Raw genomic sequence first — 143,031 nt, forward strand, 5'->3', positions numbered from 1 at the left:
CCTTGCAGTGTCTGGCACAAATAAATGTAGCAAAAGCCAGGAGAGGTCTGAAATTTCTATAAGCCAAAATAAGATTCTAAGTCCCCCTCCTGGCCAAGGGGATTCCAAAGAAAGCTGAAAAAAACAGTTCAGGTTGTAGCAGGACAAGCCACAGAAAAAAACCCTCAGACACCAAGTTAAAGAAGGAAGGGCTTTATTTGGTCAGGAGCTTCGGCAAGACTCACATCTCCAACAACCGAGCTGCCCGAGTGAGCAATTCCTGTCCCTTTTAAGGCTTACAACTCTAAGGGGGTCCATGTGAGAGGGTTGTGATCAATTGAGCAAGCAGCGGGTACACGACTGGGGTCTGCATGCACCGGTAATCAGAACGGAACAGAACAGGACAGGGATTTTCACAATGCTTTTCCATACAATGTCTGGAATCTATAGATAACATAATTGGTTAGGTCAGGGGTCGATCTTTAACCAGGCCTGGGGTGTGGCACCGGGCTGTCTGCCTCTGGATTTCATTTCTGCCTTTTAGTTTTTACTTCTTTCTTTGAAGGCAGAAATCGGGCATAAGACAATATGAGGGGTGGTCTCCTCTCTTATTCCCCTCCTTTGAGAATCTCACTCAATAGTGGGAGTTCTCACTTTCATTCTCACTACCCATGTCTTCTTGCAAGACATATCGATAGTGATTCATATAGTACATGTGTGCTGAAGCATTTTGGTGAACTAAGGTAGTGATGAAGCTTTTTATCATTTGAAGAAGTACAGGTAGCAAACAAGGGAGCAGTAAGCAGGTTTCTATTGCTATTATGACTCCTATTATAAGAGTTTTAAATCTTTTGGCACTGGGAACCATTTTCCAAACATGGTCCTAGGATCAAATCCATGGCACACTTGCACATTTGGCACATAACAAATTTATGTGCCAGTTTTGTCATATTTCCAACTATGTCTTCAACTACTTGCCCTTGATCATCTATGTGTAGACAGCAATTAGTAAGGTTAAATTTTCTACAGACCCCCTCCTTCAGCTGCTAGCAAGTAGTCGAGAGCCAATCTATTTTGATAGATAGCATTTCTCATCTGAGTTTCTTGCCAGGCCAGAATAGTCAAGGCTCTGCCGGTCTTATTAGTGATTATTTCTAAGACAGCTTGTAACCGTATGATTTGGTTGAGCATGTAAATGGGGGTCCAGTATCCCCACAAGCTGTTTTGTGCCCATGTACCAGGCCTATAATATTGTATGATTCTCTCAGGGGACCATTCATCATCTTTCCAATTTCCTATAGCTATGCTTCTCTTTTTGCGGGAAGCCCAGGAGTTCGCCTGTCTTTATGGGCAGTAGGAAGAAAGATGGTTTAATAGTGCCAATAACAAAACTATCTGCCCACTGGTCGGGTAATTTGGCATAAGGTCTATGCCCACATATACAGTATAGTCCAGTGGGGGCTGTCCAGTCCCGGTGGGACTCCAGGTTGGTCTACGCGGTTTGCAACTTTGGGAATTTACTAAATGGATTTTTCTTAGTATGGTTTGAACTCCACTAGGTGGCTGTTTTTGTAGTACTATTATACAGTTTTTGCTCAAGGCAGCTGAGTCTTCCCATAGGAAGGGTGAAGTCCTCCCCCACTCTTGCTATACAGTATTGTCTAACAATTAAGGCTTTTAGGACCTAGAAGTTATCAGGGTGATTCTTTTGAATCGGGAATTTATCAGGAACTGGGTCTGTAGGTATTAATTCTCGGGCTTCCCATGGCCATTGATCTCCCAGTACAGTTCCTCCACATACATAACATGAAGTGACATTGAGAGACTGGGCTACATGCTCAGCTAATTGCAAAAACAAATTTCTTGTTTTTCCTGGAATTTCTAGTACTGGTACATTCAGTTCATCATAGAAGGTTTGAAATACTGGCTCAGGAGAGCGTTTATAAACTTCTCCTCAAACCACAATATTTACTTGAGGATCCAGTCCGGCCCTATCAATTCCTAGGGTTACAAGCTCCCCTTTTTTTCCAGTGAGGATCAAGGGAGTTGGTTATTACTAGTTCTAAGGGATTACACTGACCACTGGTACAGGAAGGGCCACTTTTCCCTTTCTGAAGGTGGACAGGATCCTTTTCATTTTTTTATCCAAGTAGCTAAATGACACAAGACCAGTATCCATATTTATTTCCACACAGTCCTAATTCATGACAAATGTACTTATTTTCTGCCATATAGCCTCTTTCCTAATTAACAGAACCACATCCTATTCCTAACTTATTATTATTAATGACAGCATAGGCATCAAACTTCAAAACGACTTGTTTGGGCACCGCTTTTTATTTTGTTTTGGCTAACACTTTACTCATATAGTTTATGAGCCCCCACCAGTCCTCAGTCCTTAATCTTGTTTCAAAAACTGTGGTCATGGGAGGCTCAGATGGGTCATAACACACATCAGGTTGGTCATGTCCTGGGCTACATACCTTGTATAGAATAGCATTATATAAACAAGTTCTTTTTAGAGTCCCGGTACACTTATAATAACCATAAAGTAATAGGACTGTAGCAACTTTTTGTCCTACCTCAGTGACTTGACGTATACACTGGGAACTGTCCTCAGTCTGAGGAAGGTCAGTTGAAGTCCTTACTGTACAAGTTCAAATTTTATAAAATGAATCCTGTGATGAGTTTTCTCATGCTTTGGCTGAGCGTGGACCAGTCAGCTTCTGGGTGTGACTGGAGCAGGGCTTGTTGTCTCTTTCAGAGTCACTTTGCAGGGGTTGGCAAAGCTGCTCACATCCACATACAGCTCCTAGTCTACTGATGTTCAAGGATGGTCTTGGAGGTTGGCCCCACTAGAATAAACTGAGTCCAATACCTCTACTGAGTCCAATACCTCTACACAGTTACGTTCAACTGGGCTCTCTGATACCAGGAGCAAGGTGGCGGGGTTTAGGGTGTTGCAGACTTCATTGGTTATGCGGGGATTTTCACATAGCAAGCTTTGGTACTTGGTTAATCTAGCATTTGTTAGCCAATGATGTCCTTTGGTATTCATCAAAGTTACCACAGCATGGGGAGCCTTTATATTCAGGTTTTTCCCAAGGGTTAGTTTATCTGCTTCTTGTGCTAACAGGGCCATTGCTGCCAGGGCCCTTAGACATGGGGGCCAGGCTTTGGAAACCCCATCTAGTTGTTTTGAGAGATAGGCCACTGGCCTTGGCCAGGACCTCACAGTCTGGGTTAAAACTCCAACTGCCATTTTTTTTTTTCTTTCTGACACGTAAAGTGTAAAGGGTTTTGTGAGGTCAGGTGGCCCAAGGGCCGAGGCCGACATGAGGTTTTCTTTTAACTTATGAAAAGCTCATTGCTGTTGGTTGCAATAGATGTAGTTTATCCAATTAACATTTTTATTAACTGTCACACACCAAAATATTGACTTAAATCCTGCAGCTATTTGATTTCAAGCTTTAAATTGATCTGGTATTCCCCATGGGACTCCAACTGCGTCTAAATAAATGTGAGAGTCGAAAGACCCATAAGGGACTTCTCTCTATTTACAATGTCTTATTTTTCCTCTTTCTGGTAGATAAAATGCCAGGGTGAAAGGGATAGCCAATTGGACTAAAGTACAAGTGCCACTCCAGTTATTTGGCAGAGTGCCCAGTAAAGGTCCACCACAATACCACCACACATCCGCGCAGGGATGAACAAGGGCTGACTGATTGATAAGCTCTTGAAAATTCTTAAGCTCATTGCATCCCTTCAGGTCTCCAATGAACACTAAGTTTCCTCCCAGTCGTGAGAGATATGAAGTGAACTTAGTGTTGGGAGACGGAAGCTGGATGGCCCTCGGGGGCTGACCTGCAGGGTGCCGGACTTTGGTATATAGTAGAGAGAGCTTGGCACGACTTATTACTCCAGGCTGTAGAATCCTGGAAAAGAGCTACCATGCAGCCCACGCCTGGTCAATTGGAGGACCACCTTAGTGGAAAGGGGACAGTCTGGGCCTCTGGCCTGCCATGTGCACAAGCATAACAATTGCTTTTGTTTAATGTGCAGATGGAATATTTGATCCATTTTAACCAGGCATTTGCATCTTGGTATCCTGTCTTAATTGCTAAAGTTTGTTTTAAGACTTTAACTTTTATGATCCTCTAGTAAAATGAATGTATGATTTTAGGAAATTACAAAAAATGGTTGGGGCAGTCCATCCTTGCTCTTTAGTGGTATGCAGAACGTTGGACCAACTATGGCATAAAAGCTCTACACTGGGGGGCAAGAATCCTGGTTAACACTGGAGTCTTTATTGAAATCTCCCTGGATTAAATGGTGCTAATTTACTAATGCCCAGTATGAGGAGAGTCAGGAGGGATGGAGGTAATTTTCTGACATAGAGATCTGTCTTTGACTTAGCAAGTCCTCACAGGGTATAACAAGGCAAGCATTAAATGCAATAGTTTGAGGCAAAATTGACTTGGTTATGTTAATAACTAGATGGTCAGCAATAGAGCAAGGAAAGAAGAAAGAGTAATAGAATAGATGAAAGAGTTAAATTTTTCTTAGCTTTAGTTTGGTAGGGTTTTCACCTGGGACTATGGCCCATGACTCTGGAGGGGGTGGCGCTTTGACTCAGGTGTGATGAGTCCATCCTTTTTCCACTGTACGAATGGCAGTCTCAGTGGTTAGCAGCACAAGGTAGGGTCCTTCCTAGGCTGGCTTGAGTTTTTCTTCTTTCCACCCTTTGATAAGAAGGTGATCTTCAGGCTGGTGCTGGTTTACTGGAAATTCTAGGGGTGGTACCTGTGCTAAAAGACTTTTAGTTTTGAGGGAAAGGAAAGTGGAAGATAAACCAAGTATGTAATTTCTAAGAAATTGACTTTTTGTTTTAAATGTGGGGACATCAACAGTGGACTTTATACTCTTTGGTGCCTTCTTACTGAGAAATTTCCTTTAGCACCTATTTTTATTAGTTTTTAGACCAAAGAAAGCCAAACACCATTTTATATTTAATAATGCTTCTTGTATAATTTTTATACCAGATAAGCTAAATTTCACCTTTATATTAGTGTGTTATTAATGTTAAACTTAATTTTAATAAAACCTTGTAGACATATTTATCCAATTTTTAATATTGGACCATAAGATTTTCATAGACTCTTTTTAACCTTTTATAATTTTTGTTAAAGAGTAGGTTAGTGCTTTAAGAAAAACCCGTTGTGTTTTTACTTTAATGTCCAGTTCACAGAAAAACTGGTTGACACCCCTTTAACTTTAGCTAATATGTTTATACACAGAATTTTCTTTACAAATAACATTTTAAAACTTGCTTAAACCTTCAAAACAATATATATATATATATTTAACCTTTTAGTGTAGGTAAAAATTTACAGTCTTATGCCTCCTTATAATCCTTTTACCAAAGGTATATTTTACTTTCCTTATACACCTTGCACATAAACGGTTTTTTTAATAGTTTTACATTCAGGAGGCCTAGTTACTTTTAAATTATACAACATTTCTTGCATAAATTCCTTTTTTATAACTTTTTTTTTCTCTTTCACGGCTTTCACAGACAATTCTTTGACCTGCTTCAACTTTCAGACTTTTTACAGACATTTCTTTATTTAAACAGCCAGTTGATTTATTTCAGGAGAAGAATTTACCACGCAACATTCTTTTTACATAAATTCTGTCCCCCTTTTTTTCTCTTTTTTTTCTTTTTGAAGCTAACCATTCTTTTCCAAAGTGAACTTCCTTTATGTCTGTGGACTAGACTGTCTAAGGCCACAAGATTAGAAGTTATAATACATGTTACACTGTTAACTTTTAGCAAACTTTGCGTTTGTTGAAAACCTTGTAAGTTCGGGATTTCAATTATCCTTTGCTATTAATAAGACCTTGTTTAGTCCACATTAACTTAGAATTTGGTATAGATGGCTTTTTTTTTCCCTTCAATTACCCAGGAGGAACCATAGATCGTCCTCTCCTGAAGGGAGTTCCTCCTAGGTCTGATCAGACCTTTGTATGGTGATTAAGATTTAGATCCCCTGTTAGGAAACCTGCTGGGTTGCGGGAATTTTCAGTGGTTAATGTTAAATCATCCTTTTTTTTTTTTTTTTTTTTTTTTTTTTTAAGGATACTTCTGAACTGGTGAGGTGTACTCACAATGAGGTTTCCTCTAAAAGTTATTTATTTTTTTTTTTTACTTTCTTCTGTTAGCAAAGCAGTTGCTGCTACAGATTGAATGTATCTGGGCCATCCGCGGGTTACTGGGTTAAGGATTTTTGATAGGAAGGTCTCAGTGCTTTCAGGATACGCACTTGTTTACAGTGACAACAAAGTGGTATTAGAGTGTTATAGGGTTATGGAGAATGCCTTTAATTATCAATTATAGGTTTTAAATTTACCTTGGCCTTTTTTTTTCTTTTGAGTTGGAGTCTCACTCTGTTTCCCAGGCTGGAGTGCAGTGGCATGATCTCGGCTCACTGCAATCTCCACCTCCCTGGTTCAGGCCATTCTCCTGCCTCAGCCTCCTGAGTAGCTGGGACTATAGGCACTGGTTTTTTAAAGGAATAGGGTACACTGTTTTTTTTCTTAACTACTTGTATATCTTTTCCTTTCTTTCTCTCTTTGATTTTCTGTCTCTTTTTCTCTTTGACTTTCCTTTTGCCTCTGTCTCTTTCTCTCTCTCTGCCTCTGTCTTTCTCTCTCTTTCTCTTCTTGACTCCCTCTTTGTCTCTCTGTCTCTTCCTCTCTGTCTTTCCTCTGTCTCTTTCTCTCTCTCTGCCTCTGTCTTTCTCTCTCTTTCTCTTCTTGACTCCCTCTTTGTCTCTCTGTCTCTTCCTCTCTGTCTTTTCCTCTGTCTCTTTGTCTCTTTTTCTCTCTGTCTCTTTCCTCTCTCTCTCTCTGCTGGTCTTTCCTTGCCTCTGCCAGCCGCTTATGCTGCTATTCTCTCAGCCACTGTTGGGGGGGTGTCTAAAACCAGCTGTAACCAAGTGTCTATGTATGGGAACTGGCCTGGGTGCACTGGCTTACAGGTTACCTTGTGCCATACCTTTGAAACAAGGGACCTGTCCAGGCTTCCTTCTGATGGCCAACCCACCTCTAATGCTGACCAGTCTATTTCACACAAATTTCTAAGTTTTCCTGGTGTCATAGTAACACCGTAATCTCCCTTAAATCCTTTCTTGAAATTTTTCATCATAGTTCCTAGTGGGATAGGCTTACTTTGTGCCTGACCCATGCTTCTTCAAGACAAAACACCACACTCACACCACATGCACACCACAAAACAAAGAACGGGTAAAAAGGGCACACACAGTTTTACAGTTTACACCAAACCAGAATCAAAACCAAAATCAGAGTGTCCAGAAATCCAAGCCAGGTCAAAGCCAAAACCAAAGTATCAAGCAATCCAAGTCAAGTCAAAAACAAAAACCAAAGTGCCAGTACAGTCACGCTATGGGTGATCAGGCCACGCTTCCTCTCAAATGCAATGGGCAAGCTCCAAAGACTTGTCTTACCAAGTTTCAGATGTCCAGACTCCAAGTGGCAGTTCCTTCCCAGTGTTCAGCCACTGCGTTGATCCTCCACAGGGGCCTGCCACGTGCTGCTCTGGTGAGGCATTCCACTGGGGCAATTGCCTACCTGGGAGCGCTCTCAGGATCTGCATTGCTCAAGCTGGCCAGAGTCCCCCGTAGGGATGCGCCACAGGGCAGGACTAAGCCACCTAAGGGGCTGCCTCGACTGTCCGTTAATCACCTCACTTCCCAGTCAGGCAACCAAGAAATGTAGCAGGACAAGCCACACAAAAAAACCCCTCAGACACCAAGTTAAAGAAGGAGGGGCTTTATTCAGCCAGGAGCTTTGGCGAGACTCACGTCTCCAACAACCGAGCTCCCTGAGTGAGCAACTCCTGTCTCTTTTAAGGGCTTACAACTCTAAGGGTGTCCATATGAGAGGGATGTGATCGATTGAGCAAGCAGGGGATACATGACTGGGGGCTGCATGCACTGGTAATCAGAACGGAACAGAACAGGACAGGGATTTTCACAGTGCTTTTCCATACAATGTCTGGAATCTATAGATGACATAACTGGTTAGGTCAGGGGTCGATCTTTAACCAGGCCCAGGGTGCAGCGCCGGGCTGTCTGCCTGTGGATTTCATTTCTGCCTTTTAGTTTTTACTTCTTTCTTTGGAGGCAGAAATTGGGCATAAGACAATATGAGGGGTGGTCTACTCCCTTAAGGTCATAACAGGAAAGGAGTGGTCAGACATGTGTCTTTACACCCTCTCTCTTAAGGAGTTCAGGCACAGCTAACCAGCAATGACACTAAAACAGGTATCTTAAGACTGATGAGACAGTCTTTTTAGCAATAAGATACCAAATTCCATCCTGATTCTCTGACTCTAGTATAATATCACATGACAGATAAAGAAGGAAATCAAAATATTTTACCCCAAAATATGTTTCTTTGCCATATTTTGAAATGTCCCTGCAATTTTATGGAGGTAAACTGTGTGGGGAAAATTTACATCTGTAAAGAATCTCTGTTAACATAACTAGATCTTACTTTTCCAGGCCCTTTGAATCCAGAAAAGATTAACTGAGAATCTAGCACCTTTTAAAGTCTAAGTAGGAAACATTTGCCATCTATATTCTGCAGGGGGACCACCCAAGAGACTTCATCTACATAATAACAGCCTTAGTTTGCACAACCGCTTATCTTAACTCAGACACTCTTTCTGTTGATTCCAGGTCTTTAGATAATAACTTAACTCTTTCAACCAATTGCGAATCAGGTAACTCAAAGCTTCCTCTTCCAGTTGTCCTGCTTTTCCTTACCAAACCAATGTATACCTCATATGTATTGATTGATGTCTTCTGTCTTCCTAAAACCCATAAAACCAAGCTATAGCCCAACCACCTCAGGCACATATTCCCAGGATCTCCTGGGCCTATGCCATGAGCCATTGGCCACTTATATTTGGCTCAGAATAAACCTTTTAAAATATTTTACAGAGTTTGACTTTTTTTCATCAATACAGCCTTGGCATGATTGCTGGCATTTTCCACAATGACACTGCTTTCAAGGACCCAAAGCATAGCAAGATCTTCAAGTACTTGGGGAATCATGAACAAAGAATGAGTCATACAGGGAGAGCAGAGTGAAGCAAGTATGACTAGTAAAATTTCAGTCATTGAATTGTTTAAGAGCTTTGGAAATTGGCTATTGCTTTATGTTAAATTATAGTTCAAATGTATGCGTGACCCTCAAATATGTCTCAGTCATTCTGAATAAATCAGAATATACTATTTATAACATCTTATATTCATTTTAATTCAAGTTGGAAGTTTTCACAAACGCCATTGCATTGGCCACATGTTGAACTCTCACCGTGAGCCAAACTGCATGCGAGAACCGTCTTGAGACACTGTAGTGACCACCAGAGCAGCCCTGTGAGGCAGACTGTTCTCATTGTGCAGATGAGGAACCTGAGGCTCAGACTGGCTGTCAGGCAGCATGGAACTGTGGAAGAGCCTGGCCCAGAGCTTGGGGAGACTCAGTTTCCAAACTTTGACTCTTGTAATTATGGGACTTTAGGGAAATTACTCAACTAAAGTCATTGGAACCAGAATATTTGGAAAGAAATCTATGTTCATCTTGGCAAATCATGCTGGCTTAGTGCATTCAGAGGAGCACTGGTGCATGAATGTCTTGTTTCCTATCAGATACACACATATTTATGTGAACTTTGTGACCTCCTTGTACCCTTTCTTCAGGACCTGGGGAGAGAAAGTGCTAAAGTGTACTTTTAATTGTGTTAGTTCTGGAGTTTGGAAGAGCCTTTCCAAGGAATAAGCTGGAAATGAATAACGTATGACCTGTTCAGCCAAAAGCCCCACCACAAAAACCTCATGGAGCTTGCTACACATTATTTTCCAAATATCAACTCCAATTAAAAGGACCATCTGGCCCACTGACAATTATTCATTGGCTTCTGTACAGCGTATTATCATATGGCGCTTCCTCGGGAACTATAATTAGGTGATTGTGTAAGGAGTCCACAGTGCACGTTTGAATAGTGACTCTGTTTGGATCATGATGTCGCTCACTCACTCTGGTCCCCTCTCATCATATGGCTGTGAATGTGGTGTGGTTGAATTCAATACATGTGAAATCAGACCTTCATTGAGTTTTCTGTGAAGTAATGGTAGCACTTAGGATGAATCACTTGGGACATACCTGGAATAATTATGGCCTAAATGTCAGGAGTTCTGGGAATCCCTCTTTTCAGCTGTTCGACCTGGACAAGTCACTCAGCCTTTCAGAGATCTTGTTCATCTGGAAATTGGGGTTCATGGCACCAGCAACCCTGGTGGTTATAATATATAATGTGTGAATTACCTCCCTCTTCTTCCCCTCCACACCTAATCAATGCCATGGTTATGAAGTATAAAGTGAGAATTGCTTCCTTCTTCTTCCCCTCCACACCCAATCAATGCCGTGGTTATGATATATAATGTGTGAATTACCTCCCTGTATTTCCCCTCCACAACCAATCAATGCTGCATCCCGAGCATGCCCCATCTTAAGCATCTCTCAACTCTCCCCACTTTTCTCTGGTTGCATGGCCACTTCTCTGTTCCCAGCCTTAGGCAGGGCTCACTGCACCTGCCCCTGCAGCCTCTAACAGACTGGCTGCTTCCATGATTGTCTTTCTGGGTGATCACATGGGACATGTTCTCTAGCTTAAACCCCTCCAGTGGCATCTCTGGAAATTTTCAGCTGTACTGCTACCTGATGCTGTGCTCTTATAAGTCAAATTCCTAATCTTGACCTGTATGCCCCTGTATGATTTGTCCCCATTTATATGTAGAAACTCATGTCTTGCTACTATTCCCCTCACTACCAGCATTCCAGGCGAAGCAGCTTATTTTTAGCAACTGAAATACATAAAGAAACTCTCCTTTTTAAAGACTTTTGCACTGGATGTTCCTTCCACCTAGAACCTTCTTCATCCTCTCCTCAGCCCCCTTGCATGCCCTGCAAATCTAGATCAGCCTTCAAGAACAAGCTTGAAGTGTCCTTTCCTTGGGAAATTCTCATAAGGACCACCCCTCTGCCATTGTATAAACTCCCAGTAAACAGTCTTACTCTTTCATAGAACATATCACAACTCCAGTGAAATAATTACCTGGATAAAGATTTCTTTAAAATCTGTCTCCTCCTCTGAACTGTTTCTTGAATCTTGTCTTATTCCCAGCACATCATGTGGCTTTGTCAATACACATAGTAGAAGGAATAAAGTTACTATTCCTCTGTGAGCTTAATTCTGTCATGTTTTGCATTTGAACATCCTTGAGGGACACCTTTGCTCTTTGATCTTCAACCTCCTCTTGGTTGAGAAGAGCCATGGCTCTGTGTGAGGGAACTCCATCCCTGGGCTTTCTTAGCCACCAAGGCCTGGCTGGAAACCACAGTAGGAGTCAGGAAGGGTCATTGATCTACTGAATGGCAGAGCTGGAAAGAAGCATAGGAGTCCATGAGCCCTATGGCCACATTTTACAGATGGGGAAGCTGGGGCCAAGAGAAATCAAACATTATGTCAAAAAGCAGAAGTAAGAAATAACTTCAATGAATGAAATATTATTTTAGCAGGGATACATAGAAAAATATATATATTTATACATGACATGATTTCTGGACAATTTTGTAATTTTCTTTTTCTGAGACAAAGTCTCACTCTGTTGCCCAGGCTGGAGTGCAGTGACACTATCTCAGCTCACTGCAACCTCCGCCTCCCTGGCTCAAGTGATTCTCCTGCCTCAGCCTCCTGAGTAACTGGGATTACAGGTGCCCAGCACCACACCTGGCTAATTTTTGTATTTTTTGTAGAGATGGGGTTTCACCATGTTGGCCAGGCTGGTCTTGAATTCCTGACCTCAAGCGATCTGACTGCCTTGGCCTCCCAAAATGCTGGGATTACAGGCATGAGCCACCACACCCGGCCAAATTTTGTAAATTTCATTTCTATTGCTTCATTGACCTCCATAGCAGCCTTGAGAAAAAGACATTGTTTATCCTCATTTTATAGATGAGAAATAACAGAGAACATGGGTAACAAATGCAGTCAACTCATCTAAGAAGTTCCAAAGCCTGAGTCCCTGCATTTCTGGTTGCTGGGTGACTGTTTTCCCCACAATACTGCTCTGCACCTCTTACAAATAAATACTTGGGCAACTCCACTTCCGGTAAGAAATACTTGGCCAGGGAGCCATAGCTGTGAGCAAAAATATGTTCTGCTTCATTCTCTTCTTTGCTTATTTATGGCTGTGACTTCTGTAACCTGTCCTGCCATCTGTTAAATGAAGCATCCTCGAGTCACAGGATGTGATGGGAAGAGAGTATAGGCACCTTGGAGTCAGGCTTCCTGGAGTTTAAATCCTGGCTGTGCCACTTACAGCTGGGTGACCCCAGATAGGTCATAGAAATGGGAGACAGAGTGAGGCCCTGTCTCAAAAAAGAAAAGAAAAGAAAAGAAAAAAAAAAAAGTCATACCTGAGACAGGATAATTTATCCAGAGTGAGACAGGGTCTCTCTCTGTTGCCTTGCTGAGCCTTGGGCTTCCCTTTGTAAAATGTGGGGACTAATTGCCTTCCCCTAGGTTTGTTCAGGATTAAATGGGGGTAGTGCTTATGAGACACAGAGAAAACAGAAGGCACCATAAACATTATCTTGACAACAGCAGCATGGAGCAACCCAGTTGGGAAGATGTCAGGAAAGGCCATCCATTGGGTAGAAAAAGTACAGGGATTTGTCAGAAGGGCAAAGTGAACCCCAGGGGTACACCTAAAGGGGAGCAGGCTTGCAACTGATGTGGATTTTCCTTTAGCTGCAGGTCTTATTGGCTGTCTCCTAATTTCAAATCTATGACCCCATCTGTTCTGCCCATTGCATTCATTCGGGTGCACGTGCATTCGTTTGCGTGCGTATACGTGCTTGTGCATGTGTGCACACTTACTCATGGAGTGGCTGGGAGCAGGGGCCAGGCAACCTCCCAACAGCTCCCCAACCCCCAGCAGCATCAGCACATTTCTACACATATTACATATCCCAGTTCCGTATTTGAATGGGAAAGGTGAAAAAAGTGAGAAAATGTTTATAAATTAATTTTATTGCCAATCTGAAAATGGTTTCATTCCCAAAGCCATTTGGAAGGTTTTGTTTTTCTAAGCTGTGACTCTGCAACATTTACCCAGAAAGGGTCCTTTAAGGAACTCACACAAATGGGCTGTGAATACTATCATTTTATGAGCACCCTTTCCACAATCTAGAAGTCAAAGTCTGAAAACACCATCCCTAAATGTTAAACTAGAAAATATTAATTTAGAATGATTTTTTGTTACTGATATTTAAATTACAATTTCATGGCAGACTCTGAAGAAAGGAGGAGGGGTTGGAGAAAGAGGTGGCAGGTGATCCAAGTAGAACGAACCAGTTGAAAAAAAGAAGAGCCCAAGTCATTCCTGAAGAATATAAAGAAAGCCAGAGCCTGCCAGCTTCTCAGGCAGATGGAAATCATGCCCTGGGGGATTTACCAGGTCCACATGCTGTGCCTCAGCCTGCAGGCTCTGTCATTGCATTTTGCCTACAGATCAAAAGCAGGTCCGGGGCAGACCCATCCTCTTCAACTTCCCAAGACTGAGATGAAAGCAGGAGTTAGATTAGTTCATTTTCAGTGAGAAATCAAAATCACCATGGCAAGGCCTGGAATCTCACATTAGCATAGCAAGCTTTTTTTCTCTGTACATTGAGCCATCTTAGAGGAATCTCCAATGTCTAATGGTGGGTTGGGGGAAGGGTTAGAGGAGAGCATCAGAGTAGACCATGCCCTTGGGGCCCAAAGGCAGGAAGTCCCCAAGCCAAAGCTCTGGTTCCTTGGTAAGTGATATGGTTTGACTCTCTGTCCCCATCCAAATCTCATGTTGAATTGTAATCCCCAGTGTTGGGGGAGGGACCTGGTAGGAGGTGATTGGATCATTGCGGCGGATTTCCCACTTGGTGTTCTTGTGATAGTGAGTTCTCATGAGATCTGGTTGTTTGAAAGTGTGTAGCATCTCCCCTTTTGCTCTCTCTCTCTCTCCTGCTGTCATGTGAAGATGTGCTTACTTCCCTTTCTTCCTTCTGCCATGACTGTAAGTTTCCTGAAGCCTCTCTAGAAAAATTATCCAGTCTCAGTATGTCTTTTTTTTTTCTTTTTTTTTTTTTTTGAGACAGGGTCTCACTCTGTTGCCCAGGCTGGAGTTCAGTGGCATGATCTTGGTTCACTGCAACCTCCATCTCCCGGGTTCAAGAGATTCTCCCATGTCAGCCTCTGAGGTAGCTGGGATTACAGGCATTTGCCACCATGCCTGGCAAATTTTTGTATTTTTAGTAGAGACGGGGTTTCACCATGTTGGCCAGGCTGGTCTCGAATTCCTGACCTCAGGTGATCCACCTACCTTGGCCTCCCAGGTATGTCTTTATAGCAGTGTGAGAACAGACTAATACAGGAGGCCACTGTCCGGACCTGCATCTGTGAGAACTCTCTCTCATCTCATTGCCAGCCAGCCCCATTTGGAGGGGAACCTTCTTTCTAAGGAGAAGACAAAGCTTTCTCTGTGAGGTCATAGATTCCCCAAAGATTGAAAATAATGAATTCAAGGTAATAAACCAGATATTCAGGATGGCAAAGAAATGGAGGCATTTACATATTCCTTAAAATTTCTTGTGTGTGTAAAGGAAAATAAAGCAAATGATGATGTTACCATGTGTGGGGGTGGAGAGGGAGGAAGATGGCCTCTGACCTGGCACATTAAATTCTGACTAGCTTTGGTGAGGTCAGTTGTTGAGAAAAGGGAACCAAGCAGTGTCTTAGTGGATTGTGAAAGGCACAGTGCCGGTCAGGATTCCACTTTCCCAGGCTCTGTCTCCAGGCCCCTGTTCTCCTTCTCCTGACATCTCTGGAATCTCATTCACTCTTATGTCTGTGATCACTTGGGTGCTGGTGACCCTGAATTCTCTCTCACCCTCCCTTCTCTCCTGGACTTGGGACTGGACTGTCTGCTGTCCATTTTCACCTTCATGTCCCTGGGGCAGCTTGAATGAGCCACGTTCACCATGAAGAATGCATCAGTGAGCAGCAGCACCTGCTGGGCCCATGAGTGGCTGGCCACTCCATTGATGCTATCATCCATGCATAAATCTGGGGATGAGTCACAACTCCCCCTTCTCCTTCTGCCCTCAAGTCTAACCTATTGCCTAATTTGGTGGATTACTTCTGTACATTTATTGTACTGGTCTTCTCCTCTGCTTCCCACCCCAACTATTTTTGCCTTGGTTCAGATCTTGTGATGGTTAATACTGAGTATCAACTTGATTGGATTGAAGGATGCAACATATTGATCCTGTCTGTGAGGGTGTTGCCAAAAGAGATTAACATTTGAGTCACTGGGCTGGGAAAGGCAGACTCACCCTCAATCTAAGCAGGCACCATCTAATCAGCTGCCAGTGCAGCTAGAATATAAAGCATGCAGAAAAGCCTGAAAAGGCTAGACTGGCCTAGCCTCCCAGCCTACATCTTTCTCCCATGCTGGATGCTTCCTGCCCTTGAACATCAGACTCCAAATTCTTAAGTTTTGGGACTCGGACTGGCTCTTCTTGCTCCTCAGCTTGCAGACAGCCTATTGTGGGACCTTGTAATCATGTGAGTTAATACTTAATAAACTCCCCTATATATATTCTATTAGTTCTAGAGAACCCTAATACAGATTTTGGTACCAGGAGTGGTTCTAGAGGAACAGAATATTATGGATAGAGTTCTTTTGTTGGATTTGGGATTTCTGGAGTTGGCTGCTTAATATGATTAGACCCCAAAATGCTAAGGACTCTACTTCTAATAGTGTGGAGAACACTTGATAGTCCTTGGCATGAATTGTTTAGAGTTATGCAAAATAAATGCATTTGACACTCCTGATTCACCACTCCTGAGAGGCAAGGAGTTTAGTGACTCTATACATAACACCTTTGACCATATGTGTAGAACCAAGGAACATAATGAAGCTGGTTGGTTGCTCCTAAGTTCAATGGACAAAGTGATGAAAGAAAATGATGAATTCAGGGATTCTAACTCCTGACTTCAGAAGCAGATACTGAGCCTCAAATCTACTAAGATTGTCCTGAGTGAGAGTCTTATCTCCTGTAGAGAGAGAGCAGAAATTGTGGAAAAACAGAGACAAGCTCTGATCATGTGAGTGGCTGACCTGCAATGAAACGTGCCTGCACAGCCTCACCAGGTGTCTACTGTTAAAGTGAGGGCATTTATTGGAAAAGAATGGGACACTGTGACTTGGAATGGGGATGTGTGGGAGGACCCTGACAAAGCTGGGAACACTGAGTTTGTAAACTCTGATGAAACTTTTTTGCCAGAAGAAACAGCTTCCCCATCCCCAGTAGTGGCAACCACCACTCCCTGACCCTTGCTGCCATCAGCCTTTCCACCTTTGTCTGAGGAGATAAACCCTGCACTACCTGAGGCAAAAGTGATGGCCTGCCTTGAGGCAGTTGCCAGGCAAGATAATGTTGATTCTCCTCAGGAGCTACCCCCAACACCCCTGTTTGCTTCTAGACCTATAACTAGACTGAAGTCCTGGTGGGCCCCTGGAGGTGAAGTTGAGAGTGGGACCCACAAGAAGGTGTGCTACACTCGAAAAGAACTGCTTGAGTTTTCTAATTTATATAAGCAGAAATCTAGAGAGCAGGCATGGGAATGGATATTAAGGTTGTGGGATAATGGTGGAAGGAACATAGAGTTGAATCAGGCTGAACTTACTGATTTGAGCCCACTAAATAGGGACTCTGCATTTAATGTTGCAGCTTGGAGAGTTGAAAAAGGTTCTAATGGTTTATTTGCTTGGTTAGCTGAAATATGGATTGAAAGATTGCCCACTGTGGGTGAGCTGAAATGCCTGATCTCCCTTGGTTTAACGTAGAGGGAAGGATCTAAAGGCTTAGGGAGATTGTGATGGTGGAGTGGATTAGTGACTTTAGACCTACTCATCCCAGCTGGGAGGGTCCAGAAGATATACCCTTGACCAATGCCTCATGAAATAGGTCTGTGAGGGTAGCACCTGCATCTTTGAAGGGCCCTGTAGGCCAGAGGCAGTGGCTCACACCTATAATCCCAGCACTTTGGGAGGCTGAGGCAGGCAGATCACAAGGTCAGGAGATCGAGACCATCCTGGCTAACACGGTGAAACCCTGTCTCTACTAAAAATACAAAAAATTAGCCAGGCATGGTGGCACACAACTGTAATCCCAGCTACTTGGGAGGCTGAGGCAGGAGAATCACTTGAATCCAGGAGGTGGAGGTTGCAGTGAGCAGAGATTGCACCACTGCACTCCAGCCTGGGTGACAGAGCAACTCCATCTCAAAAAAAAAAAAAAAAAAAAAAAAAAAAAAGGCCCTGTAATTGTTCTTCTCTGTATGTCAGATCTAACAGTGGGAACCACAGTCACTCAACTACAAAATTTAAATACAATGGGAATAATTGAATCCCAAGGTGGCAGGGTCCAAGTGGTGGCACGGGCCAAGTGGTGCACTCAACCATCAAAGGCAAGGTGGGCATAGCTACCATAATGGACAGCAGAGACAAAGCAGCAATGAGAATAGTCTGACTCGTGTAGAGCTGTGGCATTGGCTAATTAATCACAGTGTTCTTTGAATGAAATTGACAGGAAGCCTACTGAATTTTTTGTTAATTTATATAAGCAGATAACTTCTAGGTCGAATGGGCAAAAGACTAATTTGAATTATAAAAGCAGAGAATTATGGCCCCTCAATCAAATTCCAGACTTGAGCCACTTTACAGACCCAGAAATGAATGAAGGGGACACCAGGTCCCCTTGAGGAAGGATCCCATTACACTACTGAAAATTTATGCAGTGAATCTTTCTCCCATCCTTCCCCAAGGAGACTTCTGGCCTTTCATCAGGGTAACTGTGCACTGGGGAAAGGAAAATGATCAGACATTTGGGGGAATACTGGATACTGGCTCTGAGCTGACATTGATTCCAGGGGACCCAAAACATCATTGTGGTCCTCTAGTTAAAGTAGGGGGTCATAGAGGTCAGATAATTAATGGAGTTTTAGCTCAGGTTCAACTTACAGCGGGTCCAGTGGGTCCCTGGACTCATCTCATGGTCATTTCCCCAGTGCCAGAATGCATAATTGGCATAGATGTACTTAGCCGCTGGCAGAACCCTCACATTGGCTGGCTCCCTGACTGGTAGGGTAAAGGCTACTATGATGAGAAAGGCCAAATGGAAGCCATCAGAGCTGCCTTTACCTAGAAAAATAGTAAATAAAAAACAGTATCACATTCCTGGAAGGATTGCAGAGATTAGTGCTACCATCAAGGACTTGAAAGACCCAGGGGTGGAGATTCCTATCACATCCCCATTCAACTCTCCTATTTGGCCTGTGCAGAAGACAGATAGATCTTGGAGAATGACAGTGGATTATCATAAGCTTAAGCAAGTGGTGACTCCAATTGCAACTGCCGAAACAGATGTGGTTTCATTGCTTGAGCAAATTAACATGTCTCCTGGTACCTGGTATGCAGCCATTGACTTGGCAGATGCCTTTTTCTCCAGGAGCAATTTGCCTTCAGCTGGCAAGGCCAGCAATATACCTTCACTGTCCTACCTCAGGGGTATATTAGCTCTCCAGCTTTGTGTCATAATCTTATTTGAAGAGATTTTGGTAGCCATTTGCTTTGGTAAGATATCACACTGGTCCATTACATTGATGATGTTATGCTGATTGGATCCAGTGAGGAAGAAGTAGCAAACACACTGGACTTATTGGTGAGACACTTGTGTGCTAGAGGATGGGAAATAAATCTGACTAAAATTCAGGGACCTTCTACCTCAGTAAAATTTCTAGGGGTCCAGTAGTGTGGGGCCTGTTGAGATATTCCTTCTAAGGTGAAGGATAAATTGCTGCATTTGGCCCCTCCTACAACCAAGAAAGAGGCACAATGCCTAGTGGGCCTATTTGGATTTTGGAGGCAACACACTCCTCATCTGGGTGTGTCACTCTGGCCCATTTATTAAGTTCCCCAAAAGGCTGCCAGTTTTGAATGGGGACCAGAACAGGAAAAGGCTCTGCAACAGGTCCAGATTGCTGTGCAAGCTACTCTGCCACTTGGGCCATATGACCCAGCAGATCCAATAGTGCTTTAGGTGTCAGTGGCAGATAGGGATGCTGTTTGGAGCCTTTGGCAGGCCCCCATAAGTGAATCACAGTGGAGACCTTGGATTTTGGAGCAAGGCCCTGCCATCTTCTGCAGATAACTACTCACCTTTTGAGAGACAGCTTTTGGAATGTTACTAGGTTTGGTGGAAACTGAACGTTTGACTATGGGTCATCAAGTCACCATGCAACCTGAACTGCTTATCATGAACTGGGTGCTTTCTGAGCTATCTAGCCATAAAGTTGGTCATGCACAGCAGCATTCCATCATCAAATGGAAGAGGTATATACATGATAAGGCTCGAGCAGGTCTTGAAGGCACAAGTAAGTTACATGAGGAAATGGCCCAAATGCCCATGGTCTCCACTCCTGCCACCCTGCCTTCTCGCCCCCAGCCTGCACCAAGGGCCTCATGGGGAGTTGCTATGATCAGTTGACAGGGGAAGAGGAGACTAGGGTCTGGTTCACAGATGGTCTGCATGATATGCAGGCACCACCTGAAAGTGGACAGCTGCAGCACTACAGCCCCTTTCTAGGATATCCCTGAAGGATAGTGGTGAAGGGAAAGAGAAATCTTTCCAGTGGGCAGAACTTCAAGCAGTGCACCTGGTTGTGCACTTCGCATGGAAAGAGAAATGACCAGATGTGCGATTATATACTGATTCAGGGGCTGTAGCCAATGGTTTGGCTGGATGGTCAGGGACTTGGAAGAAGCATGATTGGAAAATTGGTGACAAAGGAATTTGGGGAAGAGGTATGTGGATGAACCTCTCTGAGTGGTCAAAAACTGTGAAGATATTTGTATCCCATGTGGGTGCTCACCAACGGGTGGTCTCAGCAGGCGGGGATTTTAATAATCAAGTGGCTAGGGTGACCCATTCTGTGGAAACTACTCAGCCTCTTTCCCTAGCCACCCCTGTCATTGCCCAGTGGGCCCATGAACAAAATGGCCATAGTGGCAGGGATGGAGGTTATGCATGGGCTCAGCAAAATGGTTGCTTTCAAACACTGTGCCTGGCCCAGTTAATATGAGCTGTTGTAATAATGGTAATGGTGATGGTAATAAGAAAGAGTAAAATGGTGCAGCTGTTGGGGAAAACAGCTTGGTAGTTCCTCAAAAAGTTAAAATTACCACATGACTCAGGAATTCTACTCCAAGATATTTACCAGGAGAAATGAAAACATATGTCCACACAGAAACTTGTACACAATTGTTTGCAGTAGTATTATTTGTAATAGCCAAAAAATGGAAACAAGCAACATGTCCATCAATAGATGAATGAATAAACAAATTGTGGTATATCTATATAAAGGAATGTTACTTGGCCATAAAAAGAAACAAAGTCTTGATACATGCTACAATATGGATGAACCTCAAAAACATTATATTAAGTGAAAGAAGCCAGACACAAAAAGTCACATGTATGATTCTTTTTATATGAAACATCAGAATAGGCAAATCTGTAGAGACAGAAAGCAGATTTTTTTTTTTTTTTTTTGAGACAGAGTCTCACTCTGTTGCCCAGGCTGGAGTGCAGTGGCGCCATCTCGGCTCACTGCAACCTACGCCTCCTGGGTTCAAGTGATTCTCCTGCCTCAGCCTCCCAAGTAGCTGGGATTACAGGCATGCACCACCATGCCCAGCTAATTTTTAAATTTTCAGTAGAGATGGGGTTTCACCATGTTGGTCAGGCTGGTCTCAAAATCCTGACCTCATGATCCACCCACCTCAACCTCCCAAAGTGTTGGGATTACAGGCTTGAGCCACTGTGCCCAGCTGCAGATTTGTTTTTAACAGAGAAGATGGAGGGCAGAGGGGCTAGAGGGAATAATTACTTACTGGATTAGGGGTATTTTTCTGCAACGATGAAAGAGTTTTAAAACTAGAGAGAAGTGGTGGTTGCACAACATTGTGATTGCACTAGATGCTGTTAAATCTCACACTTTAAAATGGCTAATTGTATGTTATGTGAATTTCACCACAATTAAAAAAAAACAATAAAAGGAGATGAGAATTTGAAAGAATGTAACAAAGCTCAAATTTTGTCTCTTTAGAATTTGTTTGAATTTCTTTATTATTACATTTTCCCAAAAGTAAGTTATTGAATTGAATAAAAAGTCTAATGATTTATTGACTTACCCTGTATATATGTATGCAATGATTATTATGGGCACTGCAGAATCAAAGTTTCTGTTCTCAGGGAGTTTATATTGAGGTGAGAAAAGAGCAATAAAGAAATGTATACATTATTTTAGCTAGTGCTCAGATTGCTCAGATTAGGAAAGAAAAATAAAGCAGGGTAACAGGATAGGGAGTGATGGGCTAAGGGGGGTTTTAGTTAGCAGGGTCAAAGGAAGCCCCTTTAATGAGGTGACATTTGGGCAGAGAAAGAAGGAAGTGAGGGAGAGAGCCATGTGGAACTCAAGGGACAGAATTCCAGGTGGAGTCCGTGGTGAATGCCCAGGTCCTGAGGCAGGAGCACACTCAGCTCACTCAAGGAAGAGATAGTGGGCCCTGGACTTCTACACTCACAGCATCCCATACTTGATTTAATATTCTGCTGCTACAGAAATCCTGAATGTGTTTTTGAACAAGGGGTCCTGCATTTTCATTTTGCACTGGGCTCTGCAAATTATGTAGCTGGTTATAGTGATAGGGGAGGGAGGCAGAGGAAGCTCCCTGTTAAATTAATACAGCAGGAGGGCACTGGCTTGAGGTTGTCTCTATACTTTGAGTTCCTGTGTAAGGAACTGCAACATAACTTAGTACGTAAACAAACTGAAAACCTAGCTTGGGAGTATAACAAACAGTGGAGTCTCAGCCAATCACAGCCAGCCAACTGATCAGACCATGTCCATATAAAGCAATTGCAGTCCTGTAACCAATAAAGCTGTTTTTGTACTTTACCCCCAGTTTCTGTCTATAAATACTCACTGCCCACTTTGCAGAGGAGAGCTGTCTAAACCTCTCCTGGTTCTGAGTGTTGCCCAATTCATGAATCTTTCTTTGCTCAAATAAACTCTGCTAAATTTAGTATGTTGAAAAATTTTCTAACAGCCCTGAACACAGCCCTGATAGCTGATTTGCATTTGTCACCTTAGGATTTTGTCTATGTCTTGATGCTGGCACCTCTATCAGAAACCTAGGGATGCGTTTGGGCTTGTAGAAAACAATCTTCTAACAGTTTATCTCCAAAGCTATGTCAGTGAACACAGGCCTGAAATACTAGGATTTGGATAGGAAAGGGGAAAAGTGTTCCCAAGCAATACTCAGTATGAGCAGGTGAAGCAAATACCAGGAAGATGGAGATGGCAGGTGGGGTGGAAATTGGGGGATTCTTGTCTTCCTTGCTCAGAAAGGGGTAGAGTGGAGAGGAAGGAGGAGGAGTGGACAAGGTTCTGTGGCTGCCAGGGTGTGTGATCCATGATCAAGGGATGGCCCTGAAGCCAGGGTAGGGAGTGAACAGTAAGACTCAGAGCAAAGGGCCTCAGGAGAAAAAACATGGGTTTGGAGGATTTTACAGCCGTGATTTAGAAATAGTCAGTTGTAAGAAAAAGGCACCAACCATGGGGAACCACAAGACAGTGTGCCCTATGACACCGAAATGAATTGGTCTGTAGGATCCAGTATAGAGTTTCCACCTAAAAGTGGGGGAGCTCCACCAGCCATGGTGTTGCCAGCCCATAGGGAGATGGCAGATGCTAAGGGTGTGTTATACCAGATGCTGGGCTGAGGAGGGGGCTGCCAGACTCCCTTATTCAGGGTGAATCTCTCCAACTTCTACTACAACTCCTACTCCCAAAGGATTCTAACTGGAAATGTTGATGGAGTCCGCAGGACATTATCTCCTTGGAGTTCCTTCAGTCTTTGGTATCTGCTTCAGTTTTACCTTGTATTTGAATAATCAGCCATGCATTCTTCGCATCTTGAGGGCAAAGGCTGTGTCTTGGTCATCACATGGTACAGGCAGGAAGAATCCACTCTGCTCATTTGGGAGAATAAAATCTGATCATGTAGGGAAAAGGCCTGCCTTCCAGATACAACAGAAAATGAGAATATCTTCCCGGTGGATTTCTAGAAATGGCATTCCTGACTTTTCTAGTGGAGAAAGAAAGAAGAACTAACATCCGTCTTCTAGAGGAGGAGGGACTTAGTCACTAAGAGAGGTCAAAGGGTCTTCTCATTTTTTCTTTCCCTTTAGCTCCTGCATTTTGCACACATTTTGATGTGAGTATTTTTTTGGCATTTTGATGTATCTTGGTGTGAAGCTTGGAAGATCTTTTCTTGAATAACAGGTATGTTTGAGTTAGAAATAAAGGAGACCTGCTATGTGATAACAGGTGAAAAGAACTGGGAAGAGCTCAGCTTGCATGAACTTGCAGTGTAAATGGGCCAGGCCAAAGGCAGTTTTGGCGGTAAGATTGTGATCAGGGAACCCTTACTTAGTGTTACAGACACAAGGCAGTGTCACCTCTGGATTATCTATTCCCAGAGGGCAGCTATTGTCTGCTCTTCTAACCAGTTTTACTTGCCCAATAGGGCTTTGCATACAAAGTATTTAGCCTTCAGTGTTGACTCTGTGCTTGACTATTTAGCCTCATGCTCAGGCCAGGAAGGTATTTGGAACCAGTGCCACCTTATTAAACATGTATCTGGATGACGGTTCTTCTATTGCTTTCACTGTCTTCCCTCTGTTCAAACATCTCCAATGGACTGCCTCCTTACTACCCAAATCATGGTTTAAGGACCAGCAGCACAAGCATCATCTGGGAACTTGTTAGAAATGCAGAATCTGAGGCTCCATCTCAGACTTGCTGAAACAGAATCTGCATTTTAACAAGTTCCCTGGGTGCTTTGTATGCACATTGAAGTTGAAGGAGGTCTGCTTGGCATTATCAACTGAGAAAAGCACAACTTCTTAGCTGACCCTATATGACTCATTACACCTCCAAATTAATATTCACTCCAGGGTATTATGGTCTACATAAGCTTGGTGCCCTTAAAAGCTGTCTCCTAATGTGTGTGCTCCGGCTTTTAGTTTCAGACTTCATTCATATTTTTGTGTCTTTCTGAACACAAATATTTATCTAGTACTTATTCTTCCATAACCTATTTCTTCCGAGATGCTGCCTTTATTTCCCCATATTTCATGTCCCACAGCCAATCCCTTGCCTTTTCTACTTCCACAGCAAGTCTGAAATTCCAGAATTCTAGACCAGCTCAGAGCCCAGAGTCCTTCTTACTGACTGGGAAAGAAGTTTGGACAACTTTCAGAACATGCCATGATCAGTCATTCACATTTCTGTATCTTTGCTCAGTTGGGGTCCCCTATGGAGTAGGGAACTAGCTGAAGTTCTAGCTGTAGCCACATCACTTGGCCTGAACTTCTTCCCAGAGACATCAAAGTTACCAAGGCCACACTACTCCCTTCTTCCTCTAAATTCCAAAAACATTTGTCTGCACCTATGATCCAGGCACTAAATCCTAGGAACCTTTGATTTGTGGTGGCAATACAATGGTTCATAACTAACTAAGGACCTACATAATGGTTTTATGTTTTAAGTTTTAATTTTGAAATAATTTTAGACTGAGAGAAAAGTTGTAAAATTAATGAGAAGAGTTTCCATACACCTTTCACGCAGCTTCCTCTGTTAACATCTTTCATAATGATGGTACAATGAATACAACCAGGAAATTAACTTTGGATCAATGCTATTAACTAAACTACAGACTTAATTACAATTTTACCATTTTTTGGCCAGGCACGGTGACTCACGCCTGTAATCCTAGCACTTTGGGAGCCGAGGTAGGTGGATCACTTGAGGACAGGAGTTTGAGACCAGCCTGGCCAAAATGGTGAAACCCTGTCTCTAGTAAAAATACAAAAAATTAGCCAGGCAGGGTGGTGGTAATCCCAGCTACTCAAGAGGCTGAGGCAGGAGAATCACTTGAATCTGGGAGGCGGAGGTTGCAGTGAGCAGAGATTGCGCCACTGCACTCCAGCCTGGGCTGCAGAGCAAGACTCTATCTCAAATTAAAAAAAAGAGAGAGAGAGATTTCACTCATTTTTCCACTAATATTTGCTATGGTCTGAATGTTTGTGTCCTCCCAAATTCATATGTTAAAATCCCAGCCCCCAAATTGATGGTATTAGGAGGGAGCCCTTTTGGGAGGTGGTTAGATCATGAGGGTAGAGTCCTCATGAATGGGATTAGTGCCCTTATAAAAGAGACCCCAGGGAGCTGCCTTGCCCCTTCCATCAAGTGAGGACATAATGAAAAGGCACCATTCTATTCTGTGAACCAAAAAGTGAGTCCTCACTGGACACTGAATCTTCCAGTGCCATGATCTTAGACTTCCCAGCCTCCAGAACTGTGAGAAATACATTTTTGTTGTTTATAAGCCACCTAGTGTATTTTGCTAGAGTAGCCCAAGGATTAATGCATGTTATTTTCCTCCTCTGGGATCCAATCCAAGATCCCACATTGATTTAATTGTCGTGTTTCTGTAGTTTCCCCCAATCTAGGAACATTTCTTTTGTCTTGTCTTGTCTCTCATATACTTCAGTGCTGGTCAGTTATTTTGCAGAATGTCTCTCAATTTGAGTTTGTCTGATGTTTTCTCAAGACTAGTTTGAGGTTTTGCATTTTGGGTAAACATAACACAGGAGTGATGTTATGCCCTTCTCAGTGCATCACTATATCAGGGAACATGATATCAACATATCTTATTACTGGTGATCTTAGCAATGATCACTTGGTTAAGGTGGTGCCTGTTGGGTTTCTCCACAATAAAGTTATTATTTTTCCCTTTGTGATTAATAAGTATCTTAGGGGAGTTATTTTGAGATTATGCAAATATCCTCTTCTCCTTAAATATTTGCCCACTAATTTTAACACCCAGTGGTAGGTCTACCTGCAAAAATTATTTCTGTGACATATAACAGGTGTATGTTAGTAAATGTTTATTTATGTGAAAAAAGTAAACCCTCATTAAGCCACTGCAGTAGGATTTCCTATTAATTGAGCCTTCTTTGAACTGTCTTTATAATGCAGTCCATTGTAACAGGATTTTAATCTAAATATAATGGCAAAATTAAATAAATAGAACACTGCTTCATTCATCCATCTCTCCAATCATCCATCCAGACATCCATCCACCCATTCATCCAATGCTTCTTTTCTTTGTAAAATGAAACTGAAATGCCAATATTCATATTTCTCCCAATTATGCCTAACCATGCTACCTACTCCCTACTGCTCTGTTTGAACGTTATGTGAACTTGCTGTTATGGCCAAATAAGTCAGCCAAGATGGGAACATTAATTTCTTTGAGCAGATGGTTGTAAAGGTTGACCTGTAAAAAGAGGTGCCAATTTGTTTTGCTGTAGTGTGCTGTCACAGAAAAAGGACTCTGTTAGGGACATCTGTTGTTCTTGCTTGCCTGGCATCCCTCATCCCTTCTTTAGGTCACGGCACCTAAATTTCCTTTTCAGTATCTCACCTTTCATGTTCTTAGTCCATGCAGTTTGGATGAGGTCATTCCACCTGCTGGCATCAGAGGTGGGCATGTGCCTAGGACAGAATTATCCATCCCCTACACCATAGTGATTGGTCAAGAAATTGGCATTTGGCTTTAGTTGACCAATCAGAGTTCCCAAAAGATTTTTGCTGGAATTGTCAAGTAAGGAACACAGTTCTTCTTGAGAGTGGGTTCTAAGCCTGTAGCTTCCACTGCACATCTTTGCTACCATGTGGGGAAAGACAGTCTGAGAATGAAGCCAACAACAGAGGCAAACAGGAAAGTGGGAGTGAGGAAGAGGTGGCTGTTCTTCATAACATCAACTGGTAATTGGCATCTAGCTTTTTCTGAAGCCAGATCCACCCCAGGACTTTTCCATTACACAAACCAATCAATTTCCTTTCATTGTCTCAGGCACTTTGAGTTGAGTTTCTGTTACCTGTAAGCCAGGGATTCCCAGTGGTCAGGCCGCAGACCAGTACTGGTCCATGGAAAAATTGTCTTCCATGAAACCAGTCCCTGGTGCTAAAAAGTTTGGAGACTGCTGCTGTAAGCCAAAGTCCTGACAAATACAGATGCTTTCTGAGCATCTGCTACCTAATTCTTCCATTAGAGATTCATTCCTTTGGCTCTAGAATAGCATTTTCCACATTTTGTCCAGCAGAACACTTCCGTTAGATGCCAACAGGCGCTCCTTGGTCAAATGAGGAGGCAGGTGCTCAGGGCTCTTCAGGATTTAAAGGTGAGCCAGACATGGCTCCTGCTCCTGCACTCAAGGAGCCCCTCAACTTAGCAGAGATCATAAGATCGGTGCATAACTTATTTACATATCTACAAAAAAAATCTAAAAGAAAAAGTTCTCATGTCATCAGCCTGACCCACACATAAAGCACTTTGGCTATAGAATCACAGTTAAGTGAGTGATAAATACCGCCACGGGAGTATTTGGAGCATTGAAGATGTGAGGGACAGTATTTCCAGCAGAGAAAATGGCTGGGGCAAGGGTACAACACTGAGAAATTGCCACAAGCTCAACATGTATTTTGAAGTTCTGTAGGACATCCACAGTGACTGAAGGGTTGAGTTTTGGTGTAAAAGGAAGATTTCGGGGACAAAAACCAAACAAGAACTAGAGAAAAGTTTTGTTTGGAACAGATTGTGGAGGTTCTGATTGGCAGTCTGAGTGATTTGATTGGCAGCAAGATCAGGTAACCCTGTGAGGAGGCCAATGCCGTGGTCTGGTCAAACCTTACTGCAGGACTGGGAAGGACTGGGTGGAAAAAGAAGGCTGGAGGTGGTTGGAATCCCAGCCTCCGAGAACATTCTGCAGAGAAACTTTGGCCATATTTGCTCAAGAATCTTCCTCGTGGTATCATTTGAAAGCCATACTTTTTATTTCATGCTAAACATTGTCAGAGGGAGCGGTGGCAGATTCATCCCGGAATGTGAGCCAACGCACCGGGCATGCACTTTAAATGGCATTCCAGACCTCGGGCTGGCAGGCTCCCTCAGATCCTCGCCCTGCACTGGTTCCTGCCTTACCCTGAGTTAGGATGTCAGGAGAGAGGGTCTGTTTTCTTACCTTCCCAGCAGAGAACATCCAGAATGAGACACCAACCCTCCCTATTTCACCTCGTAGAGATATCACTGCACGGGCGTCAGCCTCGGTGCTGTTCTGATGATGCATTTTCTCTTCTTCTCTCCTGTCCTCCTTATGCCTGATCTTTGGGTACACTGTGTCAGCACTGCTATCGCTACACCCCAGTCCAAGTTACCGTTATCACCCACATGGATTCTCACTTGGGCCTCCTAGCTAGTCTCCATGCTTCTGCTTTTGCCCCTGTACAGTCTGTCCTCAACAAAGCAGCTAGAATAATCCTTTAAAAACACACCCAGATCCTGTCTCCCTTTGTCTTAAAACCTTCGGATGGCTTCCTGTCTGATTCAGAATGAAATCCTAAATTGCCACCACGGCCGGAAAGACTCTACGTGATCTTGGCTGCCTTTTCAGCTTTATTTCTTCCCGCTCCCCCATCATTTTGGGCCTCTCTGCTTGCTTTTTTCCCCATCTCTACGGGACTGCTCTCTTCATGGCCCATAATGCACCTCTTCACAATAGAAGCTTGTGCCTGTCAGAATAGGCTAATATAGGCTGCAGTAACAAACAACCTCCAAATCTCAGTGGCTCAAAATAACAAAGGTTTATTCCTCAATTACCACGTTGTGCTGTGCCTGTTGTGGGTTGGCAGAGGGGCTCTGTTTACCATCAGCACTTGAAGTAGACAGAACTGCCGCCATCTTGAATATTGCCAGCTGCTGTCTCAGAGGAAAAGAAAGAGGCTTTGGAGGATCTCATAATGTCCACTAAACACAAGGCTCAGAATGTCACATTTCACTGGTCACTTCTGCTCATGCTCTTTGGCCAATCATTGGCCTCAGTCAACCACAAGGGAACTGAAACATACAATCTTACTATGTGCCGAGAAATGGACAGGATCTGTAATTGTGAAGTGAACTGCACTAATGATGACCACAACTGTGCCATGGCAGGGTCAGCCAGGTGGAGTGAGGGTAGAGGATGGTGGAGAGTGAGGCTGAGGGAGGAGGGTTGGTCATCTCAGCTCAAGCTCAGGGGGAAATGAGAACATGGTGGGAGAGATGTGGAGATGGTTAATGGGTATGAAAAGTAGTTAGAAAGGATGAATAAGACCTAGTATTTGATAGCACAATAGGGTGATTATAGTCAATAATAATTTAATTGTACATTTAAAAATAACTGAAAGAGTATAATTAGAATGTTTGTAACACAAAGGATAAATGCTTGAGGGGATGGATACCCTATGATGTGATTATTACACATCGTGTGCCTGTATCAAAGAATCTCTACCTTATAAATATATACACTTACTATATACCCACAAAAATTAAGAATTAAAAAATGTTTAAAAAAAAGAAATGTGAACATGCCTGTGTTTAATGCTCACTGGCCCAGTCTGATGTGCCATGTGTGAAAGAAATGATGTGTGAAAGAGAACTTGGCCATTTGTCGAGTCCTTCTGGCCAAGTGTGCCTTTCCACAAATGGTGGGTTGGGAAGATCCCCCTGGCCAGAAAGAATTCTGATGTGTGTAATTGTTCCGTTACAGATTCATTCCTTTGGCTCTAGAATAGCATTTTCCACATTTTGTCCAGCAGAACACTTCTGTTAGATGCCAACAGGTGCTCCTTGGTCAAATAAGATTGGGAGATGCTGGGTTAGACAAGATTAAACAGGGCTTCCCTCCACAGGCCTTCTCAGATCCTTGCTTCATATGGAATGTGTGATGTCGTTGCTGCTCCGTGAGAGGGGACTGAAGTATGTGACATTTCTCCCATGTTTAAGATCAAGGAATTCCAGCCTACACAGATGCTTCCTAGGGTTCCACCGGGCAGCTTGGGAAACGCTTGCAGCTTGGGAAACAGCCTTGCAGTCCTACTGAGTCTCCTGTGGGAAGCAAATGTTCCTGGTAGGCCAGTCTGTAGGAGAATGAGATCAGTGCAGACAAGGCCTTGAAAGCATGGGCTCGAGAGGGGCTGCAGAGGCGGTGGGTCTGAAAGGGGGGGGTGGATGTGAAGATCCAAAGTGATCCTTTTCCCAAGGAGCTTGGAGCCTGGCAGAGCAGAGCTCCCTGGTCCCCCACCTCATGGCTGCCTTTCTCCATGGGAGGCCTCTCTCCCCTCTCATTCCTCCCAGTGAAGCTTAGCCGCCCTGCCATCCAGAGCTCTGTCCTCTCCCCATCTCCACCTTCCCAAGCCAACAGCACCCCAGGCTGTGTCTGGGTGTCACGGCTGAGCTCTCAGTGTCCCTTCAGCCTGGAATGCCTTCCCCTCCCTCAAGCCCTCTCTGGGAAATTCCTACTCATCCTTTAATAGTTTAGGCAGCCACTTCCAGGAGGTAGTCCCTGATAGCATCACCCCGCCCCGACCTCCCCACCCGCCTCCCCTGCTCCCCAGGGTCAGCAGGATTCCTTGTCCCTCCCGGGAGCTCCATGACACCCTTCACTGCACGTCTTCATCGCTGCCCCTCCCCACGTTCTTATGCTCCATTTCTGTCCCTCTAATCTGGGAGCCCCTTGCAGCATTGTCTCTGTATCTTTACATTCTCCCCTGGCAGGAGATAGCTTCTCAGAAATTAATTAAATGAATGAGACCCAGACCCGGAGCAGGTGAGCAGGGAGTGGGTTAAAATCCCCTACATGTACCACTTTAAAGAGTTTCCCAAGTTAAAACAATCGATTCCACATGTTCTGAAACCTCATCCTTCTTCACCATTGCTCAGCTCTATGGTTCTCTGGTTTCCTGGAGGCTGAAGTCTTCTCTCCATCCCTCTCACGGTCTGCCCACCCCGTCCACTTTCCATCTGACGTGCTCTTCCCTCTGTTGCCATGCCCTTGGGCCACTGATTCATATTGTCGCTTCTCAGAAATCATGAATGAGCATTGGAATATCAATGGCATGGCCTTAAGTTTATGCTTCCCTAAGTAGAAAGTAAATGCAAATATCTTGAGAAAACAATCTAACTTGAAGAATGGAAAGAAGGGTTGTTTTTCCATCTCACTCTGTCACCCAGGCTGGAGTGCGGTAGCACTATCTCGGCTCACTGCAACCTCCGCCTCCTGGGTTCAAGCGATTCTTGTGCCTCAGCCTCCTGAGTGGCTGGGACTACAGATGTGCGCCACTATGCCTGGCTAATTTTTGTATTTTTAGTAGAGATGAGGTTTCACCATGTTGGCCAGGCTGGTCTTAAACTCCTGACCTCAGGTGATCCATCTGCCTCGGTCTCCCAAAGTGCTGGGATTTTTTTTTTTTAAGGACAAAGTTGGCTTTAATAATTCATGAAAAAGAGAAAACTAGAAGGAAACTGGAAGCAGAGGACACAGAAAATTTGCTGTTAGCAGTGCACCCAGGGCTGCATGATGACTCTTCATGGGCTCTGGGCTTTTTTGCCTCTGTGGGCCCCTTCTCCATTAAAATATATAACTGCATTGCTATAGACAAGTACAATCTAAGCTGGGTTAATTATTATATATGCATTATTGTTATATTTATTTTTCTTTTGATTTGAAAAATGTTTAAAAAGTTTTTGGGCCCCTAGGCACTGTGTTTGCTGTGTCTAATAGCTTAGCCCACTCTGAGCCCACCACCCTGCCCTTTTGACACTTTGGGTCGCACTGTTCCTCCTGCTTGGAGTGTCTGTCGTCCATCCCAGCCTGTGTTGACCTGGCCCACGTGACAGATTCCTACTCACTTGCAAGGTCCAGCTCCAATGTAACTTTCACCAAATTTAGCAAATTAAAATACAGCATGCCCACTTGGATTTGAACTTCAGACAAATTACAAATATATATTATTTGTTATAACAGGCATGAGTATGTTCCACATGTCTCATGTCCCACATGTTGCATGAGACATGCTTGTACTAAGAAATTGTGCGTGCTTATCTGAAATTCAGATTTAACTAGGTGTCCTGTATTTTCTCTGGCAACACTAATCTGTAGCTGTTTCTGATTTGTTTTCCTTCCGGCTCTTTATCCCACCTGCGGCTCTCTCTGAGGCATTTTAGCGCTCTCTCCACACCTCTCCCTGCACGTCTCGCTTTCGGGGTATCACGGACTCCTCCCTGCAGCTGCAGTCCCATCTTCATCCCACTCAGCTGCCGTGGCCAGGGACGTGACAGTGTATTCCTTGTCTTAGATGAGTAAATATGAGTAAATGTGTGCTTGCCCTTCGTTTCCCCAACTGTCTGTTTTCAGGGATGACTTGGCAGCATTTGGTTTTCATTTCATTCAGGATGTTGTGAGGCTGAGACTAAAGATGAGTTAACTATTGCCTGGGATTCCAGCAGCGCTTCCGTTAACAAACGTGTGTCCCAAGAAGACCCTTGGGGCTTTTTCATTACCTGATGGAAAAAAGCCATAGACCCTCGGCTAAAACCCACGCCCCCTCCTTGGGTGGACTATGAGTGGAGGCAACAGGATTCCCCCTCCCAAGGGATTCTGGTGTCAGCTAGTACATCAGCCGTGGCCAACGGAGGATCTTGTGTTCGAAGGGAAGGTCTTTGTTTTTCAGACGTAGGTTCAGGAAATTCTGATTTTCCACCTCTATCTCGGGAATGGATTGATTCTTTTAAAAGTTCACTTTAACCTACTTCACTCCACACTCACGGTCCCCCAGAGTGCCTCCTTAACACAGCAGAAAGTTGGCCTGAGATGATCTCATGGGCACAAGCCACATAAGGCGGTCGGGACCAGTATCCAAGCTCCTCACCCAGTGCTCTTCCACCCTTCTCTGCAGCGCGGATTTCAGAGCTGGAGGCCAACAGCATGGCCTTCCCTCTGGGGATCGCAGTGAGGGGTGGCGCGCACTCAGGGCTGCAGACCAGCAAAGCACCAGCCCAAGAAGGACGGGGGAGCAAGGTGCAGGCGCCCCCAGGCTGCTGGGGACTTCCCAGCTCTCAGCACATTCTCCTTTTCTTGGTTAAGGAAGTTTCTAAAGTTGACCACTGGTTAATCGTTTTGTTATTCATGCTGAGCAAGAAACCAGGGTCCAAATACCGTGTGTGTGTGTGTGTGTGTGTGTGTGTGTGTGTGTGTGTGTGTGTGTTGTGTGTTTGGGGAGGGGTGCCCTCCCAGTAGGGAGCTGCCCAGTAGTTTCTGCCTCTTATTAATCTCTAGTACAGCTCGTGACTCACCATGAAACTCACAGGAACACGCAAGATGGCCCAAAATAGTTTCCAGGGTGGTCACCAGGTGTGATGAGAAAGAAGACAAAACAATGAACCCATGGATCCATGGTCACGTCTACATGGGGAATTCTGCACACGACACCCTCCCCTGGACTGTGAAACAATCATTGGCCCAATAAAGGCTCTGATAAGCTCTACAGTTATATTTTAAACCTTAAAGCATGGGTTGATGCTATTTAACTCAGTATTTTCCAAAGTTATTTGATCAGAGAACCATCCTGTCCTCCTCCCTTTTTTTTTTTTTAAATTTGAGGAGCATCTCACTGGGTAAGTAATCCTGGACACACTTTGGGAAAATAGCTCTAAAAAGGGAGAGGAGGTAAGCAGGAGTTTTACCATCTTATGTTCCCGCTCCAAGTCACTGACTTTGGACTGGAATTTTGGCTTGGAGAAAACGCAGCTGGCCTCAGCACCACCCTGGAGCCTCTTCCAGCCAGTCCTGGCAGAAGGACTCTGAATGCCTGAACCCACAGGTTGGTACCCGTGACTCCACCAAGTCTCCACGCAGGGACGGCGTGCATCGGGAAGAGGGGGCATTTCAGGCAAAGGCTAGTGCAGCACAAATGCCATCCATGGGGCAGCCTAGGCTGGGGCCATGCAGAAGAGCCATAGAGCACCATGCAAGGCCGCCTTTTGATAGTCACAAGGCAGTCTGTGACGTGACTCAGTTTCATACAAGCTGCTTCTTCTGCCTGGGACGCTCCTGATCTGTTGGCACTGTTTCTTAACTTCGGTCTTAAAGTCATTTCTAATTAAAGCAAGCTCCCCTGTTAGTGTCTATATTATAGGATCCTGTTTGTATTCTTTTAGCGTTTCTCAACACAGGGATCACTACATATTTTACTTTTTTGAATGTTGTCTGTCTCCCCGCAAATAAAATAACTCCAGGAGGACAGCGGTTTTTGCTTTGGTCACCATTAGAGCCCTGGTGCCAGGAACAGTGCCTGGCACAGTGTAGGCACACCATAAGGGTTTGTTGAATGAATAAGAACAATTTTGCAAGTTTTGTCCCTCCTGAGTGGGTGATTGGTTGCTGGGAGTTGATAGGCAAGGCCACTGACCATCCAGTGGGCTGTGTGGTAAGAAGGGGGTGATTCCTAAGAAATACTTGTGGATGGCTGCCTGGCCCAGTGCATGCAAGGAAGTACAGAAGTACAGAGAGCAATAGAAATGAGTTTTTATTTGTAAAAAGTTACAAAATGATATTGTACAAAAATAAAGTCTGTAGAGAACTTTGGTTTTATAACACAAACGACCAAGACAGATCAGAGAAGTCAGAACTTCCAAACAAGTGCACTCCTTACGGTATCAGATGGTGATCGCAATGATAAAGAAAAATCACAAACTTTACCCTTTTGTGGATTTGGTGGAGCAACTTGCTTCCATTAAAACCTGCTTGTGGTGTGTAGGTGATGCCGGGAACGAGCTATTGACACCCCTTGGATCCTACAGCTTTTTTGGGCAGGGACTCTCCATGGGGAGTTGTTGGGGGGGGTCACTGAGGTTGAAGCCTGGGAACAGTGGCCATCGCACTGCCAAGGTTCTCTGAATGGGACAGATGCCCCTGGGGCCACATCCAAATTGTGCTCCACGAATGACTGGATGGCTGGGGTTTGTCACTGTTTCGAGCAGTCTGAATTCTCAGCAAGATCCCAAGACAGTGTGAGAGGGAAGGCCTTTCCTCCATTTCCCAGGCGAGCAAGGGGAGCAGAAAGGACAGAGAAGGGCAGAACCATGAAGAATTTGGGTATTTTGGGGGAAGGGGATCAGATGTCTGGTAACTGCTGCTTCTTGTTACTATGATTATTTGATGGAGGCCAGTATTTCATTTAATTGCTAAATCTGTCATAGTTTTATACTAGTAGCCACTAAGGTAGGTAGTAATAGATTATCTCCTTAATGAAAATCCCTTTTATGAAATGCGTAACAAGCTGTAATACAGGGCCTAGTGTGTCATACATGTGTTGGCTGCCCGATAAATTCACAATCTAGGGCATGGAGGAGGTGGCTGTTCCCGCCCCTATGCTTCCTCCTGCTCCAACCTCTTTTTTTTTTTTTTTTTTTTTTTGAGACAGGGTACCGCACTGTCACTTAGGCTGGAGTGCAGTGGCATGATCACAGCTCACTGCAGCCTCGACCTTCTGGACTCAAGTGATCCTCCTTCAGCCTCTTGAGTAGCTGGGACCACAGGTGTGCACCATCATGCCTGCCTAATTTTTAAAGTTTCTGTAGAGACAGGGTCTCCCTATGTTGCCCAAGCTGGTCTCAAACTCCTGGGTTCAAGAGATCCTCCCACCTTGGCTTTCCAAAGTGTTGGGATTATGGGTGTGAGCCGCTGCACTGGCCCCGACCACCTTCATTTAAAGGCAGCACGCTCCTAAGTATGAGGCTCCATGTGTGTGGCTGTGGCTGGTCCCAATATGGCTTCCTCAGCACCCTTCTCAGCCATCTGCTCCCCAGGGAGCTGTCAGGTGTTTGGGTATATAGGAGCAGCAGCTGTTGACCCCCGGTGACAGCCCAGGGGTTGTACAGGACCTGGTAGACCCTACCTCTGGAAGGCCCCTGTGTCTCCCGGGCTGCACTGGGCAGCCAGCATATTCTCGGGAGGGCAGTGGGTGGGCAGGGATGGAGGGAGTCGGTAGAACGGCAGCTACCTGACAGCATTGTCGACATTACTTTTAGGTCAGCATTAAATCCAGGACTACCTACTAAAAGGAACTGAACCTTTTCTACATATGGTTATGCATAGTACAGATAGGTATACGTGGAGGGGACTAAGAGCTTAAAGACAACAGGAAGTGGAGCCCACGACATTTCTGTTCAGCAATGGAGCAAGGAAGAAATAAAGTCAAGTGCCAGTGGTCTCTGCACGCTGCTCCAGGAAAGGGGGCTTGCCTGAGATGCTCCACAAATAAAAATTGGGAAAAATGCTGAAATCTGGGGAAAATTAATGACAAATTTTCTTAAAAAGGTAAAGTAAGTGATTTTTGCCTGGCAAAAAACTTTTTAATACTTTGAAAAGCATGGACCCTTGTTCCCAATTCAAATTTCCTTTTGTCACCTTTCTTTGCATTTTGCGAGCACATATACTTTGGCACCTTTGAAAAGAAACTTTAATAAATAAGGGAAAAAAGAGAAATTCATTAGTGAACGGTAATAAATAACAATAACTTAAATTTCAATAAATATCTTCTCTATATTTCTGTATCTGAAACAGATGCATTGCATCGAGTAGCTTCTCTGGTCACTGGTGACCACGCATCAACGGAGCTGGTTATGTAACATCTGTCTCTCTGTAAACCAACAGGCCTGAGGGGCTCTCCCTGCCCGGGGGCAGTTCGGGGCCTTCCCCGATTCTCTCCTACAAGAATGCTGGCGAAAACCACAACTCGTTTCCTGTTTCCAAGGACATAAAGGAAATACCTTCAGGTTTGTGTTTAATCATGAGCACAGCCTTTTTGGTTCCTAGCCAACTTCTTCCCACCCCACACACCGTGATGGAAATCAATCACCAACCGTTGGCAAAAATGCTGGTTGTAGTAAACCTCGGGCCTCAACTTTCAAATGCAAAGGTGATTATCTCTTGTATCTTTGCTTTTTTTTTCCCCTCTCCTTTCCAGGGTATGTCTCCACTGAGTGACAGAAAAATAAACCTCTTACTTTCAGCAGTAAAACGTAATAACAAGGAACAACACCAGGATCTCTGTTTCCCTGGTGTCTTCGGACACATGAAAACAAATCACAGGAGATACACTGGTTTGGTTCAAGTGCATCCACCGCAACCGCGCCGGTAATCAGTGATGGTGGACTGTATCAGCTGAAATGGTGGCAATAGCCAACCAGGAACATCAGCCCTGAGCTTCTAGTGACATCGGCTGCCATCCTGGAGAATCCAGAGGGCTGTTTTCTCTCTCTCCTGTCCAGTTGTCTGTAGCTGGATCTCCCTCTACCAGGCTCCCATGATGGCTGCCTTCCTCCTCCTCCTCCTCCTCCTCCTCCTCCTCCTCTTCTTCTTCCTCCTCCTCCGCCTCCTTGGTCCTCATCTTCCATTCTGGGCAAACATTTCCTGGGAACCTTGGTCCCTTTCTTTGCACTGTAGCAGGAATGCAATACACAGCAGTCTCTGGAGCCGGAGTCAGATACATCCACACCTTTTAGCGGAATGCTTTCTTAGAATATGGTAAACCAGGTTATCATCTAAAAACGACAGGTCATCATCAAAGGCGATGGGTCTGCAACATGCCTGCCCTACTTTGTCACTCACCAGCCTTCTATTTCTGGATAAGTTTTTCAATATTTTGTCGTACGTTGTCTCAGCTGCATCGCAAGAGCCGCTGCAGTACCTAAAAATCAGTTCCTCCTTGGTTTCATAGCCCAGACCCAAGTCAGTGACATTTAAATGTATTGCAGTTAAGACACAACCCCGGTTTTTGCCCCTCTGGCCTCTCCGACCTTTTCCTCTGGAATTCTCTGGGTTGGCAGCTGCAGCCTGCCGATTCCGCTCTCTTCTAGGAAGCACTGCCATTTGTTTATCTGGTGACCTTTTCAGTCTTTTAATGGTGGCTTGAATAAAATCCATGACATCATCGAACTGATCAGGATAATCCTCTGGCATATTTGCTGTTCAAAAAGAAAAGAGAAAATGGCACATGAGACAAAATGATCATTTCAAGCCGTCTTCAAGATCAAAGTGCCCCCCTAAAGTCAGCAAAAATTGGACCCACAGCAAAACTATCAGCCGATTAAGCTATAGGACCACTGTAATCCCCAAAAACAGAGGCAAAAATGCACAGAAGAAAGATGATTTAGTTGGAAGAGGAGACTAATGTGGTGGTGACATACTTTCTCGAAGAAAACAAATCCTTAGAAGCATAGTTTTCATTTGAATAACATTCACCATTTTTAACAAGTCCATGCAGAGCTTGCTGTGAGCTGGCCAATCTTCTAGGGGCATTTTTCTTGCCTAGTCACACAACCTAGAGTAGTGGTTCTCAAATGTGAATATGCAGGAAAATACCCTGGATATTGACTACCATGCAGATTCTTGGCCCTACCCTTGGAGACAATGAGTCATTTGGTCTGGGGAGGGACCAAGGAATCTGCATTTCTAACAAGCCTCAAGGAATTCTAATGTAAAAGATCCACACACCAAAGATCCACGCACTAAACTTTGAGAGACACCGTCTTAGAGGGTGAAAAAACTGAGGCCTTCCACTATGGCTACCTTCATCTGGAATACTGAGTGCTCTTCCCTGAAACTTGCTTTGATTCTGTGTGGCTGAGTGGGACAAGAACCATTCTGACAGAACAAATGAAGAGCTCAGGAATGCAACTATAGTTTAAAATTTCCTTAAAAATCATAAAGGAACAGGAAAACAGTTTATATTTTACTAACAAAAAGACTAATTTACCGCTTCCTTTGAACAGCATGACTTTAACAAAAAAGTCCAGTGATAGAGTAAAATGGCATTTATGTATCACAGCAATAAATGAAATGAGATGCTGTTCGTGCATAGAAGCAGCCCTGCCCCCAAGGGTGAGGTCCAGCCTCAGCTGCAAGCTGTCACATGGCTCCCACTGTCTGGCTGCAAGCAGGACAAGAGGCTCATTAGGGAGATCACATGGAGGAAGGATGCAGGGACACTAAGATGTCTGAGACCTTTGGTGAAAGTATAAATCAGCAGTCTCTTAGTGCTTTCTGCCGGATTTCAGTGTTTGCTTTGGCCAATCAAGTCAGCAGAGAAAAATAACTAATGGAACAATGTAATAAATTTCTAAACGGGGGGAAAAACAATCCAAACACCTGTTTCTTGGGTAGTAGGCCTCTTATGCCCCCCTCACCTCATTTTTCAGGTCATTTAGTATGTTTAGGATTCTAAGTGGCTTAGAGAAATAAACCAAAGAAGAGTTGTCAGCAAGAGTAAATGTTTTTTGCCAAGATTGTATTAAAGCATAGAAAGATTACATTATGTCTAACCCATGTCAAATTGTTTTGTCATAAACCTAACCTATTTAATTGTTAAAATATATCAGGTATCCCTCCTATAGAACAAAATCTAGCAAAAGCAACTTAACCACGTGTGTGTAGAGTGTGTGTGTGTGTGTGTGTGTGTGTAATATATAAAACATATGATATATAATAATGAAAAGACTGGTGATTGGAATCCGTAGAATGCCTAGTTGCTATCTGAAATTTAGCATTGGCAGGATCAGCTGCACGGAAATCACAAAGCTGTTTCCACACTGGCTGAAGCCCTGTCACCTCTTGCCTGGATAACCACAGTGGCCCCTGAACTGGGCTTCCTCATTCTACCCTTACCCACCTTCGATCTATTTTCTACCCAGCACCCAGAGGGATACTTTAAACGCAGAACATAACCTCCTCTGCTCAAAACCTTCCAATAGCTCTCTGTTACTCTTAGAGAAAAAGCCCAAATCCACACTGGCCCTAAAGGCCCTACCTGACCTGGCTGCCCCTCTCCTCCAGCCTTTATTACCTCTGACCTCCTCTCTTGTTTCTCTTCTTGTTCCCTCCCGTCTAGCTACCCTGGCTTCCTTACCATTCCTCAAACACGGGGCTCAGTGTCAGCACCACTGACCTTTTCGGCTGGGTCATTCTTCATTGTGGGAGGCTGTCCTGTGCACTGTAGGATGTTTGGCAGCATCCCTGGCTTCCATCCAGGAGAGGCCTGATATGGTATGGCTGTGTCCCCACCCAAATATCATCTTGAATTTTAGCTGCCATAATCCCCACATGTTGTGGGAGGGGGCCCAGTGAGAGGTAATTGAATCGCAGGGGCAGGTTTTTCCTGTGCTATTCTGGTAATAATGAATAAGTCTCATGAGACCTGATTGTTTTATAAAGTGCAGTTCCCCTGCCTGCCTATGCCCTCTTGCCTGCCGCCATGTAAGATGTGACTTTGCTCCTCCTTTGCCTTCTGCCATGATTGTGAGGCCTCTCCAGCCATGTGGAACTGTGAGTCCATGAAACCTCTTTCCTTTATAAATTACCCAGTCTCAGGTATTTCTTCATAGCAGTAAGAAAACAGACTAATACAAGGCCCATAGCATCCCCCATCCTAGTCATGACAGATCAAGGTATCTCTGGATATTGCAAATGTCCCCTAGGGGCAACACCATCCCTTGAGAACTATAGCTTAAACAGTCAAGAACTCAGGGCCTTTGTGCTGGCTGTCCCCTCTCTGCCTGGACCCTTGGCCTATAGAGCAATTTGCATTTTACCTGCAATATAGGTAGGCAAAGAATACCAGATTAAATGTCTCCCACCCTGTGGCTAGTCCCACATCTCCTTCAAGTCTTTGCTCAAATGTCACTATCCACAAGTCCCACCTGACCTCCCTATTTAAAACAAGATTCCTCCCCAGCCCCTAATCCAGATACCCCTGCCCTGCGCCTCCCCCTCCACCATAATTCTTGCTACATTCTAACACACCATCTAACTGATTTCTTAGGGTTGTTATTTATAGTCTGTCTTCTCTAAAAGAATGTCAACTCCAAGAGGCAGGAACTCTGTCCTGCTTGTTCACTGATGGATCTCCAAGTGCTTGAGTAGGCTGTGGAGGCCTACGGTAACTGCTGGCTGAATGAGTCGGGTCATTTTACTAGGCGGAAAGAGAGTTCTTAATTTTTCAAGGGGACTCTGGGACTTTAGCTGAAAACTGCATCGTTATGAAATGAAATGCTCCAAAGTAAACAGCCCACATTACTCAGAAAAGCCACTCTGCCCTGAGTGGCACAGTCATTGCCCACCAGAGAGCTGAAGGACTGTCTCCAAACCACCTTTCCTCCTCAGCTTTCTGCAGCTTTGCAGCAGCATTAACTCTCAGTGCCCACCTCCCCTGGGTCTCCTAAAGCTCTCTGGTCCCTGAGTAATGCTTTCTTAAGGGGGCCCAGGGAAGTGCTCTTTTCTTTTTTTTTTTTTTTTTTTGTTTTTGAGACGGAGTTTCACTCTTGTCGCCCAGGCTGGAGTGCAATGGCATGGTCTCGGCTCACTGCAACCTCCAATTCCCGGGTTCAAGTGATTCTCCTGCCTCAGCCTCCCAAGTAGCTGCAATTACAGGTGCCCGCCATCACACCCGGCTAATTTTTGTATTTTTAGTAGAGATGGGATTTCACCATGTTGGCCAGGCTGGTCTTGAACTCCTGATCTCAGGTGATCCGTCCGCCTCAGCCTCCCAAAATGCTGGGATTACAGGAGTGAGCCACTGTGCCTGGCCAAGAGTGCTCTTAATTTGTCCTTTCCTTTGTACTGCTTTCTCACTGAACTTTCTTTAGGAAGTTTTCTTTCAAAACAAAACAAAACAACAACATTAAATCACTTTGGTTGACAGAAACAATTGACTTAAAAAAAAATGAGCTGCTTTAGCTATTGGTGATTTCTTTCAATAATAAGCTATTAAAGAGGAAATAAATACAGATGTGCCCAGTTTCAAAAAAAAACATGCTTGTATATAAATCGGAACTTATGAAACAGATCTATTAGGAGTGATTAATCAAAATACAGAAGAGTCTTCAAATTAAAAAACAGAGACTCTGTTTTACAAAAGGACTCACATCATAGGCTCTATTCAAGAATTCTAAATAAGTCATTAATTTAGGAACCTGGGCATATAGAAAGTTAAGTTCAATTAACAATCAACTGAAGATTAATCAGAAATGAGGGTAAAACATTACTAAAATTTTAATATAAGCTAATAGGAAAACATTAGAGTCACAGAAGTTTAAATCATGCTGGTTTAGAGACTCATTAATCTATATGATATATAACTTTTTATTACTAGAGTTACAATCATAAGGATTTGAATCAGCACTTATAGTGTTCTTTTTTAGCCCTTGATACTTGGAAGAACTTGAAAAACATTTTTCTCCCCTTTTTAAGACATTTTGACCACATGGCTTTGTCACAGGCTTTGTTTGCCAGGTAAAATACAGAAAGCCTGGTTGTATTTGAATTTCAGGTAAATAGTGAATACACGTCATAGCAAATTTGTCCAAACCCATGGGATGTATAGCACCAAGAGTGAACCCCAATGTCAACTGTGGACTTTGAGTGATAATGATGTGTCAATGTAGGTTCATCAACTATAATAAATGTAGCATTCTGGTGGGGGATGTTGACAATGGAGGAGGCTATGCATGTGTAGGGGTAGGGAGTATATGGGAACTCTCTGCCTTCCTTTCAATTTTGCTGTGAACCTAAAACTGCTCTAAAAAATAAAGTCTATTATTATTATTATTTTTTAAAGTCTTCCTGGCATGTGGCTTTTGAAAATTCCTTCCTTTGATGGGAAATCTCCTTCACATTTTGTTGCTAATGTGGAAATATTATTTAAACCCCAAGTTCAGGCCATAGGCAACTCTTATTAAGCTGAAGGCTTTTTTTTCCTTCATAGTCATGAAAAATAGAAGAAACAACAAAATTTTTGCTGAAAAATTTACATGGATATGAATTCTGGAAGCCAGGAAAGGGCAACATTGTATTTTTCAAACCACAGGGCAAATAGGCCTGCATGTTCCGACTAAATGAGTTCATTCTTAGAGCCAGCCTCAATTTATCGATGCGAGGCACCTGGGGGCATTAGGCGCCATACTCCTCTGCAGAGGATGCTGGGCAGCCTCACTGAGCCTGTCCTTAATTCTTCTGCAGAGGCCTCTCACCCAGCCCAGACAAGAAACTCCTGGTGATGAGCTGAAATGCCCACAGCTGCCTCCATTTTCCAGGAATTCACTGAGCTGAGGGAAAAGAAGAGGGGTCTGGGTTTGGATTCGTTCCCTAAATTAAGACTTACTGGCGCATCTCTGTCTTCATCCTTTAAAAGGCTTGGCAGAATGTCAGATATGCAAATGACCCTCATTTATTAACTTTAATAGTGAAATACTTGCAAACCACAAAAGAGGAGCATCATTAAAAAAATAATAGGTCATATCTTTGCTCATTTCCCAGACCTGCTTGGAGGATATATCTTGGAAAACATGTCCATCTAAAATATAAAGTTTTTGGAAATCCAAAGTGCTCAAATGCATTTAAGCTATCCTTCAGAGTGCAACCAAATGTTTTGGTGTTATTCTATTTAAAATATTTTAACTTTGATGTGTTCTTTGTATAAATAGTGTTACTTAAAGAAATGAAACCTTGTACCGGGGCACAACTCTGGGAACAAACAGTTCACCGCAAAGACTTTGCTGCCCTCGATTATGGGGAAAAAAAATAGTAATGTCATCCCAGGAACAAAGGACTGAGATAGTGACTATTTTGTAAAGTCAACTGAGTTTTAATAGGAACAATGGTGAGGGCTCCAAGTCCTCCCTGTAATAGCTGAACTCAAAATTACATAATCCAAAACATTACATTGGTTAAGCTGGCAAGAGTGGACAAAGTCTTTTCGTAAAATGCCAGATTTGTCTTAAAACAGTACAGGTTAACTATATTTTAATCAAAGGGTCATTTTTCTACTTGTAGCTGGTTGTCCCCTCCTCAGCCTGGCCAGGCAGGGAGTCTAAGCTGACTTTCATTCTAAGTCATCCTAAGTCCCCAACCTGTGGGCCTGAGAGGGAGATGGCACAAAGTTGTCTATGAGGGACAAAGTGGTGAGGACACAACTCCTTATCCAGAAGGTGGAAGGAAGGTCTTTGAGGCTCAGAGGGACCCAGGAGAGAGGGGGCCTGACCTCAGTACACACAGTGGTCCTGTTCAGGAGATGTCTTCCAGGCCAGGCTTGAGATCTGCATGAGCCGGGCTTGGCTGATGCAGGGGCCCCAGAGAGAAGGCTCAGGGGTTTCTTGCTGTGGGGAGAACAGCCTTGCTACTTCACTATAGTGTCCAGCTTCTGTGCCTGGAAGGGTGAGGGCTAATGGGACCCATAGGGGTGAGCTGCTGCCTGAGCCAAGGCCACACAAGTGAGAGATACATCAGGAACCAGTGGCCAGATGGTGGGGCTCAGTTTTGGGATGGGGCAGGATGCTGAGGATGAGGCCACAGGATGCTGCACCTGCGGCTGCCGAGGTGCGGTGCCATCCATCCTGACATGTAGCGGTTCCTATGAAAGGCTGTCTTCAGACAGGAGGAAAATGGAAAACCCCCTAATGGTGGGAGACATTTAATCTGGTATTCTTTGCCTACCTATATTGCAGGTAAAATGCAAATTGCTCTACAGGCCAAGTATCTGAAAAATATAGAGATCTCTCTCGATCTATAAACACATACACATACACATGCGTGCATACATATGCGTCTACACACAGAGACACACATATACATACTTATATGAAAAGAAAAGATCAACTTAAAATTGATACAACTTCTCAAGAAGAGTCCCAATGAATGTCATTGTTTTGGAATAAGTTATTTTTATCTTTCTATATGTTACAAACATGATTTTCTTTCACTAATATTGGAATATCATTACAAGAACTACATGGCTGAGTTTAACCTGTAAAACTTCTTGCATTACAAAATTTCATCAGGCTATAACTTAGATAAGAGCTTCCTTGAAGCACTTAAAAAACATTACCAGTGTAAAGGTGGAATACTGCCTACTTTCACACAACATTAACTTTAAACCTGACAACCTCCCTTCAAGGCTAAATTGAATACTATCTCCATTTTACAGCTCAGGAAGCTGAGGCTCAGAGAAGACAAATATTTGGTGAAGTCCATAGGACTAATAAATGTGGACCTGGTGGTTCAGTTTCAAAGCTCAAACTTGTTGTCTTTTTGTTTTAAAGTAAAAACTCTACTACCACTGAGCTCTTCAAGTCTTGCAGCAGATGGGAATTTACTCTGAGACGAGAGCAAGACATGCTGGTTTCACCTGTACACATTTACCAAAGTCAGCACAGGAGGTGAGAAACATACTTTCTGTTGAAAAATTCAGTACGAACTCAGGTACGCTAAGTAGATCCTAAAGTTAGGCTGCCATGGGCCACAGAATACAGTAAATTGTCTCCCAAAAAGGAAAAGCCATGCTACTCAGGGGCATTTCTCCTGTGTCCTGGTTCTTGCATATCACGCTAAGACAGCTCTGGCGATTTCCCAGTTAAAACCGGAAAAGCCGCAGCCAGCACAGCAGCAGATCCAGACAGAGAGGCCCCATCTCCGGAAGCTCCTCCAACTCATGCTGGCACCAAATGACCAGGCTCTTGCTGCAGAGTTGGAGACAAGAGAGGCCCGGATTCCAGTCTTGGGTCAGTCCCTGATCAGCTGCGTGACCTTGGAAGTAGTCACTTAACCCTTCTGAGGTCAACTCAGTGCTCTCTGGGGCCTTTTCCAGCTCCAAAATGCTAAAGTGTGGAGAGTCTAAGTCTTGGCTGGAAAGTGTGGCCAGACACGGGTTTTTCAGTCACCTCTGCAAGGGAGTAGACCACCTCTGGCTGACGCCCCAGCAGCATTCAGCTCAGCCAGTACCATCAGGGGCCCCATAAAACCCCACAGGAGGTATTTTAGAACTCTGCAGTGCTTGACCTCTTCAGTTTACCTCTTGGCTGAATGTCTCGGCTACATTTGAAATGACCGTCATCAATCTTCTCTTAAATCATCAAGTCATCTTCCTGTGCCCTATTTAAGAGAGGTAAAAGATGTGTAGAAAGGGCCCTGTATCTGCATATGAAAGCATCCAGATTCTACTGTAAGGCATTCTTAAACTTCAGTTTCCATCTGTAAAAATAGAGATGGGCCCCATGACCCCTGAGAGGACACACTACAGCCTCACGCTACAATTCCTTCAGTCTCCATCACCCAAAAGTCAAACACTCAATTTACCATTTTCTTCGAATCTCAATTTTATTCATTTCTGTTTTTGCTGCTTCAAGTATGCTTAGGTCATACCCAGCTTATGACTCCAAGGCTAGAATTGCCCACTGCAAGTGGTACAAAATGGATCAGGAGAGCCAAGCAGCTTGTCCTTGAAGCCAATCTCTGGGCTGTCAACTCTTGTTCTTATTTGACCTTCAGGAACCTCTAAAATGTGCAGTCCATGAGAATGGACTCTAAATGTGAGTTTATGAGAATGTTCTAGTTCTCTGAAAAACTTCTGTAAAGTTTTGTTATCTGCTCCTATTTCAAAGTGATGACTTTGACACTTATTTGAACTACTTTTTAAAAAAGGCCCATAGATCAGTAAGCACTGAATGCTGATGCATCTTACATTATGTAATGACCTTCCGTGCTTTCCTATTTTGGACACAGAATTCATCTAGTGTTTGGTAGACCGTCCTGATCATAGGCTGCTGTTGGGTTAACTTTCAGAAGTGTCCACAGCATCTATTTTCCTAAAAACAATTACCAGCTGAGGCAATTTACTAAGTCATTGTGACCATTTCCAGAGCTACCAGTGCATTCTCTTCAGGACCAGTGGTTTGTTGACAGTAAGGCATGACATCGATTTATTTGAAAAGTATTTGCGTTGTAAAAACACCACTGTTTTGTTGTTTTAAAAAAGCATTTCTGGATTCTCTCAAGGCAGAAGAAAAAGACCAACCAGAATGCAAATCACTTTAGAATATAGAAAAAGAAGCTATGGGTGTACTTAGAAAAGCCACTTTGCCCATCAAAATGCCATCTTATTTACCATCTCCACCCACTCTGAATGACATTGCACATACTAGTTGTACTATATCCTAAACTGTTATCCTACAACTCAACTAAGCAAATTTGTAATAAATGGACTGAAAATTACTCCATCAATACAAACAGCCAGAAAACCCCACTCAGGGAGAGACAGACAGTAAATTCCTTTGTTACTCAGGTTCTGATCACCTTGCTCTGATTTCTATGTATGTGGTCCATGCTTTTATTACAGTTATGCTAATAATTTTACAGTAATACAGCACAGTCCCCCTGGGTGGAAAGTGTCCATTCTTCAGCTTTTAAGTCAGGAAAACACCCAACAGGGTGTTCATTTGTTAGCTAATCCATGAACACCTGGTGTGAGCTAAAAGCACTCCAGAGTCGGTAATAAACACCACAAGCTAATGAGCACACACCAGGAGGTCTGCTACTGCCCTTATAAAAAACTTAACAGGGAAGGGTGAGAAAGTTACCCAGTAAAATTAAGTGCACAAAAAGCCACTAGGGCAAATCATCCCTGTGGTGTTATCAGAGGCAGGTGGTTGTGGGGGTGGTGGAGTCTCTCCTTTCTTCTTTCAGCGAAGCCCTGCCCCCAGCCTGAGAGGCTGCAGGACCCTGCAGGATTCTGCACTCAGCATCCCTCAGCTCTTCCCAGGGGACCCACTGAGCAGTAGGTAAAAGGCATGTAAGGGTCTCAGTGATTTGAACAAGAAGGAGGGACTAAGAGAAGATGAAAGAAATCTTCTTTATCATTTGAATTTGTTTGGTAGATTCTTGTGGTCAGATATGAGGAGGGAATTTCTACCCCCAGTGAGTGAATTTACGGGAATCTCAAAGACTCTTCAGGTAATGAGATACGGTTATCATTCTAAAACAACTTTACCTGCCAAACCCATTCCCTGATTTTTTTTCCTTGATGACTTTTTGATGCAGTCAGAAGAGTGACATCTGAGTGTCATGGGCTGGCAGGAAGTGATCTTGTGCAGTAGTGACAAGTGTGAGTGCTGGACTCAGGCTGCCCTGTGTCCAGACCCTGGCTAAGCTGCTAACCCTGTAAGCCTCAATTTCCCCATCTTTCAAATGGGGCTAGTCACACCTTTACCTTCAGGTCAAAATTAATATGATAACATAAGAAAAGATTTCAGCTCAGTTCCTGGTCCACAGAAAGTATTTCACAAATGGTGCCTAATGTAGGCCAATATGGTTATCACATCTGGGATCCTCCTTCAGCAATATTTGCACAGAAGGCAGCAGTGTAAAGCCAACTCTACAGTCTCTAGACAAAGCAAGATTGCCCAAAAGGGGATCCAGACACTGGTCCCTACTTAGTCTAGCATGTTCTACAGAGGAGAGACCTCTGTGCAGGGCCTGGAGCCCCTGGCATGGTGGGTTGTGGGCAGAAGCCACAGGCCCGTCTTGGGAGGCTGTGTGAGCTCTTCCGTGTTCCTCAAAATGCCTGACAACTAAACATGCAAATGTCAGCAGACCCCAGAGCCCATGAGGGTTATCTTTGTGTCCACTATGGCTTAGAGCAGTGTCTTCAGACTGAGGCACCTGGCCCTCTGGGGGCACAGGAAGACTTTCTGCAGTGCCTATGGGTGGTTGAAAGGGAATCCATGTCCATTTCCTCAATTTCCACATGTGCCATGTCCTAAAATGTCTGGTCTGCCTGCGGATGCTCCTGCTGTGGTTCTCCTTGCCCATGTCCCCTTTTCCAATCCCTCTTTATCCTTACTGAGAGACGGTGTGCTTCTCACCTATCTAGCCATTCTATTGTGGGGCCTGTCCCAGGGATAAACACCTTCAGGCGCCATACAAAGGCATTCATGCATGAATGGCTCCTTGGAACAAACTGATATTGGGCGCTTCCTGATGTGAGGACATAGTGCCATGAATATGATATTCCAAGGATGTTTCCCTACATCTAATCATGTGGAAATAATCAGACAGATCTAAACTGAAGGGTAGTCTGGGAAACAGCTAGCAAAAGAGCCCAGAGTTTTCACAAATGTCAATGTCATGCGGGAAAAAAAGACTTGGGAATCATTTTAGATTAAGGAAGTATAAAGATACCAGACAGTCAAATGCAATTTATGGTCCTGGGTTTTAAAAAAAAAAAAACAAAACATAAAGGACATAATTGCTACAACTGGGGACATATGAACACAGACTATCTATTGGATAACAGTATTATATCCATGTTAAATTTCCTGAGACTGATAACTGAATTGTGGCTATATAAGACATTGTCCTTGTTCTTAGAAGGTACATACTGAAATATTTAACATTCTGATGTTTGCAACAAATTCTCAAATGGTTCAGAAAAAAACGAGGCAAAATGCTAAAAAAGAGGTTAATCTTAGTGAAGGATGTATGGGTGTTCACTGTGCTACAAACACTTGCAAAGGGAGATAACTTTGTGAATAAACCAAGAAATCCTGAAGCCAGTTGCTCCATATTTCCTCCTGGCCAGGCCCCTTGGGAAGCCTCAGTGCTTTCTTTGCTTATCTGACTGTTCACCTATCCATCTCTCTACCTTACAATTAGGATCCAGAATTGTGACAGTTGTCATGGGGTGTATATTAACATGTACATTTGAATTGAAAATGAAGTCAGACCTTTTCTGACCAAAAAGCCAATTGATTTGGGCTGATTAGTTTGATCATTTTCCATGAACTAAATAAACTACATAGGCAGGTGCAAAGTTTTGCCAAAAGAATATTTAAAGCATATATACAGTTCCTGAAAGGGCTAGAAATGACATCTGGTGTAACTATTTAAACCTATGATGAAAAATTTTAGAAAGCTTCAAAGTAGGTAATCGTTTTTCAACATTCTTATTTGCAGGTTTGCAGGCAAAAAAATTGGAAGGCCATATTGTTTTAAAACCATGCTTCTCTACTTCAATTTTGTTATTAAAGTTATGCAAAAGTGGGTTTTGCCTCTACTGAGCTAACCAGTTGTTTCCCAGTGGTGACCCAAGTCTGCTTACGCATACTCCTATTCCCACTGAGGCCATCGCTCTGGCACTCGTGCAGTCACACTAGGTTCCTATGTGGATGCCATCCCCTCGCTGGGCAGAATGGGAGAGATCTGAGAACCAGAGTCTCCCACAAGGCCTCCCGAATGCTGTCTGCCTACCAAGCACTTGAGGAGACCTTGCTTTGTTGCAAAGAGTTAGGGAGCCTTCTCTCATTGCAAAAAGCATCAATATTATAGGAATACTTAGAGAAATTCATGTTTCTCTTCTTAAAAACATCCTGATCTGGACTTTGAAGTAGTCATTAGTAATACTGGCTTAAGCCTACCGCAGCCCAAATGGAGATTTTAAAAGGGCCAAAAGGAAATTTGATAGTCTCTGCTTCTCTTTTCTCTTTGCTTGCTTAATTTTCCTGGAAATCTGTGTTTCAGGGTTAGTGAGTGCATTTTTAAGCAAGCCAAAGTCTATATTTTCTTAATTCACTAATATGCACACACAGTCTGTGTAAAGTCAAGAAATATTGGCTTTCGGACCAACATGCTGAGGTTTAAATTCTGGCTTCACCACTTACTAGGTTTGTGACCCGGAACAACTCTCTAGGTCTCCTTTCTTCACCTGTAAAATGGGGATAATAATATCTCCTCTTCTATTGTAGAGCTCAGACTTACTTGATTTCAGGACAAGAACTGTGTTCATCATGTGGATAGTTAAAAGGTGCTAGGTCATTAACTTTAATATTAAGTGTTTATTTGCAGATATTCACTTACTTGGGGCTAATAGTTTGGTTCAATTGTGCCTATGTCTAGAAGATTTTTAAAAATAAAAGCACAACACCTCAAAATAAAAGACATGCTTACGGCATAGGCCCCACTCAAAAGCAGTCTGGGTATTTAGGTAACTTCTCCTGCAAGACAGCTTTGAAGCAAGATCCCGCCTTGTAGTCACCTGCCTGCTCCATGGGTGCCCCACTGCTATCAAAAACAGAGCAAACACCTTTCCTGAATTTTATAGTATCACACAATCTGGTATCACCTGTCAAGACATCTTCAATTTCCCACCACTTCTTAGCACCTCTTTCTAGAACTTGGAGACTGGTCTGTCCTCCTCTTTGTTCCACTGTCCCTTCCCCACATCATGGTCACAAATTTTCCCATGCTACTCCCTAGTATGTCCCCCTTTCCTTTTCCCTTCCCTTCCAAACACCCATCTTTCAAGTACCAGGTCAAATCCTCCCTCTTCCCTGAAGTCGTCCCTGCTATGATACCCAAATCCCAGTGAGCTCACTGCTAGGAATTTTTACCACACATGCGTACAGCTCACCTAAACCCTACACAATAGACATATCTATCTGACTGACATTCTATTCATCCATCCAGCCATCCGCCCATCCACCTAGCAATAGTTTACAGCTAGATCACAAGCAACTTTATTTACAAATTTAGCCTTTTTGAGGCCGCATGGCACCCAGTACATGAAAGATATTTAATATTTGTTTCCTGATTAAGCTTAAGTAATTAACTAAAAAACAAGTATTTTAATCAAATGAAGGTGCTATGGTCCATGAGTGTTAAATAAACAAAGATCAAAGAGATATTAGGAGGGGAAAATATCAGGGAGCTTTAATTTTTATATCTGTTGAAGAAGAACCTGTTGAGTACATTGCTCACGCCCTGGGTCAGCCTAAGGTCCTGACTGGCCAAATCAATTTAAGCCTTAAATAGATTTCTCTAAGCAGTAACAGTTTGAAATGGTTTTCCAGACTGGGGCCAGAATGAGAATATTGGTCTCAGATCTCAAGTAAAGAATCAGTGCCTCCTACAAGAGTCTGATGTGCAGTTTCTTGATTCCAAGAGACCCATCCCAAGTGGCAGAGCTCCTTTCCAGCTTAGGTAGTTACTTTGTTAAAGTATTGTTCATTCATACAGTCCCTAAGCGATAAGACACAACAGATAGATGGTGTTTGTTCATTCTAAATTCTGTATTTCATAACATTAGATTTGAAAGCTTAACATTTACCCAGCTTGTTGCACTAGAAGCTTCCTTAGCTCTATAGAGGTGGTCTCACAGTTTACTAAGTATTTTTTGCTAGGGTTATGAAACTTCTTAAATTAAATGTCCAGCTGGGATGGATCATTTACAAAGATACGCTCCATCTCCATACAGGTAGCCTCCAACTCACAACCCTCTTGTCACTTCCATAGAAAGATCCTACCCTGCCTTGGTTCCCTCCTTCCCATGACGGAAGAGGTCTCCCTAACATAACCATAGGAGTTTGGTGAGAAAAAAATTCCACTGGAAATATATGGGCTTGGAAACTGGGGAAGGGTCGGAGCTGTGAAACCTGGGAAGAGCCAGGGGCAGCTGACCCAGGGGCAGAATCCCAGGCAAGCCTGGACTGCCTACGTGCTGACCAACCAACAGTGGGGCCCAAAATAGCCTGCCCACAAGGCCTGCATTTCTCTCACTCGCTGTACTCTGTTGTGCTGCTGAAATCCCACTATTTAGAGCAGCATCCTGGCAGATGTCGTAGCGGAAGAAGTGAATTCACTGGGTGCCCAGGGAGGGGCCATTGCAAGCAGGAGGGTGGCAAATGACAACTATGATCCCTATTTATGGAGCAGAGGCTTTACAAAGCAATATCTAAGTTAACCCTCACATCAACCCATGAGACAGATTTACTCTTATGCCTATTTTACAGGGAAGAAAAAACAAAGCTTAAGGGATGTTAAGTAACAGCTCAACATCTCAGTTAAGTGGCAAGGCTGGGGTCCAAATCCTAGTCTGGTCTGAATGTGTTACCTTGAGCTCTTGCTTGCTGAAACCTCCCTGATTTCTTGTTCTGTGCCCTCCTTTTGCAGATTATGGGATGTGCCCCCCAGGGCAGAGACTCTCACTTAGTAATATTGTGAATGACAGTTCAGTTATATCGTGGTTTACATAGGTTTTTGTGGGCTAGCCTGAAAACTTGATAGCTTAATTTAAAAAATTGTTTCCATAGGAAATTTTGTGAACTGCTACCAAACTGGTAGAATATAATCCCATTATATTATACTAAATTAGGAATTACTTGTAATTACAACTTAACGATGCTCAATGTCATTTTAGTTGGTTTCCAGTTGCACAAAAAATTCAGCCCACCTTACTGGACTGAGGTTCTTTCACGTTGATTTTTTCATACCACCACACATGTGCATTTACTAGAAGCTATGTTCCATGAGGGCAGCGACTTTTGTTTATTAGGTGTATCAAGGTATCCCTAGCACTTAGGACAGTGCCTGGCACAGACAGGCATACATGTAACTATTTGGTGAATGTATATGTGCATTTAGATGCAAATTTTTAAAACCACATGCATTTTATGCTTTTACTTATTAAATACATTTAGAGTTGAGATAAGGAATATGACTATGATGAACTAACCTTCAATAAATTCAGACAACCTTGTGCACCATGGTCTAAATCATTAGTTCAAGACCTTCCTCCCATATAAAGTATCCTCCCCTTCCCATATAAAGTACATTTCAGTAGTTTGGGGGAAACTCTGGTCCCAGCTTCAGACCTGCCTCCTGTGATCATGGAACTGTGGTGCATTATAGACAAGTTGCTTTGCCTCTTTAGGTTTCAGGACTAGAGGGGTTTCCTTTCAGCTCGAAAATGCTATGACATTTGCAAGTTTCAACTTGCAGATTCCTCATGCCTGCTCTAATTGCCCTTTGGAAACTGGCAAAAAGCAAAATACTGGCAAAATACTGGCAAAAAGCAAAATAAACAAATAAAGATAGCAAAAGAGAAAAGTCTTGGGTACCCCAAAAGTCAAATCACAAGTCCTTGAGTTTAGACAGGCTAGAAGTTGCTACAGGAGGCAGTCCTGAGCCATTTACTTTACAGCCAGCCTCTAGGCAAGCCCGTTGGCCAATTATGAATTCCATTTGGTTATCTCACACTGAGGGCATACTAGTAATAGAATTCTGGATGTTTTATTTACATTGGAACCAGCGGAACACATGCAATCTTAAAGGTGAGTGTGCAAACTGTGTATATTCTGGTCCTCCTGTGAAAAGCGCAGAATGACGTTAATGTGGCATGAAAGCTCTTTTGCTCAATCATTAAGTTACAAGTATTTGGATGGAACTAGAGGAATCAGAATTTATGATACTTTCTATTTTTAAATGAAATGTGGTGACTTAATGTTTTTCTACATAAGCCTTAACCAGTTGCACCATGTACAGTGCAGGATATAAATGTCAGCACTGTGACAGAGGCGTGTTGACACTGGTTGAGTGTTCAAAGTCTGCATACTGTCATTATTTTGCCTTCCCTGCACTTGACAGCTTGCTACCGAATCAAACATATCTGGAAAGAAGTCAATTTGGCTTAGAATGCAGCTCAGTTTCTCTTTGGGAACGTTTCTTTTTCAGGTTTCCTCTGGGATCTATTGGGTCTTCCCACAGACAAAACACAATGGGGTGTGTTTTGCTGTTCAAATGTAAATAGAGTAGTGAGAATCTTGTTCACTGATGACACAGCATCAATTTTGGAAAAGGGAAGCAATCCCTCTTCCCTACAACATGCCCTTGTCCCTGCAATCTGTGTTAACTCGCTTGCTTTGTGACTACTTGTACCTTATATGAGCCAAAGATTTTCTTGGGTGTTATCAAGCCATGGTGATTCAAGTCTGGTTGCACATTAGACTCATCTGGGGAACACCTAAAAACTCAGATGCCTGGGCCACACCCCAAACCAACTAAATCAGAATCTCCTGGGGTGAGACCTAGCATCAGTAGTCTTTAAAGTTCCCCAGGTGACTCCAATCTCTTCTTAGGAGATTCTTCCCAAAGGACTTTAGGACAAACATAAAGGCCAAGGGGCAAATCTCATAGCCACTGGGATTGTGGAGTAGAAAGGCTTCTCTTTATGGTACAGTTCATTGAGCTCTAAAGTAACTTGCCTGAAAGTCACAGAGTTAGTTGAAAGCAGAGCCAGGAGCCTGAGCCAGAATTAAATGAATCTAGTTGAACAGGGCACTAATACAGCAATTAAACCTCCATGAATTAATCAGCTTTGTAATCAGGCACAGTCATTTTTCTCTTGGCAACGTCTGGGTTAGAGAACTATTATCTGCCACTGTGTTCCTGTCCCTCTTGTCTAGACCGTTTGAGTGAATGAATAGCCAGTTTTGGAAGACCCGGCACTAAGGGGCATTTTAAAGTTTCTGTTGGAGAAACGTTTATATACATTAAATTTGTGATGGAAATAAAAGCCTTTAAAGTAGGTTTATACAGTTAATTGACAGACACTCTTGGAACAGGTACTTTAGTTTCAAAGGATTAACCATGTTCCCTAACTTCCTTTTGAAGTCTTAATTTGCCTTATAAAAAAATCCACTTTCTATCTTTCTTGGGACTTGTGGAAGAAGGTGCTTTTGTTGCTATAATTAAGCATAAAATAAGCACATTGCATTTACTGGGTTGTTTCCTAGCCAAGGCCATTGGGTTTGGGGGACTCAGCGCACAGCTGACTACTGCAGGACTACTACTGTGGTTATGACCATAGTAAGTTTCAAGCGCAAAGTTACTAGAGGGATAATTCTGGGGGTGGCGTTAGGGAGGGAAGAGTAGCCAGGGTGGTATCCTAGTTACACACAGCTCATTCCTGCTTTATTTTGGGGTTGTGTGAAATTTTCTATTGCTATCTTTGTTGACATTATGCCTCTGCAACAGCCTCTATCACATGTAATGTAGCCTCTCTCACTTCATGCAACAAGCTTCTGAGGAGTGGAGGGAAAACGAGATCACATCACAGCTGATATGCCCTAATTGACTTGCTTCTAAAACATGTTAATTTTTGAGAGGTAAATCACAGACTTATTTTCTAATAAGAATAACCTGGGTTTTTTTCTCAAGAGTTAGCATTGTCTCACGTGGAGTGAGCTACAGTCTTTGTCCCTAGTCCCAGCCAGCACTATTTATGGTTAAGTCTTTCTAGAACCGGAACTTTTCTGAACAGAGGAACTTTTCTGAACAGATTTGACATTACCCAGACGCTTGTTCTGGAAATGGAGGCCCTTCTGTGTTTTCTCTGCCTCTGGCTTGCTTTTGTGAAAAGCCGGCCTCTCGCCTTGCAGGCGCAGTTTAGGATGAAAGTGCAATAGTTCTCAGAATTAAGCACAGCCAGGCACAGACACACAGATAAAGGGCTTTGGAAGCAAAGAAAAACTGGGAGTGTGTATAGGTGAGGAAACAGAAAAGGGGACAGCTGTGTGTGTGTTTCTGAGGTGGTGGTGCTGGTGGGGAGGATATTTGTTCATCAGAATGCTAAAGGAGCAGCATAAAAATTCCATCCCCTCTGTGCTGGGCAAACCAGCGCGTGTCACTTTCAGGCCAGGCGTGCGGGCAGCAGTGGGCAGCCAGGCACCCCTGGGGGCTTCAGCACCCGCACCCCTTGCCCACGGGTCGGTAGGCCACACAGCCATCAGGCTGGCTTGGGGTACGTGCGGGGCTGGCTGCGGGTGGGGGTGCGAGGGGGTCCGCCGGCGGCCCCCCCGCGGGGAGGGAACGGTTCTTACAGTCACTGCTCAGCGCGAAGGGCGCGCGGCGGCGGCCGAGGGAGCGGTCTTCGGCGGGCGCCTCGGGAGGCCTCTTACCGGCGGGCAGCGGGAAGGCGGACGCGGTGTGGAGCAGCACCAGGCAGACAGCCACGACATCCCATAACTTCATCTTAAAGTCCCGTCCGGCGGCGGCACCTGCGCGGGCAGGCGGGAGGTGGGGGAGAGAACCGCAGAATGCACGTTAAGCCTGGGCTCCCTGCGGGTCCCTGCGCCCCTCTCCAACCTCGTCACCGCCCTCCTCCGGCACCGCTGCAGGCCAGCGGCTCCTCGGGCACTCCTGCCCTCCTTGCAAGTCCCCAGTTCGCTTCTCCCTCCTCAGCGCGCCCCAGGAGCAGCTCGCACTCCTGGTTCAGGTTGCAGCTGCCCTTCTCCACCACACGGTCTTAGGGGTCAGAGTTTCAAGCAGGGCTGCTGTCCCCTCCAGTTAACCCCCCACCCCCACCACCACGATTCCTGTCCAGTCCCCTCTACTGGTGCGCAACATCCCCCATTCCTGGGGGGCAATCGGGTAGTTCCCACCCTTCGTCCTCCACCCCAACCAGAGACCTCCCCTTCTTGTCCCGGTAGCTCCTATAGGCCCCTGAACGAGCCCTCGGCCCAAGCAAGGACGGTGTTTCTCTTTGGAAATAAAATCAAGCGCATTCCCCTGCCTCGGGTCCCAACCGGGCTTCTGGCTAGTCGAGGGCAGGCTCGGGGGCACCACTCACCCAGCCTGCCGCCCACACCTCATTCTTCCCACCTAAATAGGTATTCTGTTGCGAGAGCAAGAAGTTAGCAGGGACTTGGAGACTTTTGGCCTGTATGGGATATCTGGTTTAAGTTACTTAACTTCCCAAAGCACTGATTCGATTTAAAATACTCCTCCCACCTCTTAAAGTTATGAACATTAAATCACGCATGACAAGCTCTAGCGGAACATGTAGTAAGAGCTCAGTAAATGCTTTACCATTGCTGTTAGGCAAAGACTGCATTTGTCTTGAAAGTTTTAATCCTCCGTGGTATACCCGAAAACCCTCTCTTGACTGGATTTTTGCACCTTTGAGAGATTCTGGCCCTAATCCCTTCCCCTCCCAGAGGAGTCACTGGCTCCCCGCGCCCCCGTCACGCCTGGACGACTGTACCCAGTCTCGGACGCTTTGGAGGTGCTCTGGCACTGGAAGGCCTAGACCGTGGTACGGCGCAGAGTAGGGGGTTCAGCTCTTTTCAGCCCGAGGTGGGCTCTGTTTGGCTTCTCAATCCTCACACCCCTACAAAGGAGGGCCACGCAGCTGGGGGTGGGTTAGAAAAAGGGGCTGTAAATTTGGGGGCGAGTTCCAACCAATGAGGAGACGGGGAAGAACCGAGGCATCTTGGGGTGCAGTGTTATCCAGTGCCTTCCTAATCCCAGGGTTCGTCTCCAGGGCACTAGTGACCTAGAGAGAATCTCCTCAAGCGGAATCTGCGAGATTCGTGCAGTCGATTATCCTATCCCCTCGACCGGCTCCATAAAACGGTTCTTAGGAAAAACTCGATTTTTTTTTTCCCATGCGGGAGGGAAATGCAAAACCCAGGTTAATGCAAAAACCTCAGTGCCTTTCCTAGCCATTAGTTCACAGGCACCCCCGCCTCCATTCCAGGGTTCCAGTCCTCATCTCTACCCGGAACCCCACTCCCTGTCCCGGTGCAGGCAACCCGGGGAAGCCTTTAATTCGGCCGCCACCTCCCACCTCTGCAGAGACTAATGCATTTTACATCTCCTGAGCGTCTGTTTGTTCGCTATGCAGCTGTTGGGCTCGAGAGGGTGTAGGGACTAGAAACTCCTAGTGACCTGCAGCACCGAGCGCCTCTTGCCTCGCGGGCTGGTTTGCAAACTCGGGAAAAAGCTAGGTTCTGGGTCGCGATGTGCAGACACAGGAAAACTGCACCAGGCCATGCAAAATGAGCCCAGAAAGGTACTTTGGCAGCTAGGACCTGGGGAACGCGAGCTTCCCCCCTCAAGCCCCCCGCCGGTGCCAGCTCCCGGGTGCGTGCGAAATGGCTGGCGGTCCGACCGGAGGAGCATGGAGGCGCGGGGTTAATGCGCCATTCCAAATCGCGGTGCCCGCCAGCAGGAAGCCACAGAGGCACTAGATTTCCCTTCCGTCTTAAGAGGGTTTTCCCTTTTTTCCTGCTTGGCCGACGGAGGGCTTTTTAAATTGGACGTGGAGATCCTCAATTAGAAGTGTGGCGAAGCTGGCAAAAGACTACACAGTGGAAAACTCCCCGCGTCGCCAGAGGAGGCTCCCGGCTGCGGTTCCCGCCCTCGGCCGAGCGCCGCCAGCGCCCGGATCGAGCTCCCCTCTTCCCCCGGGACAGGGAGGGCGCATTCTTCCCTCTGAGCGCCGCCGGGACCGGCTCCAGTCCGAGGGGCTCTTTCGTTCTCGGTATTTGCTGGGCGGGGGAAAAGGGGGGAGGTTGGGGGACTCGGCACACACAGCGTCTACTAGGACGTTTTTCTTAGAGTCCGTGTGGGCTCCACCCCTCGGCTTCTCAGTTTGTCTCTCTATCGCTTTCCCAAAACACATCTACATCTGCCCGACGCGCTTCTCCTCAACCATGGGCCTTTGCCCGCGGTGCAAACTGCTTTACGCGCCGCCACGTGCGAGAACCAAGCTCTGCTCCTCAAGTGACGGGGGCTCTGCTCTGCCAGGTGACCGCGCACCATTTCTCGTGCCTGGCAAGCTGGTCCCCTTCTGGGTCCGGGACCACCACGTCCCGGCAGGGCAAAAGCAGCAGGCCGTGGGCGCCGGCACCTGTGGGTCCCCAGGCCTGGGGAGGCAAGGACGCCCAGGAAAGCCACAGAAGTGCTCGCAGAAGCAGCCGCTCGCCGCGAGGCACTTCTGAGTTCCCGGCAGCAGGGGGCACCAGAAACCGTCTGAGCCGTGTCGCGCCCACGCGGCCCGGAGGCTGTGTTATCATTTTAGTTATAAAACCGGAGAACCACCACTCCCTCTACGAGCCTCCCGAAATCCCATTAGCCCGGGAACCTGTGGAGGTCCTTACTGGCATCTCTGCTTTTCAGGCTCCCACCCCTCCATTCTCGCTGGTTTTCCTCTCCCCACTTCACCTGAGCGGGTTTCTTGGCAACCTGCTTTCAGACCATCCCTCACCCCTTCCACGCGTCACCGTGACAGATTCGCAGGAGGCAGCGCTCCCGCCGTCAGTGCCCCCGCACCTTCTTGTGCCTGGCAGGCTGGGAGGTTTGTTTGGGCTTTGCCTTCAAGATCCAGGTCTCAGAGAGAGAAAAAGGAGGCGGTGGGGCGGGGAGACGGGTTTGCTATAAACTCGGTTTTTTTTTTTTTTTTTTTGGCGGGGGGAGGTAGAGACAGAAATTGCTGGAAGATCTATTGCTTTTCTTAACTATGCTTCGTGTCCTTGACTGACAGAGGACTTATTCTCCCCTCAACCCCCCATAACTGCGGGGCCCAAGATGAGGGAAGGAAAAAGAATTTGGGACACTTCTCGCAGGCAAACTGGGAAAGCGGTCTGTTTAAAGGGCCAGGTTCCAGGCCCGAGAGCACCCGAATTGCTAGCGGGAAAGGGCTAGGGACACGGCGGACTTCCCAGAGATCGGACACTTGTTACTTGTTGAAAAGGCGCCACCTTCCCTGACAAAGCGAAGGCGCAGCGAAACAGTACGAGTTTGGTCGAGGCCGGCTTTGACGGCTTTGCGGGACTGGGTGCGTGAATGAGGTTGGAAGAAACATCTCTTCCTTGAAATACCTAAGCATATATTCCAAACACTGAGCAAGAGTCGAGCGCGTTCTAACATCTCCGCAGCAGGGGCCGGAAGAGTTGCCTTTGTCCCCGCCTATGAGCAGAAGGGTCGCGAGCTCTGGGATGGGTAAGCCCCCCGGGGGCGCGCACATGGGTCCTGGCGGCGGATTCTACCAAAGCCGAAACTAGCTGGGCCCCAGGAAGCTGGCGGGAACCCGCGAAAGTCCGTTTCCAGCCCGAAGAGGGTTCGTTTTTCTTCGTTGGGGCAGGAAACAAACCACCAGTGCGGAATTAGCCTCGAGGTGGTGTAAAGTAGTGGCAGTGGTGGTGGGGTGTTTTTGGAAGGCGGCACAGAGTACAGGAGAAAAAGGGGTCATTAAAATAATAACCTCAATGGCCTAGTGGAGTCTCAAGAATACGTTCGAGACAGAGATTTGAATCCAGGACTGGCAAGAAAGCCCCTCTCCTAACCTCGACGGGGATGGTTAGTTGGGGTGGAGGGCGTTAGGAACGTGCAGGCAACCGGGTGAGGAATGTAGCTTTGCCAGACCTCGCCCGGAGGAGGTGAGCCCTCCATTTTTAGGTTCTCAGCACCTTTGCAGCAGCCCCTCCCCCGGCCTGCGCTTTTCCTTGGCACAGATCAAAACAAGCTCAATAGTAAGTTGCACTCTTGGCAATGATAGTATCTCTGCACGTCCAGAGAGGACACATTTCGACGGCGGTGGGTTCGAAGATGACCCAAGCCCTGAATCGTTCTGTGACTTGACGGAAGAGCACCTGGCCGAGTCGGGGAAGGAAACTGCCCCTCTTGGGCATTCCGGGTCCAGGCGCATCTGGGGCTCCACAGATCTTTGCCCACGTGGAAAAGGCAACATGCCCCTCCGAAAGGCCGGCCTCTCTCCGGTTCTACTTTTCTCTCTCCTCGCATAGCTTAGGTTCCCTCTAGTCTTTCCACTTTCTACTCTCACCGTTTGCTCTGGGGTCCAGACGCACCCCTCTGACTAGGGCGCCCTTCAGCCGGCCGCACCCACCCGCGACGCAGGCACCACCCGCTCCCTGCTCCCCGGCCCGCTCCCTCACTTACCTCGGATCGGGTCTCCGCAGACCCTAGGTTGGACATTAACTCCAGGTGCCCCAAGTCCCAGCCAGGAGACCCATCCGGGCTGATGGCTGGAGCGCGGAGCCCCGCCCAACAGGTCAGGGGCAAGAGTTCGCAATCCTGGGGTCGCGCGGGGCAGCAAGGGCGCGCTGGAGGCGGCGGCCAAGACTCCCGCCGCCGCCGCCGCCAACAGGGCGAGGGCTGCCGGCAACTCTCCCGCCGGGCCCCCGCACCCCCAGAAGCCGAGGTCCGAGCAGCCGCCGCTGCTTTGGGTGGGGGGCTGACAGGGCTGCGCGCGTCGCGCTCTTGGCTGGGGCTGCGCGGGCCCGGGGCGCTGCGGGCGGCTCAGCGGCAGCTGCCGCGCTCTGCGCCTCCTCTGGGCGCACTGCCTGGGAGCACGAGACTGGTTTGTCTGATGCTGCTGCCGGAGCTGAGGTCTTGCCTGGAGATCCGAACGAGACACCACGTCAACCGGCGCGGGGAGTCCCGTGAAGACATGAGGGCGCCAGGAGCGCAGGCTGGTCTTCTAGAGCCCGGGCTGGGGGTCCGGGGTCCGGGGTGGGGGAGGGGAGGCGCGGGGCCCCGGGAGGGAGGGGTCGGGAGGCGTCGGCTGGGCCTGGCGGTGGGGGAGGAGAGGAGAGCAGCGAGGAGGCCCTGGAGTTCCCGAGGCGGGGGGCCGGGGTGCGAGTGGGCGACGCGAGGCGCCCCTCCCTGGGCTGCAGGGAGAGCGCTGAGAGCGCGGAGACGCCGCGGGGCTAGCGCCTTCTCCTCTCCGGGTGGATCAAAAATCGAGAGGAATGTGCGGCGCTCTGCGCGGGCCAGCCGAAAGGGGCAATCCGAACTTGACCGCGGCGCCCGCGCCGGGCTTTGCCCCCGCGCGCCGCACTGGGAGGGTGGCGCTCTGCCGGTGCAGGGCAGCGCCGGGCTTTCCTCGCGCCTGTCGAAGGCCGGCCTTCCCGCTCGGGTGTCTCGCCCTCTCGCTTCTCCGCAGGGCAGGAGGCAGTGGCGAGAAAAGGAGCTGCCGGCCGGAGTTCTAGCACCGAGAAGGAGAGGTGCGGAGCGGCCGGGTGAGGGAAGCCGAGTATTTGCCAGGGGACGCTGCGAGTGGGGATGAATTTATAGGGCTCTCACTCCGTGACGTGCCCTCCAGTGGCTTTTCTGATTCGCTTTCTGACCTAAACACACATTAGTTTAGTCCCCATGCTAAGGCCAACACGGTCTCCAAATATCTGCTGGCTGAAGTCAGAGGCTTTGCATATCATGTATTACATGGCAGGCAATGAAGAAGGCTTCTGAGGCTGGCCGGCTCCTCAGTCCTAGGCTCCATTTTCATGCTGTTGTAATCTAATACCAGACATGGGGCAGGCACATACATTCAAAATCCCAATTCCAGAGGCGTAAGATCACTTTATCAGGAACGGGTTAGGGGAGGTTGAGCTAAACCTGCTTTTATCCAGATTTTCGAAAATGCAGATGGGAAACTTCAGCAAGCGCCCACTTGGATGCTGAGTTTCCAGCGATCAGGGGCCCGGCCCCCATTCCAGAGCTCTGTGGATGGGAGAGGTGAGACCTTCTGGGCATTCCTTTTGTTGGTTAGTTCACCACCAGAAGCTGCCTGAGCCTTCTTTTGTAGAGGACAGGAGGAGGGCAAGTCCTTACACACCCTGTGCATGGCTATAACCATAAATACATTTCATTCACATGGGGCATGGAATTGGCTGTACCTCTAAAATAATGTACTAAATAGGGCATGTCTTTGCTAAGCAGAAACCTGTTTTCCGGAAGCCATTGGACCTGAATTCAGTGGGACCTCTTTTATTTTATTAGCTGGGGCCAGGGAAAGTGTAAACAGGCTCAGTTTACGTCCATGTACCTCTTATTTTATGACTCATCCGGTTGTTGGGGAGTATGTGTTCTTCAAGTAGCTGATACAGACAATAGGCAGGGGAAATGCGTGTGGCAGTGTGGGGGGAAGATCATGTATTATTAAACTTCTTAAAAGTCAAAGATCAGCTACTTTGCAGGTTTGTCAGTGAAGCGAGTGTGGGAGGAAAATTGTTCTTACTAACGTTGCTGTGATTTAAGATTAAGCGAAGTGAAAATCGAGTCATCAAAACATACCTTAGCTGAAATTAGGATGCTCTCTGGAGTTCTGCAGAAAATGACATTTCCCTCTTTGATAGATTTATGGTAGAAATGTAGTTAGATTCAGAAATTAGAGGGCAGAATAAGCTTAATATATTTATTGCCGTTTAGCATTGTTTTTGGAATTTGAAGACGACCCTCATCAATGTTCTTACTCTGAATGATTTCTTTATTTTTAGAGGGCTTTTTGCTGGGGATGATCAGCCCGTCCAAGCACCTGCAAATATCTAGCACTTGCTGTGTGCCAGGCAAAGTGCTAGGCCCTGGGCATTGTGCTGATTGGGCTTTTTTTTTGGGCGGGGGGCGGGGGTTGCAAGGAACAGATACCACTGAGGTTTACCCTCAGTAATGGGAATTTACTGTGGAAGGAAGGCTGACCGGAATCTCCACCATTCCGCCACGTGTCTCCGAAAAGCCTTCCGGAAAGGCCACCCAGCCAGGCCTCATGAAAACTGGATTGAAGTTCAGGAACTGGAAGGTCATTCAGGATACAGCTCTGTGACTGGGTTATCTCGCTGCCCCCTCAGCAGCAGGCATCTGCCGATCCCCACTAACGGCTTAGCCGCCAAGGTGATTCAGCTCCTCTCTCGCTGTTTTCCCCTGGGTGTCCTTTGGCTTCTGCTCCTGCTACCAACTGCTCAGCTCTCAGTTGATCTCACATTTAAACTCCTTTAGTGAAAGGATCTAGTTTGTCCTGCTAGGGATTCACCAGGGGTGAGAGTTGGACTGAGCCTTTGTATCAGTCTCCTTACAGGTTGCAAAACACCCTGTATATCCGCAGACCTGGGGGCAGGTGCCTATCCTGGGCCAATCATTCATGTCCAGGTTGTTGGCATCACAGAGTACACAGCCTGGCCACCTTTGCTTGAGATACTTCCTAGAGTTCCTCCCCACATTCCCTCCACAGAGGATGGTCCCTCAGAAGGAGGTGGGTTAATGGTAGGCACTTTGGGTTTTGACAGTCCTCTCCCAGCCCTTCAGAAACTACCACTACAGAGAGGGAGATATGCTCATGAGTATTGATGGTATAAAGTGATAAATACTCCAACAGAAGTATATATGAGACTCATGTCCTGGAGTCTGATTTTCACATGGCCAGTGAAACACTGGGGAGATTTCAAAAAATACCCAGACCTGTAGGCTGGAAGTGGTGGTGGCTCACACCCGTAATCCCAGCACTTTGGGAGGCTGAGGTGGGTGGATCACTTGGGGTCAGGAGTTTGAGATCAGCCTGGCCAACATGGCGAAACCCAGTCTCTACTAAAAATAGAAAAATTAGCTGGTTGTGGTGGTGGGCACCTGTAATCCCAGCTACTTGGGAGGTTGAGGCATGAGAATTGCTTGAACTTGAGAGGTGGAGATTACAGTGAGTAGTGATTGCACCACTGTACTCCAGCCTGGGTGACACAGTGGGACTCTGTCTCAAAAAAAAAAAAAAAAAAAAGTCCCAGACCTAGGCCTTGTTCAGGGCAATTAAATCAGAATCTCTTGAAGGGTGGAGCTCAGGAGTTGATTTTTCAGATGCTCCCAGGTTAGTGAATTGGCTTTATCTTTTCCCAGTGGTTGCAATCATCTTATGATTCTTTTTGAAAGCAAAATGAAGAAGCCCTATTTTGATAGGTTCTAAGACTAAGACTCTTCCAAAACATTAAATTCCTTTCAAAATACAAAGTATCTTAAAACAGTAATATAAAGGAAAATGTTAAATTTAATTTAGAATTAAAGCAAATATTTCTAATTTTGAAAGAACATTTATTTACATGGCTACAGCATACAGATGAATTCAGCAAAAGTTCCTTCTGAAGTGACTGCCTTGAATAGAGTTAAGATGGGAAGCAAACATTTGGTGTCTTGGGAACAAGGGGATGGCCTGATGTCACAGTCTCACGCCCCCATAAGCTGAAAGTAGGGAGCCCCACAGCTCCGAGGCTCCAGCTTCTCTGTTCTCAAGGAAACGGAATAGTTTGATTTGAAGCTGTTCCTCAGCGAAGTCCAGAAGGGAAGAATTTGCAGCACCGACTCTGCTCTCAATAGGCAGAACATCCTCTGATAAAGCAACAACAGCAACATACTGCTAAGGATTCTCACATTGTCCCCAGATCTCAGCTTTTTATCTAGGAAGCCCTGCCTGAGAATCAGAGAGAACAAACATTGTTCAAGCCTCCCATCTCCTCTTTGAGAAAAAAGGTTCGAAGCCCTGCTAATTTCCTATTTCATCGCTATCGTCCTCTTCACTGGGATTTCTTGTGAGTCTCTAACTGAAAGTTGTCTAAATGATCGGTGCAATTTGTGCCCAAGGATCTTACAGTCCTTGGGAAGAGAAAACACAACCATAAAATGATGAAAAATAATACAGGGTATTATAAGGTTATGGAACTCAAACTAGCCCTTGATTGGAGTAAGTAAGCAGAGAGGAGGTGGGGGTGAGGGGACATTCCAGGCTGGCTGAAAGGGTCGCTGGAGGAGACTGGATGCTAGGTACTGCCACATTCTTGCTCAGCCTCTGTGGCCCTGTAGGGCTGCAGCCTGTAGACGTGATGGGGTGGGTGGGTCAGCTTTTGGCCATTCACAGAGTCCTTGGCGAGCTCCCAGTGGGGCTTTGCAGCTGCTTTGACTATGAGGGCCAGGACCCCGGTCCCTGGACTGCCTCATAACTTGGGTCGTGAGGACTGAAACAGAATCCATCACTTAAGCAGAGCAATTTCCTTTTCAAAGTCACAGCTTTATTGGACTGCGATTTGTTCCATGCTTGCTTGCTTTTTAACAGCCATTTTCACGAATGATCCTATTACTCATGAAGGAAAGATAGATTTGCCTTCAGACCACTTAAAAAAAAGTGAAAAGAAAAAAAGAAAGGGGAAAAATTCACTGTAATGGCCTTTTTGCAAGTAGTGGGAAGTGACAAATTCTTTGGAGTAAATCGTTTCTCATAAGAAATCAATCCTGACATTGGCAAGGGAGATTTATCAGTGATTTCCAGCAGTTTCTTTCATTAGGATCAAATTGTCTCATTGTCCACTAATTTTGTTTTTGGCTCTTGAAATTACTTTGTGAAATTTCTCTTTTCCAGAGATAAAACTTCAATCAGGTGAGAGTGTTGCGGCAGACTTTCTTACTATGCAAATGGTCTGATGGCTTAGGTCTGGGGTTAGCAAACATTTTCTGTAAAGATAGTAAATATTTTAGGCTTTGCAGGCATACTGTCTCTGTTGCAACTTCTCAACTCTAGCCTTGTGTTGCAAGAGCACCCATAGATGATATGTAAATGATAATATAATTTTTTCCATGTTATGAAATACTTTTTTGATTTTTAAATGTAAAAACCATTCTTAGCTCATGGACCATACAAAAGCAGGCAGTGGACAAGATTTGACGCAAGGGCTATGATTTGCCGACTCCAGTATAGGTTAAAGTTATCACTTTGATGAGACTTATCAGTTCCAGAATTGGAAGGGACCTGAGACTTCTAGTCCAAGCTCCTCATCTTACAAGGGGAGAAAATGGAGGCAGAGAGTGGTTAAGTGACTTACCCAAGGCCACTCTGACAGTCTTACCATCCAAGTAAGTGTGCTATACAATTATTTCACTGGTTTTATATGTGTGTGTGTGTGTGTGTATGGAAGGGGGCACACGGGGAGTGTTCTGTCACCTTTCAAATTGTGATTTAGTATATTTTATTGAGGCAAGAAATGAGTCAAAATTCAGATAAATCAACTGGGATCTCTATTGGGGGCAGAGGTTAATGTCAGGCTGAATGGGGAGCAGAAATTTGAACAGAAGTTGATTGCTGCCTTTTGGAACAGCAAAACTCCCAGGCAGAGAGCAGAGCACTAAATACATTTTTTCCCCTTAAAAGGCCATGATGCTTCTGTAATTGGCTTTTAGACAGCCATCACAAAGGCACAGAGATAGATGGGGGTTGGGGGGAAGAGAGAGATTTGAGTGGGGAGTCAAGATACCAGTATCCTAATTCTTTTGTGGACCACCTAGTTCCTGTTGCACACTTTTGGAACCTTCCTAAAGAATGGGAATTCACAGTGGTCAGTTGACTCTGACAAGGATTCAGTATTTGGACCTTTATTTATTTATTTATTTATTTATTTATTTACTTATTTTTATAAAGAAAATAGGCTGGGCGTGGTGGCTCATGCCTGTAATCCCAGCACCTTGGGAGGCTGAGGCAGGCAGATTGCCTGAGGTCAAGAGTTTGAGACCAGCCTGGCCAACATGGTGAAACCCCATCTCTACTAAAAATACAAAAAAATTAGCTGCATGTGATGGCGTGCGGCTGTAATCCCAGCTATTCAGGAGGCTGAGGCAGGGGAATCGCTTGAATCAGGAAGGTGGAGGTTGCAGTGAGCTGAGATCATGCCACTGCACTCCAGCCTGGGCAACAGAGTGAGACTACGTCTCAAAAAAAAAAAAAAAAAGCAAAAAGAAAATAGAGATGGAATCTCCCTATATTGCCTAGGCTGGTCTGGAACTCCTGGGCTCAAGCTATCTTTCCACCTCACCTCCCAAAGTGCTGGGATAACAGATGTGAGCCACCGCCTCTGGCCAGTATTTGGATCTTTAAGCCAAAATATTCCAAGAGACCTCTATGCCATATATTAATTACGTAATAAACAGACTTCAATCTAGTCTCTTCTGCTCTTACCTAAAATACATGAATTGTTTGACTGTTTCCAAGAATGGCAACAGAGCAACATGACATCCACTCCTCTTTACTGTTACACTACCTCCTCCATTGCCTTCTCCATTTTTCCTCCATATGGGAACGCTAATTGATCAATTCATGAATCCTCAACAATTATTTATGGGTTTAATAGAAGCAAGCGGTGAATGCGAGTGTGGATTTTATGGTCCCTTGAGTGTTTCAAGCTAATACATATCTCACTGATGTAGCAGCAGGGCCAGGACTCAGGTGAAGACACTGAGTCACCTCTCTCACCTCATCCTAGTCCTGGCCCTGATTAGCAGAAACTTCAGGTTGACAGCCCCAAGTCCCACAGCCTCAAGTTGAGAGGAAGGCATGCCAGTGATCAGACAACTCAAGTTGGAGCTCTGCCCCTGAGAAGCTGTGGGAGCTTGGGAAACTTGTAGCCTCACCTATTTTTCTACCTATTTTTCTCTTCTTGCTCCTTCTCTCCCTCCCTGGGAATCTGTGTGAATAGATGAGATAATAAACCAGATTTTCTGAGTTCATAAGTTACTCCCTGGGAATAATTTATATTGCACAAATACTTTCCGGTCACTGGTGTATTATTTGGTAAATTACTGCCCTCCTGCAATGCTGTAAGTGGAACCCTAGTGACCTGAAAGAGTTAATGCCTCCCTGCAAGCAATTAACTTACTCCTGGGGCATAATTTACACTCTAAGAGGATCTGGCGGACCATATGTGAAGCGCTTGGAATTCTTTGAGAGAAAGGCAGCTCTAGAAATGTAAAGAATTAATATTACACCAGGTGAATTTGCAGACCTTTCTTCGAGCAGTCTATCATGTAACTTCCCAGAAAAGTCCTGTAAGGTAGGTCATTGTTATCCTTTCCAGAGGCATTCTCTAGCCAATGGTAAGTCAGCAGATAATATACCCAGCATGAGGTTAGGCAATACCTATTTGTAGAATGACTTCACTATTTGAAAAATAATGGGTGAAAGATTGGGAGGTACATTTTAGAAATCTGAGTAAAAAACAAAAGCTAAAGTTAAGATAATTGTAATAAGTATCTACTTTACAATCTTGAATAGTAGGAATGTGACCTAAATATAATGGGTCAATTTTCTATACTAACTCAGGGACACCAACATATTAGAATGTGGCATCTGTTTCAAAGTGGTCATCTGAGAAGACTATCTATATATCCTAATATGCACCTGTCACTTGAAACACTTTTATAACCTGCAAACACAATTGTCATCCATCCAACAAATATCATTTAGCCATCTCCCTTCATAAGGCCCTGTGTTGGCAGTTGCTGAGGGACAAAGAAAAAGTCATGAGACAGCATCTCTGTATTCAGGGATGGCAGTTCTCTGGGTTTTGAGGGTGGGGTGAATTTTGAGCAAAGATCAAACCGTCTGAAATCAATCCTAGTGAAAGAGGAGGGTTAAAACCAAGAGAAGATAATTTAGAGACTGCTCATGGCTCAGTGGTAAATTGCAACGATGGCCTCAGTTCTTCACTCTTCTCTGTATCTATGCTCTTTGCTATGTGATTCTGCAGTTCCTCTTGCTAAAGTGATGGTGTCTGTTTCCCCATCCTCTGAATCTGAAGGGGCATTGTGACTTGTCTTGGGCAGTAGAATGCAATGGTAGTGAGAGAGTGCCAGTTTTGAGCCAAGACTCACAAGGTAAACATGTGTCTGCTTCCTCTTTCAAAGCTATGCCATTGCCAGGAGAACATGCCTGGGCTAGCCTGCTGGAGGATGAGAGGCGTGTGGAACAGAGCAGTATTGCTCCATTTGTCACAGGCAAGGTCAGTTTAGATGAGCTGAGAGCCAACTGATTTCCCCTCCACTCTTCATCCCCAGACATGTAAATGAGCCTGTAAAGATCAACAGCGCTGCCTCTTCAACCAGTCTGGAATAAGCAAGGAAGGCTTATTGTATACCCGTGGGATTTTGTGGTTGTTATGCAGCAACATTATGGCAGTAGATCACTCACACAGCTTGTAAACTGATTCCAAAAGAGGAACTCTCAATGCTAAACAATCACAACATTTCTGGACTAAGTGACTGGTGTCTCCAGGTGACTACCAGGAGGCTGTAACATATGTTTGGAGAATAAATGTCCCAATGTTTATTGGGCATCCTTTCTCTGTTCTACTGCACTTCATACTTATTGTATGAAATTGCTTGTATGCATAGCCATGGCTACATTAGACCAAATGTTCTGTAAGGGAAGGAACAACATTTTAAATGTTCACCTCCTTAGTATCTGGCATATAACTACTTGTTAAATGAATGAAAAAATGAAGACTCTTATTAGAAGTCACACCTTGCATTGTGTGCTTTTAGTAACTTTGGTCTACTCATGATATGCGTTGGGTGTGTAATATGTAATCTTAAAAACTTAATTAATGCAATTACTTGACAAGATTATATATGCACATTACACCTTTCAAAAGGTGCAAAGGTATTTTCAGTGATAAGTGATTGTTTCTCTCATGCCATCTTCAAGCCATCCACTTCTCTGGTAACACAATTACCAGTTTCTTATCAATTCTCCCAGAGAATGTGTAATCATTAAAATGAAGCTATTGTCTAGGAAAGAAATAACATTTTCAGCCATTACTTTTTTATAAGTTGGCACATTTTACTATTCGTTTTCTTTTGGAGGCTGGACCAATTGGATGTAGCCCTTATGTTCTTTGCTAAAATGTTTTGAAAGCTGTTTCCCCAAGTTTGTTCCTTTAACATTTTTTTTAACTTTTAATTGACAAATGATAATTGTATGTATCTGTGGGGTATAACATGATGTTTTGATACATGTATACATTGTAGAATGATCAAATTAGGCTAAATAACATGCCCATCACCTCAGATACTTAACATTTCTTTGTGATGACAGCATTTAAAATAGTTCTTTTAGCTATTTTGAAATCTACAATACATCATTATTATTAATGGTAGTCACCATGCTGTGTAATAGATCACCAACTCCTTAGCTCCAGCCAAAACTTTGAATGCTTTGACCAACGTCTCCCCTTTCCCTCCTTTTTCCTCCCTCCCGCCGCCACTCCTCCTCCCCTGGCCTCTGGTAACCACCATTCTAGAAATTCAACTTCTATGAGTTTGACTTTTTTAGATTCCATTTTTGATTCAGCAACTTTCCTCAGGTTGTTTAAGGTTTAAATGCCGCTGGAATTCATGCAGCTGTTTGTTTCTTTGCCTGTGTACTTCTATCACATGAGCTGTTAGGCCAGCCCTGGGAGCCTGGTAATTACCACAGAGCGAGGCGGCAGAGGGAGCAGATAAACTTGAAACATTGGGCTCTCCAGGTGACAAGGATCAGGAGTTCTGAACCCCTAGAAAGAACCTCTATCATGGAGAACCCAGGCTCTCTATTCGATGACTATAGTGGGGTGAGTATAACTTGAATTTAAGACTCGTGAAAGAATCTTTGCAGACTGGCATGTTGTTTCTGTTTTACAACAATGCAAAGATTTATAAACTGGTGAAACCATGTTGGCCTGCTCTGGAATAAAGCTGGCATTGTATCTTTTAAGGCATGTTTTGGGGGTTCTATGAAGTGGCTTAAACCAAAGCCACAAGAACAAGAAAAAATTTATTTTGAGATAAATCTTCGTAGACTGCCGACTCCTAGAATTTATGTGCTAAAGATGCATACTTTATTCTTTTCTACAATTAAGTGGTTTAAAAATATTCTTCCTCATGGTTCACTGAATTTCAGGTTCAACTAATTTTTAACAAGCACAAAATATGTACTAGGTACTCTATTAAATATTCACATATATATTTTCTTATCTAGTGAAATGTAGTGTTCATTCAATATTATGTTAACAAAGATCAAAGCAAGAAAATGATTAAGAAATAAAATGACTTGTTTTATATCTGCTACATGGTTTGCATAATCTTAGTTTGTGTAACATGGTTGCTCATAATCTCCCTAGAGTGTCTTTTGTGGGTTTGATACCAGATTTAGCATGATTCATTTACATTCAGATGATGGCAAATCTCAGAGAAGAAAAACTGCAGCAGAGCATACATGGGATGTGAGTTTTTTTCTTTTTGATTGAGGGACTGTTTCATCAAAACATTGTTTCAAACAGATGTGTTCTAGTGTTTACTGAAAGGAGAATTCAAGCCAGACTGATTAATTAGCAGTTAGTCAAGCCATTTCCCTGCTCCTATCTGGGTAGTCTAGGGATTATGAAGCTGTCAGTAGGTTATAGTCAGACAATGGAAAAAAATGACAAACAGCAACTAAACCTCAGATCACCATGCTAGGGTGTAAAATACGGTGTTCTAACCACTCTGCATTGTTTTTTATTGGAGCATAAGTTTTTACGAGTGGGTGTAATAGGACTAAGGCAGAGGTTGGCAAACTTTTTCTGCAAAGGGCCTAATAGTAGATATTTTAGGCTTTGTGGGCCATACAGTAGTTTACAACTACTGACTGCTTTAATGCTGTAATTGCAGCACCTATGTAGGTGGGTCTCATTTTCAGAAAGGTCGGATTAAAAATCTAGACTTGCAAAACACAGATTAGAGGTCAAATAGTGCTGTAATTGCAGCACTAAAGCAGTCATAGACAATATGTTAACAAATGAGCATAGCTGTATTCCAATGTATCTTTACTTATGGACACTAAAATTTGAATTTCACATTTTTATGTGTCATGAAATAGTGCTCTTTTAATTTTTTTAGCTATTTAAAAAATGCAAAAAATGTTCTTAGTTCGCCAGTTGCACATTTGGACCATAGTTTGCCAACTCCTGGACTAAAGCAAAGAGTCTTGAATCAGTGTTAGGTCTGGTTCTTTTGATTTTTTTTTACATGAGATTCATTCTTTCTAAATCTGTTTCTGTATTTGTAAAAATGATGGATAATAATAGTTGCACTTATCTCTTCCCAGGATTGTTGGCAGGATTAAATAAAATAATGGCTTTAAAAGTATTTTGAAGAATGTGAAGTGCCATGCTGACATAAGATATTGATTATATTATTATTTGTGTCAGGAATGTGTTTGGTATAAGTAGCCCAGAGCTCGATTAACAACTGCTTAAGCTATAAAGACATTTGTAGTTCACTTACCTGGATGTACCAGTTCCCAGGGTTGGTGTAGTGGCTTGATGATGTCATTAAAGACCTGATGCTGCTGATGTCCCTGTGTTGGTGATGCCTCTTTTCATGGTGCAAGATGGATGTCATAACTCTCAAGAGTCATGTGCTTACAGGACAATGTCCCAAACAAGAAGGAAGCGGGGAATGGAGTGAAAAGAAATCTCCTTCTAGGCTTCTCTTTTTTTTTTTTTTTTTGAGACGGTGTCTTGCTCTGTCGCCCAGGCTGGAGTGCGGTGGTGCGATCTCGGCTCACTGCAAGCTCCGCCTCTCGGGTTTACCCCATTCTCCTGCCTCAGCCTCCCGAGTAACTGGGACTATAGGCACCGGCCGCCACGCCCGGCTAATTTTTTTTGTATTTTTAGTAGAGACAGGGTTTCACCGTGTTAGCCAGGATGGTCTCGGTCTCCTGACCTCGTGATCCGCCCGCCTCGGCCTCTCAAAGTGCTGGGATTACAGGCGTGAGCCACCGCGCCCAGCCTAGTCCTCTCCGATTAAGAGAGGAAAATCCTTCCTAGCATCCCCCTAGTAGGCTTCCCTTCACATACCATTGGTCAAAACTGGTTCACGTGCCTGTCCTAGACCAATCACTGGTGAAAGGAAGGAGGATTGATGTGCCTGGCTTGTAGACTAACCATGAATCAGCTTCTGGGACTGGGCACAATGCTGCCTGGACAGTTGGGGTTCTGCTAGCGAGGAAGAGGGAGGAGAAACTAATGATGTCATCACATTATTATTTTTTCCACCTATTACAAGTTGTGTGTCTGGCATCAGGTTGGGTGAAGAGTTGATGAGCTAATTTCCTGTGAATACTCTAGGTGCCATACAAGCTGTCCACATGGGCACATAACAGGCAAAGACCATGGTAGTCGGCTGGCAGGGTCAGGCTGCGAGTTGAGGCTGCATCAGGATGGAATCGACAATCAACCAGTACCCATCTCAGAAGGAAGCAGAAGAAGGGAGGAATCTGAAGGTCATCTGCATGTGGCTTCTGGAACATACTAGAGAGAACCAGTTTAATCCTCAAATATTCCACATGATAATAACATGCTCCACAGTCATTTTTCTGGGGAATCTCGTCATTGTAAAATCCAGAACTGTAGGTGCCTATATAGGTGGGTCTCATTTTCAGAAAGGTCGGATTAAAAATCTAGACCTGCAAAACACAGATTAGAGGTCAAATAGTCTGAAGTTTAAACTATTCTTCATTTTATGGAATAATTTATCTTAACATTTGTTTAGTGACATGATTGGTGCACTTTAAATGATTTTGTTGATGAATATATGATTTCCACATAGTTTATATAGTGTGTGTATACACACACATGCACACACCTATTGCATTGTATTGAGTTAGGTAGACCTATAAATTGATTAATTGAAAAATCATGAATAAAATCATCCTTTAGAATAAAATGTGCACTAATATGAACTTAATTAAACATCTCAGAGTTTTAGGGTACCATAGCAAATGACATTTCCCAAATAATTAAATACCTATTCCAAAAATGAAGTTATACACAAATTATACACTCTGTTCATACAGGTCAAATATTCAATGCATATATTCCCACATTGTGTAGGATATTGAACCAAAGGTCCCTCAAAACTCTAAGATTCTTTTATTATATAAGTGCCATTTGACCTTGAAGTTTTCTGTTTTCCTTAAATACTGCAACTTTATGATTACGGTAGAATTATCTTTATATCCAAGTTCCAAGCTCATAGCTCACAGTTCATTCATTCACCTATTCATTTATTTGTTCATTCATTTTTTAAGCTCGTATGTGGTCCCACTCTCATGGAATTTATGGCCTAGAAGAGATGAACGTTAAACATGTGTGTAATCATACTGATGAATACATAACCCCATGTAGCTTAGTGATCTGAAGAAAGGAACACTACACTATGTAAGGACATAATGAAGGAACCTGATCTTGACTGGCGATCAGAGAAAGCTTCTCTGAGGAAGCAATGCTTGAGCCGAGAACCAACATGTGAATAGGAGTTAATTAGATGAAAGACTATAAGTGAATTGGAAAGAGCATTCCTAAGAGAGGTACAGTGCGTGTGTTAGCCTACTCATCTGTCCGTCTGTCCATCCATGCATCCAAGCATCTGTGCATCCATCCATCCATCCATCCATCCATCCATCCATCCATCCATCCATCCATCCATCTAGTTTTACAAAACAGTACAGTACCAAGTGATCACAGAGATGCAAACAAGTAGAAATCATCTGTGTTTTCTAAGTCTGTAAGTCCATTTGGAAAGACTAGAGAAGTACACTGGTAAAAAAAAAATTCTTAGAAAATGTTCAGAGGCTATTTTAAGTAACAGTAGATGTGAGGCAATTTCAGCAGTTGCTCTCATTCTTATGGGAATGGGATTTGCAGCTCTCCTGGGTATCGACCTCACTCTACTTTTTCCCCATGAGAAGGGTGCAGAGTGTAGAGGATAAGACTCAGGTGCTAGCAGCATAACCATGCTTCCATGGGAACTGCAATTTGCCATTAAACAAATGAAGAAAAATCTTGCATTAACAAAGGAATTTGTTTAATTTGACAATGAATTACTTTTTTTCTAGTGCTTTTAGGATTAACCAAAAAGCAAAATTCTTTTTTTTAAAAAATGGGATTTAAATTAGTATCTATTCTACATAGACTTAATCATCTCATTGTGACTTCCCTGAATATGGTTGCTTATATCGAAATCGGGGTAGTTTGGGGCTCACTTGTAGCGATTAGCAAATTATCCATTTGCATTTCTTATCAGGTTAATGGTAAATGTTCCACTGAGTTCACAGAATCTTGGCATTAAATTTATAAGTGGAATTGAGCTTAGAGGTCAATCAATCTAGTATAACTCTCATTTTACACAAGAAGAAATTGAAAGCCAAATAGGTTAAGTGACTTGTTCAAGCCACTTAAAAATTTATGTCCCAATTCACTCCATAGACTTTTGTGATGGCTGTATAAGTAAACACTGGATCTAGGATCTTCTAACTCTAGGTTCAGTATAAGGGGCTTTGGAGTGTAATTCTCTGCACTCAAATCCCTGCCATTTACTAGTCTTGTGACTTTGGAAAAATTATTTACAGTCTTATCATCTATAAAAGAGGATAATAATTGTACCCCTGTCACTGTATTGTGAAGACTAAAATGCGTGAGAAGAGCCACGCTTGCAGTAAATGCTCAGTAAGTGCTTTGCCATGTGTCTTGCTTTGGTCAATAGGAAGGACGGAAGTGACTGTGTGTCAGTTTTGAGTGAGACTTCAATAGGCATGGCAAGTTTCTTCTGCCCTTTTGTGCTCCTGGACTCAACCATGTCCTGGGAAGTCACTCATCTTAGAGAAAAGAGACATGAAACAAATCTGAACTATTATGACTGATGTCACCATGAACATTCTTGAACAAGTCTTTTTTTTGTGGACATATACATTCATTTTCTTCAAGTATTAACCTAGGAGTGGAATTACATTAAAAGGGGCCAAACAGTTTTCCAAAGTGGTTGTACCATTCTGTACTCTCACCAGCAATGTATGAGGGGCCCAGTTGCTCTACATCCTCACCAGTGCTTAATATTGTCAGTCTTTTTAATTTTATCCACTGTGGTGGGTGTTTGATTGTATCTCATTGTTGGTAGCCTACTGAGTTGAAAAAAGTTTCTTGTTTATTTGAAGATTTCTAATACTAGCTTCTAGGTCCTCCGTTTCACCCTCAAGGAGGGCTGCATGAAGTTTGACTAAGCCCAGACCCAGTCTTGTCACTCAGCCTTCCTGGTCTATGCTACCAATTGAAATTAGCCAGGCCAAGTAGCACATAGCCCAGAAACACCCAGCCAGTTCACTGGGTATTTATTGAACCTCCCAGGTGGCTTAGAGGCCACTGCTTAGAGGCCAAAGCTCAGCTCTCCTAAGTGGCAAATGTATCTGTGAATGTGATGTAGAGGTATTGAAGATCTTTCCTATACTTTCCATGTATTTAATGAACAGCAAAAATTCTTACATTTTGGTAGACTAAAATCACATTGTTCTTTTGTAGCTCACAGAGGAAAAGCCTACTCAGGACTTTGCCTGGGATGGACAGCGTGGAGATGTTATGGTAGTTGCTACAATAAACTTTCTAAATCTTTTGTCTTTCTGGTCCCCTTTCTACTTTCTATTTCTACTTTCCCCTTCTTCCTGTTTTCTCTCTTCTTTTTCTCCTCCCCTCCCTTTTTATTTCTTCTTCCTGGTTCTTCTTTCATCAGCTGAACAAGAGTTTAACAAACATCTGAACACATACAAAATCATCAGAAAAACGCAAGTTTCTGGAACATCGATATCTGCCCTAATCTTTTCTGAATTTAATGTAGAACTGATTTATATCATATGGAATTTTAATATGTATATTACTGATTTCTACTTTGTCTTGTTATTATTACTTCCTATAGTTCTTTCCACATTTCTAGATAACCCTAATAATTGTGATTCTTAATGGCAATAGAGTAGTTCATTGCATTATCACACCAGCCTGCTGAGCCATTTCACCAAACCAATATGCAATATTCTGTTGTATGAATGTAGCCATATTTATTTGACCCATTCCCTTTTATTAGACATTTATGTTACTTTCAGTTTGTAGTATTAATAATAATGCTACAGAAAACATCTATAAAACATAAAAACACTTTAGGCTGGAGATGGTGGCTCACACCTGTAATCCCTGTACTTTGGGAGGCTGAGGCAGGAGGATTATTGGAGCCCAGGAGTTTGGGACTATCCTGGGTCAACATGGCAAAACCCCATCTCTACAAAAAAAATACAAAAATTAGCCAGGTGTGGTGGTGGGCACCCATAGCCCCAGCTACTTGAGAGGCTGAAGTGGGCTATGTTTGACCCTAGGAGGTTGAGGCTGTCGAGGCCTCAATGGCACTGGCACTCCAGCTTGGCCTACAGAGCGAGACGCTGTCTTAAAAAAAAAAGAGGAAGACAATATGCTTTTACATAAACCTTTATTTGCATTTCTGCTTATTTTCTTAGGATTGATTTCTAGATGTAGAATTTCTGAGTCAAAGTGTGATAAACCTTTTAAATGTTCTTTGCCACCTAGCCAATAATATTTCAGGAAAGCCCAATGAACTTTGTTCTTAAAATTAATATATGAGAATGCCTACTTCATGGGAAATGAAAACATTTTGAAAATATTGTATAATTAACAAAATCTTTATTTTTTAAAATTACAAAGCAACACCTATCACCTCTCTGCTGTCAAAATTCAATCTTAATAGAAATGCATGATTATTTCTTTAGATGTTGGGATGAAAGCTGGATTATGTTTTGGGACTTGCCCTCTACTTTGCAGGTTTTACAGGCAGTGGTAGATGCTGTTGAGTCAGGATCTGAGGACAGTCAGTGACAGTAGTAGGATTTTTCAGTGTGTCTTTTTCAGCAGCAGTCAATTGGTAGGTCTTCTCCCGTCCTCCCTTCTTGGTGGTCATTAGCACTGTTCTTCAAATCTTTCTGGATCTTTGACTTTCAGGCACAGAGTAGGATTTCACTTCCTGGCCCCCTTGTCATTGGGTGACTGGTGGCTGGGCCATGTGACCAGTTCTGGGCAATAAGATATGAGTGGAGATGCTGTGTGTCACCATTAGATCAAACATTTAATTGCTGGTTCAAGGCTGTGCAGAGCTTTCTTTCCCTCCCCTATATGCCCAGCAATGTAGGAATTGGTGGCCACTTCCTCAGCCTGAGTTTTGGAGTAAGGAGTAAGGAGTGGTCCCACCCTCCATCTCCCCCCGACCCCCCCACCCTGCACTGACCTGAGATGGACATGTAGTAGAGTGAGAAAGATGCCTTTTTTTTTTGTTTGTTTGTTTGCCATTGAGATTTTGGGGAATGGTTATTACCCCAGTACAAGCCAACCTGTTCTGACTGTTATTCCTTCTCCTGTTTCCCTTCCTTCCAACATGTATGGCTAACACACCCCTATCTATCCTATAGTCATAAAGCCTTTGCCATGAGCCTGATGGTTGAGAGTCAACAGAAATAGACTTGAAGCTCATATGTTACATAGCTGATATAAAATGCTTATTATCTACAGTTACCACTTAATTTTATAAACTACATATGACATTAAACAAAAAAGAAGTACTTTTGTTTATTCAGAAAGGTACAAAAGCAATTAGACTGTTGGTTGCAGGACAGGAAGGCAGGGTGCAGGGAGTAGGTGATGCTGGCCAGCTCACAGAGAAACCAATGTCTCACCAGGCTGGGCTGTAGCTGCTCTAGCCTGTAGCTTCAAGCTTCCCAAAGTAGTACAAAAAGGCTTAGGCCTTTATAACTTGAAAACCATTGAAAGAGTTTTCCTCCATGTGCACAGATAGGCAGGGTGTGTGTGTGTCTCTGTGTGTGTGGGTGTGAGAGAGAGAGAGAGAGAAAGAAAGAGAGAGAGAAAGAGAGAGAGAGAGATTGTGAAGAAACTATTTGCCAGTGGAAAATTATGCCCCCTTTTAAACAAGCTGAAAATATCTTGATATAAGGCAGTGTGGTCTTGCTCCCATGTTTACAGAGGAATCCTTTCATGCAGCCATGATGTATGGAGGATTTAAACCATCGAGATCCTTTATGCTAACAGACCATTTGTCTTGGATTTTCCAGGTTTCCAGATTGTCTTCAAGGAGTACATCATTGACTCTGAAATTAGCTGTTGTGTGGACAGATATATTACAAGTCTCTAAATTATCATGTTGCAGGAACTTGTCATTCTAACACTTTAATGGAGTCTAGCTCTGTGTCAGCCCTCCCTCTGTCCTGAGACTTTGTCACATGGTTAATTCAGATGTCAGTGTCTCTGCCCCACTTCCTTGCTTTTCATTAGGATCAACATTTCCAACTCCTGTTTTCTAGTTATCTTTCTTTTTGTTTCTGTGATATTTTCAAACCTGGGATTTTCCCTTAAGGGAAAAGTGGGTCTTTTGCTTGGGAAGCATGCTTGTCTTCCCCAGTTGCACTCCAGGGCCCTTTATTAGTGCACTTTTAGACTTTTGGGGAACTAAAACCTTTTGGTTGCTGAATTGTGTGTGTCCCCTACCATCACAGAAAAGAAAGAATGTGTGTTCTTTCTCTTTTAAAGTCAGTTAAAGTCTTGTCTAGAGAATGCTTGAGGACTTCCCTGAAGGATGCCTCAGGATGGCACTAACTCACCAGATGTAGGCACGCTGGGATGAACATCTTTCTCCTTCCGGAAGGCTTTCCTTCTAGTCCAGTGGCTCTAGTAGTTTATCATCTGCATCAGAATCACCAGGGTGGTTGTTATTGTGCAGATTCTTGGGTTATATCCTAGACCCACTGAGTGTGAGCCTTTTAGGGCTGGGACCCAGGAATCAGCATTGTAACAGGCAACCCAGGTTTTGGAGCCCTGCCTCCTGGCAGATCTCTCACTGTCTGCAGAGCATCTCCTAAATAAGCATCTCACTTCACCTACAACAAAGCCACTGACTCCACTGTCTCCACAAGGCCTGGAGGGAAGGAAGATGGCTCCCTGTCTCTTCTTCCAAAACTTTCCTTTGGAGCTGGGCCTGGTGTCCTCGAATGAGAGGGACTTGCAGGAAAGCCAGTGAACAAGACTTAGGAAATGCACAAGGAATGAAACATGGAGATATCAGAGCCTCTTCTGGCCAGGGATGGTGGAACACCATGTAGTTTTTTCTACAAGCACCACGTAGTTTTTTCACGCATTAGTCCTCAAATATTTATTATGTGCTTACCATGTGCCAGGCACCACTCTAGGCGCATTCTGTCCAACCTTGCATTTCCCATCGTTTTGTCAGATAGGAGAAATGAAGCTGAAATTTAAGTCCCAAATTATCACCAAATAGGCAGGACCAGCAAAATAATTAGGAGACAAATTTCTGCCTTTTTCTGTGTGTGTGTGTGTGTGTGTGTGTGTGTGTGTGTGTTGTATGTGTGCCTCTGTGTGCTTTTGTGTCACACATACTCATGTGGGTTAGATTTTACTAAATAGCTTGTGTTTTCCAAGCATATGTATATACTTTATTCATTTTATTACTTCATATGAGCATTTGTTTATTCATTTAGTAAATAGCCATTCATTCATTCATTCATCTAATATCTATAGTAGGTCTTCTGTGTGCCAGTCTAATTAGTAGGTACTAGGGATACAATGATGAGCCAGACCAAGTTCTTGCCCTCATGGAGCTTTTATGTCAGAGTAGACGATGCTCTTGTATGCCTTATTGAATACCTAGATTTCCTTTTCTGTAGGGATCATCGTTTCAACAGATTGCCAAGTAGAGCCCAGGAGCCCTGCCCCGTGCTTTCCTCCTTCCTGGTTTCACAATGTCCTTTTCAGCAAAGATGCCTTTCCAGACATTTCTTTACATGTCTGAAATATTTATATACAAAACTGGGGAAGATGAATTAAAAGTGTGAACTCTACATGGCACTGAAGTCTAAAGAGGAAGTGAAGCTGTTCAGCTGTGGGTTTTGACTGGTTATCACTGGGAAACCCCTTTCAAGCAAAACCTTCATGGGGCAACACACTTCAAAGAGGTTCCCGGTCATGCTGTGTTTAAAACTTGTTAATTGGACCTAATTGCGAACAGCTGCTCAGTTTAGCCACTGTTTGGGTTGGCATTCACCTACGATAGATCTAGGTCATCTTTTTGTTACATTATATTCATATTGGTATCGTAATATATTTGTTATAATCTTAGAATTTGTCACCATCCAAAGGATTGTGAGATAATAAATAAAAACACGGAGACAACATGTTTGTCAAGCCCTGAGGTCACAGCCAAGTACAAAAGCACTTGGGAGCAGATGCCTATTTGATACACTGTGTGTAGTCATGGCACTTCACTCACACACATGGGAAGATTTCCAACAACAACAACAAATCCGTGGTGTTTACTGGAAGCACTGAATGATCTTTTATTGTCCATTTCTTGTTCATTTAACTATTGCCTTTTAGTGCCATACATCGCAGGAACAAGGGGGACACTAATAAATAGTAGTTTATTAGGTGAAATTGCTATTGGATCTAGTCTGATATAATATTCATGTTTCCTAAGAATCACTTGGGGGAACAACTTATTGGTTAAATGTGAAGGGGTGATTTGGAAAATATTTAACAAGTGATAAGGCACGAGCACTGAGCAATTAGAAGGAATACTGGCTGTAGTAACTGGCATGGCCATACTCAGGCATACTTGTTGTGTAGCAACCAAAGTGTCTATTATCAAGCAAGTTATCACTAAGGGTAACTAGAACATGATCCTGCTGGGATTCAGTGTAGAACATGCCCCTCATAGTTATCTTACTCTAGGAGTAAGAGAGCCAGGGTTTTCTACCAGCTCCTGCCCATCATTGGTTGAAGGCAGTCCTGCCATGCAAGTGGCTTAGTGGGCTCTGGAGGTCTGAGGATGCCTTTATGCAAAGAAATGCTGGTTTGGCAACTGGAAGTCAGACTACTGAGTACTGAAGTGATGAGTGCCTAGGGGTATGGGTGGGCACCAGCAGCACCTGCTATGGTGGTAGGGGGGCATTTGAGGATGTTGGTGGGGCTGATCATGAAATATTTCTCTCTCTGCATTAGCCATGTCAGTAGAAATAGCCTCCTTGAGGTTATTTGAAACAAATTGATACTCACATTACATCTTATAAATTAAATGGGATTGAGGGAGTGGAGCATTTAATGAAAATGGTGATGGTCTTGAGAACAGTGTAAGCAGTTAATACTAATTTGTTCTCCTATGTGATAAGCGTGGCTTCTCCTTTTTCCAGATGAGGACATTGAGGATCAGAGATGTTGAAAAACTTGCCCAAGGATGCACAAGTGGAATGGTAAAGACAGGATTTGAATTCTGACCTCTCTGACTCCGTGTCACAAACTCCTGAAAGTGTGAAAGGTTTAACACAAATTCCTTCCCCGCTCTTTCTCTCTCTCCCTCCCCCCTCCAACTTTTCCCTTTCAACAAATATTTGAAAACTTACTATGTACTGGGCACTATTTTAAGCACCACATAGCAAAGAAACAATTTTGGTCCTTTTTGATCCTGATGATCCCCCATCCCTCCCTTAAATGTTTTTCCTTCCCCAGGTCCTTCCCTAACTTTTGTGGGGCCCTGCAAGTGTAAAAACAGAGGCTCATATACCATACCTAAATATTTAAAAGTGATAAATCAAGCTGGCAAAGTGTTAAATAAAAGATGCTCCATCCTCCTGCCTTGATAAAGACACTTGTGCACAAGGGCTGCTGTGCACTGAGCATCTGTGGGTTTTGGAGCACCATGGAGGAATGTGGTGGCTCAGAGGGTGTGGACATTTAGCCCATGGCCTGTGGCCTGTCCCTCATTTCTTCCCACCCTGGCAGTCCACATAAGGGGGTGGTACACATATGTGTGTGGACATCCTAGCCTACACATCCAAGCTGTATCCCACAAACAGCACCTCATGGCTTAGGGGTGTGTGCACTGGCGGTGTGACCTGCCGTGGAGAGAAAAGGCCTGGGGAAAGCTCTGGAAGTGGACTTAAGACCACTTGGACAGGGGATTCAAGGTCTCTCGTAGCCAAGACATAGTCTGAAAGAGGAGAGGCAGGCTGCAGCCTCCAGGTGGGTACATCTCTGTGCCCCTCAACTCTTCACTCCATAGGAAAGGGCACAACCAGAGGAGTACTGTGGGTGCCCCTTTCCTGGGCCTAAGAGTAACAGCGCTCCTCCCCGTTCTATTTTGTCTTCCAAATCCCACGTTCACATGTGGATATTTTTTGAGATTTGGCCATCTGAGGATTTTTATAAAGGAAAATGTGGAATTCAAACACTCTACTTGTTTAACAGAGAGCAGGTCCATTGAGGTGGGCAGATGTTAGATGTTACTGGAAGTGGAGGAATGGGATTTTGGAGAGACCCGCTGGCCTCTCTGGAGCTACATGGACTTCCCTGCATTCAGCAGCCCTAGTCTACAGAGGGAGAAGCTAGGCTACCCCGGCCTTCTGTCTTGAGACCTTGATGGGTTCATCCCAAACCTCGGGAAGTGGATGCAGTTTAGCAGGATCAGCTCTGCGCCCTGTTCACTTCTCCAGCCATGAGGACTGCAGCTCTGGATAGACTCCTAAAGCACACACGAAAGCAGTGCTTCCTTTACTGGGCCAGATTCTCCCCGGGGGAGCAGACAGAAGCCCTCTAACCTGAGCAGTATGTGCTCATGCCAGTGTGCATTTTCCTGTCTCCCCTGGGGAAGGTTTAAATCCTTTATTTATTAAGAATTTAATTTCTTTATTTATTGGTTTAAATTCTTTATTTATTAAGCCTGCACAATGTGATAGAACACTATAGCAGACAGTCCTCGATGTTTAATTCTTAAGAAAATAGGAAACTATGTATACATTTCCCTCCATTTAAATTCTATTCACTTCTCTCTTTGTGTTAGGGGAGGTACTGAGGAACGCTGTTTTCATTTGCTTTTACTTTTAATATGGTGTTACTCAGAACCAGTAGGGTATATCTATTAATATATCTGTATCTATATCTATATCACCTATATCTCTATCTATCTATCTATCTATCTATCTATCTATCTATCTATCTATCTATCCATCTATCTACCTACCTATTATCTACCCATCTATATTATCTATCTGTCTGTCTGTCTGTCTGTCTATCTATCTATCTATCTATCTATCTATCTATCTATCTATCTATCTATATCTGTCTATAGATAGATACATGAGAGGGGATTTTTTTAAGGTTTTAATTTTGATACAGGATCTCCCTCTGTCACCCAGGCTGGAGTACAGTGGCACAATCATAGCTCACTGCAAGCCTCAAACTCCTGGGCTCAAACGATCCTCCAGCCTCAGCCTCCTGAGTAGTTGGAACTATAGATACACACCACTGTGACTGGCTAATTTGTTTAATTTTTATTTTGTAGAGATGGGTGGAGTCTTGCTATACCTCCCAGGCTGATATCAAACTGCTGGCCTCAAGCGATCTTTCTGCATCAGCCTCTCAAAGTGTTGGGATTACAGGCGTGAGCCACCGCAACCAGCTGGAAGCTGGATTTTTAATGTTTCAAAGTAGAGCAAGTGGGGTCGCCCATTAGGGAACACATCCCAACACCTTTTCTCCTCTGGGTGGCTCCCATGTTCATATCTCACAAGGTGCTCTGTGCTTCAGGATGTCTCTGCAGTTGCTCTTCAGCCTCCTCTCACTACACGGGCCAAGGGCACTGTTTGATGTTTGCAGCGTGTCCTCTTGCCTCCCTTCAACCCTTCAACTTATCTCTTTCCATTTGCATTATCCCTGGCCAGATATATGCTGGGGGTCACTCATACGGACTCACAAAGGCCAATGTTAAAGTTTCAGGAATGTTGTGAACCACTTATTAAATACAGCCATTATAAAAGTGAAATGGCCTAAACTTACATTTAAATATATTTCATTAAAAACAAAGGTAGTAATAATAATAATAAAAATTCATTACTTACAAATTATTTTACTATATGTTACTATTATCTATGCTGTTGGGGTTATTTCAGTCTATTTTAACTGCAGGGTGGAAATATTGTATAACAGTGTGCTCTGCTATGCCCTTTTCCCAACTGTGTGTTTCAAAATGATGTCTCGTTGGAGCTTGAAATCAGCCATGGTTGTAGTATTTATTTCATGTAAATTGGTAAACATTATGAATCAGGAGTCCCTCCCTTATCCAGAGAGCCTGTTGTTAACATTTACCAGCACACCATGATCTGTAGCTCTCAAATCCTTAGATCAGAGTTTCTCAGTTCTAGCACTATTGACATTTTAGGCCAAATAATTCTTTGTTTTTTTGGGGGTGTCACTTGCATTGTAGAATGTTGAGCAGCATTTCTGGATGCCAGTAGCTTCCCCTCCCCAGTTGTGACAACCAAAAATGTCTCCAGATGTTGCCGAATGTTTTCTGGGGGATAAAGTTATCTCCACTTAAGAACCACTGGCCTAGACAACATTATCCTTTAATGTAAGTGACTTGCTATTCTTCCCTTTTAAACTTTAACATGCATCTGACAAATATTCAGTGCCCATTATGCATGTAAATACAATGATGAACAAGATAAGCATTGTCCCTGTCTTCATAGAACTCCAGTCTAAAATCATGGACTAAGCTGGAAATATACTGAGTATCCACTAGGACTAGAACATGCTATCTGCATGCTAATGTGCTCAGTAGGTGATCTTGATCTTTATTAATTCCATTAACACTAATTGCAACATTGTATAATGTTTGCATTTCCCCTTCAGGTGACTGTTGTCTCTTGGGCACAGGTAGCTGCCAACAGGTGAGCCTCTCAGCGGATCCCTGATAGAGGTAGGATGGCAAATAGCTTCTTTAATATGACAGCCTCAGTGTAGTGGCTGGCAAGGAGCTGCGATTGGGAGGAACTGGAAGTGACACCCAAGCTCATTGAGCAAGCATGCTGTGAGTGCCATGAGTAAGTAGTCCCAGCTGATGAGCTTATCAGGGGGTTGCCAGCGGGGGTACTGCCCAGGGTGGAGATGGAATGGGAGACATAGCCATACCTCAGAAGGATATGCAGCTCCTACGAGGACCTAAGTGGAGCTGGGTCAGCATGGCCCCAGTAAGCACACAGCAGGCAGATCAGCCACAGACTTCAGCATCAAGGCCTTCCAGGGTGGGAACTAGATGAACTGGAGGACAGGCCAGGAACCTGCACATATGAATCATGTGGGCCAAGGACCTTCCTCCCCTTTCCTACCACCATGAAGCAGACCCTTCCCCCAGGAGTCATCTTGGAGAAAAATGGGAAAGTGGAGCAGTGGTAGGGGGCAGGGGGTGCTGCAATACCAAAATATCCAGAAGGCATTTAAAATTATTGGACTAGATGACATTTAATTCTCCTTCTTTACTCAGTAAAGTGAAGAGCTCAGGAGAAAGATTGGATCAATTATAGAAAATAATGAAGGTACATTTTCTTTGCATAACTAAATGTAGGGTAAGTACATTTTGAATTTGCTAAAATTGTCTTTGCTCTGCCTCTGCACACGTGTGCACACGTGCACACACACAAATGGCACTTCTGGGAGTTTTTCCTTGCTACCACCTCCTCTCAATAATCAATGCTCACGAAAGCATTTGTGAGAAATGTGGAGTTTACTGTGGAGATTCAAAGGGAAGATGATGGAGGTTTCACTGTAACCCCCACAACAGATTCATATTCCACTTTGATACTGTGTTCATCATTTCCAATATATACCTTTTTCCTAGTTGAGTATTTGAAATCTTGGAAACCAGACTCTGTCTTGCTGTGTTGGTGTGTCATAGTATAATTGGCAGCATGTTTCCTTTGGTAGCAATACATAAGACAATGGTGTGTCTTATGTTGATGTCTTCTTATATTTGATAAAATCTTTTAAGTCTACTGCTTTGCAGTCCTTCCTCAACTGCAAGCAGAGGCTTCCCCACTGAGGCCATTGAGTAAAGTGGTTCAAAGTACAGTCTGGAGTCAGACCATCACTTACTATCTCCACCATTCACAAGCCAGGTAACCTTGGGCAAGTTACTGAAGGGTTCAGGGGCTTTGTTTCCCTACCTGTGCAATGGGGATAATATTATTAACTACTTCATCGGATTGTAGTAAGAATTAAATGAGTTGATATATATAGAGAAATTGGAACAGTGTCAGGTGGTGGTGACTTCTAGAAAAGTAGTTGTTCTTATACGTATTACCTCTTTAGTCCCCTCCCACATAGGCCCTGCCTCCTGTTACCTATTGCTTTTTCTTTCCTCCCTTATTTTATAAATAATACTTCAGTGACCGCTGTTTGCTATTTGAACACAACCTTGAGATCTCTCCTCTCCTTCCCAAATGGCTTACCTAAGTATTTACTCCAAACAAATATGTTGTCTTTTAGAGATACTCTGATAAGTAAAGATTGCTGTATGTAGTAACATATTTTTATCATTATTTCTGATGCATCTATGGTAGATGCAAGAGATAGTAAGATATGAGCTTGACTGGAGCTGAGCTAGCTTGTTGGGGAGCATTAGGAAATAGGATGGAAAAAAGATAGGTTGGAGACAGATGGCACTTGAAGAATCTCCCCTTTGAAATCTTTGGTAAAGTCTACAATATGATACCTCTCCATACATCTCTAAGGAGGCTTTGTATTTTGATGACAGCCTTGAATGCTAGGGACACCCAGCCACACGGGCTAACTCATACAGGGCAGAGAGGACTTTCACCCTCTTTAATTCACCGTGTATGAGTGGCAATGTTTCTTCCCAAATATATGGCTGGCCCTAGGAGACAAGTCAGGGCATGTGAGCTGTGGATGTGAACTGAGAGAACAGTTGGGGCTTAGGTGAAAAGTGGAGATTCAGGAACTCTTCAGATATAGTGGCCTTAGGGAAAGATAGATGTATTAGGCCATTCTTACATTGCTATAAAGAAATACCTGAGACTGGGTAATTTATAAAGAAAAGAGGTTATATTGGCTCATAGTTCTGCAGGCTATACAGGAGGCATAGTGCTGGCATCTGCTCAGCTTCTGGTGAAACCTCAGGTAGCTTTTAATCGTGGCAGAACGGGAAGCGGGAACAGGCATGCCACAAGTTGAAAGCAGGAGCAAGCGAGAGAGATTGGGGATGGTGGTGGGGGGTGTTACAGACTTTTAAATGAGCAGGTCTCATAACAACTCACTCACTATTGTGAAGATGGCACCAAGCCATGAGGGATCTGCCCCCATGATCCAAACACCTCCCACCAGGCCCCTCCTCCAGCATTAGGGATTACGATTCAACATGAGATCTGGGTGGGGACAAATATCCAAACTATATTACTAGGCAGTAACAAAGAGACACCCGGCCCTTCTGGGTTCAAGGTGTGCCACAGGCCTGCATGTCCTCCTAAGCTTTTCTTAGGTGGTGCCAGAGTTTGAATGGCTGCAGTCCTGGCATATTCCTCAGTGAGGCTGGAAAAAATAATCCACTCCTGCAAATGGAAAATTTCTTCTGTGTAGGGTGAGCACTTCCAGCTCCAGAAATGAAACATGCTAAAGGCAGCGTGTGACTTGGCATGGGGTGACCAGTAACCCAACTGATCGGTCCTCTAACCTGTTAGTTCATTTTGCTGGTGATCTTGTCCATAAGGGCAAACAACTTTCTAGCTGGTCACCTTTGGAACAAAGTAAGAGTTTTTGAAAGAGGATTTAAAAAAATTCTTTTTTGGTTTGTTTTGGGTTTAATGAGTCAATGCTTTATTTTACTATGAGTGTTTATAACCAGACCTAAATGTATGTAGGATCTTGAACCTCCCCCACAACTATTTCCTATTTGTTCCCAGAAAAATTCCAATGCCAGATTTTGCCATAGCAACCAGAGGCAAATATCAAGACAGCAATAAAGAGCAAGCTGGAAAAGGGTTTCCCTACAATGTGGCTTGAGTTTCTGTAGGGCATTCCATCCTCCGTGTGGAGCTCTGGAAGGCAAGAGGGGGCCCTGCGGTTCCTCGTGGGGGGGTCTGGTAGAGTCCAGATTTGCCAGCATCCAGGACCCACTAGGAAATGTGTCTGTCAGGCAGCTGGGCTGGAGCGGAAGGATCAGCTTGCCTGCTCCTCGGGCTTGGCACCTGTTGTGTGTTGATCTTTATTTTTGTACGTCAATTTTTCAAAATTAAAGGTATTGAATTATTATTTTTCCATTATGCTTTTCCTCTGAGCAGTTTAGTAAACAAGCCTGTTCTGTATTTCCTAATTGTCCCCTCAAGTGCTCTTTGGAAGAAGGCAGTGCATATTTAAAAGTAAGCAAATGAAACCAAAGAACAGGAGATTCTTCCAATATCTGCCCACGATGTCCCTCATTCTGTGTCCTTCCTTTTTGTCATGGTTGTTAGGTAATGTTAGGAAGTCCCACTTCTTTCCCATAGGTAAAGTCATCTCACTACAGTATAGCCTTCTTGCTGAAAGAACTTTGGGCTTCCGAGTTACTTCAGGTGCTGGTTTGGATTAGCGGTGTGTTGATAAATGTTTAACAACTCGCTCGCAGACATAAAATTGCCTTGATTTGTAGAGCTGATTTGCTGATTTCTGTGGTGTAAATCCTCCCACCATGGCAGATTTCATCTTACCAGAGTGACCTCATGAACATGGAACTGGAAAGAGATGCACACATTTAACTCTCATGCACTGGTAAGAGCTGGCTGCCCCACACTGCTGGTTCTACCGATCTAGGCCTGGGTTTCTCAACCTCAGCACTATTGACATTTTGGGCAGAATGGCTGTTGGTTATTGGTGGCTGTCCTGTGCATTGTAGGATGTTTAGCAGCACCTGTGGTTTCTACTCACTAGATGCCAGGAGCAACCCTTCCCCACTAAGTTGCAACAACCAAAAATGTCTCCAGATTTTGCCAGATGTCTCCTGAGGGGCAAAATCTCCCTTAGTTCTGGGCTATTCTGCACTGATAGTGCTTAGAAGGTCCATTCAGCAGGCAGTAGGCCTGCACTGTTAGCTTTTCCATGAACCACTCTGAATATGCACCCAAAGAAGTTCTCTCTTGGCATTTTGGATGTGGTGCATTAGTCTGTTCTCATGCTGCTAATAAAGGCATACCCGAGACTGGGTAATTTATAAAGGAAAGAGGTTTAATGGACTCACAGTTCCAGATGGCTGGGGAGGTCTCATGATCATGGCAGAATATGAAGGAAGAGCAAAGAGATGTTTTACATGGCAGCAGGCAACAGAGCCTGTGCAGGAGAACTCCCCTTTATAAAATCATCAGATCTCATGAGACTTATTCACTATCATGAGAGCAACATGGGAAAGTCCTGCCCCCATGATTCAGTCACCTCCCACCGGGTCCCTCCCACGACATGTAGGAATTATGGGAGCTACAATTCAAGATGAGATTTGGGTGGGGATACAGCCAAACCATAACATGTGGTATTGCAAAACACTGAAAGTGTGCTTCCTTGGGTAGTCTTGAGAAGAGTCATGCTGTAAGGACTTAAGGCACCAAAAAATTAAGACACAGCAGGGCCAGTAGGAGAGCATCAGGGTAATTCCACTATAGGATATATCCTATATCCATTATAGGATAGTTTTGACAGACTGCAGAGGTCCCTTAGGCAAACCTTTCCTTTGTATGGGTGAGAAATTAGACTCAGGGACAAGGTGTGACTTGTCCAAGGGCAAGGTGTGGATGTGCTTGGACAGTCACAGGGGTGTTGTGGTGAATGCTGTGAGACGCCTGTGTGACATACTGGGAATTAGAACTGACTCCAACTTGTAGCTAAATGTGTTTTGCGGGCTTTTCAATGTTGGGTTTGGATGGATATATTCTGACATCTCCCTGTCCCCTACCTCTCTGTCCCTTTGGAAATATCTGCTTATGAAAACCATATTATAATGAGGGATTTCTGTTTCAGATAGAATTATTCCCTTCAGCTTCAGGAGTGAGTTGATTATTCACATGTTCTTTTTAGGGGGTTTAAGCTGCTAGTCCTTAAAGAATAGATGCTGAAGGTTGTCATTGATTCCTCTTTCCTTCCTCCCACGTCTGCTCTGGGCCTTCTCATTGATGTAGTATCTTAGGTTACTTCCAAAATAATTTGAGAAATGGATTTATAGAAGAAGCTAGCTTTCCAGTAGAAAAGTTTAGATGACAAGATTAATGTGATAAGAACTAAGAAAGCCCTTCCTAGTTTTCATTGAAAATGTGTTTTTAATGCCCAGAGGTGCCCAGTCAAAAAGGAAATATTACAGAAGGATTATTTTCATCAGCAGAGTTCTTGGGCATTGCAAGTTCCAGTGTAATTAGGGAAATCACATGCGAGTACATCAATACACTTCAGATGCCAATACATTGGGCTTAATGAGGACAACAAGCCTGCTTTTATTAGGGGATTGAATAAAAGTGAAAGGAGTTCTTGAAAAGAATTGGTAATTTTGGATGGGATAATTCATCACTTCACTCCAGATCAGTTTTTCACAGTAAGAAGTGCTGGCTCTTCAGAAAATTTGGCATAACCAAAGTTTATTGTCACTATCTCCTCCTTCTCACATTGTCCTTTGTCGCACCCCCAGCAGGTCCACAGTGATCCTGCGGGCCACCCCCATGGACCCTGCCCGTTTTCTTCCATCGGGGGCTATCTTACGTCAGTCTTTCAAGGTCTCCTCAGTAATGCAGGCCAGTTGGATTTTTGCTTTCTTTTCCCAGAGGACAATTCAGCCTCAGCGTCTTAGTCTAAAAGGATTCATGCAAGCGTGTCAGATGTTTTATTAGGCTAAGGGGGAGGTATTTTGGGTTGTGGGGAGCACTTACTGCAACCCTGTATGAAATTCCCTACTCAGTGATGTTCAGGCTGCACGGGCCAACATGGAAAGGGCTTAAGGGAGATGACAAAAACAAAATCTCTTCTTCCACAAAGATTTTCAGTTGATCAATTTTGTTACTTTTTTGTGATGAAACTATCTGCACTGCAGCTAATGATTTTTTTCTGAAGGTGGAAAAGGTAGGAGCAACAGCTTTCAGTTCTAAGGATACATTCTGTTGACCTTCATAAGCCCTAGGAACTAGAGGGGCAAGATTGAGGAGGAAATAGAGAAAATAATTTGCTCTATAGTATTTTCCCCCTGAGCTGCCATCTGGGGCTTTCAGAGCTTAGCACTGCACTCTTGCAATGTTGCACACACCACAGGAGCAATATCAAGAGATGTCAAACATGAGTGGTATTGGTCACTGGAAACAGCAGATTCCAAATAGCTGTCTCACCAGACTATTCTTTCAGAAGATTCATTTGTGCCAACTACTTCTTTGTCATGGATCCTTCCTGGTTCTGCAACACAGATGTGGAAAGTGAAGAGAACACGTCATGGAATTCCATTTCTAAGAGTGGAAAATATACAATTTACCATGGGATGTTTAAGATATTAATATATTGTTCACCATGTGTATCCAGAGCTTTAGTAGAAGTAGGTTAAAAGAGCCGTGCATGTATACACGGTGCTCCTCATTGTCAAACGCTGAAGCCTGTTACAGGCTGGGTTTGGGGGCTGGGGGTACTTACGGGACAAAGTCTGACTCTCGGTCTGTAGGCTGAGTGCCTTCTTAGTGTGTTGGGACTCAGCATGTATTCACCCCATCTGTACTCACAAGCCTAATTCATTAATCAGGATGACTTACTGGGCTGTGAGCCCTTTGAGGACAGGACCTTGTACCTTTATCTTGTGCCTCTCATGCCTAGCATAGCACCAGGCATGTAACACGTTCTTTTTAAAAAAGTGTTTTACAGCTTTATCAAGGCATACATGATGTCAGATCAACTGCATGTGTTTAAAGTTTTACACTTGATGAGTTTTGATATATGTCTATACCCGTGAAACCATCACTGCAATCAAGATAATAAACGCATTCATCCACCCTAAAGTTTCTCGTGTCCCTTTGCAAGCCACCCCCCTTCCTCCCATTGTTCCCAGACAACCACTATTCTGCTTTCTGTCACTGCAGATGAGTTTGTGTTTTCTGGAATTTTATATAAGTGGAATCATACAACATGTACTCTGTTTTTCTGGCTGTTTTCACTCAGCATAATTTTCTCAAGATTCATTGAAGTTTTATATATTAATAGTTTGCTACATTTCATTGCTGAATAGTATTCCATTGTATAAATCATAATAGGCACCTAACAAGTGTTTGTGGCTTTACACTGACTTGAAAATTAATTTTTAAGAATATAATTGGGCAAAAAGTGGACAATGGGATACCACTCTATTCTTGGTGAGTGGGTTCACTCAGGAAGTGGAAATAAGAATCAGGAGATAATTTGGCATGGTAGAGACTTTTGTTGTCATCCAATATCTATTTTTCCTTCTTTCTTAGTACTGGAATACCTGAGTTTTGGCTGGGCACAGAACTGTCTGGAATACAGACTGCAATTCCCAGCCTTCTGTGCAGTTCTGTGTGGCCATGTGACTAAGTTGTGGTCAATATGAGGTAAGCAGAAGGGGTCTGTGAAACTTCTTACAAGTCTCCTTGAAGGAAGAGGGATTTCCTCTTCTTCTTCCTGCTCTCTGTTGTCTGGAAGGTGGCTGTAATGTCTGGAGCTCTGGCAGCCATTTTGGACTAGAAGAGACCTTGAGAATGGCGGCCGCTCATGACAGAGCAATAAAGTAGAGCAGGCCTGGGCCCCTGATACCATAGAGTGCCATGGCCGACCTGGACTACCTCCTGCCAGGCTTCTCAACTGAGAAATATATAACTTTCGATCTTGGCCGGGAGTGGTGGCTCACGCCTGTAATCCCAGCACTTTGGGAGGTCGAGGCAGGTGGATCACTTAAGGTCAGGAGTTCAAGACCAGCCTGGCCAGTACGGTGAAACCCTGTCTTTACTAAAAATACAAAAATTAGCTGGGCGTGGTGGCACACGCCTCTAATCCCAGCTACTTGGGAGGCTGAAGTAGGAGAATTGCTTGAACCCGGGAGGCAGAGGTTGCAGTAAGCTGAGATCGTGCCACTGCACTCCAGCCTGGGATACAGAGCGAGACTCTGTCTCAAAAAACAAACAAACAAACAAACAAACAAACAAATAACTAACTAACTGAATAAATTTTGATCTTATTTAAACCACACTGTTTTTGTGGGGGTTTTTGTTTGTTTCTTGCAGACAAAACAATTCTAACTCATACAGTTAGTAAGATGGAGTTAGTTAGAACAAGAGGGAGCTTAATGTTGCTGGAAGATCGTTTCCATCATGCTAATATGTCCATCTCCAGTGTATGGATGTTTCTGACTAGAAACCTGTGTCAACTGTTAGAATCTCTTTTCATGAGTTCTGGAAAAACCCTGAAACTATTCTTAAAATTCCCCTTTTCCCAATCATGTAACTCAAGCCCTGTCTATTTGTAGCCATCATTAACATTTTAGACTTCTTAAAATTATACTTATTTTATATTTATTGACTTTTAACATGGTGGCTCTGTGGTGGGATGTGGGGTTAACCTAACATCATTACAAAATTTACAAATCATAGTTATGGTGGTTTATTTGGAAATGTTTTCTGTGGATGCCCTGTCTCATTTATTGTATATGAATTTTTGTTATGTTTAATCTCTAGGGTTGGTTTGGCTTGTGACTCTCATTTTTTATTTGAAATATTTCAAACATACATAAAAGAGTGTATGTCCAGATGTCATTTATCTAGCAAACACATGACTCTGTAGAACAGTAGTTGCCAACTTTATTTATTAATGTAGTAGCGGAACCCTTTTTGCAAATGGCATGCTATGCAGAAGCCCATTATATAAAACATCTCAGAGCTTCTCTGGTTGAAGCAAAATGGAGGGCTTGGAGCCTTCCTAGATTAAACCCCACCTTGGCCACCCCTTTCTACACCACGGTAGCCCCTTGAATCTGCTCACCCAGCCTGAAGGTCTTGTGAGCACATCTGAAAAGCACAGATTAAGAACCAGAAAGCAAGCTAAACACAGTGATCAGATTAGCCATAGCAGGTGATCCAGTGTCCAAACAGTAAAGCCCATCCGTTTTCTTCATAGAGGAGCCTCTGAGATTCTCATTCGGAACTCTGGGCTCTTATGTTAGCCACAATTCTAACAAGCTTTGCAATCTGGTTTCTCAGTCACGGAAGAATAGAAGAACAACTCAGAGGAGGAAGAAGTCAGACATAGCCAGACACGGCTGCTAGCAGTTCCACCAATGAAAGAGGAGACCAGGATGTTTAAAACAGGCAAACACAAGGTGCGAAAAACCAGAAGCGAAAACTTCTGAGGTCATTTAAGGTAAATGTAGTTCCCTAATATATTCCAGTGGGTTATGAGGGCATGATTTTATATATTTACGTCTAGAGAGAGAGTGTGTGTGTGTGTGTGTATATATATATATATATTTATATATGCATGTATAGATGCATACATATATATGTATGTGTATATATTTAGTGAGTGTGTGGTTGTATAAAGTATGTGTATACATAAATACATAAAATATTTGTATACTTATACATATATATTATATATGTAAACAATATGCATATATACACATGCAATATTTTGCTTAGTGGTTATAATGATGACTCTGAGAAGAAAAGCCTCCTGTTTTCTATTAGTCATTCTGTTTATAGTAATAACAATAATACTTACTGAAACAATTTTTATGTGCTAGGTACTGTTCTGTTTTGTATGGTTAATTTATTTACTCTTTCTACTTTCTGAAGCAAGGACTATCGTTATCCCCGGAAGCAGAGAGAAGTTCCCTTTGCCCAACATCACACTGCAAGCACGTGTTGGAGCTGAGATTCAAACCCAGGCATCCAGGGTCCAGGGCCCATGCTTTTAATATATTCCATATCTTAGGAGAATTTCCCCTATTTAAACAATAAAAGTGCAAAAATCTTGTGGCTAGCCAAAATTTTCAGTTGTTTGGAAAACTTATTTATCCAATAAGTGGAAAACTCACTTGTCCTCCAACAATTCTGGATAAATGAAAGAACGAATTGAACTGAGACTGGAATCCGGGTCTCCCAGTACTTTGTAGTTCCTATCCATATGGCTTGTCAGGAAGGCCACAGGGAGGTTAACTAACTCTGCGTAACCAGAAACAATCCCACATCAGACTGTTGGCAGTGGGAGTGGAACACTCAGAGCTGAACCGCATGCAAGATGGTTGCATTTTCATTTGCAATGTCGTCATCTTCCTCATGGCTAAAGAGGTATTTTGGAGTTGACATGAAGGCTACTGTAATTTTTAGAGGCATTTTCTTTCTGGCCTGTATTTACATATTGTGGTAGAAGAGTCAGAAGACTTCAAGCTTCAAAAGTGAATCTTGTTGCGAGTTACAAAAGCACCACCCGGTGGGGTGCAGCTCTCAGCATGTGTCACCACAGGCACTGTGATTTCCCTGTCTTCATCCAACTTTGGTTGCTGTTCTTCATGCTCAGGAATTCTGCAACTGCTGTAGCTTTTGCTGTTGTTATGTCTGTAGGTATGGACTCATTTCTACCATTCTGGAATGAAACATTATTTCAAGGGAAGCTTCTCATTGTAAAAGGTCCACACATTCAGAAGGAAACTGGGAGTACATTTTCTCATAGGCCTGGAGCATTAACTGACTATGCATCTTTCCCCTCAGTGTTGTCATCATGTTGTAAGGGGATGAGTCATGGACAACATTTTCACACACATACGTGAGGTCCATTGACCAGTCTTTAGGACAACTAGAAATCTTTTCTTTCTTTGTTTTAAAAAGGAAGACAAGTCAAGATACAGCAAATAAAAATGCTCAGCACATTTGCTGAAATCTTAGCAAAATCAAATTACTAGTAATTTGTTAATCACACTATACCTGTTTTGAGCCAATCCTACTTAACCCACCCTCCATCTTCCTCATGCTTGCCTCCCTGGTGAACTCCTATTTATGTTACAAAGCTCAGTGTTTATGTTACTACTTTTGTGCTATTTCTGAACGTTAAATGTACCTCTATTATAGAACATATCTCATGGAATAGTTATTATTGCATATCCACTGCCCTTGTTAGGCTGTGAGTGAGCTTTCTTTCTTTCTTTTTCTTTCCTTCCCTCCTTCCTTCCCTACTTCCTCCCTCCCTCCCTCTCTCCCTCCCTCCCTCTCTCCCTCCCTCCCTTCCTTCCTTTGCTCCTTCTCTCTTTCTCTCTTTTTCATTTCTTTTCTTTTTTTTTAAATTTGAGACAGGGTGTCACAAATATGAATGGGACCTGTGAATATGATGGCTGTCACTCTCTGATTAGATTACATTATATGGCTAAGGTGAAGGAATTCTGCAGATGTAATTAAGGTCCCAGATGAGTTGATATTGAGTTACTCACAAAGGAGATTATACTGGATGGCCCTACCTTAATCAGGGAAAAGCCCTTAAAAGAGGACTGGGCCTTTCCTGAAGGAGGACAGTCCACTGCTGGCTTTGAAGCAGTAAGCAGCTGTGTTTTAAGGGGGCCTATGGAGGGGCCCATGTGGCAAGGTCCTGAGGGTGGCCTCTAGGAGTTGGCAGCAGTTCCCAGCCACTGGCTAGCAAGAAAACAGGTGGTTCAGCCACATAGCCACAAGGAAATGAATTCTACCAACAATCCAAATGAGCTTGGAAGTGGATATTTTCCATGGTCAAGCCTCCAGACGAACACCTTAACTGTAACATATGAACAGCTGAGCAGAGGACCTGCTTCAGCCATGCCTGGACTCCTGACTTGTGGAAACTGAGATAACAAATGTATATTATTTTAAGCTGGTAAGGTTGTGGTAATTTGTTATGCAACAATGCCGAATACAGTAGGCATCTTAAATGTTTGTTGAACTTAATTTAATCAGGGAAATATAATATTTAAAAGGAATCTTTTCTAAAGTTTTAGCCAATTTAATGAATGTAGATATCTTAAAGAATTGCCATCTTCCTTTGGATCTTCTAGCCATGCAATCGACTTCACAAACTTCCAAGTTTTCATAAATACCAGCTTCTGATTGTCTGGAAACAGGAAGTGAGATTCTCTCCAGCCATCATTTGGCATTCTTGGGAGATAGAATGGATAAAAATTGATGTTGAAATGAGACCACCATCATTTTTCAGTCTGCTCACCACGTACAGAGCTCAGGATGATTAGAAAATGTAAAACACATGTGAGTGGCTCAAACCCCTTTAGTTAAATCACATTTACATAGATCAGTTTTCCCAAGGGATATAAGTTAGCTGAACTTAAGCAATTAAAAAAAATAAAACTAAACTAAAACCTTTTGCTAAAGCCAAAAAACATGGATGAGTTAAACTGTATCAGATGGAATGGTTTGTTTTGAAAAGTGTTTGGTTTGTTGTCTATATACGTGCGTGCTTTTTTAAAAGGCAGATAGAAAAGCAGAACTTACAAGACCTTTAGCTGCTGAGGTGGAAAGCCAGTATTACTTCTACCACAGCAGTTGATATCATCGGTCTCACCAGCAGGTCACGGATTTGTTGCTTGCTCCCTGTGACAATCTTGAACCATTGTAGGGACCTTGGCATATAGAGGGACGGTGAACAGGGCTGAAAACAAAATTGAACTCAATCTTGAGCTTGGTATTCCACCGAGAGCAGGTTTTCTGGGCTTTGAAATACCGCCTCAGAGAGACCTTCCTTGATATTCTGCCATGTTGAGAACAAGAACAAACTTTTTGGCCCTGGAACCTCTTCCCTCCCAGTGCCAACATGTTCAATTTCATTTGCCCTTGGCTAAATGTAGCTTCCTGTTTCTAAGAAAAGAAGCAGAAAGGGGCTTTTGAAGGCCTCACAGACAGTCTCAGAAGGCTTCATGGGCAGCAGACAACTCTTAGCAAACAACAATTTGATGAGTTAAGTGTAAACGGCTCAGAGACATATGGATTACATTTTTTGGGAAATACACATGGGCTTACAATGTAAAACTGGGTAGTGTGGGGTGGGGTGGAGAAGGGAATGCTTGGAAAAGTGTGGTTTGGGTCTTGCTAATTGCAAAATATTTGAAACAAATAATTTGAGATGTTTTGCTCAACGTACAGCGCGGTTGGATTTGCCCTTTCCATCTATTTACGTGTCATTTTCAGATTCGGCTCACATACCAATACTGGTTTGGGTCTTGAGTTGATTTTTAAAAATGCAGTTATTTTGAAAGGTCATGCCATGTGATTTCTGTGTAGCCTCTGAGCATAAAGGGTGGGGTGGTATAGGGGAAGAACTGGGCATTTAGAAACCTCTCTGCCTGTAGGTCAAACTGCTGCTCAGCTCTTCTGGTATATTCTACTTATGGAGGTTCCAAATCCAGGCTGTGTTAGTAAGATGCAGCAGCCTCAGTCTCCCCACCTGTAAAATGGGGACAGTAATACTTATCCCAGAACCCATGGCGATTGGGATGCTGTGTGGTGTGGAGTTAAAGTGTGGACCCTGGAGGCATATACCTGTGCATATCCCAGCTCTGCTGCTGATGTGAGCTTGGGCAAGTTCTTCAGCTTCCCTGGGCTTTTGTTTCTTCATCTGTGTAATGAGGAATATCTTAGCATCCACCACATAGGGTTACCTTGAGAATTAAAAGATTTAACCCAGTCCCCGGCACACAATAAGTGTTCAGCAAATGCTAACAGTGGCTCTTGTTGTTTATAATTTATCTTGTTCTATTAAGTATATGAATACAGTAGATAATAAGGCAAATTCACCTCCAGGCTGGGGAGAGGAATAGCCCCTTACCAAACAGTGAGGGTCTCCTTCAGCTTACCTTCTTTTTCTTATTGTTTCAACCTATGGATTAATTACCTAGTTTTGTGACCCCAAAATAAAAGGGTAGATTCCTTGATCTAAAATTAGACTCATCTTTTCCCTATCCTAGGAAGGATCCGTTTCTCTCTTCTATTTTACCACTGTCTAGCACCTGGAGACACTTGGTTTAAGAGCCCAGCTAGTTTATACTAGAGTGTGAGGGAATTCTGAGGGCTCAGGTGGAAGGAAAGCATGATTCCAGAGTGTTGTTGGGTTAATGCATTGCTTCTCAACCCTTCCTGCACATTAGAATGAATTGAGAAGCATTTCAAAAATAATAGAAATGTTAGTGTGGGGCTTCGGTATTAGTACATTTTTTAACTCCCCAGCTGCTTCTATTGCGCAGCCAGGACTGAGAACCACCCTGGCTAAGGCATTCAGTGGCATTGTAGGTGCTTCCCTGGGTCGTTTCTGACTCGCCCCTTTTAACTCACTGGCCCCTCGGACTCTGATTTCTGCCCTTCATGCAGTGGGAGAGCTTTCCTCTGGGGCTTGCCTTGAGGTCTGCAGGAGCAAGGCCACTTCCTCTCTGAATCCTAGACACAGGCTTTGGGTCAGTACTCCCACCCACGTGGAGCCCCCTTCTGCCCCTCTGCTCTGGGGGATCTTGTCTGAATCCATCCCTTCTTTGCCTGCCTTATGCCTTCTAGCTACTATTCCTCTGCCCTTCCTTTCTTGATCAGCACAATTCTGCTGCTTTAAGTCCTTTTTTCCATTAACCATTGACTGCCCTTTGCTCTGTCAAACATAGTTTTGGAGGCTGTGTAGTGTAGTGAAAGAACAGGGAATTTGAGGTTGGACCTGGGTTTAACTCTCTCCTTGATTGCTGACAAGTTACTTAACCTCTACTCATTTGTAAACTAGGAATAATCTGACCTGGATGAGACTGCTGTGAAGATGAAAAGAGGTAAAGGAGGGGTGATGGTGTGGTAGTGGTGGCCTGGTGAGAATGACGGTGGTGGAGTGATGGTGATAATGAGAATGATGATAATGGTAATGGCGGTGTTGCGGTGAGGGTGTTGATGTGGTGGTAGTGCTGATTTTCGTGGCAGGTGATGGCTATAGTGATAGGGGTGGTGGTGATGATGGTGGTGGTAGTTGTAATGGTGACTGTGATGGTGGTGTTGATGATACTGGTGATAGCAGTAATGGTAGTGATGATGGTAATGATGGTGTTAATGATGGTGGTTTGATGGTGGTGAACATGACAGTGGAGGTGGTTGTAGTAATGATGATAATGATTTGGTGGTGGTGGTAGTTGTGGTGGTGGTGGTGATGGTGGCAGTGGTTTAGTGGTAAAAGTTCAGTCAAGAAAGAAGAAAGCTGGAGGAACCAACAGTATTCTGATCAGAGGAACCACATGGGAAGCATTGACAGAGGGTCTTTGCATTTGCTAAGGCCATGGGAGTAGCTGGTTGTATCAGTTAGCATTTGATCAGGAAATCAGAGCTACTCTGTATGACACGGAATAAGGGATTAATCATAGGGATTAAACTTACCCATTATGAAAACTAGTAAAAAAGTCTAGGCAAGGCTGTTGCCTCTGTATCTGGTGTTGGGCTTGACGTTTCTTTGGGTCAGCAGGGCTTACAGATGGGACAGAAAGTGGATGGAAAGGGGAGAGCAAGAACAAACTGGACCATGTCTCTGACTCTCACCACCTGCAGTGGTAACACAGTGACCTGCAGGAAAAGCCAATGCCTCTCATCTCAGGCCTGGACATGCACCTGGGTCAGGACTCTGGGCTGGAGGAGACCCAGGGAGCCGGAGGTACTGGAGCCCTGCTCCATCAAGGTGAGGCAGCAGGTCTGAGATATATGTGAGCTGCTGCTGCGCCGGGTCCCTAATTAAACCTCCTGAGTGGAATGGCTACTGCTTCCCTTCTGCCTTCCAATCTTCTCACAGATTTCTCTTGTTGCCAGCTTTAATCTGGAACCATAGAGGAAGGAACTTTGGGAAATGTGGTTCCTGCTTAGTTCTGGTGGCACAGCACAAGTCACTGCCGAGGGGTCCCCATGTGGATTGGATGGGTTAAAAGCTTCAGCACCTGTAGTGGCCTGTGCAGTCTACTTGCTCTGACATTTCAAGCCTGGAGAGGCAAGGGGGACAAGAGCTGAGCTGAGGGCCATGCCAGGGAACTGGACAAGGAAGGCCTTGGCACTCTCAAGTCAGGGAATAGCCTCGCCATTTCATCTCATCCCCAGATGCTGGAGTGCGTTGGTCTCCCTTCTAACCTCTAACCACTGAAAGGGACCCTCTGTACAACCAATCCTTGACTTTGGAATCATGGGCTGAGTAAGGCTGAAACATTTAGCCGTCTTTGGGACCCCAGTATTTCCCTAGTCTCACTCTAGTGTCTCTTGAAGTGGCTGTCTTTCAAGGTGTTGACCCTACTCCCTGTTTCTAACATCTGCCTGCTACATAATCCAGCTGGACTTCTCAGGTATCCCTGGTGGCTGAACTCCTTAGACCAGGGAGCTCCCCTAGTGCCTCTAGTGCTGACAAAGTGCCACTTTGCAACAGTTTCTGCCCTTTTCCCGGTTCTCTGGCTTCTAAAGCCTTCATTTATCCACAGATAGAAATACAATCAATCCCATCCTTACTCTTTCTTTTGACAATTTTCTTCATCAGATATACACTTAGAATTTAACTCAACTGTGTTCTCTCCTATTTTGTCGGTCACTGCTGTAACTTACATGGAATCATGGTTGGGTGGCAGGGACTGAAGTAGTTAGTTCTCACTTATTTACTGTGAAATGAATAGTTTGAGATTCGGTCAGTAGTCAGAATGGTATTCTTCACTTCCTCCTTTTCTTTATTTACTATGCTACCTGGTTTGTGAACATTTTCTCCAGCTGCAAGCAATTTACACAAACTGTAAACTCTTTATCCATTATAATCCCTGTAACTATGCCTAGAGACTGGAAAATGACCAGTTGTCATTACATTCGGAAAAGCATAGAAAGGATCTCCTTACTTGTGGCCCTACACCTGGTACTTTTCAGATAGTAGATGAGTTATTAGGATGATTTGCACCTCAGTTTTCTTATCTGTAAAATGGGAGGGTTGCCTTGCATTTCATGCTGTGTTCTTTGATGCCCTGGGGGATTGCCGGATTGCCAGAGGACTCATTGGGAATTTGGGGATGGGGAAGAGCATGTGTCTAGAGGGCCTTCATCCCTCATTCAACTAGCAAAAAGCCACTTATTCTGTGTTATATATTTGGTTTCTATGAGAGATTGGATTATTGGTCAGCAATAAAAATCACTCCCTTCCTTCTTCCTCTTGGAGCAGACCGTAACTCCCCTGTTCTACTGACTTTGGGCTTGGCTATATGACTAACTTTGGCCAATGAAATGTGGGAGGATGTGATGTGAATAGAGGCTTTAAATGTACTTGCATGGTTTGGCTTACCTCTTGTACTCTTCTGTTTGCTGTGAGAATATGCTGCAGGGAGCCACTGGTCCAAGGAGAAGAAGAGGGGTGTAGAACAGACCTAAACCCAACCTGTAGCCTGAAACAGAGCCGAGTCCAGCCTAGATCCACTTATAGTCAACCTGTTGATCTGTTAGCACAAAAACACATGCTGCCATAAGCTGTTGTGTTTTGTTACACAGCTATAGCTGTCTAATTCAGCTTACAAATAAGTTTTGTCCATAATCATATTTTTTGGTTTAAAAAAGTTTGAAAACCACTGGGTTTGCTGAGTTTTCAGCTTTCCCATCCACTTCTACTGTCCTGTTTCTTTCTCTTTGTGTATTTAGGAAAGAGAGGGAGAAAGAAAGGGTTTTGGAAACAACACAGTCTGGTAGAAAGAAAGAAAGGATAATTTTTTTCTTTTGAGGAAAGAGGGACTTAGGGAGCTGGGAGGAGAGATAGGCACATTCATAGTTAAAGTATGTTTTGTTTCTTTTTTGAACCCTCAAGTAAACATTTCTCCACTGACATTGTTTTGCACTGTTACATTATTTTGTTCACTTTAGTGTTCCATTTGTACAACCTCTGAAATTCCAGGAAGAAGGTGAAAGAATAACATTGCACATAGCCCTGGGTTGTGCTGTGTTTACTTCATGATGGACCGTTCACTTGGGCTTAACCTTAAACTGACCTTTCTGATTCCAGACGAGACAGCAAAGCTTTGCTCACAGATTCAAAATCAGGGAACAGAAACAGCTGACTTCCCTGGCCAAGGATGTTTTCCATTCTCATTATTTTTGTCCGTGGTCACAAATGAGATGCTAGGGAAGTAATTTTTAGGAATTCCTGGAGTACTTTACTTCTGATGTGCATGCACAGATACCCTGGGGTCTTATGCAATTGGTACCCCACCCCAAAGTCTGGATATATTCGTTGTAGGATGAAGAGAGGGAGGAAGGAAGGAGGACTGAGGAAGGTCTTAGGCTATTTTCAAGCTCTTTTTTGCTCCGCACTTTGCAACATGGTTTTATTTTATTCTTATAAGTTTTGAGATCATCTCAAATATAAATACAAAACCATTGATCAAAGGCCAAGAATAAGAAATATTTAGATGCCCTCTATTGCAGTGAAAAAGCAAATGGTTGCTATATCATGCGTAAAGGTAATCTCTTCAAGGATTAGCACTTTAGGTCAGATCATGGAAGCCTGGTTTTGTTTCTCAGAAAGAGTGTCTTTCTGGGGCTTGGGAGGCCAACACGAGGCAGGCTGAGCTTTGTCTATGGCAGGAGCTGAGTTTGAGTCTATCTCTGCCATTAGCCTGTGCTCAGGTTGTGTCCCTACACTGATGGCCATCAGAATTTGGGTATCAAGTGATTCGCTTGCTTGTACTAGATTGAGCTCCTTTGAGGACAACAGGAGCCATTAATATTTTAGAGCCAGAGGCCAGGCATGGTGGCTCACGCCTGTAATCCCAGCACTTTGGGAGGCTGAGGCGGGCGGATCACAAGGTCAGGAGATCGAGACCATCCTGGCTAACATGGTGAAACCCCATTTCTATGAAAAATACAAAAAATTAACTGGGTGTGGTGGTGTGCACCTGTAATCCCAGCTACTTGGGGGGCTGAGGTGGGAGAATCACTTGAATCCGGGAGACAGAGGTTGTAGTGAGCTGAGATCACACCATTGCATTCCAGCCTGGGCGACAGAGCGAGATTCCATCTCAAAAAAAAAAGAACTTAGAATCTGGACTGGTATAAGCCTTAATTCAAATGCCATCTTTGCCCTGTACAAACTGTGTGACCTTGGGCAAATAACCAGTTCTTTGTTTCTTCACCTGTAAAATGGGGATAATTAGTACTTTTCTCATAGGGATGCTGTGAAGAGTCAAAGATATAATGGTTGTAGAGTGCTCATCACAGAGCCTGGCATGTTGTATCTGCTCATATATGTTAGCTATCACCATCATTGCTGCTGCTGCTGTTTTTATTAATCTAGTCCTGGGAATTTATATCATGGAAAAAAGCCAAAAAAGTTATATGCTTAAAAATGTGTATTGCATCTTGTCTATAGCAATGAGAAATTAGAAACAATCTAAGTGCCTCATTCATTCAGTCAATTTAACAAATATTTTTTGAAGTCCTATTATATGCCAGGCACTGTATCCCACTGTTTGGGGTACATCACTGAATAAGAGAGACAAAGATCCCTGCTTTTGTGATGGAGAATGGGTAGCTAAACTATGGGACAATAATTCAATGGAATGTTATACAGCTATTAAAGCAATAGCAATGAAGACATGGGAAGTTGTTTGTCGTGTCATGTAAAATCAAAAAGCAGAAGAGGAAAACATAGATGCCTTAAAATATATGTGTGGGTGGACAGAGACTAGAATGGAGCATTTAAAAATGCAAGTGGTTGTTAGAGTGATGGAATCATGTTTTTTGTTTTTCAGTAATGTTTGAAGTGGTTTTACAACATTATGGAAAAAATACATATATATGCATAAATAATTGAGAAAAATGAACTGGCCCTAAGAGAAGTTTCTTATGGTTTAGGAATCAAAGTAAGGCTTATAGGCAGAAGAGGAAATTGCCTAGGTAGCAAGGAAGGAAAAATTGCTATTTCAAACCAAAAATGACTGTTGCAGTTCCACTGTGCACTGGAAGCATGGAATTCATGCCAAGGATGTTAGTTCTTTGTTAAGGAAAACCTGTTAAGCAGATGAGTAAAAGAGGCCCTGAAGCCTCTGGAGAGAGGAGAGTTCAGACTTAAACGTCTTTGTATAATAAAGTAACAGAAGATTTCCATTTTCCCTCAGCAGTTTGGGGATGGAAGGGAGAAATAGAGATTCAGAGGCTGGAGAACTGGGAGAAGATGAGTAAAGGAAAGAGCCAGCTAAAGAGGTTGGAAGAGATGAGGCCACAATAGCAACTTGAAGAACACTGATAACTAATACTCAATTTTAAGAGATTCCCTGTCCCAGGAGACCATATGTCTCCCCACTCTTACCTTCCCTCAGGAGTCTCCAAGAGGGCACTGTACCCCCATGGGATAGGGGTTGTTATGGTTTGGATGTCCCCACCCTAATCTCCTGTTGAATGTAATCCCTAATGTTGGAGGTGGGACCTGGTGGAAGGTGTTGGGATCAGGGGGGTGGATCCCTCATGAATGGCTTGGGCCATCCCCTTGGTGATAAGTGAGCTCTGGCTCTGAGTTCACAGAAGATCTGGCCATTTAATAGTGTGTGACACCTGCCCCCACCCCTCTCTGTCTTGCTCCTGGTTTCACCATGTGATGTGCAAGCTCCCACTTTGCCTTCTGCCATGAGTAAAAGCTCCCTGAGGGCTCCCTAGAAGCCAAGCAGATGCTGGCACCATGCTTCCTGTACAGCTTGCAGCACTGTGAGCCTGAAACTTTTCTTTATAAATTACTGACTTTCAGGTATTTATAGCAATGCAAGAATGACCTAACACAGGGGCTTGGGTCATTTTGTTTGGTTATTAAAAGAAGGCTGATGTCATAGAATATTCAGGGTTCACCTACACAGGGGGGATCTGAGGGGTCAGAAGCTACCTGTTTCAAATTGACTGCTTTTGGGGCCTGAAATGGCTTCATTGCCACCACTAGCAATATGATCTTTTGCAAATAGACAATCTAGGATCCCTGATTTTTTAGGTGCAGCAAGGTCTGGGAGAAGTGTTGCTCTTCCATGAAGACCTTAAGGAGAATGATTCTGACAGATCATTGATCTTCTGAGGCAGGAGGCTGAGCAGGTTTTTATTAATGGGTGGAGAAGGGAACAGTGAGCACACAGGAGAGTGATACTGGGGCTTGGAGACTGGGAGGCGGGAGGCAGGTGGTGGGAGGAAGCCTTCTGCAGCCCAAAGTCTCTTAGGACAACTGGGGAGTGGTCTCTAGACTCTGAATCCTGCTCCCAGGAGACCCTGTGGCTATGCCCCTTTTGGGAATGGTACTTAACTTAAAGGCCTGTAGAATAACAACCTTGTATGGCCTTGGAAAACCAAGGTGGGGGTGGGGAGGAGCTGTCTGCCCCAGGTGCAGGCTACATTTAAAAATGCTAATAAAATAAAGTAAAACAAACTGCTTTTTATTATCACCATGTGCCAACAGTCAGTGATAAACTACCCCTCCCTCCTGGGGCAGATGGTTTGGGCCGTCCGCATCCCCTAGTCTGGCCAGGCTGTGGGATGGCAAACAGCCAAAGTAGGGGATCCAGAAGGAGCACGTGCAGGAAGAAAACCCAGATTCCTCACACTGGTAAATAAGAGGCTTCTCAGGACTGAACTTGAAAAACATGAGCCCCACCAAGGGCGGGACAAGAAAATCCTCAGAAGACGGCTGAGCAGAGGTTAAGCAAACATCGGTGCCAAGCCAGTGGCAGCTCGGTAAGCAGACAGCTCCCATCCTTGGCGAATGCTTAGGATTAGTGTCTGTTCAGAGAAAAGAAAAGACCTAATCTCAGCTGTGGTGGGGAGAGAGGGCTAACTCCTCTTTTGTGAAAGATCACAGCCCCAGCAAGATCTTGAGACAATGTTCTAAAAACACGTGGCTGTCCTGCAACCCTGGGGGCACTTCACAGGCTATGGGAAGGGAGGAAACCCAGATCCCTTCTAAATCCTAGTGTTTAATGGGACTGAGGCCACTAAAGTTTAGACCAGCAGCATCAGCATTACATGGGAACTTGTTAGAAATGCAGATTCTCAGATCCTACCCCAGACCTACTGGATCAGAAACTCGGGCTGGGGCCAGCAATCTGTGTTTTCATCAGCCTTCCTGATGACTCTGATGCCTAAGTTTGAGAGCCAAATCCAGAGTGAAAGTTCCCTCTGAAAGGTTCCCTCTGAAAGGTGGCAGCTGTGAACTCCCTCTGCTCTCCTCCATTCCAAGTACCTGGGGCTTGCAGGTCTGCAAAGTGCTATGATGGTGCTATCATTGCAAAAGACACAGGCTGGCTGGGCACGGTGTGTCATTCCAGCACTTTGGGAGGTTAAGGCGGGAGGATTGTCTGAGCCCAGGAGCTTGAGACCATCATGGGCAATATGGCAAGACCCTGTCTCTACAAAAAATAAAAATAAAAATAAATTAAAAATTGCCACGTGTGGTGGTGTACACCTGTACTACCGGCTACTTGAGAGGCTGAGGCGAAAGGTTTGCTTGAGTCTGGGAGGTGGAGGCTGCAGTGAGTTGTGATGGCACCACCGCACTACAGCCTGGGCGACAGAGTAAGACCCTGTCTTTTTTTTTTTTTTAAATTTCTGGAGAAGGCTGTGAATAGCATTAGTTAATTACTGGGTCTGCAGCCTGCATTGTGAAACATTCTAAGGAAAGACAATTGAATAACCCTGCTCCAGTGTCTCATTCTTCTTATGTTTGGGAAATTTAATCCAATTATTTAAGCCAATCCTTAATGTGTGGGCAAGTTCTCCAATTGTCTAACCTAAATCCCTTCTACTATACATGCAAACCTAGAGGGAAATTTGTCTTAGAAATGATAACTTTCATCAGAGTTTTTGATCCAAAAGTTCGTAGAAAGAATGGGAAATAGGAGGGAAAGGGCTGCCCAGAATTAACGTCCCATTGGCTGGGCCCAGGCAGCCCTGTGTTTAGTAGACACTTCTGGTGACCTGGTAAGGTCCTGGGACTGTGTCATTGCACTGTTTGGGAGGCTGTGTAGTGAGGCAGAAATTACTTCATTTTTAAGAGGCTGGGTTAAAACTTGGCTCTCCTGTGTATGAGCTCTGTGATGTTGGGCAAGTTCTTTATCTACTCTAAGTTTGCTCATCTCAAAATTGGGGTAAACTCCGCAGAGGGTTGTACCAAATGTTGAAGGTGAGGGTGTGATGTCATTGTTCCTTAAAACCAGACGGCAGGGGCATGTGCTGCAGCGGACGCTAGAGAGGTGGGCAGGAGCCAGATGTTGAGGGGCATCGTATACCTCCCTTTACAAAACCATTGGCAAGAGTTATTTTGTATTTTTAACAGTCTGAGTTTTACTCTAAGAGCGTCCACATGTAGTGTCACCCAAATGCTTCACAGAGTAGGGAGATATTAGGTTGGTGCAAGAGTAATTGCAGTTTTTGCAAAGGAAATCTACTTTCAATTGCAAAAACCTCAATTACTTTTGCACCAACCTAATACTTCTGTAGGTTTCAACCCCTGGCATGAGGGGGTTGGTCAGCACAGTCACATCCTGAGGGCTTTTCCAGAGTCTTCCATGGCAATAGCTCCATACTTGCAAACTCATCACCACCTGCTGAAGGCCAAGGAACAATGTGGTAGGTAAAGTCAGCTCATGCTCTATGCTGAGGGTGGGTATGAAGAGTGGGAACTAGCGACCAGGAGGGTTATGTTTGCGAGTAAACCATCAGGCAGAAGGGAGATGTGAGTAATCTCAGGTCACTGAGTTCAAGGCAGTTGGGAGAGGCCCATTTCTTGGCCACATATTCATTTGTCAGTTCCCACTGACTGCCTGCATGTGTCAGACACTTGTTAGGAAGACAGGGGCGGTCCTGTCCTCGGCTTGTTCACAGTCCAAGACAGCTCCAGGCTAGAGTTGGAAAATGCCGGTGTTTCTGTGTGCGAGAATGATCTGAGGAAAGTTTTTGGCCTTATGGGGTGTGCACCCCAACCCCTTCCAAAGATATTCACATCTTAATTCCTAGAACCTCTGATTATGTTACTTGTCATGGCAAAAGGAGCTTTGCAGATGGATTAAGGACCTTGAGATGGGTTGTTCATGCTGGATTATCTGCGAGGACCCCAGTGAATCACCAGGGTTCTGAAAAGTGGAAAAGGAGGCAGAAGAGAGTGGAAGGAAGATGGGACTACGGACAAAGAGCGATGCCTGCAAGGTTCAACCTGCTGTGGCTGCCTCTGGAGATGGAGGGAGGGGGCCAAGAAGGAAGGAATGCAGGTGGCCTCTAAGAGCTGGAAAGGCAAGGAAATGGATTCTCTACTAGAGCCTCCAGCAAGGAACGCCCCCCTGCTGACCCCTTGATTCTAGCCCAACAGGAACCTTGTCAGACTTCTAACCTACAGAATTGTGAGATGATACATTTGTGTTGATGTAAGCCACTAAATTCATGAATTTGTTGTAATTGCCCCAGGAAACTAGTCAATGAAGCTCTGGACCTGTAGTCAGACCAAGACTAACCATTTGTCTCCAACTCCAAGAAGTCTCCTGCAGTCTCTGTACCTGAGGTCTTTGGTTGGGATGTGGGGACTGACTTCTTTGAGAGATTGGCTGCACTAAATCTCTGAAGGTCCTAGGCTGGGTGTAGCAGGAAGTTCAGATTCAGGGCCAGGAGTGCCCATAGGCACTTGCAGGGATGCTCTCAGGATGTCACAGAATCCCGAGTGTCAATATGGCAGGCGGATGAAGAGATACAGCCTTGGCAAAGCTTGCCAGGTCCGACGAAGTAACAACTCAGGCAGGAGAGGAGCCTCTTGTTTGGACTTGGCCTAAATATTGTATCTTTCTTGGGTTTTGGGTATCCCTTGCTGTCGTAGAGAGAACACAGGATTCTCTTCCAGCCAGATCACTTACAGATTGTGCAACATTGGGCAAATTACTTAACTTCTCCAAACCCTAGTTTCCTCGTTTGTAAATATGCACTTTTCTATGTTACTATGAGGAGGGTTGTTACAAAGTATAAATAAAGCTGTGTAAAGCACCTGGCACATAATGGGACAATGACTCTTTCTGAAGAAGGATAGTTGTAGGATTCTCTCCAGCTTTGTGGATGGTTGTAGAACCAAGTGTGAGTACCTTCCTGCTGGCTAGTCAGAGTCATGGTTAGTCAGAGTTTTGGGGCTGCTGGGAGTGCAGCCAAGCAGGCGATCCACCCCCCAGGCACCCTTTGAAATAAGATATACAGCTGGTCTTTTCAGTCAGGTTTTAGGGAAGGGCCATGTGACAGGAAACTGCATAGCCGAAGGCATTACTGGGTCTGGGTTCTTTGGGCGTTGATGGTGGCTCTAGCAGGGAAGACAATGAGAGCAGCTTGGTGAGTCTTGGAAAACACACCCATTCCCCCAGCCAGTGACTCTGCAGGGGAATAGGCATCTTTCAGCCTCCTGCATTCCCCTGGAAGGGCACTGCCTACGCCTCTCCAGGCCTGATCTGTTTTCCTGATATTTTAGCATCCTTCTATAGCCAAGGTACTCCGACAGGTCTGAGAGGAGGCAGAGGACCTGAGGTCCAACCCTGACCCTAGGCTGCTCTTTTATACCTACCACCCCAGAGTGAGCTCAGTGTGGCAGGAGCCCACTCTGAAGTTAAATAAGAGCCACCTGGGAAGGCAGCCCTGAAACCTCCCTGGCTTCCACCTCTTCCCACTTTTCTCCCCAAGCCTGTAGGGGCCTCAGGCTGCTCAAAATTCCCTTGCTCTAGACCCTCACTCAGCAGACCCCTTCCTGATATGTTTCTGGATAAGCAAGAGTTTACAATAGAACTTTGACATCCCAGAAGACTATACTTCAGATCTTTCTGACCCCTCCAAGACTTGAGAATAAAGAATAAGAGAATGTATGCATGAGTTCTTGGTTTCCTCCTAATTCACATTTCCACTGAGTTGAATGCTTCTGTGCTTACCCTCACTTTGCTCATTAACTGCAGTTAACTACCTTTCCAACTTCCCCTGAAGTTTTATCCCTCATTTGATGGCTATTTTTTACACAGAAACAAATTTTTAAAAATCATTTGTCAGGCCAGGCGTGGTGGTTCACACCTGTAATCCTAGCACTTTGGGAGGCCAAGGTGGGCAGATCACCTGAGGCCAGGAGCTTGAGACCAGCCTGGCAAACATGGTGAAACCCTGTCACTACTAAAAATACAAAAATTAGCTGGGCACTATGGTGCGTGCCTGTAATCCCAGCTACTCCGGAGGCTTGAGGCACGAGAATCACTTGAACCTGGGAGGCAGAGGTTGCAGTGAGCTGAAATAGCACCATTGCACTCTAGCCTGGGCAATACTCTGTCTCAAAGACAACAACAACAACAACAAATCATTTGTCAGAGCTACTTTGTACACATCTTCAGCGAGTAGAGAACGATGGAACCTGGTACCTTAACAAAATTACAAATTGCTACATTCCCTAGACCTTTGGAATTGCTTCAGAATGAGAGTTTGCCATGAAATGAAATTGGGACTGCTGAGTGCCGAGGGCCTATTGCTCCTGTCTACCCCATTGAAACAGTTTCTTCTCCACTAGCCACTGCTGGGTGCTAGGAAAGCAATCTGATTGTGCTAATCCAGGCGAATCCACCTTGGGATGTTTGTACATTCATCAGGATGAATTTAAATTTGGTAAAGCATCAAATATGAATGAGGTTTTTTTTTTTTAAATTAACTTTTTTATTTGGTGGAGTTGTTTTTATTCTACATTTGTGTCCTTTGTGCACTCTTCAGGCTGTGAATTTTTAAAAGAAGAACCACAATGATCATTAGGAAAAGAATACCCACTGTACACTAGAATAAACATGAAGGAAAGTTATTTGATTGCAAACCCAAAGCATTCAAAGTTTTATGGATTAATAAATTAACACTTATTAGTAATAAATGATGTTTTAATTATGTTAATTTCTAAGAAGATGGAGGGCAACTTTTTTTGCACTAATGAATGTGCTAGGTGCAAGAGAATACAGTGATGAATTAAACAGATATCAATTATTTCTCTTTAAATCTCCAGGTCTTCCACCTTTCTCACTGTTATGACAAATAATCATACAACTCAATGATGCTTATGTAGAGTGTTGAGTGGATATCAGGTGAACTTTGCCTTAAATCAATGGTTCTAAACTAGGGTGATTTTGCAACCCAGGGGACATTTGGCAATGTCCGGAGAACCAACTAGATGCCAATGGCACCTAATGGGTAGGAACCAAGAATTCTGTGAAAAAAGAATCTCCCAACAAAGAACTTCCTGCACCAAAATGTCAACAGTTCTGAGGTTTAGAAACCTTTCTCTAAACAATAGATTCTCCACTTTTGAAAGCTAATGTGCAATGGGAAATGTTACTGATGTGAATGTGCTGAGCTTGGGCCCAGAGTGGAGGCAGGAAGATCTGAGACCCTTCCCTCTGATGTGTGTGTAGCTATAGCACCAAGCTCTTTATACTGCCCTGTCATTACAGATGGCGTTCATGGTCATTTCCTGTAACTAAAAAGATTGAAAAGAGAAATCAATTCTGATTCTGCTATTGACTAGCTGTGTGATCTCAGGTAGGTCACTTACACTCTCTGGACCTCAGTTTCCTCATATAAAATGCAAAGTTTGCAATACAAGATCTGTAAGGTATTGTGTAGCATTCTCATTCTGTACCCACAGAAGCATTTGCAACACTCAAAGCCTGTCCTTCCTGTCTCTTGGTCTGCCAATCCTTTTCAAATCAGACTGGCCCTTCCTCTTTCCCCTACCATTACTTGAGCAGTTTCTAGGCTCATTTTTATTTAAAAAAAAAATTGAATTCCTAAGGCTCCAGAGTTTCAAATAACTCTTGGTAAATTAGAGCCCAATAAATATTTCATAGTTAAACCCAAAATAGCAACCTGACTCCTCCCTAGTATTAAACAGATTGAAAAAGTCTCCACAGTGGGAAGAGAATATCCCAGCAATTGAAGACATCTGTGGATATGGCAGTTTTACCCTCCTGGCTGTATCAAAGAAACAGACTCCTAAAGTGTATTTAAAGGTACCCTGCCAATATCAGCACTTCGTCCAGATAAATTGCAAGGCCTGGAGTTGGAAGTAAATTTGCATTTTGAAAAGGAGAGGCTGTACCTTCCCGGTAAATAAGCGCTTGAATAAATCAGGACTCAGTAATAAGCACTGTCTAAATGAGTTTAATAACTGTCTCTGACTTGAATCCAAGTGTCAGGACTGGAAAAAGTTGGTTGAAACTGGTCCCTTCTGTGAAAGATAAAATGGGTGAAATAGAAATGTCCTTCTGAGAAGTTAAAAGTCTTCTTGTTTACAACTGGCCAGTGGAGACATTAATAAAGGCAGAGCTCCAAAATACCAACACATTACTAATCTTGCCCATAGAAATTTGTTCTTTTATTGTAGATTTGTTAACGGTTGGTTAGCTCTGGCACTTGAATAGTGATCAAAGGTGGACAGAGAAGTACTGAGGCATGAATCTAGAAGGAGAGGAGGCTTTGAAAGGTACTGGATTGGGCCTGTTCCCACTGTCCCTTGCCCATCCAGAACCCATTCTCCTGCCCATCAGATTGTTTTGGGCAGGCTTCTCCCAGTCTGACCCATTCTGGAGAACTCTAAGGGAAAGCTGGCACTTGGAAACCCCAGTTTTATGAATGTCTCAGTTACAGATTTCTGGTCTTAATTACCGGGTTGGAGAAATGATGTGTGTTTTCTAAGATTAGCTTTTACACCAGCTACTGTAACTGGCTAGGCTTGAGCTCTTGCAGAAGTAGCCTGGCAGCTGCAGAGAAATGACTTTCTGTGAGGGGGCAAAGAGCCATCTGAGTGTTTGGAGAAGCCATTTACAGAAATATTTTTTTCCTTGTGTGGTTTATGTGTACTGGCTAAGGATTTTGACTTGGAAAAGAAAGAAGGTAAGTAAATGATAGCAGTCAGTCAGTTATATTTGTAAAAGTTTGGAAGTTAATGATTTCATGATCCATTCCGAGGACTCTTACAGCCCAGGATCTGTCATGACCAGATGTTTCCTTCATCCAGCAGCGTATGTTATTGAGCACCTGTGACTGTCCCTGTGCTGTGCAAAGGGGACACAGTTGTGAATCACCCAACATAATTCTGTCCTACTATTAGACCTTGTAGTCTAGTCTTTGTCCAGTTGTTTTTACCTCATCTAAATTATTGCTGTACAGTTATTTTAGCACTTGTATCATTTATCTATTACCACAATAATACTGTGTAACAAAGCACCCAGAAACACAGTGGCTGAAAGCAATGAGTATTTACTAAGGCCATGGTCTCAGGACGGCAGTGTAGGTTGGCCTGTCTAGGAAGTTCTTCTGGTCTTGGTTGGACCCATTAGTATGCCTGATAGTTGCCAGGGTTGACTGAATTAGGACGGACTCAGCTGGGAGGTTCTTCTGGCTTCAAATGAGTCTGGCAGTTGATAGGCTGTTGAGTGGGGCAGAATCACTGGGCCATGTGTTCCTCATCCTCCAGTGGGATAGCTTGGACATGTTCATGCAGCAATCACAGATGAGCAAAAGTAGAAACACTAGAATGCTTCCTTTTAAGCTTTGGCTTCTGTTGAACCTGCCTACTGGTCAAAGCAAGTTGGAAACTGAGAGTCAAAGAATGGGGATAGATATTCTACCTTTTGATAGGTGAAGCTGCCTGAGGATCCAGAGAGGGATAAAAGATTGGAGCCATTGGTGTCATCGGTCTATCACAGTATTTGATGATATGGGTGGCATTTTCTTTTTATTTGTAGAAAAGACAATTATATGTATCTGTGTTTATTTAAATATATTATTGTTTTAATTGAGGACTAAATACTAATTATTGTCTTAACTAGGAAAAATAGCCAATAAATACTTCTTGAATGAATACTTTTTTTTTTTTTTGAGATGGAGTGTCACTCTGTCACCAGGTTGGAGTGCAGTGGCATGATCTTGGCTCACTGCAACCTCTACCTCCTGGGTTCAATCAATTCTCCTGCCTCAGCCCCCAAGTAGCTGGAACTACAGGCACATGCCACCACACCCAGCTAATTTTTGTATTTTTAGTAGAGAGAGAGTTTCACCATGTTGGCCAAGATGGTCTCAATCCCTTGACCCTATGATCCATCCACCTCGGCCTCCTAAAGTGCTGGGATTACAGGCGTGAGCCACAGCACCTAGCCTGAATGAATACTTTTTGATGTAGAAAAAAGATATGGAAGAAAAAAAGGTGGCTTTAGAAAGTTTTGGGATAGCAAGTGGACTTCCTAGCTTAGTGAAAGATAATTTCTTCTGGAGAGGGATGGAGAGAGGGGAATTAAAGGTAGAAAGTTAGGATGGAAACAGATTGTGAAGGACCCTGACTTCCAAGCAGAGGGATCAGATCTTTTCCTTTTCATGTGAGTAATGGGAAAATATTAAAAATAATCTGAAAACAGGGATGAAAGTTGAAAGTGACATCGGAGTTACATAATGTAAAAGTCTTGTAAATGGAAGAATCCTTGTCTGCTTGCTTGCTTTCTGCATTTATTGAAACAGTATTGTCAATGAGTGGATGGAAATGCTGTTAGTGTGGGGATTCATTTGGCTCAAGAATAGTTTACATGAAACAACCCCCTCCATGCCCCCCTGCCCCGCCCTTGCTGTTTCAATCTTCTGGTGAGTCGAATGGCTTTGCTCTTTTCTGTGACTTCTTAAATACCTAATGTTTGTTTCTTTGCAAGGAAGACCAGGTAAGTAAGTGTGGATAAGATGAACTGGTGATCATCTCCACTGCAGGAAAAACACTTTTAAATACATATCTTACCACTAGCACAAGGTGTATGGATATATTATTACCTCTATATCTATCTCTATCTGTATAGCTATACTTGCATCTAGCAAATGAGGCTATGCTTGAATATTCATTAGTGTGTTTTAATTTCATACTAGTTACTTTTCAGGGTTGAGGCTCATGCTCAGCCAAAACTATTCTGGAGTTGATATTTGTAATTGAGACAGAACATTTTTATCTTTGTTTGTTTGTTTTTTTGTTTGTTTGTCACCAAACTGATAGGGAACAAAGTTCCTTGAATGAAGCTAGGGTTCTCTACCTGGGCTACACTTTAGAGTCATCTAGGGAACTTGGAAAAAAAAATCCCCATGCTTGCAATCACTGAGGTTGGGGCCCATACATCGGGATTTTTAAAAAGTCCTAGGTGTGTGCAGCCAAGGTTAAGGACCACTGCAATGGGTGCACAAACAGAATCTTAGTTTTTGAACATCCTGGTGTGAGCATTTTCTTTGTTGGGCTTTTCACTTTCCCAATGTGTTCTCTGCCAATGCCTCTGCATGGAAGAACCACCCACCCCTGATTGCTAATCCTCCCTGTAGCTGTGGTTTTCCCATGAAGCCACCACAAGCAAAATAAATTCCCTGCAACTGTGCTTTGCGTTACCTTCTATCGGTTTCTGCTGCTCACCTAGTGGCTTTCCTGTGGGCCTCCACTTGCTTACCACCCAAGTGAAGCTGGGGGAGGAGCAATGCCTTGTTCTGGAAGGCCAGCACCCTGGGTGCTGTGACTGGGGACTGATAGCCTTGCACTGGGATCTCTTTCATTCAGACTCATGGTGGGGGCCAAATTTCTAGGGTGTTGTGAGGAATAAACAGGATAATGCATGTGCAACCAGGGCATCGAATGAGCTGGAGCGGGTAGGGAGAAGCAGAAAGTCACATTCTTCAGCGTGACTTTTTAAACAGGCTCTTTTCCTGTCCCTGGCGTAGTCCACAGGTGTCTGGTGACTTTCAGCCATTGTAGTTATGCTTTAAGGTTTTAAAAAACTCTGATATGAATTAAAATTTGGAGTTTTCTTCCAACTCAGAACTTTCAGGTTTGATCCAGGCTTGGACTTGCTATGGGTGAGGGTAGAGCATGCTTTGTTGTTCTAAGCTTTCTCTCTCTTGCCCCTTTATTCCTCTTCTGCCCATAACTGTGCTGCTGCCGCTGGTTCTCCGTGGTTTTAGTCTGATGTTAGAGCATTTGTTCTCTGGTGCTGGTACCCCCTGGGTATCAGCCAAATACTGGCTTTCTTTCTCTTGGGGCACTTTCATAGGTTCTTAGAAGATCGCCTTTCCTGAAAGGAATGTCAGGCACTGCCCACTGCCCTGTTCCCTGACTTGGGCGGGTGGGGTATAGTCTCCTGCTGACCACTTATAATTCTCTTCTCCCTGCTTCTGATCCCCCCACTCTGCACCCCAAGCTTTTTGCTGCTGGGGTTACTTTGCCCACCAGAAAATTCTTTGGGATTGAATCCTTTCAAGGTGACTCAAGTATAGCTGCCTTTCATGGTGCCCACTGTTCTTGGAGGTATTTTGTATCTCTGTTCACCCCACTCTGGAAGGCAGGCTGTGCTCAAAGCTTTACATGCCCTGCTCTGGTTGCAGTGCTAAGTGGTTCTATGAGTTTCTGCTCCTTCACAGGCATCGAGCTTGGGGGCAAAGTGTCACTCTCTCTTTCAGTCAGATATACACCCATTCTCTAGGCTTGTGTGCAGGTGGGGACGTAGGTCCCTACTCTCAACTGAAATGAGCAGGATTCTCTAAATACCAGCTCACAATTCTCTTTGGAGAAATCTTTATTCCCCCATCTTCCCTCAAGTTTTTACCCCTTATTTATTGTCTAAAAGTTAAGTGATAGACCATAGGTCACAGAACCAGCCTTTGAAACAATCCCAAACTTAAAAAAAAAATGGAAGAACAGTACAAAGAACTGTTTCCCCCTGTACCTTCTGAGAGTAAATTTCTAACCTGTATTCTATCGCCCTAGAACACTGTAGGGAGTATAGGATATTTCCTATGTAACCACAATATAACCATCAAAATCAGGAAACTAACATTGACACCTTGCTAACATCTCATCCTTACTACCCCATTCAAGTTTTGCAAAATTGTCCTAATAACATCCTTGGAGCACAAAGGATATATTCCAGAATCACCTACTGTATTTAGATGTCATGTCTGTTAGGTATCCTTCAGTCTGAAACATTCTTTGATTTTTAGCACCTTGACTCTTTGAAGTTTACAGGCCGATTATTTTGTAGCACATCCCTCAGTTTAGATTTGTCTGATGTTTCCTCATGGTTATGTTCAGATTATGCATTTTTGGCAGTGATTATCACAGAGGTTAGGTAATGTTCTTTTCATTGCATCCTATCAAGTGGTACAAATGTCTCTTTATGCCACTGCTGGTGGTGTTAGCTTTGATTACTTGATTAAGCTGGTATCTTCTAGGTTTTCTCACTGTAAAGCTACTCTTTCCCTGTGTAATTGATATGTATTTCATGGGGAGGTATTTTGAAACTCTATAAACATCTCATTCCTTATCAAACATTCAACTTATCTATTTATCTGTTCAGACTCATGTTTTCCTATTATACTGAATGAATTTAAATTCTTATTATTTTGATGCTCAAATTTGTCACTGGTTTGGCCAGTAGGATCCCGTTCAAGCTGGCTTCTGTATTCCTTTCGTGTGAGTACGAACCCCATTATTTTATGAGCATTTCCTGGCTTTCTGGCACAATAAGAGGCTCTAAGCTCATCTGTACTTTCTGTACTCCAGCCCTTGAATCAGCCATTTCTTCAAGGAGCCCCGGTCTGTTTTAGTAGAAAACAGTATTTAGGAGCCAATATCTGAGTGCTAGGTGTGCTTGTTGCTAGTGAGCTGTTGCTGCTCTTGGGCTCATTCAGTGGTCAGAGCTAGGGGATGTGTGTGTGTGTATGTGTACATGTGTATGTGTGTACATACACATGTGTTAACTTCTCTATCGAAAACCTTGAGTTCACACAAGTCTCCAGTTCTAATCCAACACCAGGGCTCATTGAGCCTTTTCCCTGTTGTGTTAATTAGGTTGGTGCTGCTTAGGTGTGTTAACTCTCATAGAAGCCAGTGAAGTTTCACAGTGACACAGTAGCCAATTATATAGCTCAAATTCATGGTACACTGTGAGGCCCATCAATCATGTAGTTAATATTCACACAGGCAGTAGTAAAAGGGGGGTAGTGAAGAAAAGCGATGGCTTGGGAGACCACCACACTGACAAGTCAAGTGGGTCTGGAGGTCCTTTTGGATGCTAGTCATGGTGTAGGGGGAGAGCAAGGTGGGATGGGTGGGGGTTGGAGAGGGACATGGGTGTGGTTTTGTTACTTTTTCCCTCTCTACCCTATCACCCCTATCGCAGAGCCTCTGTTGGCAGCTTCCAGTTGGGAGAAGGCCTCAGTGTTCTCACAGGAAGAGCCTCCAAGAGTGTCTTGAAGAAAGCTGGGTCCTGGCTGCTTTTATGATCCTTCCAGATGGGTCTGTTCTCATATCTCAGCCACCTTTCACTTCCTATTTGTTTGCTGCAGGTCTTGGGTGGTATTGTGCAGCAGCAGGTGTTATCACTTCAGTCTATTACATATATGTTTATCACTTTGAGAGGGGCAGCTTTACTGTTAGCTCAATGTTACTTGACAGGAGTGACTCCATTTTAAGACATTAGGAACCAGGTGCAGTATGGCTTATGTCTGTAATCCCAGCACTCTGGGAGGCCCAGGCAGGTGGATTACCTGAGGTCAGAATTTTAAGACCAGCCTGACCAGCGTGGAGAAACCCTACCTCTACTAAAAATACAAAATTAGTCAGGCATGGTGGCGCGTGCCTGTAATCCCAGCTACTCAGAAGGTTGAGGCAGGAGAATTGCTTGAACCTGAGAGGCAGAGGTTGTGGTGAGTCGAGATCGTGCCATTGCACTCCGGCCTGGGCAACAAGAGCGAAACTCCATCTCAAAAAAAAAAAAAAAAAAGGCATTAGGATCACAAATTATGATATATCACCCCTTTCTGTATTTGTAATTCTCTTTTCCAACAGTGAGAAACCTGGCTTCCATTATTCCTAATATACTGATGTCATCAATGCCCTTGTATGTATCTGGTGCCACCACCTCTTCTACAGGGCCACCTTCGTCACTCTGCATGAATTCCGATGCCCCACCCTGAGGCCCTGTGGATTCCTCCATCCCCACTGCAGAACTAAACTTGCTCTACTCCAGCTAATGATGTTAGGACTGAATTGTTTAGGAAGAGAAGGAAAATACTAAGGATCTCTTGAACCAGTTTTGAGTCACCTGTTAGCAAGCCTCACCTCGATATTCTAGCATAAGGGTCCTTAATCTGTCTGGTGTTTACAGACCCCCTTGAATAAAATTCAGGGGATCTGCGAGCTTGGATGGGAAATAAATTACATGTTTACTTTTTCTAACTTCTAACTGAATCTTACCATTTCCTTTAATTATGAATGTAGGGAACAAACCATGGTATTAGCAGTGCCTGTGACTTTGTCAACAACAGAAGTCACACATGTTTTCATATCACTTATACTTGTTGCAGAAACTATTTATGCTCATCATAACTTTAACATTATGGTAGTTGTGAGATTCTTCCTTAGATCTCATTTATTTATTATTTATTGTGCCAATAAGTCTGCATATTATGATATTGCAACATTACTCTAAATTATTTTAATAATTATCTTCAACATATTTAGTGTCCTTTATAATCCTATATGTTTTGTTGTGTGCATTAAAAATAATTATCCTGAGAAGAGGTCCTCAGTCTTCACTAAATTGCCAAAAGGGTTCAAGGAAACAAAAATGATTACAGCCTCCAGTTTAGCAGTTCTCTTTGGAATATGAAGGTATTTCTCCCTATTATTTTAAAATTTGGTGCCTGAACTAGGTCAGAAAATTTCCGAATTAATCTCCTGTTAAATGTTTAAACTGCTTAGCACTGTGCTTTGTATGTAGTAAGTCCTCAACAAGTGGCAGATATTATCTTATTGTTTTTACAACTTCCTTGTTGCACCAAATGGAGGGAGTAGCTGCTGGCACTTGTATGTTTTTGATTCCTCTCTTGGTACTTAGAGAGTTCCCTGACAATATGCCCAGGCTGGCCTGATGGAGGGAGATGGGAGACAAGTGGATGTGAGAGGCCACCTAGAGGGGAACCAGTCAACTTGGACCAGCCTGTTCTAGACGTTCTTACTCCCAGCTGACCCTGCTGGCACAGACCCACCAGCTGAGCACAGATGCATGACCAGTCCAACAGAGATCAGCCAAGCCTGGCCCAAATCAGCTGAACCTCCTGGCTGACATAAATGTTCATTGCTATTTTTGTTAACAAGTATGATGAAAATGAAACAACTAAGATATATGTTGTAAACTTCACTCATTTGTCAATCATATGAGTGACTTCTTTGCAGAATCAGATAACGGTTTTTACAAACTGAAAAAAAATTTCCCTATTGCATTGTGGTATTTATAATGTAAGGGCTATAAACATGACACAAAGTTTAATCTATGTTACTAATATTGTGTCCGTCACTTTAAGTCTAACACGGCAGTAACTCAAGCCCTGACGCTGATTTCTATGGTGTAAATGGTGATAATACTCCCACTATAGCTGACTTCTGGCTACCGATGTGATGTCACAGAATGTGGAGTTGTATATGACGGAAACGCTGTATAGTGAGGAGCATCTCTTCCCAGTTCCAAAAAGTTTTGAACCTTGGCACATTTTGGATTTTGGATTTTCAGATTAGGGATGCTCGACCTACATAACACAAGACATGTAAATAACATCAAAAGCATAAACAACAGAAAAATATAATTAGGATGTGATAAGTTTGAGTATCTCTGTTTTAACTATAATTCGTAAGTTATAGAATTTAATTTTTAATAGGAGCTGTGCTTAACAGACTCATAAAATTGGCTTTTTAAACAATTGACTCTTGGGTGTGGTCTCTGCTGGCTCCAGCATACCCCTGGTTATATAGCATGTTGTGGCAATAGCCAAATGATAGACTGGCAAAGGAGTGGGGAGGAGGGCAAGGGAAGGGAGGAAGGCTGATGAAGGGGATGTAACTGTGCAGATTTGCTTGTGCAGACAACTGGGACTCGGTCCTGCTGGGGACCCTCTAAGAAACTCTGTGGAATGGATCTTAAATTATCTCCCTGGTAGATTGAGGGTCACTTCTGGGGTATGAACTCCCAGACACATCTGGCCTGTTCTACCTGCAGGCTGAACATGCTTCCGGGGCCAGAGGGCACCCTCAGGCAGAGAGATGCAGGAGGTCGTTGGTGGGTGTAACTGTCTGCAGGAGGCCTCTGGGTGAGTTGAGGGGATATGGGTGGGCCACCCTATGCCCTTCTTTCTGGGCTTCAGCTCCCTCCTCTCTAAAATGAGGAAGGACAGTCTCCAAGTCCCTCTTTGATCCTCTAATACAGTTTGAAGAATATGCTTGGCCCTGGAGAAGGACAGTGGGCACAACTAGAATGGAAGAATCCTGCGCTTTGTATCTTTTCAGGGTGGTAGGGTAGAATGTGTCACTCTCGGCCTTCCTTTATGCTCATGCTGTCTTCCCTGAGGTGCCAAAGGAGAGGGGAGAGGAATTAAGGCCGCAGAGGTCTAATGCAGTGGCTGGTGGTCAGCCCATCCAGGGTGAATCTGCCCTTCCTCCTCCTCTGGGCCCCAGAAAGTCTGTTCTGCAAATGAGCTGCCCGTGTCTGATTGCTACTCCCCAGGTTGGGTTTCTAGACCTTCATGACACTCAGGTTACTGCATGGTCTGGTTCAGGGTATCACTTTCTGAGACATCCTCTCCATAAAGCCTCTTCGGCACTGTCTCCAGAGGCTCTTGACCCAGATACTCAGAGAATACTTGGTTCTTCTTGGCAGAAAAGCAACATAAAGTGAGTTGGTAAAACAGGAGGTCCAGCAGAGGACTTCCAAGGGCTTTTTATCTCTACTATTGGGACTCCATTGGTCTAACAAATATGTCAATTTAGGCAGCCAAGTGGGTGTTTCCCTTCCAGGTGGCCATGTTGGAATTGATTAAAACATAAATGTAGCTATTTTTTTTTTCTTTCCAGAATTGTTTTTGTAAAGCCGGTCTGTGAACCACAAAAGAGAACCGTTCATATTGCAACCACTTTATTTACCAGTTTTTGGTCCAGGTGGCTTTTTGATTATTCCAAAGTCTAATTCATCCACCAAGGTTGAAGGTAATAGAAGTCATCCACACAATACTTTCTGTATTCCAACTACTGTGCTAAGCACATTCCATGCATTTTCTCATCTACAATCCTGTGAAGTGTTGCAATTTTTTTTCTCTTTTTACAGATAGAAATGAGGTATAAAATGAGGTATAAAAAGTTAATAAACTTTCTCTAAGTCACATAGCTAGTAAAAGGTGAAGCTGAAATTCAAACCTAGCACTAAGACCACAGACTAGACTCTTAACTACTAATGAATTTCTTATTAATTGATCCATTCAATAATAGTATGTGTCAGACACTGTTCCGGGCATTGAGGAGTCATCAAAAAACAAGACAGACAAAAATTCCTGCTTTCTTGGAACCTAAATTCTATTGGAGGAGGCAGAAATAAAGAAATAGCATACTAGATGAGTAAATGATATAGTAGTTAGAATGTCATTTTGAAAATGAAAGGGCAAGGTTCAGGAGATTGGATGGCTAGATGGAGGTTGAAATTGTAAATGGAGTGGCCTGCATAGGCCTTATGGGCAGATTTGAAGGAGTAGAGCAAGTGAGCCATATGTTATCTGAAGACTATTTCAGGCAGAAGAACAGCCAGTGGAAAGGCCCTGAGGTGGGAACATGGCTGGCATGTTTGAGAAACGGGCTGGGCACAGTGGCTCACGCCTGTAATCCCAGCGCTGTGGGAGGCCAAGGTGGGAAGATTGCTTGAGTCCAGGAGTTTGAGACCAGCTAGGGTAACATAGACTCCTGTATCTACAAAAAATAAAAAATTAGCTGTAGTCTCAGCTACTCGGGAGACTGAGGAGCTACTTGAGCCTGGGAGTTGGAGGCTGCAGTGAGCCATGCTCATGCCACTGCACTGGAGACTGGGCAACAGAGTGAGAACCTGTCTCAAAAAAAAATAAATAAAAAAGAAACAATTGGATACATATTTGATATGATTTGAATGCTTGTGTCTCCTCTAAAATTCATACTGAAACTTAATCCCCAACGTAACAGTATTAAGAGGTGAGGCCTTTAGGAGGTAATTAGGCTATGAAGGCTCTGCTCTCATGAATGGGATTCATGCCTGATAAAATGGCTTGAGGGAGTGGGATTGCCCCCTTTCTGTACTTTTCTGTCCCTTCTGCCATGTGTGAATGCAACATCTGTCCCCTCCAGAGGATGAGGCACTCAAGGCACCATCCTGAAGGAGAGACCAGACCCGCACCAGACATCAAACTTGCTGGTGTCTTGATCTTGGACTTCCCAGCCTCCAGAGCTGTGAGAAATACATTTCTGTTGTTCATAAATTACCCAGTCTCAGATATTTTGTTATATCAGCATGAACAGACCAAGTAACAACCTCTAATTGTAAAGGAACTTCTGGTCCATTGTAAGGATTTTGGCTTTTACCTTGAGATAAACGGAAGGGAAATTGCAGGATTTTGAGCAGAGGTGTGATGTGATCAGACTTCTATTTGAACAGGATTAGCCATGGATAATAACTGTAGGGTGGTAAGGACAGTTATCTCTTCTTATAGACACATATAACCGGACCTTGTTACAGGTACAGGTGAGAGATTATAATGGTTAAGACCAGACCCAGAAGGGATGTCTGTGCATTCAGCAGTTGCATTAGAAGTTGCTACCAGGTATGTTAATTCTTTTCCCAACTGAGAAAAGACAATTTAAAGGGCCTGGCTAGGTCTCTGTATAATAGCTTTAGGAGAAGCAGAGGAACCAAGAGAATATGTTTGGCAGAGAAAACAGTCACCAGTGTGGCTGCTCACCAAACTTCCAACAGAACCTTGGGACAGGAGTTCCATGAGAAAAAATTCTAGACTCAAACTAGCCTAAGAAAGGTCAAGAGAGGGTCTAAGGCAGGTTAAAAGCTGCACATTGGGAAGGTGGAGAAAAATGTAAACAGGAAGGAGCTGGTAGACTTGTGAAGGTTGGGTTTCTTTGATTCCATAGGCCTGCAGTAGATGAAGGCCCATGTCAGGCAAGGGACAGAGGCAGAGTATGGCCAGAGACTGGCAGCCAAAAGTCCAGAATATAGGAAGGTGGAGCAAAAGAGGAGTCCTAGTCTTTAGACATGAGACAGGGTTTGGGATCCAAGGTTTGGAGAAACAACAGAGTGGAGCCATCAGCAAGCAGTATATCTGGGCTATGAGAGTCAAGCTGTGACTCTGGTCTCTGTCCTGGCTTTCAGGGACTTTCCTTTGGACATGGATTGACCCGTGGCACAACGTGTGATTCTGCAGAGCTCTTGTAGATAGTGTTACAACTCTACAATTCATTTTTAGAGGAAGGTCAGTAACGGCCTTCCCAGATTATCAACCTCCCATGGTTTTCCCAGGTAGGTAAGAGATACCACCTTCTACCCGGCTGGTGGCTCAGGCTCTAAACCTAGGACTCATCCTCAATGTTTCTCTTTATCTTGCCACCTATGTCCATTGCATCAGCAAAGACCTGCAACTCAACCTAGACCAATTATTGCGAAACCATCCTCTTCCTTCCACCTCCTCTGCAACACTCTCCCTGCTACCCACCAGCCCAAGTCACCATCCTCTCTCACTTGGACAACCACATGGTTTGATGCTACCCTTGTCCCTACAACTCATTCTCCACACTGCAGCCAGACATTTTTCTTTTTTTTTTGAGACAGAGTTTCACTCTTGTTGCCCAGGCTAGGGTGCAATGGGATGATCTCAGCTCACTGCAACCTCTGCCTCCCGGGTTCACGTGATTCTCCTGCCTCAGCCTCCCAAGTAGCTGGGATTACAGGTGTGCACCACCATGCCCAGCTAATTTTTTTTGTGTTTTTAGTAGAGACAGGGTTTCACGTTGGTCAGGCTGATCTCAAACTCCTGACCGCAGGTGATCCATGCGCTTCGGCCTTCCAAAGTGCTGGGATTACAGGTGTGAGCCACCACGCGTAGCCCAGACAGATCTTTTAAAATATAAATCAGATTTGTCACTCACCCAGGTAACCCCCACACCCCAATGGCTCCGCATCACACCTAGAATGAAGTCCAAGTTCCTGTTGACCCTTCCTACTTCATTTTCCCACTCTCTAACTTCTTCTCTCTGCTCCAGCTGCATTGACCTTCCTGCTGTTCCATGTGCACTCTAAGCTTATCTAATTTACAGTGTTTAGAAAATAACAAGGGAACTTCCTTTCTAATGTCTCCTTCCTTCATACATAACTGGCCATTAAGAAGGGTGACCATTTGGCCTGGTTTTCCTGGGCCAATATTAGCACTCCCTTTGACTCTCAAGGTTGTCTCAGTTTAGACAATAAATTATTTGGTCATCATATAAAAGTTTGCCATAATCTGTACGTGGCTTTCCCCCTCCCTCTCTTCCTTCCTTAAACATATGTAGAGTACCTACTAGGGACCCGAGATGTACTAAGTGCTGGAAGGTGGAGACACCTGAAAATAAACAAACCTGGTTATGCCCTCAAGGAAAGTTCAAACATCTGCACAAACACTGAAGAACAAAATAAAATCACAATGATGTGACCTAGACATTTTCTATTCTACAGACGAAATGGCTGGCTATTGGCTTAAATATTTTGCAGTTTACCCAGATGTTTGGCACCACCTAGACACTGTCTGACTTCCCTCTCCCCATCAGTTGATTTCAGCCCTCCCTCTCTTTCCTCCCTTGTTGTTCCCATTACTCAAGATTTGGCAGGTCTCATGTATGCACCATGCCAGAACTTCTTTACATGGACCATGATTAAGACCAAGGCTTCAGGTCTTTGCTGCCTTCTGACAATTCACTACGAACTTTTCTTGTTCTCTGTTCCTTCTAGACCCAATTCAGCCAGGCAGGATCTAAATTAGCTTTCTGATGGCCCTTGTATTGCTGCCAAAAGTGTTTTTGATTGCTTGGCCTCCAAGTTCCTGGACTCCGGCTCCTTGGTGGTGTCCTGGGGGAAGCACATGAGGCTTGCTGGCCCCTGGAGTGCTGTTTGTCTGCTGGACTTCCCGACCACAGGGTGAGGAAGGCCACCCTCCATGTGGGAGTTAGAGAGGCTCCGCATGTGGTTTTGAGCAGGGTCAGGGGTTGGGGTGAGGATCAGGAACACTTAACCTTTTCGGAGAAGCATGTCCCTGTGGTCATCTATTCCCCCTGCTTTGTTGGGGAGGGAGTTGGTGACCATTTGCACAGGATAGCATAAGAGGACCGAAATATTACTGTACCCTATAATGACTCCTTTTTGGTCTACACTGAATTCTTAGAACCTTACCTCTAATTTTACCTTGTATGGGTTTTATTCTTGATAAAGGATAACCTTTTAGCTAGCAAATACATCAGGTGATAATTACATTAACTGAGCCACACATCACTGCCCATCATCTCTAGGGACATAGGACTCAAAAGACTGGCATGTGTGTGGTGAGAGTAGAGAAGGTTTCAGGAGAATTCGAGATAATGGGGCTCCACTGAGCATGGGGAGTGTCTCTGGGCTGAAGTTGGGAGATTGAGTGTGTGAGGGAGGGCCTTAGAAGACATTCATGAGTGTAGCTTGAACAGTGGAGACATTTAAGAACAACCACCTAGGGTATGACTAGAGCGTACCCTGCTGACATTTACTCAGAGCGTGGCTGGGAAAGAGGTGGTGGTGCTGTCAATAGGAAAGTCATTCTTCCCTTTGTCTCTCAATAAACCAAGGAAGCAGAGGGTGGAGAGAACATTCTGCCCCATGCTCAGGAGAGCTTCAGCAGGCTAAGGAGAGATGGAGAATCAGGGCAACGCCAACTGCACACCTGGCTTCAGGAGAGTGGGCATATAGAGGACACAAATCCCTCACCAGATGCAGAATTCCCCACATTTTCTCAAGGGCAGCAGGGCCATGTTTATAGAAAAGTCAGACCTTAAATCCATACCCTCTTAAGAGACTCTGTAATGTAGGGAGACAGATGACCTCCACCATGAATACAGGGGCTGTGACTTGATCCCTGGCTGCAGGAGATACTTTATTACAAGGCATTATTGGATCCAGATGTCACACGTCCCATGGAGGCTGCCTGCATAAGACTTCCCACCAAAATCTCCCCTCTACTAGGGCAGAGAAAGGCCCTCAAGAGAAAGGACTTGGATCCATAGAGACAGTCATGCAGGCCTAGGACAGGGGTGCCTTTGGATGTCTCCAGAGTAGGATGGTTTGAGTCATGGTCCTGCAAGAGTCAGAAGGACTGGCCTTTCCCAGCAATGGCAGGTGATCTGGCGGGGAGTTGGGGAAGGAGCTGAAAGTTTAGCATTTCTTTACTTGAGAAAGGAAACAAGGGGATAATAAACCATATAAATGGAAAACATGTTTCTTAAAACAAGGCTGTATGTCAGCACACAGGGCTCATGAGACAAATTCTTTTGTGAGGATGAAGCTTCCCAGGAGTACATGTGTGTACTGTTCACACACATGAACTGTTCCATGCCCACGTACATGCACAGGTCCACAAGGATACATCTGATATGGTTTGGATGTTTTGTTCCCTTCAAATCTTATGTTGAAATGTGACTTCCAGTATTGGAGATGGGGCCTGGTGGGAGGTGTCTGAGTGTTATGGGAGGATCCCCCATGAATGGCTTGGTGCTGTCCTCAAGGTAATGAGTGAGCTCTCTGAGTTCACATGAGATCTGGTTGTTTAGAAGAGCCTGACACCTCCTCCCTCTCTCTTTTCCTCCCTCTCCCGCCATGTGATATGCTGGCTTCCCCTTCTGCTGTTTCTATGATTGTGAGCTTCCTGAGGCCTTACCAGAAGCCAAGCAGATAGGAGTGCCATGCTTGTACAGCCTGCAGAACTGTGAGCCAAATAAACTACTTTCCTTTATGAATTACCCAGCTTCAGATATTTATGTAGCAACACAAACAGACTAACATAACCTCCTTGTACATAGATATTACAGACCACTCTCATATTAACACGTGAATGTTATACCTAGACACACACACATAATATTGGAGTTCCTTTACTACATAAACATGTTTATATGTATATATACATTCACACATGCAATATGGAGACAGAAGCCAACTCCCAATTATCTATCATTATCCACTCTTTTTATCCAACATGTTTTTCACCTGAGAATGGCTTCTTTTTCTTATCACGTATAATTCAGCTATCATCAGTTGATCTATGCTTATGAAATGCAATTATATAGTAATTGTAATTTACCCCCCCACCCCCCAAAATGCTAAAAATTGATTAACTGTGAGAGGGAAGAACAAAAAAAATCTGAGCCCATGTCAACCTATATTATTCATTTTAAAGTCAGATAAAAAGAAACGTTGTAGAGACGTGCCATTTGATTTATTTGCATCTTCTTGATGATTGGTACTGATACTTGTAAGTTGGCTGGGTTTCATTCTTGTTGTTAGTTTTTTTCCCTGGCATAGATGAACTGACTTGGGCAAGTTGGGAGTATCCTTGACCTGACAGGCAGAGCCAGGTGTGGGTCATGGCTTATAATCCTCATACCCACTTTTGCTGTGTGTGTCTGCATACACATACACACACACACACACACACACACACACACACAATACACTGTTTAAATGTGTGATTTTTAGCCCTTGAAAACCTATAAGAAAATTGAAGAGGATGTTTCCTCTGGTGGCAGAGTACTGTAAGGGATTCTATTAAGTCCATGAACTGGGGCTCATGATTGAGGCTGGCACTTCATTTTTAATGCCATAAAGGGTCTCCTTTTGGGGTGTGTATTCTGTCCCTCCAGACTGTAGGAGACATAACAAGTGGGAACTTTCTGATGTGACTTCCAGAGAGAAACTTGTGATTAGGCAGTCCCTCAGGCCTCCTGAAGCCAATGAACAATTTAACCTTGCAGAACTGAGCTCCTACTAGAGTGTGGGGTTTTCACTGGTAATTGATACTTGAAAGAGAAACCTTTCCTGTTTCAACCATTTGGTTGAAAAGCTTGATCAAACGTGTTACCCTTTCTGGTAAATTCCATGACCATACTTGGATCTTTATTATTGAGGATCCTATAGAAAGAGCAAAGGAGACTGCTCTTCAGGAGCAAGACCAGCCACACCGTCCAGAGGAAAGTAGATTTGAAGTGTGTGGGGACTCTGGAGCTAGACCGTGGACCTTCTAATCTTAGCACCGCCACTTCCTGACTGTGACCTCAGGCAAATGACTTAATAAGAACTAACACTTGACAGGTTTGCAAACCCCTTTACATAGAACAACTTGTCTAGTCCTCAAAATCAACTCTAAGGAAGGTAGAGTATTGCCTCCATTTACTGAAAAAGAAACTGAGGCAGAGGAGATTACATAACATGCAAAAGCCGGACTCTAATAAATGGCAGAACCCGTATTCAGATTCCTTCCTGCAGTCTGGCTTCTGCTTCCATGGCTTAACCACAACCACTACACTTTCCTATTGCACTTGAGCTTGCAGCATGTTCATTTCCTCATCTCAGAAATGCATGTTATAATAACCCTTGCTGCATAGGGTTGCTGAGGGATGTATTGGGATAATGTGTAGAACGGGTTTGACACACACCTTCTGATAAACAGAAGATGAAGCTATAGAAGAAAGAAGATTCTTCATGCAACTGGGACTTTTTCCTTTCTTCCTAAATTCCTGATATCCATTTGCTTTCTTGTTATGGTGTTGATGATGATAATGAATTTGAAGACTTCTACCACTGATACCACTAAATGTTTTCTCTGTGCCTGGCACTGTGCTGAGATCTTTTACATGCAGCACCTCAGTAAGCCTCACAACAACCCCTTTTATCACTAAAGAAACTGAAGCTCAGAGAGGCTAAGTAACTTGCTCAAGGTCTCACAGTTAGTAGGCTGTGGAGTGCAAATCAATTCAGGTCTGTCTGACATGTGCTCTTAATTATTGAAGCTTTTGCTTCTTTTCCCAAAAGGGAGCATATTGAGGTTTTAGCAATTTAGGTTAATAGCTGCTTTATACTGTGTGTGTGTGTGTGTGTGTGTGTGTGTTTGTGTGTATTTAGATCCATTAAATATAAGTCCAAGTATTTTGCTAAACGTTTTTTTACTTGCCCCATTACAGAATTAAAATACTTGAACAGAGCTATAGTAACCAAAACAGCATGGTACAGGCATAAAAAGAGACACATAGACCAAAGAAACAGAATAGAGAACATTGAAACAAATCCACACACCTACAGTGAACTCATTTTTCACAAAGGTGCCAAGAACATACACTGGGGAAAAGACAGTTTCTTCAATAAATAGCGCTGGGAAAATGGAATATCCATATGCAGAAGAATGAAACTAGACCCCTATCTCTCACCATATACAAAAAAATCAAAATGGATTAAATAATTAAATCTAAGACCTCAAACTATGAAACTACTACAAGAAAATATTGGGGAAACTCACCAGGACATTGGTCTGGGCAAAGATTTCTTGAGCAATATCCCAAAAGCATAGGGAACCAAAGCAAAAATGGATAAAAGGGATCATATCATGTTAAAAAAAAAAAAAACTCTGCACTTCAAAGAAAACAATCAACAAAGTGAGGAGACAACCCACAGAATGGGAGAAAATGTTTGCAAACTACCCATCAGACAAGGATTAGTAACCAGGATATATAAGGAGCTCAAACAACTCTGTAGGAAAAAATCTTAATAATCTGATTAAAAAATTGGCAAAAGATTTGAATAGACATTTCTCAAAAGACATGCAAATAGCAAACAGGCATATGAAAAGGTGCTGAACATCACTGATCATCAGAGAAATGCTAATAAAAACTACAATGAGATATCATCTCACCCCATTTAAAATGGCTTTTACCAAAAGGCAGAGAATAACAAATGCTGGTGAGGATGTGGAGAGAAGGGAACTCTCATACACTGTTGGCGGGAATGTGAATTAGTACAACCACTATGGAGAACAGTTTGGAGATTCCTCAAAAAACTAAAAACAGCTACCATACGATCCAGCAAACCTACTGCTGTCTATATACCCAAAAGAAATCAATATATTGAAGAGAGATTTGCACTCCCATGTTTGTTGCAACACTGTTCATAATAGCCAAGATTTGGAAGCAACCTAAGTGTCCATCCACAGGTGAATGGATAAAGAAAATATACTTATGCACAATGGAATACATTCAGCTATAATAAAAGAAGGATATTCAGTCTTTGCAACAACATGGATGGAAGTGGAGATCATTATATTAAGTGAAAAAGCCAGGCACAGAAAGACAAATGTCGCGTGTTCTCACTTATTTGTGGCATCTAAAAATCAAAATTGAACCCATGGAGATAGAGAGTAGAAGGATGGTTACCAGAGGCTGGGCAGGGTAGTTGGGAGGGTGGGGAGGATGGTTAATGGGTACAAAAAAATTGAATGAATAAGGCCTAGTATTAGATAGCACCACAGGGTGACTGGTCAAAAATTTAATTGTACATTTAAAAATAAAAGGGTATAATTGGATTGTTTGTAACACAAAGGATAAAGACTTAAGGGAATGGATAGCTCATCTTTCATGATGTGATTATTAGACATTGCGGTTCTGTATCAAAACGTCTCACGTATACCATAAATATACACCTACTATATACCCACAAAAATTAAAAATTTAAAAACCACAAAAAGGAGTGAGCAAAATCCCTGCAAAAAATAAAATACTTGAATAGGCTGATGATTTTACATCCTCTCTCCTGATTAAAAAAAAAAAAATCCGTGCTCTTGTACCCCTTCAGTTTTTCTTTTTGTTTTGGTGTTTCCTTTCTATTAACCTCCTGAAATTTTTTGAGTCAGCAGCTTTTGCAGTGCCTGTAGTCTTTTTGCTTACGGGTGAGTTTTGGTGACTTAAAGACTATCAAGAAGATATTTAAAGCTTCTGTCAATTCCTTTGAAAATAACAGAATTTAAAAAGTGGAATTTCCCTCTGTAAGTGGCTACTTTCTAGAGGAAACCTAACCTCTGGGGATCTTTGCCAAGAATAAATGGAGGGCGTATTATTTGCTGACCATTATCCTTGAGTTCAGATAGCCTCCTCCTGTCTCCTGGCCCCAAGGTATAAATAGAGACACAGAGGAGACTGGCAGAGATCTTGCTGACAGCCCTTCCAAACTTCCAGAAAGGATGACTCTGCCTATAGGAGTCTGTCTCATGGGTGGGCAGCTCTCCTGTTGACAAAGATGCCTTTTCAGAACAGTGGCCCCTATGGCTCCCCCGGCATCTGTGCATCTGTCCATCCACCTGTTTCCTTGTAGGCATTTTTTTAGGTGCTATAGATGAGAAAATGAGCAAGATCTGGCTTTTACCTTCCAGGAGTTCCAGTTTACTTGAGACAGATGCATAAATAGATGACAATATGACACTAAGTCTTTGGAGAGTATGCATGAAGGCCATGGGAACAAAGGGGAAGGGGCTGTAGGCACTACCTGGGGGAGTCCAGGGAGGCCTCACGGAGGAGGGGGCGTTTGAGCTGGACCCTGAGGAATAAGAAGGCGCTTATCAGATGGGACCGGCATAGGCAAGAGACCAGATTTGCTAAACCAGCTATAGTACGTATTTGGAAAAGGGTTAACAAGTGGATGTAATTGATTCATTCTACCATCTATTTCCATACAGTTCGTAACTTCTGTCATTGGATGAGAAGAGATAAGGACAACAGAGAATCCCGTTCCCTGTCTAGCTTGGCAGCACTGCCCTTCTTGTTGAAAGCATTGATTTATTTGCCTTCCCCATCTGGCCTTCCAGGCTGAAGCACTGAACATTTCTACTCCATTTTTTTTTAATGTACGTTATTCTTTTGGAAAACTGTTTTGGGGAATTTGAAAGACAAAGCTTCCACTTCATTTGTTTTCCTTAATCAAAAGCCTCTGCTGTCACTGGCAGTTCCACATTTCTTCCTCTCCAGCTTCCCCCAGAGGCACACTTGGAGATGGGAGATGGGCTGGAAATGTCTCTCGTGCAATCCATGGAGACTGCGATTGCCTCCGGAGCCTGTTCTGACTCCTTTAGTGGCCTTGCCCCTTGAGGTGCATCAGGATGAACCCTTGTCTTGGCTTTGCTCTTTGGGAAGATTTTTTTGTAAACGTGTTCTCTTTGGAAGGACAGACATTTTCTGGGCTTTTTTTTTTTTTTTCCTTGGACCGCCAGCCCACGCCATCCATTCTCCATCCACGATGCATTGTTTTCCATTGTGTTCTCTCTGTTCCTTTGGATCCCTGATCTGGTGTCAATGTGCGAGTAGGGAGTGGGGTGGGGGGCAGAGGGAGAGGAGGGGGTTGTTCAGGATTGAGGGCCAGGACAGTAAGAAAATATAGACTTATAATGAGAGTTTTGATGCCACTGACCACTAATTGTCAGTCTTCTTGGTAGGTACCCTTACTGTTAATAACTCAAAAGATCAGGCAGTTAAACATTATTTGATTTTAAAATACTTTTTTTTTTTGAGACAGAGTCTCACTCTGTTGCCCAAACTGGAGTACAGTGGCGTGATCTCAGCTTACTGAAACCTCTGCCTCCCAGGTTCAAGTGATTCTTGTGCCCCAGCCTCCTGAGTAGATGAGATTACAGGCATGTACCATCACACTCAGCTAATTTTTGGATTTTTAGTAGAGATGGGGTTTCATTGTGTTGGTCAGCCTGGCCTGGAACCCTGACCTCAAGTGATCCACCTGCCTCGGCCTCCCAAAGTGCTGGGATTACAGGCGTGAGCCACCACGCCCAGCTGATTTTAGAATACATTTCTTAATTGACCTTTGATTGCTTTATTGTTTTGTCAGGAACCATGAGAAATTTCAGGGTTTTAAAGAACATTTGTTCTGCTGCATTATTGTGAGGTGAGAGAATCAGGACGCTGAAGTCAGGTGTGAGAGCTGGGAAAGGCTGGCACTGCCTATGAACCTGACCATCCCACACAGAGGCTTTATTTTGGGCAAATCATTTCGCCCAGCCTTGTTTTGCTTAGGCATTCCTTATCAAGATATTTACCAGCCGTTTGGTTAGTTGCAAGCAACAACAGCCATGCTGCCATTCTTATGAAAACACACCCTCAGGCCCTACAGGTAGCTTCCTTACTGGGTGCCAAAGTGAAAATCCTATGACACAGCTCCCCTATTTTAGTGGATAGAGAATGTCAGGGGGATGAATGAGCCCAGAGGCCATCTGTTCTAACCCTCTGACATCCAGATTGTTCAATAGCTTTTCTGACGATGTATGCCACATGGCAGAAGTAGGACTAGAACCCTGGACTTGTTCATTTTTAGCCCTGTGCTATTTCTTCTTCACTGAGCCACTTTCTGTGTATTTGAGTGTTCCTTTAACAACCACAAAGTGATTGGGTTGATTCTAACCACATTATTTGAATTTCTGGTGCAGTGGTTCTCAACCCTGGCTACGCATTAGAATCAGCAGGGGAGCATTTCAAACATACCCACGCCCAGGTCTCACTTCAGAACCTGAGTCGCTGGGTGTGGGGCCCCAGTATGAATATCTTAAAGAACTTTGTGATCTAATTCTAAAATGCAGAAAGGATTAAGAACCCTTGTTCCAGTGTGGAGGAGGAAATAGATCCTTTCCTAAGAATTCTTAATTTGCTGACTGGACAACAGAGTTTGCTAATGCAAACCTAATGTCATTCTTTGACCTGAGAAGATAGTTCTCTCCAGGGGCATGTTAAAGTCTAAAGCAAACATTGCTTTTCTTACTCCAGATTTGCAAGTGATTCAAATATTCCCTGACTAATTTAGAAAGGAATATGGGGCTCAGAAACCCAACAGAAATACAGAGGTTTTCCTTTTTTTCAAAAGTGACTTGGAGGACCATCAGGAGGGCTAGAGATCCCATCCTCCCATGTCCTGCTCTACCCTCACTGAAATTTGAGAGTAAATTTGTTTTATATTGGCAATAATTAATGTCAGATCCTGGATCTAGTTGTTACAATAGGCAGCTGTTTATAATAGAAACGGCTCAGGCTTTCTCATACAACCTGTTTTTTCAAAATCCTGCAAAGGTGTTTAAAGCATAACAACTAAGGTTGTCACACCCACCCCCCCCGACTTCTAGGATTGTTCCTGATTCCCCCTCTTTCTCTGTCTTCGGAGGGGAAGGTGGGGGGCTTGGGGAGAGGTTGCTGTGGGGTGTGCTGGAACTGCTGCTCAAGCTGGTTTGGGACAGCACCTCTTCCCTCAGTGACTTCACACTAGTAGCCTGAAGTTAGCCGTGGTGGGAGTATTGACAGCACGGAAATCAGCAAATGCTACTAATTCAGGATTTTTTTTTCCTCCTCGGAGAACATGTTGTTAAATGTTTACCACCATACCACATGTCACAGGTACTCTCTGGGGAGTTCCCAAATAAAAGATATGAGTGTTTTTACCGGGGATTATATTTAAAATTTTTCTCCAAAGAAGATTCTGGATGCCTGTGGTATTAACACCACACTTTCATAAGATATCTAAAAGCCAGTTCAAACGTTTCATACTTAAACATCCAGATTCCTATCTTCCCCCAGCTCTAAATATGTTCCTTCCGTAGTCTTTACCAGATCAGTAAATGGGAACTTCATTATTCCACTTATTCCAGTGAAAAATCTTGGCGTCATCTTTCACTCACACTCCACATGCTGTCCAGTAGCAAATCCTATTGACTTTGCCTTCAGAATACAGAACAGCCAAGACTTTCAGCTCCACCGTTGCCACCAGGTCCAAGCCACCGTCATCCCTCATCTGGATGATTGCAACGGTCTCCCGACTGGTCTCCCTGTTTCTACTCTTGTCCCTACAAGTCTGTCTGCCACAGAGCAGTGAGAATCATCTTGTAAGCATGTGTGTCCTATTACGTTGCTCAGAACCCTCCAATGCCTTCCCATCTCACTCAGAGGAAAAGCAAGGCTTTGCCAGGCCCTGGTGATCTTTCTATCTCCTTCTACTCTCCCCACTTGGTGTCTCTCTCTCTTACTCTCTCCCTTTCTCATTCCACCCCCTTGGATATACTAGTTAATTTGCTATATTTTTGCTTTTACCAATCCTAGAACGTAAGCTCCAAGTGAGCAGGGCTCTGCTTTGTTTGCTGCTATATCTTCAGTGCCTAGAAGAATGCTTGGCTTATAGTAGGCAATACTTATCGAATGAATAAATGTTTGTGAGGGTGTACACACAGTGAGTGTGCATGTGTGTGCATCAAGCCATATGAAATTGACAGTATGTGACCACTTTTGACAGTTTTTATTACTAGACAGTATGGAACCTCAACCATCATTTAGTTCAACTCTTCATTTTACAGATGAGCCCCTTGAGACCATGAAAAGGCAGATGACTTGCTTTAGGGACAGTTAGTGATGGGATCACGTTTTCTTTTTATTAGCAAAATGTTTTTGCAAGCAGAACACCCAGGTAATGTCAGTGATGTTTGGGATATTGGTCCTTCCCATTATGGTTTTTGTCTTCATCTCTGAGCAGAAATGCTTTCAAAGAGACTTTCCTCCCCTTTGGGTAGGATAATGCTTTCCGGATCACTCAGAGAAGGCTCAGAGCTGCTCCTGCATCACCATCAATAGGGTGTCCTTCTGCACCAGTTGAGTCAGGGCCAGGAAGCACCTTCTGCTTACTGCTTTGGGCCTTTGGCGAGGAAGCTTGCAGCTCAGTGCCTTCGGCTGTGAAATCTGGACTTAACTATAAGACTTGAGCTAGGAACACTTGGAGCATGCCTAGAGCCACGTGGCTTTTAAAATGCCAAAGTCCCAGCTCTGCAAGCATCCTCCTGCATATTGGTGCCAAGACCCCTTCCTGAGGAGTCATGTCTTGAGGAGAAAAGATCTCAGTGGCCCTCCTCATGAAAAAATATGAAGGGGGAATGCTGACTTCTTTGGTATATCTACTGTATAGTAAAATTTGAATGGTTTCATCTGATGTTTCCCAATAAATAATGTTTGATGTGAATTTATTGCTTAATAAAATTTACCAGAAGGGAGAAGAGTTGGTGGGAAGACATTTGGATTAATTTTCAAATGAATCAGGATTTAAGAGCAATTCAGGATGAAAACTCTCATGCTGACACTAAACAATAGCAACAAAGCTTGAAGTTCTTTTTCTGTGATATTGCTACTCTCAATTATCTAAAGGTTACATTTGGCTTCACCTGGAAAACCCTTTGCCCTTGGAATTCTTTAGCTACAGACTTGCATGCTTGGGTTTGAGTAGTTATGAATAATTTTCCTTAAAAATGGATGCAAAGCCTCCTAAACAGCAGGCTCAATTTGTTGAGATACATTTCACACATTTTCTTCCTGAACATTGAATCACTGGACTTCTCAAGGCTACACCTGACATCAGGATAAGTAACCTTTCAGGATGTCTGTACTAAAAACCAGGGCTTTGTCTGCAGAGATGTGGAAAAGTTTGCTAAATTCATTCTGTGCTTACAGTTGTGCTAAGAGCTAGATTTTCATAAGTCTTACTCAGTAGCCATGTCTATACTTGTGTGTGTGGCTACCTAATTTCCTATCAGTGGTGCAGCAAACCACCATGGCACATGTATACCTATGTAACAAAACTGCACATACTGCACATGTATCCCAGAACTTAAAATTACACACACACACACACACACACACACACACACACGTAAAGAATTTCCTATCAGAATTTGGCCCTCTGTAGAAGCTGGGAACATGTGTATGGGTTCACTTCCTTGGCTGGCTCCCATATCCTCTGTTATGGGCTTTATCATATCTTTCTTCCAGAAACTGGAAGACTTCCCAGCCTGAAATACTTCCAAAGCATGTGATCCACCTTCCTCACACTACAGTTTTGAGTTTGTGAGTGCAGCTCTGGTGACTATTGCCTGGATTCAAACCTCAGCTCAGTTAGCCATTAGACTTTGGAGCAAAATCCTCTCCTTGCTCCAGTTTCCTCATCTGTAAAATAAGAACAATAATAGCACTGCTGATCTTGCAGGGTTTTTGTAGGGATTAAGTAAGCTAATATAGGTAAAGGATTTACAACCCAACACATAGCAAGCACTCAACAAATATTATGATTATAATACTATCCCAATGTAGCTACATTTAAACAGATTCCCTCAATCATCAATGACTCTCCCAGTACTATCTGCTTCTCCAAGATAATTACATGTCTGTTCAAATCATCTGGACCATCCATATGGTCATGTTCTTCATTTTGTAAGTGCTGTGTAATGGCATTTTCCTTCAGTGACCTCTCTTTCTGTACTTCCAGAACTTTCTGGCTCATTCAGTAACAGCCTGGAAGTACTGTCATGGACTCTCTCATAACCTTCCTTCCTATTCTGAAGAACTAAGGGTTTTTATTTCTAACTAGACAATTAATGTATTTATAAACATACCCATGGCCATGTTAAACTAGCTGTAAAGCAGTTTAATTAGAGACTGCTCATTGACAAGCCCTACAAGTATTGGGCTGGTATTCTCTCAGGAAAGGTGAAGCCACTTATGCTTCGTGAACTATTCCTGTCACTTATGACAGGTGGTGGGAGCAGTACACCTTAGCAACCCTAGGACCAGGTGGAGGGCAACTGGACGACCACCTAGAGAATGTCAGATCCAGTCCAAGGGGCAAAGAAAGGCCAGAGGCTCAGGATGAAGTAAGCATTAGGATATCTGAATGGAAGCCACAGAAAGCCAGGAAGGAGAGTCCCAGAATTGTACCCTTGAAACAGGAGCCCAAGGTCACTGCCTACAGGGTAGGAGAGGCAAGGCAGATGTAGTGCAGATGGTCAGTGAACAGATGATGCAGTGAGTAATTTCTGAGACCTTGTTGGCTCAAGCCACTTTCCAAGGGCCAGGTGTGTACTTACCTGCCACCCAATATCAAATAATTCCAGAACCACCTTTAGGTCTTGGCCTACCTGTGTAAAGGATAAATGGATATAAGCTTGTGTTATAATTCAATTATAATTAAAGTCTCCACCCACATTTGAGTCCACTGCAGACAAGAACTCAGTAAATGCCCCCTCCCTGGCTTCCATGCAATGCTCTCCTTTGCTTCTCCTCCTACCGCTTTGGTATTACCTTTGCAGTCTTCTTCGCAGGCTTTTCTTCATTTCCGTTTTAAATGTTGATGTTCCTCAGAATTCTTATTATCCTTCTCTTCTCTTCTCATTCTTCCCCTCTCTGTATAATCTTGTCTATATTTTTTCCTGTTTCTTAAAAATTCTATTAAAAATAGTCCTGAAAGACTTAAAATGTGAAAACCAGTCTCCTACACCAATTACTCCTATCCTGTGTCCATTCTCACTCAGTGGAGACAATGATTTTTTAATTATTCTGGTTGTTTCTTTTGATAGTTTGTCTCTTTATTTATATAATATTTTCTACTGCAAGTTTTTTATTTATCAATTTCAGACAACTTCTGAAATTAACAAAATTCCTCTAACGTAGATGAGGATTTCGCTGTCTTGGATCTCCCAGCACTTCCCTCCCTGATACCCCAAGATGCTTATATTTTTTGTTAAACCAACTATCAGCATTTATAATATCACAACTATATTCATACTATTCACTTTAAATTCAAGTAGAGGACTATGATAATATTTACTTTCTAGTATCTTTTTTATGTCTCCTGGAGTCCATCAATAATCACTTCTAATTCTCGTGGGTTCTTCAAGGTAGTTATTGTTTCTTTTTTTTTGGAATGCTGCATAATATCTGTCACAAACCTATCAGTAGTTTTTTCTAAATGATTGCTCATATATAGTTATACTTCAATTCTTCCCCTTTCTTTTTCCTCAGTCCCTTTCACCATAGCCCTCCCTTCTCCTACTCTGGCCAGATCCCTTGTTCTCAGAATCCACTGGCAAGGGTATTCCTATGTTTGGTGAAGAATACTGTCTGAAAGCTCCTAAAGGAAAGGTGCATGGGAGTTAAAATTCTTTGAGTCCTTGCTCACCTGAAAATGAGCATCTTCTCTGAGCAGGCTAGGAGAAATGCTTTCAAAGAGACTTTCCTCCCCTTTGGGTAGGATGATTTGCTTTCATAATTGATTGGAAGTTTGGATGGGTCTGAAATTCTAGAATCA

General features: G+C 43.7%; 1 protein-coding gene and 2 long non-coding RNA genes across 10 annotated transcripts, besides 10 other annotated features; 1 reads left to right on the top strand and 2 right to left on the bottom strand.

Moving 5' to 3' along the window:
* GDNF (glial cell derived neurotrophic factor) lies at positions 34,749 to 62,113 on the bottom strand. 6 transcript variants are annotated; one of them, XM_017009337.3, is made up of 3 exons: positions 61,579 to 62,113; positions 56,796 to 56,894; positions 34,749 to 38,207 (listed from the first exon to the last, which is right to left on the bottom strand). In XM_017009337.3, the coding sequence occupies exons 2-3, from the start codon at positions 56,866 to 56,868 to the stop codon at positions 37,723 to 37,725; spliced, it is 558 nt and encodes a 185-aa protein (XP_016864826.1). In that variant the 5' UTR covers positions 56,869 to 56,894; positions 61,579 to 62,113; the 3' UTR covers positions 34,749 to 37,722. The 6 variants fall into 6 exon arrangements, with proteins under 6 accessions (XP_016864826.1, NP_000505.1, NP_001177398.1 ...); NM_000514.4 differs by having other exon boundaries at positions 56,718 to 56,894; NM_001190469.1 differs by lacking the exon at positions 61,579 to 62,113 and adding an exon at positions 57,706 to 57,899.
* Positions 58,220 to 59,158: an enhancer, noted in NCBI's record as "H3K4me1 hESC enhancer chr5:37836250-37837188 (GRCh37/hg19 assembly coordinates)". NCBI's record gives its function as "activates a minimal SCP1, AML or CMV promoter by ChIP-STARR-seq in naive H9 embryonic stem cells {active_cell/tissue: H9 hESC(naive)}" and the evidence as "EXISTENCE:reporter gene assay evidence [ECO:0000049][PMID:30033119]".
* Positions 59,510 to 59,579: an enhancer, noted in NCBI's record as "active region_22490". NCBI's record gives its function as "activates an Ori minimal core promoter by ATAC-STARR-seq in GM12878 lymphoblastoid cells {active_cell/tissue: GM12878}" and the evidence as "EXISTENCE:reporter gene assay evidence [ECO:0000049][PMID:35858748]".
* Positions 61,037 to 61,974: an enhancer, noted in NCBI's record as "H3K4me1 hESC enhancer chr5:37839067-37840004 (GRCh37/hg19 assembly coordinates)". NCBI's record gives its function as "activates a minimal SCP1, AML or CMV promoter by ChIP-STARR-seq in naive H9 embryonic stem cells {active_cell/tissue: H9 hESC(naive)}" and the evidence as "EXISTENCE:reporter gene assay evidence [ECO:0000049][PMID:30033119]".
* Positions 61,956 to 97,871, top strand: GDNF-AS1 (GDNF antisense RNA 1). Of its 2 annotated transcripts, none has more exons than NR_145476.1 (4): positions 61,956 to 62,110; positions 94,424 to 94,537; positions 96,179 to 96,338; positions 96,773 to 97,871. It is a non-coding gene; the product is annotated as a GDNF antisense RNA 1 (long non-coding RNA). The 2 variants fall into 2 exon arrangements; NR_103441.2 differs by lacking the exon at positions 61,956 to 62,110 and adding an exon at positions 62,510 to 62,645.
* Positions 69,560 to 70,759: an enhancer, noted in NCBI's record as "MED14-independent group 3 enhancer chr5:37847590-37848789 (GRCh37/hg19 assembly coordinates)". NCBI's record gives its function as "activates an origin of replication core promoter dependent on BRD2, BRD4, P300/CBP and CDK7 cofactors, and independent of MED14, by STARR-seq in HCT116 cells {active_cell/tissue: HCT116}" and the evidence as "EXISTENCE:reporter gene assay evidence [ECO:0000049][PMID:35650434]".
* Positions 69,560 to 70,777: a biological region, named in NCBI's record as "MED14-independent group 3 enhancer GRCh37_chr5:37847590-37848789".
* Positions 69,776 to 70,276: an enhancer, noted in NCBI's record as "H3K4me1 hESC enhancer chr5:37847806-37848306 (GRCh37/hg19 assembly coordinates)". NCBI's record gives its function as "activates a minimal SCP1, AML or CMV promoter by ChIP-STARR-seq in naive and primed H9 embryonic stem cells {active_cell/tissue: H9 hESC(naive and primed)}" and the evidence as "EXISTENCE:reporter gene assay evidence [ECO:0000049][PMID:30033119]".
* Positions 70,084 to 70,213: an enhancer, noted in NCBI's record as "active region_22491". NCBI's record gives its function as "activates an Ori minimal core promoter by ATAC-STARR-seq in GM12878 lymphoblastoid cells {active_cell/tissue: GM12878}" and the evidence as "EXISTENCE:reporter gene assay evidence [ECO:0000049][PMID:35858748]".
* Positions 70,277 to 70,777: an enhancer, noted in NCBI's record as "H3K4me1 hESC enhancer chr5:37848307-37848807 (GRCh37/hg19 assembly coordinates)". NCBI's record gives its function as "activates a minimal SCP1, AML or CMV promoter by ChIP-STARR-seq in primed H9 embryonic stem cells {active_cell/tissue: H9 hESC(primed)}" and the evidence as "EXISTENCE:reporter gene assay evidence [ECO:0000049][PMID:30033119]".
* Positions 81,891 to 81,950: an enhancer, noted in NCBI's record as "active region_22492". NCBI's record gives its function as "activates an Ori minimal core promoter by ATAC-STARR-seq in GM12878 lymphoblastoid cells {active_cell/tissue: GM12878}" and the evidence as "EXISTENCE:reporter gene assay evidence [ECO:0000049][PMID:35858748]".
* Positions 81,981 to 82,030: an enhancer, noted in NCBI's record as "active region_22493". NCBI's record gives its function as "activates an Ori minimal core promoter by ATAC-STARR-seq in GM12878 lymphoblastoid cells {active_cell/tissue: GM12878}" and the evidence as "EXISTENCE:reporter gene assay evidence [ECO:0000049][PMID:35858748]".
* A 41,349-nt stretch (positions 97,872 to 139,220) lies between the features above and the next one.
* LINC02117 (long intergenic non-protein coding RNA 2117) lies at positions 139,221 to 142,981 on the bottom strand. 2 transcript variants are annotated; one of them, XR_925922.3, is made up of 4 exons: positions 142,903 to 142,981; positions 142,026 to 142,169; positions 141,812 to 141,862; positions 139,221 to 140,894 (listed from the first exon to the last, which is right to left on the bottom strand). It is a non-coding gene; the product is annotated as a long intergenic non-protein coding RNA 2117 (long non-coding RNA). The 2 variants fall into 2 exon arrangements; XR_925923.3 differs by having other exon boundaries at positions 140,538 to 140,894; positions 142,026 to 142,153; positions 142,903 to 142,960.
* Between the last annotated feature and the right edge of the window lie 50 nt (positions 142,982 to 143,031).

This window comes from Homo sapiens, chromosome 5 (assembly GCF_000001405.40).
Source record: "Homo sapiens chromosome 5, GRCh38.p14 Primary Assembly".
Taxonomy (NCBI): Eukaryota; Metazoa; Chordata; class Mammalia; order Primates; family Hominidae; genus Homo; species Homo sapiens.

Excerpts from the sequence above, each read along its gene's own strand:
- GDNF (NM_001190468.1), bottom strand. The coding sequence starts at position 57,730 with ATGCAGTCTTTGCCTAACAGCAATG. Across the intron at positions 56,895-57,705 it reads GTCTTTGCCTAACAGCAATG|GTGCCGCCGCCGGACGGGAC; the intron begins GTAAAGCATTTA and ends CTGCCCGCGCAG. Across the intron at positions 38,208-56,717 it reads CTTCGCGCTGAGCAGTGACT|CAAATATGCCAGAGGATTAT; the intron begins GTAAGAACCGTT and ends CTTTTTGAACAG.